Genomic DNA, 119,177 nt, shown 5'->3' with positions numbered 1-119,177 from the left:
AGGCCAAGGGCAGGCCTTACCCAAGAGTTAGAAAGTAGAAGAGATGAAGGACAGCTGGGTGGCCAGCCAGGGCCAGAGGACACAGCTGGAGGTGACAGGCAGGCAGCCCCGCAGGGCTGGAGAGCACGGGCAGGGACAAGTTCTGGATCACTGAGCCACAAGGCACAGTGCGAGCTGGCGGTTGTTATTTTGTATGACAGTATAGATATATTTACTGCATTTTAAAATTGAGTATGTGTGATATAATGTTCACATCTTTTTATTTTTTTGGGTCTGGTGGTGGGGCCTGAACTCTGGGCCTGGGCGCTATCCCTCAGCTCTTCAGCTCAAGGCTAGTGCTCTACCACTTGAGCCACAGCACCACTTCCGGCTTTTTTCTTTTTGCTTATGTGGTGCTGGGGAATCGAACCCAGGGCCTCAGGCATGCAAGGCAAGCGCTCTACCACTGAGCCACCTTCCCAGCCCATGTTCACATCTTTTAAAAGGGGCACTCCGGAGGTTTTTTTTCTTTTTTCTTTTTCTGGTCTGTCATGAGGCTCTGGGCCTGAGCGCTGTCCCTCAACTCTTCAGCGTTCTACCACCTGAGCCACAGCACCACTTCTGGTTTTCTGGTGGTTTATTGGAGATAAGAATTTCACTGCTTTTCCTGCCCAGGCTGGCTTTGAACCTCGATCCTCAGATCTCAGCCTCCTGAGTAGCTAAGATTACAGGCGTGAGCCAGTGGTGCCCAGAACTCCAGTGGTTTTTAATGTATTAATTATTTATTGTATTTAAAGTATTTTAATGTTGTACAACCATCAGCATGATCTAATTCCAGAATGTTTTCATCCCCATCCCCCCACCCCCACCCCCAGACACAAGCACACACCTGTTAGCAGTTATTCCCAGACCTTCGGCCCTGGCCTGGCCCTGGAAACTGCTCATCTCTCCCTTCTCTGTGCATTTCACTTTCTGTGAGTAGAACCATTCCACACGTGACCTTTGCTGTCTGGCTTCTTCCACTTAGGGTAATGTTTGCACGGCTTATCTGTGTTGTAGCGTGCAGCCATGCTTCATTTCTTTTGAAGGCAGAGTATAGCATTCCATTGTACGAATATGTCCTATTTGTCCTGTTTCATTTATCCAGTCAATTGATGCTATATTTGGTCGGTTTCCTCTGTGTGTGTGTGTGTGTGTGTGTGTGTGTGTGTGTGTGTGTGTGTGTGTGTGTGTGTGTGTGTGTTTTCCTGGGGACTGAATACAACACCTTGTACCACTTGAGCCACACCCCTACCCCTTTTTTTTAATACCATGAATATTCATTTATGGGTTCGTTCCTTCCTTCCTTCCTTCCTTCCTTCCTTCCTTCCTTCCTTCCTTCCTTCCTTCCTTCCTTCCTTCCTTTCTTTCTTTCTTTCTTTCTTTCTTTCTTGTATGGGGGCTTGAACTTAGGACCTAGGTACTATTCTGTAGCTTTTTCTAAAGCTCAAGACTGGTGTCCTAGCACTTGAGTCCTGACTGTACTTCCATTTTTTTGTTGTTTTTTTTGCTGGCTAGTCAAAGGTAAGTTTCTTGAGTCGATCTGCCCTGGCTGGCTGCACACTGCAATCCTCAAATCTCAGCTCCTGAGGCATGACCAGCCAGCGCCTGGCTTCTTGCAGTACGTTTTACCCAAGAGGGTAGAAGCCAGTCCTGCTGAGGCCCAGGCTCGGGTCCAGAACCTCACCTTGGCCACATTCTGCAGGTCAAAGCCACACTGGGCCAGCCTAGATTCCAGGATAGGAACAGACTCCACCACTTGATGGGAAGAGTGGCCTGGCCAAGGGTCTGCGGCCATCTTTAATCTGCAGGCAGCCAGTAATGGAGAGCTGGGATTTGAACCTTGATCTGTGTGACTTCTAACACAAGGCTCTTTCAAGTCACACTGTGCTGTCCCTTTCTGCTTCTGACTCCAAGGAAGCTGCCGAGCTCATGGACTTTGCCGTGCTGGTGGGGGGAGCTGACTTTGCTTGAACTGAAGTTACACCAGTCCTCTTTTTCACATTGTCAGCTGCCAAGATTCTTGGGCTCAAGGAACCCTCCAAAATAAGCTCTGCCCTGGGGACTTGTGAGCTGCCCCTAGGCCTCAGCACTGATGGCCAGACACACATGGAATTTCCCTGTGGAGTTTCCCTGTCGGTGCCTGGTGGCCTTGGATCCCCAACACTGGCTGCCCTGCAGGCAGAGTGCCGCTGGCCATATCCACTGTGAAGGAGGGCATCTGGTCCAGTGGTTCAGCCAGGGAGTTTAGAAATAGGGAGATTTCCAGAGATAGAAACCAGGAATCTGCATTTAAAGCTTTGGGGATACATCTGATTAGAGGGCCCCTGGCTTCTGATTGGTGGCAGCCTCCTACGGCTCCAGTCATCTCAGAAAGAGGCCTTTTCCAAAGGTCTTGTGGGAGAGAAAAATTCACTTCACAACCAAAAAGGGACCCCTGAAAGGGTCCAGGAAAGTTTTGAAAGTCTTTCATAATTTTTGCATCCTGTGATACCATCTGAGCTGTATGGGAGCTGCTGGCTTTCTTAACAAGTGTTTACGGGGGAAGCAGGCTCTCCCAGTGGACAGACGCGCCCCTCCAGGCTGGACTCGGCTGCTCTGTCCAGTGTGACAGCTTCCTCTGTTTCACTGTCAGGCATAGGGGTAGGACAGCTGTGGCGGAATCCAGGGCAGCACACTGTTAGGCCCTTCCATTCTTGGCTATAGGGCAGGTAGATTTGATGACCCTGCATCATTTCCTGTGTCGGCTAAACAAACTGACTTCTCCATCTTAGAATATTCTGAAAATACCAAGAATTGTAACTGAGAAAATAGAAACTACCCAGACCCTGCCTTTCAGAAAGTCCTCTGTTAATTTTTTTCCCCCAGTCCTGGGGCTTGAACTGAGGGCCTAGGTGCCTTCCTTGAGCTTCTTTTGTTCAAGGCTAGCACTCTACCACTTGAGCCATAGTGCCACTTCCGGCTTTTCTGTATTTGTGCTATTGAGAAATAGAATCTAAGGCTTCATGCACGCTAGGCAAGCACTCTACAACTAAGCCACATTCCCAGCCTCATCTGTTAATTTTTTTTTTTTTTGGTAGTTCCTGGGACTTGAACTCTGGGCCTGTGTGCTATCCCTCAGCTCTTCAGCTCAAGGCAAGCACTCTACCACTTGAGCCATTAGCTCCATTTCTGGTTTTCTGAGTGGTTTATTGAGATAAGAGTCTCATGGACTTTCCTGTCTGGGATGGCTTAGAACCAAGATTCTCAGATCTCAGCCTCCTTAGTAGCTAGGATTACAGATGTGAGCCACCAGCACCCAGCTCTGTTAATATTTTGTTTTTTGGTTTTTTGGTTTTTTGGGGGGATCCGGTCATGGGGCCTGAACTCTGGGCCTGGGCACCATCCCTCAGCTCTTCAGCTCAAGGCTAGCGCTCTACCACTTGAGCCACAGCGCCACTTCCGGCTTTTTTCTTTTTGCTTATGTGGTGCTGAGGAATCAAACCCAGGGCCTCATGCATACAAGGCAAGCACTCTACCACTGAGCCACCTTCCCAGCCCCATCTGTTAATATATTGATGGATATATTTTTGCCTTTCATACAACCTCACACACTCTCTTTTTAAAACTATATTGAGGCCAGATTGTGTTTTATTTTAGAGGCTGTGTCAGTATGTATGTGAGGGTGGGGGGAGTGTGTGTGAGTGTGAATGCTACTACTAGACCTTGAACCCAAGACTTTGCTCTTACTTGGCTTTTTCATTCACACCTAACATTCTATAACTTGAGCCACACCTCTACTTCTGCGTTTTTGATAGTTAATTGGAGATAAGAGTCTCTTTGGACATGTCTGCCCAGGCTGGCTTTGAACTTCAGTCCTCAGATCACATCTTCCTGTGTAACTAGGATTATAAATGTGAGTCACCAGCCTTTTTTTTTTTTTTTTCTTTTCAGTAGTGGGGTTTGAACTCAAGGTCTCACACTTGCTAGACACTCTGCCACTTAAGCTAGCCCCTCCCTCTTTTAAATAATCTTTCCTTTAGGTAGTTGTACAAAGGGGATTCAAAGCCAGGTGCCAGTGACTCATGCCTGTAACCCTAGCTACTCAAGAGGCTGAGATCTGGGGATCATGGTTCAAAGCCAGCCTGGGCAGGAAAGTCCATGAGACTCTTATCTCCAATTAACCATCCGAATACCTAAGTGATGCTGAGGCTCAAGAGGTAGAGCGCTTGCCTTGAACTTAAGAGCTTGGGGACAGCACCCAGGCCCAGAGTTCAAGCCCCACGATTGACAAAAAAAACCTAAACAACCCAACAACAAAGGAGATTCAATCTACAAGTCAGGTGTGAGTACAGTGCATCTTGATCAGTGTCATCCCTTCTGTTGTTCTCCTCCATCTTGTTTGTTTTGTATTTGGGGGTTTCTTTGAGGTAGTCTAAAGACTGGTCTTGAACTGGTGATCCTCTTGCTTTAGCGTTCCAAGTGCTGGGATTACAGGTGTGCGTGGGTGTATACTGCCACACCTGGCTGTGTGGCTCAGCAGCTTTATGAGATACAATTTACAAAGCTCACCTTTTTACAGTGTAACAGGTTAATGGTTTTGTATTTACACAGTTGTGCAACCTTTTCCATAACCTACTTTTAGGACATTTTCATTGTTCCAGAAAGAAATCTCATAATCCATTAGCATTCACTCTGCATTCTCTCTCCTACCCAGCCCTAAGCAATCTCTAATCTACTAGACGTTTTATATAAATGGGGTTATACAATATGTGGTCTTTGTGACAGGCTTTTACTGAATGTGCTGTGATACTGTTTTGAAACCTACTTGAACTATTTATATCACTACCAATTCGAATATAGTTCCAAGAATGCATTTTTATTGTTGGTTTGCTTTTTAAGACAAAGTCTTACTGTGTAACCTAGGCTTTCTGTCAAATTCCCAGTCTTCCTGCCTCAGCCTCTTGAGTGCTAGGATTACCAGCTCAAGAATGCATTTCATCAGAGTAGGATACTGGTTTATGAGAGTAACAGTCCTGCTTGTGTGCATTCAGGCTATTTCTTTTTCTTTTCTTTTCTTTGTTTTTTTTTTTTTTGTCGGCCGTGGGGCTTGAACTCTGGGCCTGGGCATTGTCCCTCAGCTCTTCAGCTCAAGGAGTGGTCTGCCGCTTGAGCCACAGTACCACTTCCAGTTTTCTAGTGGTTTATTGGAGATAAGAGTCTCACAGACTTTTCTGCCCAGGCTGGCTTTGAACCGTGATCCTCAGATCTCAGCTTCCTGAGTAGCTAGGATGACAGGTGTGAGCCACTGGCGCCCGGCCAGCCTATTTCTTATCTTGTACTATCACTGTCCTCTCATCTACAACCTCGCTTCTTATGATCCAAAAATATTAAATGGAAAATTCTAGGAATAAAAGTTATTTTATTACATTATACTAATTGTTCCACTTTATTGTTTTGTTATTAATCTCTTTTGGTGCCTAATTTATCAATTTTTTTTTTTTTTTTTTTTTGTCGGTCTTGGGGCTTGAACTCTGGGCCTGGACGCTGTCCTTCAGCTCTTCAGCTCAAGGCGAGCGCTCTACCACTTGAGCTACAGCGCCACTTCCGGTTTTCTGGTGGTTTATTGGAGATAGGAGTCTCACAGTCTCTCCTGCCCGGGCTGGCTTTGAACCGCGATCCTCAGATCTCAGCCTCCTGAGTGGCTAGGATTACAGGCGTGAGCCACCGGCGCCCGGCCTAATTTATCAATTCAACTGTATAATTATATAGCATTTGGGGGAAAAGCATAGTATAGCATTCCGTGCTTAGACACAGTTTGCGGTACTGCAGACCATTGGAACATGTGGAGGGGGGGGTCGCTGCGTGTCTAATGCTTCTGCACTCAGAAACATCTTGTTTCTTGCTTCACTGGTGAATTGTCTGACCATCATCTAGAATAGAAGCTCCTAAAGGGCAGCCATCAGTCCTGTTAACCTGTGTCGCCCACTTGTGTCCCTCACTTCTTGACATTTGGTAGCTATAGTTTCTCCACACACGTTATTTTTTGTTTAAAGACCAGGACTCAAACTTGATATCTGACTCTTGCTTTTACTCATTGGCTGCTTGAGCCACAGCGCCACTTCCGGTTTTCTAAGAGGTTAATTGGAGATAAGAGTCTCACAGACTTTCCTGCCTGGGCTGGCTTTGAACCATGATCCTCAAATCTCAGCCTCCTGAGTAGCTAGGATTACAGGCATGAGCTACCATCGCCCGGCTTACACACATTTTTTGTTAGCATCAATTAATTGTAGAAAGGAGGTTTCATGTAGGCATGTGTATATAAGCATGCAGTTACCCTCAGCAGCCTTTCCCTCAGTCACTCTCCCTCCTCCCCTGCCTCGATTCAGTTTTTAAAGTGTGTGTGTATGTGTGTATGTGTGCATGTAATTTTGAGTGAATCAAAATATAAGGATATTGATAACTTTGGCCAGATTGCCTAATTTATCCTCTGCCCACAGTATTAGAATAATACCTAATTCCCTGCCCCCTGAATGTAAGTTCATACAGGAAACCTTGTGATCTTTCAAGTTCTGACATTGGCCTGCTAACCAGTTAGTTTAGAAATCAATACTCATAGCCATACACTGGTGGCTCATACCTGTAATTATAGCTACTCAGGAAGCTGAGATCTGAGGATCATGGTTGGAAGCTTGTCTGGGCAGGAAGATCTGTGAGACTCTTATCTCCAGTGAACCACCAAAAAGCTAAAAGTGGGGCTATGGCTCAAGTAGTAGAGCATTAGCCTTGAGCAAAAGAAGCTCAAGGACAGTGCCCAAGCCCTGAGTTCAAGTCACAGGATTGGCCCAAAACATGAGGGGGTGGGAGGTAGGACAGGAGAGAGAAGGGGTGGGGGGAGAAAAGAAAAGAAATCAGCGTTCATATCCCTATGTATGGGCCACGAAAGGCCTGGGTGAGGTGGTGGTGTCCAGGGCTTAGCCTTGCATCATTTCCTGTTGTACTTAGAATGTTGCTACTTCCCACACAGAATGAATGTGGGCATGTTGGGAGGGCAGTAGTTAGACGGGTGAAGAAGGTGTCACGTGACATTGGTTCTGGCTGCTGACTCCGATGCCTTTTGAAATCATCAGCGGAGACATCACTCTGGAAGTCGAAAACAGAGCTGAGGAATGCTTCCAGGAAGTGTGATGCAAGCCGCCCCCCTGGGGGGCAGGCACCCACACTGCCTGAGTCACCCGCTGGCTGCCGGCCCTGCCCAGCTCCACACACTTCCTGTCTGGGAAAGCCTGGTGTGGGCCCTGACGAGGAGCCACCAGAGAGCTTGCCAAGGATGCGCCACTGGGCTCCCTGCTTCTAGCAGCCGCCTCATGCAACGCTGCAGTCCTCTGCAAACATGCCCTGTGCCCTCTGCGAGGTTTTAGATACATAAGTAGGATTTACAGGGGAGCTGCGGCTGCAGTGCAGCCGCGGTAGCCCGTGCCCTGTGGTGGGGTCAGTTAGGGCCCTAACTTCCCCCTCCGCAGCTGGCTGATCCCCTTCATGCATGCCTCCTGGTTTCCTGTCAGGTTTCCCTTGCAGGCAGCCCAAGCTTCCCCCTCAGCCCATCCTCTCAGAAGATGCTGCCCCTGGAGCTCTGCCCAGATCCCAAGCATTTCACACACATGCCTTTAATGTCTTGCCTTGGCATCTCAGAAGTCTCTCTCTGTTTTCTTTCCTTCACGAGGTGGTTCATTGTTTTCTTATTAACTCCACAGTTACCAGGTGCTTTCTACCACAGGACTCCAAAAAGTTTCAGAGAGCCAGGGCCAGTAGCTCAGCTATAATCCCAACTACTAAGGAGGCTAAGATCTGAAGATCCCAGTTCAAAGCCAGCCCAAGAAGAAAAGTCTGTTGAGACTCTTCTCTCCTGTTAACCACCAAAAAATTCTGGAAGTGGAGCTATATCTAGCCCAAGTGGTAGGGTACTAGCCTTGCACAATAAAAGAAGAAAGAAAGGAGAGCGAGAGCAAGAGAGAGAGAGAGAGAGACAAACAAACACAGTGACAGCACATAGGCCCAGAGTTCAAACCCCAGGACCTGCACCAAAAAACAAAGCAAAGCAAAGTTACAGAAGAAAGAGGGGGCAGTGGCCCTGCTCTTCCTTGGCCTCCATTTCCCGTCCTCGTTGGCTGTGAAGTCCTCTGCTTCCTTTTCCTCTGGGGCTCTTCCCCTCTGCGTGTCTCTCACCCTATCTTTCACATTCTCTAATACCATTTCCTTTCCCCCTGAACTCCAGGTCCTTTCTGTCCTTCCTGCCTCATTCTCAGCTCCCAGAGCCTTGCTGACAGCTTTACTCTTGCTCCTCTGCCATGTGCACATTGTCCCTCTTGTGCCTTAGCGCATTTGTTCCCACTCTTATAAGGGGGGGGCGGTGCCCCCACCCCACCCCCAGATCAGTCCTTCTCCCTAGAACCTGTGAACATGACCTTATTTGGAGAAGCTGTTCGCCAGGTTCTTCCCCGACTGCAGATGCGGACAAGCCTGCCCCTTTCACCTCTTCTGGTCTGGTCTTGTCCCTGCCTGAAATAGTGACAATCCTTGTAGATTTCACAGTGATTCCAAGTCTGCCCCTCCCTTTTAGCAAGCCATAGGCAGATCTCCCGGCTCCTGTGTCCTCTGACTCCAAGTCAAGACCTGCAGAAGGCAGGTCAGATGAAGCTGAGGCTTAGCTTGAATCCTCCTTGTGTCTCTCATTCGCTGAGGGCAGATTGAGTCCTCTGAGCATCCATTTCCTCTTCTGGAAAATGGGGCTAATGGATTTTTGTGAGGATTAGTTTACCAGGCACCTAGCACTGTGCCTGGTGCTGTTGGCTTTGTGAGTGGACAGATTCGGGGAGCAACTGGATCCCTCGGCTGCATCCTTGGGGGAGCTCAGGCTTGGACAGGCCTAGGGTTGTCTCAGACCCGCTTAGGCCTTTTGCCAGCACCCGCATCACAGGGCTGGGCAGGTAGGTAGGGCCCGGGACAGTGATTGTGCTGCTGGCCTGCGACACATGGAATGCACACATATGAGGTTCTATTAAAAAGTGGTTAAAAGGGCCGGGAAGGTGGCTCAGTGGTAGAGTGCTTGCCTCACATGCATGAGGCCCTGGGTTTGGTTCCTCAGCACCACATACCAGAAAAGCCGGAAGTGGGTGCTGTGACTCAAGTAGTAGAGCACTAGCCTTAAGCTGAAGAGCTGAGGGACAGTGCCTAGGACAGAGTTCAAGCTCTATGACCAGCAAAAGAAGAAGAAAAGTGGTGGGGCTGGGAAGGTGGCTCAGTGGTAGAGCGCTTGCCTTGCATGCATGAGGCCCTGGGTTCGATTCCTCAGCACCACATAAGCAAAAAGAAAAAAGCTGGAAGTGGCGCTGTGGCTCAAATGGTAGAGCGCTAGCCTTGAGCTGAAGAGCTGAGGGACAGCGCCCAGGCCCAGAGTTCAAGCCCCACGACTGGACCAAAAAAAAAAAAAAAAGTGGTTAAAAGACCCAGAGGAGCCGGGCGCTGGTGGCTCACGCCTGTAATCCTAGCTACTCAGGAGGCTGAGATCTGAGGATTATGGTTCAAAGCCAGCCCGGGCAGCAAAGTCCATGGACTCTTATCTCCAATAAACCACTAGAAAACCGGAAGTTACGCTGTGGCTCAAGTGGTAGAGTGCTCGCCTTGAGCTGAAGAGCGCAAGGATAGTGCCCAAGCCCAGAGTTCAAGCCCCATGACCGACCCCCCCCCCCAAAAAAAAGATCCAGAGGTATGCTTCAAGTGGCAGAGCATCTGCTTAGCAAGTGTGAAGTCCTCAGTTCAAATCTCAGTACTGCCAAAAACAAAAACAAAAAATAGTTGAGAACATGAGCTAGCCGGGCACCTGTGACTCACACCTGTAATCCTAGCTACTCAGGAGGCTGAGATTTGAGGATCGAGGTTCAAAGCCAGCCCAGGCAGGAAAGTCCATGAGACTATTATCTCCAATTAACCACCAGAAAACCAGAAGTAGTGCTGTGGCTCAAGTGGTAGAGCGTTAGCCTTAAGCTATGAAGAGTTGAGGGACAGTGCTCAGGTCCAGAGTTTAAGCCCCATGACCAACAAAAAAAAAAAAAAAAGCATGAGCTATGGCATTAGACCCCAGTCCAGGTTCAGGCTCTGTGACCCTATGTCAGTCACCTTTGGAAATTTTTCTTTAATTTCTGAACCTCAGTTTCCTTTTCTATAAATTGAGAACAACAGTGGTATGTACCTTAGTACTACTATAACAAAATACCGAAGGCTGGGTGATTTATAAACTACACGAGGTTATTTCTTATAGCTCTGGAGGCTGGGAAGCCCAAAGTTAGAACATGGGTAGATTTAGTTGTCCCCTCGTTCCCCAGGGGACAACTACTCTGGCCGTATGGTAGAAAGGATGCAAGGGTCATGGGATGTAGCCAGCTCTGCCAGCCCTTTTAAGAGCACTAGCCCTGTGACCTAATCGCCTCTCAAAGGCCACGCTTCCTAGCCCTGCATTGGGGACTGAGTTTCCACATGGACCTGGGAGGCTCACAGCATTCTGACCATGTAGAAGAACCAAGGCACTGAATGGCGAAATGCCCACAGGCCTGGCTCTCTGTGAGCACTGTTCTACATGACCAGCTTCCGGGGTGGACGAGGGCACTGCCCCTGGGGTGCTGAGAAAGGACCTTGACAGCCCAGCCTTTTCCTGGACACTTTCACTGGACCTGGTGACCTCAGTTGGACCTTGAGATTCCACAGTGGGAGTGGTCAGCCGGCGAGTGGTGACCCGGGCCTGGCTGGACCCCGTGTCTGGTTCTCCTTCACTGCCACGTGGGTATAGGACTCTCACCTCCCAGAGCTCTCCCGTCACACTGTGACCCAGGAAGCTCCCAGAGCACAGTACCCCCTGCGGGCCTGGCACCCTTGCCCACCTCCCAGCAGGAGCAGGACGAGGTGGGCCAGGAACACTTGGGAGACACAGGGTAACTATGAAAGTCATGGTTAAATCTGGGGCTGGCTCTCTGGGAGCCTCTCTTCTGGCCTCTGGAATTGCTCTTAGATGTGTGTTGACCACTTTTTACCACCCAAGTCTCTATTGTGCTGTGTTGGCACTCAGCTTTCTTGTCTTATTCCTAATCCTTGGGATGCTGCTTTTCTGCAAGGCAGGGCCTGTGCCCCAGGTGGCTCACATCCTAGGTGGTTTGTAACTTGGGGCCTCGAGCTCATCCATAGAAAGGATTTGGCTTCCTGGGTGAGTCTCACACTTTCCCAGGTTGGGAAAGTCCCCCTCGGAGCGGTTTGTTTGCTTCTGGCGGGGCTGTGTTAGTCAGCTCTCCGTAGCTGTGGCAAAGCACCTGAAGGAAGCAACTTACAAAGTGGTAAAGTTGGTTTTGAGTCACAGTTTGGGCGTCTCAGGCTGTGGGGCCCGGCTCTGCCTTGGGGCCTGTGGCAGGGCAGCCATTGGTGGCGGGAGCATGTGGAGCAAAGGCTTCCGGCAGGGACAGCCAGCACAGCCACCAGGCACGGGGGGAAGCGCTCAGGATGTGTCACAGTGCTTCTGGGGCACTCACTGTTGTATCCTGGGCTGGCCAACATCCAGGCCTTGGAAGCCACATCCAGGAGTGGGGTTTTGTGGGCACGGGTGTGGCTCAGGAATGTCACTGACTGGAGCGGGTGGCTGGACCAGATGGAGCAGTGTCTGGGGATGGGTCCAGGTGAGTGGTGGGAAGACTCTGAGCCGGGACGGTGGCAGTGTCTGTGGGGGCCCAGTGTCATGATTGTGTGTGCCAGGGGCAAGACACCGGGAGGCAGGGGAGGCAGGAGAAGACATAGGCTGGCATGTCTCCCTGCCAGGTGCCCTGCCGCGCAATGCCAGGCTAGCGTGAGGTCACTGACGGCTTGGAGCACATTCTGAAGTCCTTGCTGTATTTAAGCAGCAGGAGAGGTCCCAGACCAAGGGACTCCATGCAGCTGCAGTGTATGAACTTGTTGGATGGTTTCACAGTGAGCAGGGAAGCCCATCAGGCTCAGACTGGTGACAAGACTGAGGGAGGGTCACTGTCTCAGATAGTGAAGAAAGGGCCAGCAGCAGAGAGCTTGGGAAAGGCCCTGGGCAGGGGGCTAGCTGATGGCTGCGGCAGTCACCTGGAGCCAGGACCTGTGGCACAGGTCCTTCCAGATTAGTGGGCAAGAGGAGGTCGGCCTGCTTTCTGGAATCAGAGACCTCCAGGTGAGGGCAGAGCGGAGTGGGCCCGGCCAAGTGAGGAAGGAAAGTAGCTGGCTGGAAGGGCATGGCTAAGCATAAGCAAGAGAAGATGGAAGAGGCAGGTCACCAGGGCCTGGTCCCGGTCCCATCAGGAGCTGGGCTTTGCTCTGACTGAGGCAGGGAGTTTCTGAAGAGGTCTATGCCCAGAAGCAGCTGTCATCAACTCTGCACTCCAGAAAAATCAGTGTGGCTAAGACAAGGGGCAGAGGGAAAGCAGGGGCCTTTATGAGCTGCCCCAGCACTTCAGGTAACAAAAGGGTGAGGCCGAAGATATTTAGGACTTGGATGAACAGAATCTGGTTCACTTGGTCCTTGGATTATTTGGATTTTAGGAGCTATTTGGTTGCTGAGGGGGTAACCTCACAGAGCCCCACCACACGGGCAAGAGTCCGTCAGACAGATTAGTAAGGCAGGAATGGAATCCACTTCACTTTCCCCTGGCAATGTGGACTTGTTTGATTGACCCGAAAAGTCACAGGTGAGGCTTCAGAGTGGGAGGGGCAGGTAAACTTGGCCTGGCAGAAAGGTTGCTGTAGCCTTTCTCCACCTGCTTCGCCGGTGATGCTGGTCTAGGAAGTCTGCTTTGTGCTCAGTGAAGCTGTTGTGCTGCAAAAGCTGTAGCAATCTCCCCACCCCCCCAACTCTGTCCCTTCTGTCTGCCCACTGAGGTTGCTACTCCGACCTTTGGGCTACAGATCTGCCAGGATTTGGGGAAGCAGGCTTTGGGGAGAAGAGAGCGGGGGATCATAGCACTGGCATGCCAGTACTGGGCCCCCTACTCCCTTGTTTGGCTCTGGCTCTGAACTTTTGGCCACATGAAGGTCAAGTTGTGCAGTTGTTGCTCCTTACCAAGCCCCAGGGAGCAGGCCAGCTCCTCTCCGCACTTTGGCGCTGAATGTGGCAGCATCTGTCTGGCTTCAAGGCCTGAGCCCAGATTCCAGAGGCAGCCCTGTGTTTTCTCTCAGGACGAGTAGGACCGCCGTGATGATCCAGGTTCAGCCCTTCACGTTTGCTCTTTTTCATGCTAGAAAGTGCATTGATATGAAAGCAGCACAGATCATTCTTATGACTGGAAGAGACTGGTAGGCTCTGCAGGCTCGGCTAGCCCCTCCCGCCCCGCCCTGTGCCTGGCAGCACAGAGTACTTCCCACACCACCAACTCCACCCAGGCCCTTCTCAGGGGTCTCCCACGTCAGCACACACCACCAATCCACCACATTCTTTTGTTGTTGTTGGTGGTGGTGGTGGTAGGGCCTGAACTCTGGGCCTGGGCGCCATCCCTAGCTCTTCAGCTCAAGGCTAGTGCTCTACCACTTGAGCCACTGTACCACTCCAGCTTTTTCTGCTTATGTGGTGCTGAGGAATCAAACCCATGGCCTCATGCATGCAAGGCAAGCGCTCTACCACTGAGCCACCTTCCCAGCCCTCCGCCGCATTCTTTGTAAAACACGTTTTGTTATCCTATGATGTAAGTGTAATTCAACCAATAATCCTCAAGGGAACATTCAGTTATTATACATTACAGTGCAATAAAAATTAAGGAGACGGGGTTTATAGAAGCTCTTCACAGCTCTTCTCTCCCTTGAGGAAGAGAGCAGGGCAGGGGGAGTCTTGTAGCTCAGGATGCTCTCTCAACAGTGAGAGAAGAGATGCTGGTTCCCGGAGAGCCTCCAGACACTGAATAGGAGTCAATGCTACAGGGTAGAATGGACTTTGAGAGAGAGCCAGGTCCGTGTGTGTGTGTGTGCGTGTGTGTGTGTGTGTGTGTGTGTGTGTGTGTGTGTGTGTGTCTCTCTCTCACTGTCCTAAGACTTGAACTCTGTGTGTGTGTGTGTGTGTGTGTGTGTGTGTGTATGTGTGTGTGTGTGTGTGTGTGTGTGTGTGTGTGTGTGTCTCACTGTCCTAAGACTTGAACTCAGGGCCTGTGTGTGTTCCCTGAGCTGCTTTTGCTCAAGGCTAGCTTTCTACCACTCGAGCTCCACTTGCAGCTTCTTTTGGTAGTTTATTGGAGATAAGAGTCTCATGGATTTTCCTGCCCGGGCTGGCTTTAAGCCATGATCCTCAGATCTCAGCCTCCTGAGTAGCTAGGATTACAGGCGTGAGCCACTGGTGTATGGCCAAACCAGGTTTGTTGTTGTTGTTGCTGTTTTTTTAAAGAAACGTCCTGCAATCCAGCAGCAGAGGCAGAGGTCCATGTCCTGGTGCTTCTTTTCTGCTCTGCCATCACTCTGGCTTGGTCTTCAGTGCTGTGCCAGCTCTGAGGACCAAAGAAAGGACAGGGGATCCACTCAGTGCCTGCTCTCCAAGAGCCACAGAAAAGCAGCTGTTGGCATCAGGTCAGAAGAGTGGGGGAAATTGAGTGGGTGGGGCCCGGAACCCTCTAGGGTGCTAGAAGGGCTTGCCATCTTCACCTGGGTGATGGGTTCGTGGTGGTATAAATGTAAGACTTCAGGTCAGCTGGCTATCTGTGTTAATCTGGGACATCTTATACCCCAGTTATAACGCAAATGGGCAAATAACTAGAATTGAAACCAAAGTCAGTCAAATGTGTCAGCTCAGAAGTGTGGAAAGAGCTGGGACCGGGGAACTGCCCGTTTGAGGAAGTGAAGATGAAGCCAAGATTTGGAGGAGGTGTGAGCAGAGGCGGCGGGGCAGTCCTCGTTGGAAGCAGCACCTGTGCCAGGTCCACCGGAGGCAGAGCCTGGTGCTGGAAAGCTCGGGAACAGAGTGCCGAGTTGAGCAGAGGAAGATGAGATTTCAGAACCTCACCTTCTCCCACTGTTATTTGTCATTAGCATATAAAATGGTCCTAATCTGATACAGACATTTGATGACAGTGGTAAAGGAAGAAAGAACACAAAAAGAAGACTCTAGACATGGTAGCACACATGTGTAATCCCAGCCCTTGAGAAGCCAAGGTAGGTGGGTCAAAAGTTCCAGCCCAGCCTAGACTATATAGTAAGATACTGTCTCAGGAAACCAAAACTACCGAACAACAGCACTTCCCAAAAGACAAAATAAATGCCAAATAAAAGTTGATTTGTGACTTAAGGGTAATGCTATAGATATTTAATATTTAAAAGTTATTCTCGGGGTAGGAGGGTGGGGGGGAGATGGGAAGGACGGGAAGGGGAAACAAAGGAGGAGGCAACAATGCTTGATAAGAAATGTACTCATGGGGCTGGGAAGGGGCTCAGTGGTAAAGTGCTTGCCTTGCATGCATGAGGCCCTCGATTCGATTCCTCAGCACCACATAAGCAGAAAAAGCCAGAAGTGGGGCTGAGGCTCAAGTGGTAGAGCGCTAGTCTACAGCTAAAGAGCTGAGGGAGAGATGTACAAGTCGTTATGTCGAAAAATGAACTTTACAACTTTGGTGGGAGGGGGGAGGATCGGGTGGGGAGAGGTAGGGGGAGTATGGGAAGGGATGGGAAGGGGAAACAAAGAGGAGGCAACAATGCTGGATAAGAAATGTACTCGTTATCTTGCCCATGTAATTGTAACTCCTCTGTATGGTATTTTCACAATAAAATAAATAAATAAAAAGCTGAGGAACAAGGCACAGGCCCAGAGTTCAGGCCCCACGACCAAAAAGAAAAAAGAAATGTACTCATTACCCATGTAATTGTAACCCCTCTGTATGGTATTTTCACAAAAAAAAAAAAAAAAAAAAGTTATTCTCAAAGGTCAGTGCTGAAAGCCAGGAGCTAACGGCTCACACCTGTAATCCTAGCTACTCAGGAGACTGAGATCTGAGGCTCATGGTTTGAAGCCAACCTGGGCAGGAAAGTCCTTGAGACTCTTACTTCTCTCCAATTAACCATCAAATAGCCAGAAGTGGAGCTGTGGTTCAAGTGGTAGAGTGCTAGCCTTGATCAGAAAAGCTCAAGGACAGTGCATAGGCCCTGAGTTCAGGCCCCAGTACCAATAGAAACAAGCTAACAAATGGTTAGAGCTTGAGAAATGCTGCTGGTCCCATCGTGAGATTGCAGCTGCTCGAGGTGGGGACAGGGCCTCCTGCGCTCACCGCAGGTGACACATGGGTGCTGTTGGGCTAGTGCTGACCTCCCTGCCCCCCCCCCCCCCGCCACACACACACCTGGAGTTGCTATCAGGGACAGCTACTTTGGTTTTAAGGCAGAGAGAATCAGAGGGATTTTCTCATGTTTGTGAATCTGACAGCCATTTTGGAAAAGAGGCCTCCATTCCTGTGTCCTTTGTAGCTGCAGTTAAGAAACATCCTATGTGGTCAGACGAGCCTCGGGGCTTGAGTGCCTGGGTTTGGGACCCAGTCCTGCAGTGTTTTCTCGTGACTTCCTCTTGCTGAGCTGGGCAAAATTGCATATATAAGGAAACAGACATTTGGAGAAGCCAAGAGGTTTGCCCAAGGCTAGCGTTTGGGGACAGAGCCCTGCCCAGTGCCCTCTCAAGGCTGGTCCGCATGGGGTGGCACGAGCTCTGGGTAATGCTGCTCAGAGCCGAGCGGAGAACGTCAGCCCTCAGGAGTCACCCAGGTCGCTGGGTTTGCATGGCAGCCCACACATAGGAAGGCCTAGCACCTAGGGCCAGCGGGTAGGCGGCTGTTGGGCTCTCCTAGCCACCCCTGGAAGAAATGCTTTCTCACCGTGTTACAAAGATACGCTGCTGGCTTCCCTCCAGCCGCCACCTGCTGGACGGGAAGCGCAGGCTCCATGTACCTACGGGGCCGCCACACTGCCCAGCACTGCTCTTCCCGGCCTCTGCTCTGCCAGCCACCATCAGGTCACTGACCCTTTCCCAGGGTAGACCCTCCAGTCAGACCTGCAGAGTCCTGTGGCCATAGCCCTGAGACACCTCGAGAGGCAGCCTTTCCCAGCCTCACCTGCTGGCCTTCTGTTGTTGCCTCAGGCCTCCAGGGAATGGCTGGATTCTGGGCCAACGCCAAAGTAGCCTGGCAGAGAGCACACTGTTGTGTGGGCTGGGAGTCTCGCCCTGGCCTCGGCTACCGTGGGCTGTACGTCTTGAAGAAACCTCCAGGTTCTGGCAGCCAGCTTGATGGGGCAGAGGCGCTTCTAGGGCAGGAGAACCCCAAAGGAAAGCAGAGAGCCCCCCCTCCCACCATTGACACTTATGTGAGGCTTTTATTCAGCCCTGTGTCTGTCTAGAAAGCCAAGAGAGGTAACACTATTTTGCGTGGTTCTTTCCGGGAGCTTAACGTGACCTGACATGCAAGGCCTTCCCTTCTGAATGCTTCCCTAACCCGTTCCAGTTCTGGTGTTTCTCCATCTTTCCTGGCTCTGAGTCCCAAGCAGTGATTTTGCAGTTTCAACCAGCTTTTTCATGGAGGGCCCTCGCGGCTGCTGTAGCTGTAAAATCCAGAGGGCGCTGTCTGATAGTAATGCATGCAAGAGCATGGGGGTACATGTCTGTAACCCCAGCCCTGGGCACTGGGAGTCCTTCAGTCAGCCTTGGATCCATAATGAGGGCTTTCTTTAGCTTCTCTGGGGCAGCGAGTCTTTACCAGGGTGGTCTCTGTAGTTTCTGTGGCACAGCGTGGATGCCCTTGCCACCAGGTGTTCCTGGACCACACTGGACATGTCATTCCAACACTTGCGTGTCTTCACAACTACTGGGAGTTGAGAGAAGGCAATGATTAACTGAGGAAGAGGAGAGACCAGGAAACACCAGGGCACATGCCTGCTAGCCAGAGTTCAGGCAGGACAGGCCCAAGGGTGGAGAGTCCAGTGGGTCAGAATACTGAAGGACTTTCTAGCCTTAGAGCTCAAAAGCAGAAGCACAAGGCAGAGCCGCCATGATGCGGAGCCCGGTTGCCATGGCCCCTCAGGAGGACTTAGCTCATCTGGAAACTCCTGACAGTCATTCCTTGTCCACCAGAAGATAAAACCACAGCCATTCACCTTCCAGATAGCGATTAGCTTTGTGATTTTTAGAATTAGGCAAAGCTTCATTCCAGAAAAGAGAAAGAGAGGTTGGTTTTCTAGACAGAGAAGGGCTGGATAAAAGCAGAAATAAGGCTGAGCACCAGTGGCTCATTCCTGTCATCCTAGCTGCTCAGGAAGCTGAGTGATGAGGATTGCAGTTCAAAACTAGCCTATGCAGCCAAGTCTGTGAAACTCTCACCTCCAGTTAATCACGAAAAGCGAGAAGTAAAGGAACACTAGCCTTGAGCCAAAGCTCAGGGATAACACCCAGGCTCAGAGTTCAAGTCCCAGGACTGGGAAAAAAAAAAAAAAAGATAAAATCAGAGAACTTTATTATCATTCCATTTGAAACTGGCCTGCTGGGAAAGTGTAGCTGTGACCTCTCTTGTGGTTTCTAGGAAGGTCAGGTAGCTTGACTTTGAGTTCCTTCTACCAAGTCCCAGGCCCTGACTTTAAACTCCAGAACCACAGAAAAAGGAGGAGGAGGAAGAAGAGGAGGAGGAAGAGGAGGAAGAAGAAGAAGAAAAGGAAAAGGAAGAGAGTGAGAGGCCAGGAGAGACCTTGGTTTCAGATTGGCTAGTCCCGTTGACATTAGTGACTCCATTGTGAGGTTTTGTGAGTGTAAGGGCAGGGCCCAGCCCAGGAGCTTAGCGCTTCCTGTAACTTGCATGCAACATGCCTTCTGGACCTCCTGTGGGCCAGAGTTACTGTGTCAGCATGGAATAGTGCCTGGGACATGGAAGTGCCACGTACTGCCTGAGTCCAAGGTCGGAAGTTTCAGGTTTTCCACATGCATTTGGCTGCAGCCCATTCCTCAAGCCTTTCCATTCCCTGCCACCCTGGTATCCAGACCAGGTAGTCTGCGTTTTTCCTGCCTCCACCCCCTTCACCTCAACCTTTTCTGAAACCAGTCTACCTTCTCCTTGTTTTATTTTCTTCTCTGAATTCTGAAGTATTCTCTAAATCAGGACGTCTTTGATGACCCAGCTTTTCTTGCCCAGGACCGAGACCTTCAGCCGCAGTGTCGTCCCTCTCAGGACAGGGCCCCTCCCTCACTGAACAGCCAGAGCCCGTCCCTCCTGCCCCACGGAGAGATCTCAAGGCACCTGTGAGGCAGTCCCCGCCTCTCCGCCTCTCACCCTCCCACTGCGCATTGAGCAGTACCTGTGGGGAGGACTTAGAGTCAGGGCGACAGCAGCACCCAGCACTCCCTCTCTGCAAGGGAAACTAAGCCCCTACCTAACACTGAGGATACCCCGTAGACTGGCAGAAAAATGGCCAGACCCAGACAGGCCCCCTGTGCCAGCTCCACCAGTGGTCCTGATCTTTGAAGGGTGTGAATGGCCTAGAGAGCAACGTCAGATGCCCCCAGGAAACTGAGGCCCAGGGGAGGAAAGATCTCCCAGTACTGCCTCCGACTGGGCGCTGTGTGGGACCAGCCTTCCCCAATTACAAGAAGTTGTTGGTTTGGTCAGCAAATATTGATTGAGTAATTGCTGTCTGCCAGTCACTCCCCTAAGACTGGCAATTGGTGTAAATTTAACAGATGGAAATCTTGGTCCTCTAAGGCTTGTGTTCTTAGGGGAAGAGATAAGCACCCAACAGATGAATAAACAGGAGTAACTACCAGGAGGTGGGTAGCAGGGGGGTGGGGGTGCAAGTTCTCCAAGGTTTGCTGGGCTGGCTTTAGGGAACGGTTCAGAAAATCCTCACTGGGCCGGTGACACTGGAGGAAAGGCAGAGAACGTTCACCTGCCAGGAAGACTGCATGCAGCCTGGGACTGGCTGAGGAGATGGGGCAAGGGGGAAGGGGAGTAGGAAAGATGGGAGGTGCAGAGGAGGGGGCCCCAACAGCTGCGCGGCACATAAGAGAAGGCTTGCACGTGCTTGGTGAGGGTGGTGAAGGTATAGACATAAAATGTTCCTCAAAAGCCAAACACAGTGCTCAAGTCTGTAATCTAGCTAGTTAGGAGGTAGAGATGTGGGATTGCAGTTCAAAACCAGCCCAGACATAAAAGTCTGAGGGACTAGCCGGGTGCCAGTGGCTCACGCCTGTAATCCTACTTACTCAGGAGACTGAGATCTGAGGATCGCGGTTCAAAGCCAGCCCGGGCAGAAAAGTCCATGAGACTCTTATCTCTAATAAATCACCAGAAAATGGGAAGTGGTGCTGTGGCTCAAGTGGTAGAGTGCCTGTCTACCTAGCAAGTGTACAGCCCTGAGTTCAGTCCTCACTACCACCAAAAAAAAAAAAAGCCCTATCCACATGGAAAAGCTTCCTGGGATGGAAGTGTGACTCAGGTGGTAGAGCACCAACCAGACAATGAATGAAAACATCAGATACCAAGTTTGAGTATCAGACCAAAAGAAAAAAAAAAGGCAGGCTGAGAACGTGGCTTCGCGGTAGAGCGCTTGCCTAGCATGCATGAAGCCCTGGGTTGGATTCCATTACCCCATACACAGAAAAAGCCAGAAGTGGTGCTGTGGCTCAAGTGGTAGAGAGCTAGTGTTGAGCCAAAGAAGCTCAGAGAGAGTGCCCAAGACCTGGGTTCAAGCCCCAGGACTGGGGCAGGAGGGGTTGGGGTGGGGAATGCTCTTAGAGTTTTATATTCTGCCCGTTCTGCACGTAATGAAGACACGGCTTAAAGGCTACAGATGCCCCTGCTTTCTGGGTGTGCTCAGTTTACTCAGCCATTCCTCTGTCATTGGGCATTGGGTCTTCTCTGATTTTCCATATCATAAGTCACATTGAAATGAATAGCTTTGTGTGTCTTCCTACAAGGGAATTACAGGGTCGGAGGACACGCGTATTTGTGGGTAAAGCCACAAATTGGCAGCCACAGTTTCTCCTGCACGGAACAGGCTGATGGTATCTTGGCTGGGCCGTTCCTCCATGTCTCTTCCCTTCCCTTCTTCTTCCCTAGTCTTCCTCTGGTCTTCCCTTCTAGTCTTCTTCCCTCCTAAGTCTCCAGGGCCTGTGGATCCCCATTCCTGCTTCCCTGTGGCTACTTTGAGCCCCATCCACCTCAGGTCAGTTTCTTGACCTCCTACTGTGCCTGGAACTCTCTCAGTGGCGCTGCCCTTGCTCTGCCCCTGGTCCCGACCCCACACGCAGGCAGGTCATGGACCCTGAAGGAGGCAAGAGCTTTCTCACTGGGTGGTGGCGTTAAGATGAAAGACTCCAAGCCTGTACCAGTGGCTCACACCTGTAGTCCTAGCTCCTCAGAAGGCTGAGATCTGAGGATCTAGGTTCCACACCAGCCCGTGCAGACACACTGGAGAGACTCTTATCTATAGCTAACCAGAAGTGGGGGTGTGATTCAAGTGGGAGAACACCAGTAAAAGCTAAATGAGGTCAAGGCCTGAATTCAAGCCCCAGTAGCAGCACACACACGATGAAAGACTCAGTTATCGATGCTCAATATGTGCCACCCTGCCTGCAGCAGGATTAACCCACAGGGGTGGGTTAAACGAATGATCATGAAAGCATTTGGGAACTGGAAGGCCCACCCCCAGGGCAGAGCCACTGACCCCTGTCCTGAGAGCTGTGTGAGGATCTTTGGGGAACAGCCTGGAGGATCAGTCTCTAGGAGATGGGAGGCTGGGCAGGTCAGAACAGGAAGAGGCCTGGTAGGTCATTGAACTGACTTTTTGCTCAGCAAGAACTCAGGTGGCAGAAGCACTGGGCTCTGAAACAGGGCCCGGCCCCTCTGCTCCTGTGCCCTCCGTGCAGGGTTCTGGGAGGTGCTGCTCCCTCACAACAACTTCACACTCAAGTTAACCCTTCATCTCCCCCGCCTCTTTTTATTGGTCCGTCATGGGGCTTGAACCAGAGGCCTGGGTACCATCCCTGAGCTCTTTCACTCAGAGCCAGTGCTCTATCACTTTGGGCCACAGAGCCGCTTCCAGTTTTCTGATGGTTTATTGGAGATCAGAGTCTCACGGCCTTTCCTGCTTGGGCTGGCTTTGAACCGTGATCCTCAGATCTCAGCCTCCTGAGTAGCTAGGATTACAAGCCTGAGCTGCCACCACCTGGCTTTCCTGTCTCTCTTAAACTACAGCCCTGATCCTATAGGACCCCTGAACCCAGCCAGCCCCAGGCCCTTCTCTCCTTCCTGCTGGGCCTAGCCAGGTTTCTGTTCTCTGGAACTATGCAGCTTGCCCCTAGCTCAAAGGCCAGACGTAGGCAGACCTTCCCAGCCACCCTAGACCAGCATGTTCCCAATAAGCCCCAGGACATTTGTCCTTCAGATCCCTGGTCATCGGTCACAGCTAGATATCTGTGTCAGTCTTTGACTAATGTGGCCTGGCACATGATGGTAGGTGCTGAGCAAATATTTGTTGAACAAGTGAATGGAAGCAGCTGGCAACAGCTGGCAACAGCTAGCAAGGGCCAGGCAGAGGCTGGAGGGGCTGCAAGGGCACCAGCAGCCTTAGCCTCAGAGTCCTAGGTGAGAGTCTCTGAAGGGTCCCCCAGCCTGTCCCAGCCAGCAGAGCCACCCTAACCTTAGAGCCCCCTGAGCAATGCAGGGCCTCAGCCCTCTTCAAGTTGAGGTAGGAAAGCTCTTGACCCTCCTGGAATCTGTGCATGTAAGGGGATGGTTGTCTTTCCTTCAAAACACTTAGAAACATCTTCCCATCTTCCCCTCCCCCTCCCCAAGCATAAAAATACATGATAGTCCTCCAAAAGAAACTGGGGACCACAGGGAAATTTAGAAGTAAGAGGATTGGGAGTAGTAGCTTGCACCTGTAATCACAGCTACATTGAGGTGGAGATGATAAGGATTGTGATTCAAGGCTAGCTTGGGCAAACAGCAAGATTCCATATGAATAGATAAGCCTGGCATGGTGTGGTGGTGTGAGACTGTACTCTCAGCTGATCCAGAGGCAGAGGTTGGAGGATCACTGCTTGAGGCTAGCCCCAGGCAAAGAGTACAAGACACCACCCAAAAAAACAGCTACAGCAGAACTCCAGCTGAGAGCCTGGCTCAGGTGATGGAGCCCACAGGAGGCTCTGAGTTCAAATCCCAGTACTGCTCCCCCAGTGACAGTGTGGACCGTGTCCTAAACAGTTTCCCTTTGGTGTGAAGACAGGTGGTGTTTACGCGTCTGTTTGTAAAACTGTGGTTTGGGTGGCCACAGGCAGAATTAGGAAGTGCTTCAGTCCTCCCAGGCATCTCTTCCTGCTCAGGGAAGGTGGGCAACTCACTGAGCCTCCCCCCAAAACACACACACACACACACACACACACACACACAGGCAAGAGTCTGGGTGTCCAGCTCCTCTGTAGGCTGACCCTTGCGGTGACTAGAATCGTGGAAGGGACACACACACACACACACACACACACACACACACACACACACACACACACACACACACACACACACACACACACACACACACACACACACACACACACACACACACACACACACACGCGCGCGCGCGCGCAAGAGTCTGGGTGTCCAGCTCCTCTGCAGGCTGACCCTTGCGGTGACTAGAATCGTGGAAGGGCCAGGGTGGCCCCCCACCTGTCCTTTCTCTCAGGCTCCAGTGCCCTGAACAAAACTAGCCCCAGGCCATTCAGGGTGGAGTGCTGGCCTCAGATGGCTGCTGGGGTGAGTCTGGCCTGGCTTCTGCACCCCCTGAGGAGATGGGGTGACCTGGATTGCCAAATGGGAAGCAGCAAGCACAGAGGAGCCACTGACCTGGAAAATCAGGGCACTGGATCAACACCCAGATTCCTGGTTGATAGCAAAGGTTGAGATAGAATCCCGTGGGCCATCTGAGGAGGAAGCCTCCCCTCCCCCATCTCCCTGCTGATCCAAGCCAGAGGTCGGGGCACCGGACACCCTCAGCCAGGGTGCAGTGGGACAAGGACACGGCAGCTGAAGCAGCTGGGCACAGGCAGACGTGGAGCGAAACGCCCCGGCAGGGAGTCCCTGACCGCGCTCTCAGGGTTGACAGGGGTCAGGGTCTGTCAGGGTCCTAGTTCAGAGAGCTGGCACACATGGAAGCAGCACCCGTATGTAGCCTGCACACAGCCTGGGTCAGTGATCCTGGCCATTTAGGTGACAAGTTCTGAGGACGCAGCATGCCCCCAGCTCACAGGGCACAGAGCCAAGGGTCTCAAGCCACGCCTGACCCACAGGTTGCTCAACTGAACGTTAAGGAGCACTGCAAACAGCCTCTGGCCAGTGTAAGACAGCTTTGCCTCCTCTGTGTTTGCACCCACTAGAAGCACCGTGCCAGGCGCTGGGGACCCACGTCACAAGACTGAGGACTTTCTCCAGAAACTGATAGCGGGGCGCGCCGGGGCAGGCAACGGGCGGTGCACGATTTGCTGAGTGACAGAGTGGAGGAACTGAATGCCACTAGTCCAGGAGAGCTGGGTGAAGGGAGGCACAGGTAGGTCTTGAAGGAGAGGGAGAGAGAGGATGACGCTCCAGGCCAGCACCAGCACAAACTCCATGTTCAGATGCGATGCTGGAGCCCAGGGCAAGTAGCAGGCAGAGCAGAGAGAGCTGGAGAAGGGGCAGGGACCAGAGCCTGTGGCTGGCTTCACTGTGACCCAGGACTTACTGTCTGGCAGGAATAGCCAGAGGGTTTTAACCAGGTTGTCCTGGACAGAAACAGCTGGAGACTGGCAGGATTCGGGAGGATCCAGAGGTGGGGAGACCCCACCAGACAGGGACCTGCCAGCTGTGATCCAGTCTTACCTAGCATGGTGTGAGGCACATAGCCTAGGAGCTAAGACGTAAATCCTGTGCCTGCCATTACTGTGTGGCCGTAAGCCAGCTCCTCTCCCTCTCTGTGCTGTTATTGCCTCATCAGCTAAACGGGATAAGAATAGATAGTACTGACTCAGGGTTGTAAGAATTAGAAGTGTCATCGTGCACTTCCTGCCTGGTGTGCCGGAAGGCCTAGGAGAATGGCAGCTGGCGCCGTGGTGACAAAGGTGGTCCCCTGCCCGCAGCTATGTTCGGGGAGAGCCCCTCAGGCAGCACCGCCTGGCAGATGGACCGTGGTAGTCCTGGTCATCGTGGGCAGGGCCGGGGCATTCTCACTGAACACAGCCTGCTGCTGCAGCAGGAGGAGCACTTGGGGGCTGCCCAGGTAGCCTGCTTGCCCTTGACCGGAGACCATGCGTCCCTGAGCTCTGGGCCGCCTGGGGTTCTGCTCCTTAACCAACTGCCCACAAAATGCACCTGTCTGCGGGAGCTGGGTGGAGCAGCGCCCGGCCTGCACCCCTAGAGGACAGGCGCACATGCACACACGAGAGCCAGACGCATTCCTGCACTGTCTCGTGGGCTGCAGGGCCTCAGGCTCCAGCCTTTGGTGGGCAAGGCTCCAGGCCAAGGGGCTCCGGGCCCTGGCCGGCTGCCAGGGAGGGGCGGAGGCCGCCCGCAGAGGAGCACAGGCAGCAGCCAGGGCTTTGCCTGCCCACGTGCAGATGAAAGCTCGTGCCATGCCGGGCTGTTTTCACTGGCAGGGTGGAAGGGAGGAGCCGAGGGCCTCACAGGAACGCTGGTGGGTGGGGTGGCAGCGGCCTGTGGAAAGCCAGCTGAGTGCCTGGCCGCGAGGTTGTTCCTGAGATCAGCTGCAGATGAGCAGTCAGAGCTGCGGAGGGCGTCTGGCAAAATGCAGGATGGGCTTCCTAAAATGCGTAATACAAATTGTAAGTAAAAGACAAGCCATCGAGTGCAAAGATAAAAATATAGTTCACAGGATGGGTGCACATTTGGTTCCTAAACATAAAAAAGTAAGTTTAAGATTGCTCTAACAAAAATACACATTAAAACAACACTGAGCTGGGCACTGGTGGCTCACATTTGTAATCCCAAGATTACATGGTGGGCTATAGCTAGATCTCAATGTGAAACAGCCCAGGGAAGGGTGTGAGTTTGTGAGCCCGGTGACTCTGCCCTTTGCCCTCTGGCTGTGTCCTTAAGAGGTCACAACCCAGACTAGCTGAGCTACTCAAGATAGAAGCACCTGAGTACTAAATGGAAGGCAGGCAAGTTCAAACCTCAGCTCCACAAAAAAGAAAAATAGGGCACAGCCAGAAGTGACAACTTGGGCTGAGAGAAAAGTCAGTATGAAATCAAAAAATCCTGCTCTTAACTCCAAAAATCTAACCAGAGTCCAGAACTGCATCTGATCCCAAGCAGGTGTGTGTGGTGTACTTCTGTAGTTCTAGCTACTCAGGAGTTACAGGCAGGAGAATCTCCAGTTTGAGGGTGACCCACCAGCCAGGTGGGCGCCAGTGGCTCATGCTTATAATCCTACCTTCTCAGGAGGCTGAGATCTGAAGATTCTGTTTTGAAACCTGGTTTTATTCTGATTATAAAAAAAGGTGTCTCTGTGTCTTCATTTTGCTTTTTTGTGTTGGTCCTGTAGCTTGAACTCAGGGCCTGGGTGCTGTTCCTGAGCTTTTGTGTTAGTACTCTACCACTTGAGCCACAGTGCCACTTCCAGATTTTTTAGTGGTTAAAATAAAAGTTTCGGGCGGCTGGGAAGGTGGCTCAGTGGTAGAGTGCTTGCCTTGCATGCATGAGGCCCTGGGTTCCATTCCTCAGTACCACATAAGCAGAAAAGCCAGAAGTGGCACTGTGGCTCAAGTGGTAAAGGGCTAGCCTTGAGCTGAAGAGCTGAGGGACAGCGCATCCAGGCCCCACGACTGGCAAAAACAAAAAACAAAAAAAACACTTTCCTGCCCAGACTGGCTTTGAACCAGAATCCTCAGATCTCAGTCAACTGAGCAGCTAGAATTACAGGTGTGAGCCACAGTGCCCAGCTCAGTGTTGTTTTAATGTGTATTTTTGTTAGAGCAATCTTAAACTCACTTTTTTATGTTTAGGAACCAAATGTGTACCCTTCCTGTGAACTATATTTTTATCTTTCTCCTTGATGACTTGTCTATTACTTATAATTTGTTTTACTCATTTTAGGAAGTTAGCTTTTGGATAAAATTTGCAAATGTTTTTCTGTTTGTTGTCTTATGGTTTTTACTGTTTACAGTGTTTATCTTAATGTAATCAATCTTTTACCCATAATCTTTAGCCTATAAAGTTCTTTTGAGTTTAGTGCCATGCATAACTCTGAACAATGTATAATTTTATTCACATAGTGTCCTGTATCTTGTGTATTTTTGTTTTAATTTTAAATCTGTAATGTCTTGGCACACGTCTGTCATCCTAGATTCTTGGGAAGCATAAATAGAAGGATTTCATCCAGGCAAAAAATGAGCCCTCAAAACACAAAGGTCATGACTCAAATGGCAGAATACCTGCCTTGCGAGCACAAGGCTGGGAGTTCAAAGGCTGGTATAGAAGAAAATAGTAAATAAAGTTTCCAGCGGTGGTGCTCCAGCCTACCCGTTCCCACCACCCTCCCACTCTGCATTTCCTTCAGCCTCCTCTCTCCCCTCTTCCCAGGCTGACAGGAACCGCCCTGTGAGGTCCATCTGCGCTCAGACCCAGACCCAGACGATGCCAGAGCTATGACCAGGCCTGCAGGCGTGGCGCCGAGCGGAGATCAGCCATGGAGCAGCCACAGGAGGCGGCCCCTGAGGTCCGGGAAGAGGAGGAGAAAGAGGAAGAGGCAGCGGCCGAAGGAGCCTCGCTTCCTTCTAGCAGCAGCTGCACAGGTGAGGTGGGCGGGGGGAATCCCCGCTCTTGGTGAACAACACCTGGTGGGTGCAGTGTGCGGACAGTACCCCACCCCTACTGCTGACCAGCAGTGGGCAAATTGTACCCATTCGTTCTGGAAAACAGGGTTGGTAGGCAACATGGACGGGGCATCTGTGAGAATTCACAGAGGTGTGTAGTGCAGGTGCCACCCCTGCTACCAGCAGGCACCCGGGCCTGCATTAGCAGTGCGCCAAGATAGGGAGCGGCCCTGCGATTGTCCTGAGCAGTGGCAATGCTCACCTCAGACGACCTGGTGCCAGTTCCATGTGTCACCGTTGAGGGGCATTGACATCAGCTGTGCCGCCACACAGCTAGATGGCCGTGATGGCAGGTGCTTCCGCAGGGCAGGCAGGTCACTGTCACGGTGCTCTATTGGTGGCAGTGTGTGTACGCATTGTCTCCCCTGGTTGCTCCAGGCCCTCCTCCCGGGCACCTGTTTTTCCCTGCTGCTCAGCCTCGCCTCTCTGCTCTCGCCAGTGCCTCAGGCCAGTACCACCAGCTGCTCCTGCCCCCGGCCTCGTGGCACTGTGGTCATGAAGGGTTGGTCTACAGTAGAGACCCCAAGCTTGCTCCCAGCCCCCCGGAGTCTACCTCGGGCAGGCAGAGAGGTGGTGTCAAGTGAAGGTGGAGATGTTGGGGTAAGGCAGGCTCCTGCCGGGGCTCACAGCCAAATGAGGCCCAAATGAGCCATGCCACCTCGAGCCTGCAGAGCAAGTTTTTTCCTCTTTCGGAAGCAGGTGGGCTGGGGTGAAGGAGAGCCATCCCGCAGTCCTGATCTACCTGGACATTGGGCATGACTAAGCAGGTCAAGTCACAGCTAGGACCAGAGACAGAATCGCATCTCCCACGCCCAGAATAGTCCACTTGGTTAGTGGTGGCCAGGATGGCTCTGGAGACCCAGCCTCTGTCAAAAGAGGGGGGTGGCTGGCCCACAGTGATGATTCCCCCCAGACCTGAGAAAGGCAAAGAGGGTTGAAAAGCCCAGAGAAGAGGTTGGAGCCAGCAGTGAGCTGGGGTTGTCAGGAGGCTGAGCTCACAGCCTGGCTCTCCTCATCTTCCCCCTGCACCCCTGCAGATCAGGGCGTCTGTCCTCAGCTTTCTCACGCCCTGTCCTCGGGACCTGTGTCACGCTGGGAAGTGGCCGTGTTCACATGCAGGTCAAAGTGCAGGGGCTTGAGCAGGAGTGAGCCGGCAGGCGTGGTGATGTCATGGATGGGATTCTGGGTGTGGTGAGTGAGCAGGGCAGGATCTGCCCAGGCACTCACTCAGTGCTGGGCCTCGATCTGGTGTTCACTTCCTATTTATTAGTCAATGGGTGAAATGGAGGAATGAAGGCTTCCTGCTCCATCATTGCTTCATATCCCCGAATGGGAAGTCTGTGACATATACAAACTTCCTGTCTTCTATAGGAGAGGTCCCTGGTGAACAGGACCAGTGGTCAGAAAACACAAAACAGAGGGCTGGGAAGATGGCTCAGTGGTAGAGCGCATGCCTTGCATGCCAGAGGCCCTGGGTTCGATTCCTCAGCACCACATAAGCAAAAAGAAAAAAAAGCCGGAAGTGGCGCTGTGGCTCAAGTGATAGAGTGCTAGCCTTGAGCTGAAGAGCTGAGGGACAGCGCCCAGGCCCAGAGTTCAGGCCCCATGACCGGACCCAAAAAAAAAAAAAAAAAAAAAAAAAAAACACAAAACAGAGTTTGCTCTGACCAGTGATCAACGAAGGCATATTAAGATGAGATGTCACTTGGTCTCTCGGGCTGGCGGAGCGGCTGTGATCACTGTTGGCCAGGGGCAGGGGCTGGTCCTTGGCCACCAAGGGTTGCAGGGAGCGTGCTATTCATTCTTTTCACCCTGCAGCTCCCTTGAAGTACAGGGCCCCTGCACGGAAGCACGTCCCGCAGCCAGCCCGGGGCCTGCCCTGCTGCTCCCAGAAGCTGAGTGGAAGACAGTCTGTGAGGATCTGCCTGGGTGGGCTGGCCCCAGGCCACTGGGGGATACCCTGGAGTCACTGACAAGGGCAAGAAGGTCTGTGGTACCTCTACCCTGAGAGTCACAGAAGGTACTAGAAGAGTGTACAACAAAGGGCAGTGAGGCAAACCTGGTGTCCTGGGTTTGCCCGTCATTAGACACTGCCCAGCCCTGGGTGTTTTCTCAACAAGCTGCAAGACTTTCCTCATTTAATAGAAGTGCCTTTACTGCTTTTCCTTACAACGTTAAAACAAACTGTTGAAAGGATTGAAAGGGAGCTAGCGGCGAGGGAGCCCAGAGACAAGCCAAGGCCCAGGAGAGCTTTGAAAGCCACACAAGCCAGAGCAGGGACGCCAGGTTGCCACTGTGGGCTGTGGCTTGGCCAATCGCTTACACCCCTCCATCTTTGGTTCCCTATTCTGCCCCCATGAGCTTATAACTTTGACCCCAGTGTCCCCTCGGGGACCGGAAAGGAACCTGGAAAGAGTAGAAAGGTGACATCGCTGCTTTCCCCCTGACCCCGCATGCTGCCTTGACCCGGTCCCGCACAGACCCAGTGCCCCGAGCACCAGTGCCTCACCCCACGTCCTCACCCCAGGAGACAGGCAGGACTGACCTGCCGTCCGCACGCCGCAAGCCTCCTTCCCTGCAAGCACTTGGCAGTGCCCGGGCACTGTGCCCAGGCTGACCACTCAGTGACAGGCTACATACCCCTTCCCCCTCCCTCCCCTGTTGCCCAGTCTGGGCGGACAGGACAGCAGAAGCAAGGAACTGCTTGGTACCTCAGCCCAGTTGCCCTGACTTCAGGAGTTAAACAGTACCTGAAGCCTGAGGATCCCGCCAGCAAAGCAGATCCACCCAGCTGGGTCCTCGGGCTGCCTGTGGGAGGGTGCTCATCACACATGACTTGTCATCAAAGATGGCGAAACTGATACTTCTCTCTCTTGTTTACACTGAAGCTAAGCATTGGGTAATGACCTAGAGTTACCCTCAGCAGTGACGTTGGGTTGTCATTTAAGGCATGTGAATGGATGGGGGGGGGGGCAGTTCAGTTGTTCTAGGCCATTGACAGCAGAGCCCTTTTACTACCCCAGTCGGTTTCTCCCAGTGTGTCCATGTCCCAAGCTCAAGCCCAGACTTAGATCTCTGAGACACCATTTCATAGATGAGAAAACCACAGCTTGGGCCCCAAGACCTTGCTTTTACCTCAGGACCGCTAGCTAAAATGTGGTAGAGCTGGGATTTGAACTTGGGTCTCATGGTCCAAGTCCTGTCCTGAAGCTAACAACTTGGAGGTGGTCTACCATTGAGCCCAGAGAAGGAAGCGACTTCCCCAGCAGACACCGCGCTGGCTCCATCTGGGGTCCTGTGGCATGATCTGCCCTTCCTGCTGTTACTGCTCTCTATCTTGTATTTTGGTTTTCTTGTTTATTCGTTTGTTTGATGGTGAGTACTGGAGTTCAGCTCAGAAACTCATGCTTGCTAAGCAGGCCCTCTACTGCTGAACCATGCCGCCAACCATTTTTGCCCTGGTATTGTTAAGATAGGATCTCACTTCCTGCCTACGTGCGTGTCTGTATTGCAGTACTTCTGTAAGCACGCACCATCATACCCAGCTTCTTCTCCTGACATGGAGTCTCATGGACCTTTCTGCCCAGACTGACCAGAACCAATAGTCTCCCAATCTCAGCCTCCCACATAGTTGTAAGGACAGACATGTGCCACTGTGCCCAGCTATGGGTCCCCTAAACTTCTCTACCCAAACTGGCCTTAAATTTCAATCCTTCCATTCTTAGCCTCCCAAGTAGCTAAGATTACAGGCATGAGGTACTGGTGCCTGGCTGCTGTCGTTTTTCTAGTCCCCTTTCTTCTTCCCCTTCGCCATCCTCTCCCCTTTTTTTTCTTTCCTCTCTCCCTCCCTGACATGCTAGGGAGGCACTCTATGACTGTGCCACTCTGCCCAGCCCTCCTTATCTCTTACCTCTGTTATCTGAGGGCAGGGTCAGGTCCTGCCCTGCACCCAGCAGGTGCTCACCTAATGTCTGTTAGTGAACAGAAGAGGTGGCAGTGACACACGCACAGCGAGCAGCAACCAATGACCTGACACTCACCCAGCCTCCAGTGCCACAGGGGAGAAGGAGGTAGACACTACCAGGAAATGTGGCCAATCAGTAGCCGAGATGGGCCCTGAGACCCAAAGGGAGTGTGCTGAGAGACGGTGTTCTGAGCGAGGCCCAGGGCCAACAGGGGCCACAGACGGACATGCGCACACAGTGCCCTGAGCCAAGGAGGAAGTGCACGGGCCCTCCTGCCAGCCTGCACAGCTCTCCACAAAAGGCTTTTGTTCGTCTTAGCACCCTGTCTCCCAACACCAGCTCCTGTGAGTTTAATGCCCCCAGGAGCGGGGGTCCTGCGAGCTGGGGCAGGATTCCCGCCCAGGGAGCTTGAAGACATTGATTTCCCCAGAGCCACCATGCCCACCCACCATGGCTCCAGCAGTGCAGGGATCTTGGCGTGGACTGCAGCGCCCCTTGCCTGTGGCCCTACATCTAGTGGACATCGCTTGGCGGTGTACAGTCGTTCATAGCCTGTGGGTGAGGACAGGTGCAGAGAAGCCTGGGGCACCACCCAGCCCCAGCACCTGTCTGGGTCAGCGAGAGACCCACACTCCTGGTTGTGGGGCCAAAAGGGGGTTGGACCCTTGGAGTGACTAAAGTTGGAAGGTAGGGTGCTGGGTCAGGTCGGGCCATTTGAGGGACTTGTGTCACCCCTAAACTAAAGCCAGGAGGGTAGCAGCACTAGGGCCAGAGGGGGCCCTCCTGGGAACCTGGGGGAACAAGAGCCATCAGGGAGGGGAGCGGGGATGAGGAGAAGAGCCAGGGCTACTTAGCCTGTGTCAGGAGACGAAGGGCTGTAGGCCGGGGCAAGGTCCCCATGGCTTGGCTGGATTGTTGTCCAGTGCTCCTGCTCGGATGGCTGGTTCCTGATTTGGGATCCGATGCCTGCCTGTAAGATCCCTGAGCCATCCCAGGAGCGAGGACAGACAGGAGGCGGCATGGCAGAGATAGGACAGGGGGGTCAGGAGACCAGGCCTCAGGGAGCCCTCCTGGGAGGCTTGGAGAAGACTCACAGATTCTCACTGAGTGATGTAACAGCACACCTGTCCTGCAGCCGTGCCTTCCCCCATGCTCCCTGAAAGTGCTCTCAGCAACACCATGCTTTCCCGTGCTCCCTGTGGGTGCTCCTGACACCACAGAGAAATCTGCACATTCAATAGGAAAATGGGAAAGTCAGTATGTTGCTCAGTCAACTTCAATACTTGTGCTCTGTGTGGAGCAAGGAGTTTTAAGGGAGAAGTTTGAGGTTCTGGGGAGATCTACCCTGTCATCCATAGAGTCCTCACAGGGATGGGGAGCCCAGGGTGGGGGGCTGGCTCTGTGCCTCACACCACCTATACAGGCAGTCTCTAAACTGCGACAGCTGCTTGCTGAGGAGCAGCCGCAGATTCTGCCCACAGGAGGGCCGGGACAGGAAAGACTGGGCTGTTGGGTACTGAGCACCTGCCGGCTGGGTGTCGGGCTGTGGGAGAAAAGCTCTGGTGGCTTTGCCCAGGCCCCCAGAGAAATGTCCTTAGCTGCATGCCAGGTGAAGAAATGCCTCCCAAAGGCCCTCCAGAGCCCCCACCGTGGGCTCTTCCTGCCGCCGGGCCTCCAGGCGTGCCGCGCCGCAGCCCCTCTGTCCTGTGTCCCATGTCCGCAGACCTCTCCCAGAGCGCCTCACCACCTTCGCTGCTGGACCAGCTGCAGATGGGCTGTGACGGGGCCTCGGGCGGTGGCCTCAACATGGAGTGCCGCGTCTGTGGGGACAAGGCATCAGGCTTCCACTACGGCGTCCACGCGTGCGAGGGGTGCAAGGTATGGACTGGGGATCACTGGCGATGGCGGCGGGGGGGGGGGGGGAGGGCGTGAAAATACCCACTACACAATCCCCTGGGCCTTGCAGCCTGAACACTGGGCCCCGCAGGAGGGATTTCTTTGCCAGGCGTGTCCTGCAGGGGACCTGCCTGCTACCCCAGCCACTCACTTGAAGTCTGTGTGTGGCCAGCGCCCCCTGGGGCCCAGGCTCCAGAAGACAGGCAGGACCTGCCTTCCTATGTGGGGTCAGGGCTCCAGAATCTCAAGGCTCAGAGAGGTTATTTGAGATAAAAGGAAACACTTCATTTCTTCTTCTTTTTTTCTTTTTCTTTTTTGGTCATGGGGCTTGAACTCTGGGCCTGGGCAAAGTCCCTGAGTGCTTCAGCTCAAGACTGGTCCTCTACCTTGAGCCATAGCGCCACTTCTGGTTTTCTGATGGTTTATTGGAGATAAGAATCTCACAGACGTCCCTGCCCAGGCTGGCTTTGAACCGTGATCCTCAGATCTCAGCCTCCTGAGTAGCTAGGATTACAGGCGTGGGCCACTGACACCTGGCTTACATTTCTTTTTCAGTGGACTTCTGAGTTTTTCTTCCTGGCTGCATATCCATCAACACCCCACAGGGTGGGCTGGAGGCATGGTTCAAGTGGTAGAGCCTCTGCTTAGCAACTTGAGCCCTGAGTCCAAGCCCTAGTACAAAAAACAATTCTTTTCATAAAGCTACCACTTGTAGAATACACAGAACCAGATACATTTATGAATAAATCAAGGTAGCCATGATACAATTTTATGTTCCCAAACTAAGAAACTTGAAGACTTCTCTGTGTAAATGAATATGGTACATAATTTTAATTATAAAGAAGTTTTTTTTGGGGGGGTCCAGTCGTGGGGCCCGAACTCTGGGCCTGGGTGCTGTCCCTCAGCTCTTCAGCTCAAGGCTAGCGCTCTACCACTTGAGCCACAGCGCCACTTCCGGCTTTTTTCTTGTTGCTTATGTGGTGCTGAGGAATCAAACCCAGGGCCTCAGGCATGCAAGGCAAGAGCTCTACCACTGAGCCACCTTCCCAGCCCCTTACAAAGAAGTTTTTATGGCCCGGCACCAGTGGCTCACGCCTGTAATCCTAACTACCCAGGAGGCTGAAATCTGAGGATCGTAGTTCAAAGCCATCCTGGGCAGGAAAGTCTGAGAGGCTCTTATCTCCAATTAACCACCAAAAAACCAGACGTGGTGCTGTGGCTCAAGGGGTAGAGCACTCGCCTTGAGCTGAAGAGCTGAGGGACAGGGCCCAGGCCCAGAGTTCAAGTCCCACAACCAACCAAAGAAAAAATAAGTTTTTGATTCCCCTCTGAAAGCTCTCATCCCAGCACTTGCAAATCACAGCAGTCAGTACCCTACACGTGACCCGCCCTGGGCGCTCGCGCCTGCCACTCACCTCCCCCCTCAATGCCCAGGGCTTCTTCCGCCGCACGATCCGCATGAAGCTGGAGTACGAGAAGTGCGATCGGAGCTGCAAGATCCAGAAGAAGAACCGCAACAAGTGCCAGTACTGCCGCTTCCAGAAGTGCCTGGCCCTGGGCATGTCGCACAATGGTGAGAGCGCTAGCGTGGCCGGAGGGGTGCCTAGAAAGTACTCGGGGCACACCAGAGCTGGGACTCCAGCTGCTGCCTCTGCGCATCCGGACCAGGGTCTCAGAGCCTGAGACCCGCCACTGCCCCAGAGCGGCCCCCTCGCTGGGTCCAGGCTGGGCCATGTCCACCTCTCTGTAGCTGTGGCTCCCCTGCTTGGCCCATAGGGTTACTGAGAATAGACCCCAGCTGAGCCGGCCTCCTGCAGATCCCTGTCATCTGACCCCAGGACTCTCCCCAACACCCCCACCCCAGTCTCCTTACTCAGCCCCATGTCCTCCAAATCAGACACTTGATTATTTTATTTATTTTTATTTTTTGTTGTTCATAGGGCTTGAACTGAGGGCCTTGGGTGCTCACATCCCTGAGCTTTTTTGCTCAAGGCTAGCACTCTACCACTTGGAGCCGCAGAGCTCTACTTCCAATTTTCTGGTAGTTAATTGGAGATAAGTGTCTCAGGGACTTTCCTGCCTGGACTGGCTTTGAGCTGTGATCCTTGGATCTCTGCCTCCTGAGTCGCTAGGGTTGCAGGCGTGAGCCACCAATGCTGGACTCAAGACACTTGTTTACATCACCACAGTGGCCAGCTACTGGACCAGCCTTCTCCTGCAGGAGCCCTAACTTCCTCACACCCTTGAGGGCGGTGAAACACAAGTCTGCTGTCAGCAGCTTTAGTGGTGGGATCTGGCCCTGTCCCAGTGGGGGCCTGGGAGGGGCCTTGGGAGGCCTGGGTGGACTGAGTTCTTCCCTCCCAGTCTCCTAGGCAAGCCAGATCCTGCTCCGTCACTAATGACGGCTTACTGTGTGACCCCCATAGTGCTTACTGTGCACATACTCTCCTTTAACTGTGCCAGTCACACAGTTAAGTTTTAAGAGTGTCAGCCCATCTTGCCCGATAACAAAGAAAAAGCTGAAGTAGCCAATCCCAGTGCCAAGCAGGGACACAGGTGCACACTTTGGCCATCAAAGTGTCTGCCTGCCTACCAAAGTGTCTGCTGCTGCCCTAGTCTAGACAGCACAGATCTACAATGGCTACTCCAGCATCACCATCTTCTCCACTGAGGGCCCAGGCTCAGCAAGGATGGCTCTTTACCTGTGTGCCGTTAGAGAAACTGGGAGGTTACAGGTGCTGGCTCCTGCCAGTCTCTCAGTGATTACCCCTACCTGTGCAGCCATCCGCTTTGGCCGGATGCCAGAAGCTGAGAAGAGGAAGCTGGTGGCTGGGCTGACGGCCAGCGAGGGGCACCAGCACAACCCGCAGCTGGCTGACCTGAAGGCCTTCTCCAAGCACATCTACAACGCCTACCTGAAAAACTTCAACATGACCAAAAAGAAGGCCCGCAGCATCCTCACTGGCAAGTCCAGCCACACAGCGGTGAGTGTCACTGCCCGCCCTGGCCACGTCCCCTGCTGCCAGCTGCCTGCCTCCTGGGAGAACTAGGCCTCCTCCGTGCCCTGACGGCGGTACATGAGGGGGTGTGGGGGACAAGCGGGCAGGGGTCCCCCGAGGCCTGGCTTTGACCAGGCCTGGTTTTCAGCCCTTTGTGATCCACGACATCGAGACACTGTGGCAGGCGGAGAAGGGCCTGGTGTGGAAGCAGCTGGTGAACAGCCTGCCACCCTACAAGGAGATCAGCGTGCACGTCTTCTACCGCTGCCAGTGCACCACGGTGGAGACTGTGCGGGAGCTCACCGAGTTCGCCAAGAGCATCCCCAACTTCAGCAACCTCTTCCTCAACGACCAGGTGACACTCCTCAAGTACGGCGTGCACGAAGCCATCTTCGCCATGCTGGCCTCCATCGTCAACAAGGACGGGCTGCTGGTGGCCAACGGCAGCGGCTTCGTCACCCACGAGTTCCTGCGCAGCCTCCGCAAGCCCTTCAGCGACATCATCGAGCCCAAGTTCGAGTTTGCCGTCAAGTTCAACGCCCTGGAACTCGACGACAGTGACCTGGCTCTCTTCATCGCCGCCATCATCCTGTGTGGAGGTGAGTGAGCGGTGAGGCAGGAGGGCCGGCCCGCAGCCGGGCTCGGGGCCGACATAGGCCGTGCAGGACCCGTGCCATCTGGTGCAGATGGGGCATGGAGGGAAAGGAGGAAAAACACCGCCACGCTTACGGGGCTCATTTGTAGGTGGTGGGGAGATTTCTCCAATTTGCCTGCGCTTTTCCAATGGCAGCGCAGTAAGTTCAGGCGTCGGCTGTTCTGATAAATTGTAACGCATCCGGCCCTCACAGCGGCCTCGCACGGGAGACAGTGCTGCCCCTGTTTTACGATGAGGAAGCAAGCTCGGAGGCCAAGTAACCTGTCCAGAGCATCATGAGGAGACTTTGAATCTGGGCGCCAAATCTCCCTCCATGATGCATCACTCCCCTACCCAATCAAGAAAAAAAAACAAAAAACAGAAACCGTATCAAGAAACAAGGTGGGAGGGGACATGGGCAGGCGCTAGAACATTCGGTGGAGCCGATGCTGGCAGAACAGGCTCGGGTCTCTCCCCTCGGCCAGGTCCCCTGTGCAGTAGGGAAGTTCCTCCTCCCGTCAGGGACTCCATGAATGCCTGTGTCCCCACAGACCGGCCAGGCCTCATGAACGTGCCACAGGTGGAGGCCATCCAGGACACCATCCTGCGTGCCCTCGAGTTCCATCTGCAGGCCAACCACCCCGACAGCCAGTACCTCTTCCCCAAGCTGCTGCAGAAGATGGCTGACCTACGGCAGCTGGTCACTGAGCATGCTCAGATGATGCAGTGGTTGAAGAAGACCGAGACTGAGACCTTGCTGCATCCCCTGCTCCAGGAGATCTACAAGGACATGTACTGAGGCTGCCCCAGGCCTCCTGGGGAGCCCCTCTGTGGGACTGTTCCATGGACCAGCCCACGAGCACTCAGTGCAGCCCGCACGGCCGGGCACACTGCACTCCAGACACATGAAGCCCTGGCTCCCGGCCTTCCTTTCCTCCGCCCGGCTCCCAGATCCTTCTGTCTGCCGTCTCCTTTCCCAGTCCTGTCTTCCTGATGCCTCCAGTGCTTCCTTGCCCTCTGCTCGTCTCCCTCCTCCTCGCTGCCTTTCCGTCCCCACACTGGTCCTCTGTTGGCACTGTCTCACCAGCCGCCTTGGACAGGCCCTCCGCCTTTGCTCCTGTCTTCCCAGGAGCACCCCACCCCTGGGCCGCCCCTTGTCCTGCTCCTGCAGGCCTACGGCCTCGCCTCTGTCGCCTGTCTTCATACAAAAGATTTGAGCCATACGAAGAAACACTACACTGTCTGGGCCTGGCTTTCTGGGTCCAAAGAAACACTATGCTGCCTGGGTCTGGCTTCCTGGAGGAGCCTGCCTGGACTGACTGCAGCCACGCCTGTGGCCACAGGGTCGCAGGGGCAGTGGGCAGGGGGACAGGGTGGGGGGGGGGCCAGATGCTTTCCTCAAACCCGCCCTTGCCCAAAGCCACTGCCACCTGTCTCTTCTTCATGCCAGTTTTCTAGGTCACTGTTGTTCATAGGCCGATGCTAGCTAGCCCAGAGGGAAGAGTGGGGACCCTGAGCCCCCACTATAGAGGAGGGAGGTGGAGGCTGGTGGAGGGAACAGCACACTTCACTCTGACCTCCAAGGCCAGGTTCTGGTGGCTCACAGTTGTAATCCAAGCTGATCAAGAGGCTGAGATCCAGAGGATCGTGGTTTGAAGCCAGCCCAGGCCAAGAGGTCCATGAGACTCCATTTCCAATAGTAAGCAGCACAGCCAAGCTGGAGGCCTGGGTTCAAATGACAGTGCTCCAGCGGAACATGAAAGCTGAGCAAGTGCAAGCCGAGTTCAAACCCCAGTACCACTGAAAAGGAAAAGAATGCTGACCCCAGAATCGGAGTAGGAGTGGGTCCAAGGGAAGGGAGAGAATGGGGCGGGCCCTCCACGAGCCCTGCCGCCCTTTCCCTCCCAGCTTCCCAGCGGTCAGCCAGCATATCTATCTCTATCTCCCTCCCTGCCTTCCTCTCTCTCTCTCTCTCTCTCTCTCTCTCTCTCTCACACACACACACACACTCTCTCACACACACACACACACACACACACACACACACACACACACACATACTGGCTGCTGCTCCTTGGAGCAACTAGACACGGAATCACGTGACCTCTACCCTCCTGGGAACCCCAAGGCCAGTGATCTGGTGACCGGAGAGGCCAGTCAGCCAGCATGGGCCCCACAGGTGCCAGGGACCGCCGAGCCTGCCCTGCCATCCACTCAGCTTGCAGCTCTGCTGCCCTCCCGTCCTTGTTTTCTTCCCCTGTGGTGACTGGAGACCTCGCCTGGGCCCCCTGCCTCCTCCCCAGCGCCCAGGTGGGGGCATGCCCTCCTCAGACCCCCTCAGCTGGCCCTGCTAAGCCTGGAGCAGGGGCAGAGCAGGGGCCGCAGGAGAGCGGGAGCCTGCCCTGGCCTGCAGGAGGCGCCAGTAGGTCCAGGTCCTGTCTGGCCCTTCCCAAGGGTCTTTCTGGGAGGAAATGGCCTAGAGAGGACCAGGCCTGTGCCCCAGGACCACCTGGCCCCCACCCAGGCTGGCCAGACCTTTGGGCCAAAGCTGTGAAGCAAGCGAGCATCGTGTGCTGGTCCAGCCCGACCCAAACCCGGTGCTGAGGCTGCAGCTCTTCGCCGTGTCTGAACAATCTCCAGAACTGAAATGTATATTTTTGCTAGGAGCCCCAGCTTCTTGTGTTTTTAATATAAATAGTGTACACAGACTGACAGAAATTTAAATAAATGAGAATTAAGTATTTAAGAGTCGACTGGAAGCTGGCTCGGTTCTTTGCACGCTGACCTCCGGGCTCCTCCGTGTCCAGTGTGGGGCTGGGGGGAGGGGGGGCTGCGCCGTCCCCACCACTGCCCACCCCGGCCCATCAGCAGGCAGTGTAGTCCTGCAGAGAGGGTGAAGGGAATGGAGGCATGGCTCTGCAGAGACCATGTACCACACGGCACTAGCCAGGAAGGCGGATGGAGGTCACAGGGGCAGTGAGCCCTGGCATTGAATAATATGTGGAACTTGAGAACCCCAGCCATCTGATGGCTGCCCCAGCCCCCAGAACTTGCCCCTCAGTTGACACCAGTGTTCTCTACTTGTGGGCAGCCAACCCTCGATAGCCAGTAGCAAGATGGGGAGTGGGGGGGGGGGGTTCTGACACTAACAAAACCCCTGAGATAATCACTTTACAAAGAAAGAGGTATGTGCCAGGTATGGTGGTACACACCTTACCACCCATCTGTAGTCCCAACTACCCAGAAGGCTGAGGCAGGATGATCTCTTGAGTCCAGAAGTTTGAAGCCTGCCTGGGCAATATAGCAGATTCCATCTCAAAAACATTAAAAAAAAAAAAAAAAAAAAAAAAAAAAAAAAAAAAACGCTGAGCACGCCTGTCATCCTAGCTACTCAGGAGGCTGAGATCTGAGGATGGTGGTTCAAATCCAGCTCGGGTAGGAAAGTCCATGAGACCTTATCTCCAATAAACCACTAGAAAACCGGAAGTGGCACTGTAGCTCAAGTGGTAGAATGCTAGCCTTGAGCTGAAGAGCTCAGGAACAGCATCCAGGCCCAGAGTTCAAGCCCCACAACCGACAAAAAAAAAAGAAAAAAGGCTAAGCAAGAGCACAAAGCCCTGAGTTCAAGCCCAAATATTGGCACATCTCCCTCCCTCCCTTCTCCTCTCTCTCCTTCCCCTCATTCTCTCTCTCTCTCTCTCTCCCTCTCTCTCTCTCTCTCTCTCTCTCTCTCTCTCTCTCTCTCTCTCTCTCTCTCTCTCACACACACACACACACACACACGTCTTAAGGACTAGAAGTCAGAAGGGGAAACCAAGATTTGAAAATAACACAGGAAGCCAGTCTCTCCAGAGCTAAAAGGGGAAATGGTACCATCCCAGCATGCATGTACAGACACTGCCAAACCCGCAAGCCTGAAGCCGCCTGCTGATCCAATTAGCACCTGACAGTGCACATACACACACACAGTTACCACTACTGCTGCCTGCAGCTCCACTTAGTGGCCCCAGTTGGAAGAACACTCATCTTCCTGTGTCCTCCACTCACTCCCCCAATCCCTACCCTACCATACCCTACCCCTACCCCCACCCCTAGCCCCCACCCTCCCATTGAACCAGGCTGATTGCAGTTTCTAGCTCCTGGGGAGCTAGAAAGGGAAAGGAGAGGCAGGGAACCAGCAGACCAACAGCACCAAGTACAAACGCCAGCCATGAGACTAGGGGTCCCAAGAGGACCCCTGGGGTGGGTGGGGCTGAGGATGACTTTGGCCTCCCTGGGTTCAGCTCCCCAGCGCTCCTCTCAGCCAGGAGAGTGACGTCCCGGGGAACTGGAGGAACAGGGAAGGAAGTGTCTGAAATTGCAGCCTTGCGTGCAGTGGATCTTGTGCTTGTGTTCTGGATGGAACACTGGGCCTCGAGAACGTCAGCACAGGCCGCACCACTGAGCCCCACCCTCAGCCCTCGCCCACTCGTTCTCACCTTCCTGCCCCCCCCCACTTCCAGATGGGGAGATCACCGAAGGAAGGCCGTTCTCAGCTGTTGAGGCCTGCCATCTTCACAGCCTGCCGCAGTAGGACTCATCCAGGCTACCTCCGGCCGGCTTCCTCTCAGTTCTGAGGATAGGCCTCAGAGCTCACTTCCTTCTGTTCCTGGCCTTCGGCACTGCCAGGAGGCGGGTGGCATTGTCACTCTGGCCATCACTACCCCTGATGCTCCTCCTCGGGCACCTGTGTGTGCGTGCATTACAGACACATCACTTCCCCAGATCCTCACAACCTGAAGGGTAAGTGTTACCACCTGCCTCTCCCAGGTGCGAGGACGAAGGCTCTGATTGGCTGATTTGCTACCATCCGGGTTTCCACCCATCCTCATTGGACCAAGCTTCCGGCAGGCCACCTCCCACAGCTGGATTCGGGGATGGAGACAGTTCCAGACCACAGCGACTGGAGGCCAGGTCCCTGTCCGTGGATCTCCCCAGTACGTGGCCAGGTTGACCCCACACGGGCTCCACCTTCTCCCAGCCTGCCCACTGGTCTCTCCAGCCAACCACCGCTCTGCTTGCTGGGTTTGAGGAGCGCTGGGCTGGAGACCCCCATCTGGCCTCCTGCGTTACAAATCCCCTTGGACAGCACTGGCTCTGTGCAGCCCAGGACTCAGTCCTCAGGGCCTCGATCTGCATCCCAGGGTCCTCATGGCTCCTCGCAGCCCTCGATGTCTTCTAGTAATATCTCCCACAGACCCCAGAAGGCCTCTGGCCCCTCATCTCCACGCCCCAGACCTTGGCCCCACCTCCACCGGCAGGCAGTGGGAGGAGCCTGCCAGAGAGGGAGGGATAAAGAAGAAGGCAGCCCAGCTTGCTTCTCCACAAGGGCAGCAGCTGGGATGGACCCTCCAGGGGCCGGTGGCAGCCATGGCTCCCAGTGGCCGAGCAGGTAGGGGTGCCTGGCTCAGGGAAGGTGGGACAAATCTGGAGAGGTCAGTCTGGCTGTGGAAACCATCCCTCCATCTCAGAATCGGGGGGAGCATCTGGGGCAGGGGCGCTCACTCCTTCCCTCCTTGCCTGAAAGGCATGAAGGTCAGACTGAGCCCAGAGGCCTGCGCCTTTCTCTTCTACCTGACAGGTTTCTCCTAGAATCACCAAACCACCCCATGAATGTGAGACCTCTTCCCCCCTCCCCTGCTCTGAGCATGGGGTTGGGGAGTCGCCATGCTTACATGGAAATGCTTGGGGTGAGCTTTGCACCATTAGAGAGCTAGCTGTTCCTTTGGAAATGCCGGCTTTCTAGCAGACATTTACACCTTAGCACGATTTATTTGCCAACACCTGGAAGCCATTAGTTCTTTTTAAAGTTCAGGAAGCAGAGGAGTCATGGTGAAGCTTGGCATCTTAGCAGAAAGTAGTTTTCCTACGCTGGGAGGAAACAGCCAGAGAATAAGAAATGGAAAGTGGGGAGAATGTTTATAAAGATTCTCCATTCCCATGGGCACTGGTGGCTCACACCTGTTATCAGGAGGCTGAGATCTGAGGATCAGGGCTTGAAACCAGCCCTATCAGGAAAAGCCCTTGAGACTCTTATCTCCAATTAACCACTGAAAAGCCAAAAGTGGAGCTGTGGCTCAAGTGATAGAGTACTAGCCTTGAGTTAAAAAGCTAAGGGACAGTGCCCAGGCCCTGAGTTCAAGCCCAAAGATTGGCACACACACAAAAGATTTTCAGTTCCTCCCTCCTGAGCATCCCAGACTATGTTTGGGATCTCAATGATAAAAGTGAATGGCTCGGGCTGGAAAGGTGGCTCAGTGGTAGAGTGAATGGCTCGGGCTGGAAAGGTGGCTCAGTGGTATAGTGCTTGCCTTGCATGCATGAGGCCATGGGTTCGATTCCTCAGCACCACATAAGCAAAAAAGAAAACAAAAACGGAAGTGGCGCTGTGGCTCAAGTGGTAGAGTGCTAGCCTTGAGCTGAAGAGCTGAGGGACAGCACCCAGGCCCAGAGTTCAGGCCCCACTACCGGACTAAAAAAAAAAAAAAAAAAAATGGCTCATTTGGCAGCCTACCCATTCCTCTCCTCTCCCCTGTCCCACCTTGTCTGTGTCCCCCCCACCCCCTCCCCCACCGCTGTCTCACCTCCCCACCCCCCACCCTGCTGACCTAGGCTAACTACCTGGGATCTTTGCTCCTTACCCCCCAGCTCCTCCTGTCACATCCAAGCCACGATCACCTGTGACCTCTGCTTTGGTTTCAGATTTTGGTGTGAGAAGTTCCCCCAAATCCACAGCTCTGATGCCCCCCTCATACGTCTTGGTCAGCTAGAGAGTTAGCGGGCAGAGGAGAGACACGAGTCATTACGGAACACTTGTTCTGCGTCTCAGGTTTAAGAGCAGAAAAAATGACTCTTACCTTCTAAGGCTTGGATTGAGAGTCAAATAATCTAATTTGATACATCCACAAATAAAAGTGTTGTAGCAGGGCTGGGAAGGTGGCTCAGTGGTAGAGTGCTTGCCTTGCATACATGAGGCCCTGGGTTCGATTCCTCAGCACCACATAAGCGGAAAAAAAATCCAGAAGTGGCGCTGTGGCTCAAGTGGTAGAGTGCTAGCCTTGAGCTGAAGAGCTGAGGGACAGCGCCCAGGCCCAGAGTTCAGGCCCCACGACCAACAACAACAAAAAAGTGTTTTAGGGCTGAGAAGGTGGCTCAGTAGTAGAGTGCTTACCTTGCATGCATGAGGCTCTGGGTTTGATTCCTTTGCACCACATAAGCAGAAAAGGCCAGAAGTGGAGCTATGGCTCAAGTGGTAGACCGCTAGCCTTGAGCTGAAGAGCTGAGGGCCAGCACCCCGGCCTAAAGTTCAAGCCCCATGACCGACTAAAAAGAATAAATAAAAAATAAAAAGTGTTTTAATACAGTAAGAGTTGTCTGAGCCGGGCGCCGGTGGCTCACACCTGTAATCCTAGCTACTCGGGAGGCTGAGATCTGAGGATCGCAGTTCAAAGTCAGCCCAGGCAGAAAAGTCCATGAGACTCTTATCTCTAACCACCAGAAAACCAGAAGTGGCCCTGTGGCTCAAGTGGTAGAGCACTTGTCTTGAGTTAAGAGCTCAGGGACGGCGTCTAGGTCCACAGTTCAAGCCCCATGACTGACCAAAAAAAGAAAGAAAAGAAAAAGAAAGAAAAAAGAGAGTCTGTGAGACTCCATCTCAAATACAAGTCCCTATATTGGCATACAAAAGAAGTTACCAATAATGCCAAGCAAGCAATTGCAGAGCATTGTTGTGTAACTGTTCAAGTCTGCACTCATGAACATGCCCTGGTACCTGAATTTGAACCCAAACTTTTAACTTCAGACACCACCAGACTCTCTGCTTAGAGGAAATAATAGTGCCCTGCAATGCACTGAGCTCTTGCTATATGGATAGAGAAAAAAAAAATTGCCTGGCTGGTGTTTTACTACTTGAATCATGCCTCCAGCACAGCTTTTTGCTTAAGTGTGTATATGTGTGTGTGTGCATATATGCATGTTTGCCAGTACTAGGCTTGAAATCAGGGCCTTGCACTCTCACTTGGCTTTTTTGCTCAAGGCTGACACTCCACCCCTTGAGCAAGTTTCACTTGCAGTTTTTTGTTGTCTTTTTTCTGGTTACTTGGAGATAAGAGTCTCAAGGGCTTTCCTGCCCAGGCTGGCTTGAAAGTGAGATCCTCAGCTCTCAGCCTCCTGAGTACATAGGATTATAAGTGTGAGCCACTGGGATTTGGCTTTGCTGGTTATTTTGGAGATGGAGTCTCGGATTTTCCTACCTGGGCTATATTTGACCTCAGTCCTCCAGATCTCAGCCTCTGAGTAGGATTACAGGCATAACCAGTATCATCCAAGGAGTGTGTGTGTGTGTGTGAGAGAGAGAGAGAGAGAGAGAGATGTCTCCTTTTCTTTTTCTTCTCTCAGTTGTGGGGCTTGAACTCTGGGCCTGGGCACTGTCCCTCAGCTCTTCAGCTCAAGGCTAGCACTCTACCACTTGAGCCACAGTGCCACTTCCGGCTTTTTTCTTATGTGGTGCTAAGGAATCGAACCCAGGGCCTTATGCATGCAAGGCAAGCGCTCTACCACTGAGCCACCTTCCCAGCCCCCCCCCCACTTCCAGTTTTGTAGTGGTTCATTGGTGATAAGTCTCACATACAGCTGGGTGCCGGTGGCTCACGCCTATAATCCTAGCTACTCAGGAGGCTGAGATCTGAGGATCGAGGTTCAAAGCCAGCCTGGGCAGGAAAGACCAAGAGAGTCCTATCTCCAATAAACCACTCAAAAAACTGGAAGTGGCGCTGTGGCTCAAGTAGTACAGCACTCGCCTTAAGCTGAAGAGTTGAGGGACAGCGCCCAGGCCCAGAGTTCAAGCCCCAAGACCAACAAAAAGAAAAAAAAAAGTCTCACATACTTTCCTACCAGGGCTGGCTTTAAACCGTGAGCCTCAGACCTCAGCCTCCTCAGTAGCTAGAATGACAGGCGTGCGCCACCAGTGGCCCCGCTGTCACGTCTCTTTCAGGGGTGAGGGTGGGGGGAACTAAGCTGCGGATTCAGGCGTAGGCAAGACTCAGATATCTCGTAGGAGCTGGGCTTTGGGAGTCCATGGCCGGGGCTGAGTGGCCACATTGCTTCCCACAGAACTCCAGCCCGGGTGTGCAGGTATTTCCAGCGGGGCTTCTGCTTCTATGGAGAAGATTGCAGGTAAGCGCCTCGGCTCCTGCCGGGGAGGCGGCCAGGGCCGGTGCCGCAGGGTCTCTCCTTCCCTGGCAGGTCGTGTATCTTCTCTGAGTCTCGCCTCAGCTCCAGGCTCAGCTAGCTCCGAGCCGCTGAGGGCTAACCTTGTCTCCTCATTCTCCTTTCCCTACAGCTATCAGCACCCGAGGGCCCCCAGCCTCCCCGTGTGGGCGCACCACTCTTCAGAACCACCGGCCAGCCTGCCTGGGCACCAGCTGCGCCGCACCCGGAGGAACTCCCTGCCCACCTACCTGCCCTCCATGGCCGGGGGCTGGAGCTGGAGCTGGGCCTACTGGGGCTGGGAACTTGACCTGGGGTCACTGGCCAGCCATGCTGAGGAGAGAAATGGCAGTTCTAGGATGTCCCCAATTCTATCTCGTGAGTCACAGGGTATTGTGGGTAGGCACGGGTAGGATCTGACCCCCCAGAGCTGCTGCTTGACCTCTGAGTAGTTTACATTTCCGTCCTGAAGTTTCCCAACTGGAGGGGAAATTGCCTCTGGCTCTGTGTTCTAGAAGCAGAGCCCCTGGCATCCAATGCTGGAGTTACCACACCAGCTGTGTGACCCTGGACACCTCACTTGACCTCTCTGGGCCTCTGTTCCCTCACTTACAAATAGGTCCAAATCACCACAGGAGAAAGAAAGGCTGATGTGGTACTCCAGTCACACGAGGGGATGATTCATGTGTGCCTGGCTCAGTACCCAGCCAGAGCACAGCCTAAATGGTGATTCAGGCTTCTCTTAAATTATGGCTGTAAAGTAGCACTGTCCAATAGAAATATGTGGCACAAAAGTATCTTTTTTGCAGCCAGGCACCAGTGGTTCACAGCTGTAACCCTAGCTACTCAGGAGCCTGGACCTGAGCATCCTGGTTGGAAGCTATTCCAGGGAGGAAAATCTATGAGACTCTTATCTTTAATTAGCTAAAAAAAAAAAAATGTTGTCTGAGGGCTGGGAAGGTGCTCAGTGGCTCAGTGGTAGAGTGCTGTAGCTGGGAAGGTGCTCAGTGGCTCAGTGGTAGAGTGCTCCAGCTGGGAAGGTGCTCAGTGGCTCAGTGGTAGAGTGCTGTAGCTGGGAAGGTGCTCAGTGGCTCAGTGGTAGAGTGCTCTAGCTGGGAAGGGGCTCAGTAGCTCAGTGGTAGAGTGCTGTAGCTGGGAAGGTGCTCAGTGGCTCAGTGGTAGAGTGCTGTAGCTGGGAAGGTGCTCAGTGGCTCAGTGGTAGAGTGCTGTAGCTGGGAAGGTGCTCAGTGGCTCAGTGGTAGAGTGCTGTAGCTGGGAAGGTGCTCAGTGGCTCAGTGGTAGAGTGCTGTAGCTGGGAAGGTGCTCAGTGGCTCAGTGGTAGAGTGCTGTAGCTGGGAAGGTGCTCAGTGGCTCAGTGGTAGAGTGCTGTAGTTGGGAAGGTGCTCAGTGGCTCAGTGGTAGAGTGCTCCAGCTCTAAGACATTTCATCACCCATTAAGAAGGCCTCTTAACAGCCACCCTCCCTCCAGCCATTAGCACCTGCTCATTTCCTTCCTATTTCTATGGAGTTGCTGATTCTGATTGCTTCATGCAAATGAAGTCAGATCTTGTATGACCATTTGTCCTAGCTTCTTTTTTTCTTTCTTTGTTGTTTTCCTGCCAGTTCTGGGGCTTGAACTCAGGGCCTGGGCACTTTCCTTGAACTTTTTTGCTCAAGGCTAGCACTCTACCACTGGAGCCACAGCCCCACTTCTGGCTTTTTCTGTGTATGTGGTGCTGAGGAATGGAACCCAGGGCTTCATGCATGCTAGGCAATCATTCTACCACGAAGCTACCTTCCCAATCCATGTCCTAGCTTCTCTTTGCTAACATTTATTTCTAGGTTCACTCATGTTGTAGCATGTATCTGAACTTTTTCTTTTTCTTTTCTTTTTTTTTTTAAAGTAAGTTGTGGGGCTTAAACTCAGGACCCAGACACTGTCCCTGAGCTTTTTTGCTCAAGGCCATTGCTTTACCACTTGAAGCTACAGCTCCACTCCCAGATTTTCTGGTGGTTCATTGGAGATAAGAGTCTCACAGACTTTCCTGCCTAGGCTGGCTTCGAACTGTGATCCTCAGATCTCAGCCTCCTGAGTAGCTAGGATTACAGGCATGAGTCACTGGCACCTGTTTTGAACTTTTTCTGCCAACATGTGTCACATATTTCTGATGAAGAGTGTTAACTTACACTAGTACAATAATAATAATAATATAAAAAATAGCCACTAAAGCCAGACGCCAGTGGCTCACGCCTGTAATCCTAGCTACTCAGGAGACCGAGATCTGAGGATTATGGTTCAAAGCCAGCCCAGGCAGACAAGTCCGAGAGACTCTTATCTCCAATAAACTACTAGAAAACCAGAAGTGGCACTGTGGCTCAAGTGGTAGAGCACTAGCCTTGAGCTGAAGAGCTGAGGGACAGTGCCCAGGCCCAGAGTTCAAGCCCCACAACGGACAAAAAAAAAAGCCACTAATGCACAGTGAGTGAATTAGTGAATGGGTGAATTAGTGAATGGACCAGTTGCCCCCACAGCTGCTGAGCAGGCATCTAGCCACTCCCAGGAGCCTCAGGCAGAGTCAGCCCCCGCCGAGGCGCTCCAGGCCCCCACGCAGTCTCAGGACCTGGAGGTACACCCAGTCCCCAGAGGGCTGGCAGGGAGGGTGGCAGGCTAGACCGGGCAAGGACAGAGGAGGCCTCTGCAGCCCCAGGCTGTCTGGGGGAGGTGGGGGGCTGTCTGACCCTCCCCACAGCTGCAGGGGAGGGAGGCCAGCCAGGATGTGGTGTGCGGCATCTGCATGGACAAAGTGTGGAACAAGCCGAGGGCGGAGAGGGTCTTCGGCATTCTGCCCAACTGCGCCCACGCCCACTGCCTGCGCTGCCTGCGCACCTGGCGCAGCAACCGCCACCACCTGCCGCTGGACATCATCAAGTCAGTTCCCCGGGGCCAGCGGGGAGGGGGGCGCCGGAGGGGCAAGGGCCCCCCACCCCGGGGCCTCACCGCACCCCGCTCACAGGGCCTGTCCCCAGTGCCGAGTCCATTCCAGCTACATCATCCCGCACAAGTTCTGGGTGAGCCAAGGAGCAAGGAAGGAGCAGCTGGTCAGGAACTTCAAGGCCCGGACCGGGTGAGGACGCTGGGGCAAGGGAGAGGGGGGCAGGCTCGCGCGCGCGTGTGCGTGCGTACGTGCGTGCGTGCGTGTGTGTGTGTGTGTGTGTGTGTGTGATTTGAACTCAGAACCTTGTACTCTCACTTGGCTTTTTCACTCAAGGGCTGGTGTTCTACCACATGAGCCATACCTCCACTCCAGCCTTTTACTGATTAATTGAAGATAAGTCTCACACACTTTTCTGGCAGGCTGGCTTTGAACTGTGGGCCTCACCTCTCAGCCTTCTGAGTAGCTAGGATTACGGATGTGGCACCAACCTCTGACTTCGTTTTTAGGGTTTTTGTTGTTGTTTGGTGTTTAGATAAGGCCTCATGGTGTTGCTTGTGGCGGGACCCCTACCCAGGCATGGCTGGATGACTGGTGTGCGCCACCATACTCAGCTTTCTATTAGTTAAGGGGAGGCCTTGTTAACTCTTTTTTTTTTCTTCCCAGTCCTGGAGCTTGAACTCAGGGGCTGGGCACTGTCCCTGAGCCTCTCTGTGCTCAAGGCTAGCGCTCTACCACCGGGGCCACAGCGCCACTTCTGGCCTTTTCTGTGTATGTGGTACTGAGGAATCAAACGCACGGATTCATTCATGCTAAGCAAGCACTCTACCACTAAGCCACATTCCCAGCGCCCTTGTTAACTTTTTGTCTGGTCCATTCTCTAAGTGCAATCCTCCTGATGTCTGCCTTCTGTATAACTGGTTCTACAGGTATGATCTACTGTGCCCAACCAGTATAAACTTTTATTCAAAATCAGAAGTCAGTGCCCATCCCGGGCTCCTAATCCCACCTCCCCCTGGGTTTCTGACACTTGACGTGCAGCAATCTTGACAGAGGGTGGGAAAGGAGTCAGGGCCCGCTTCTGCCTGCTTGCCTGTCTCCGCAGCTGCCCGGACAGTGGCTGAGGAAAATCTCAGTGTCGTGTCGCCGATGTGGGTATTGGCGCTGGGTGTTGGCAGAAGTTGAGGGCCTCTCAGGGGGAGAACGCCAGGGTAGCGCAGGCTAAGAGAGGTGAAAGTGGGGGGATTTTTCCACTGGCCATCCAGCTGAAGGGCTCTGGAAGACTCCTCTGCTGAGAGAGCCACACCAGGCCCGGGGCGATGAGTGTGTGGTGTGGTGACAGGCTTTGTACATCACGTGAAGTCACGCGGAGGCCGTGTCTGTGACTCAGTGAGCCAGTGGGATTTGAACCCAGGCATGTGGGGGCATGGCTGATACCAGAAGACATGGCAGGGTGGAAATGAACTTGAAAGGCAGGACCTGCGTGGCCCAGAGGAACATTTAAGATGACTTTCAGAGCCAACTGCACTGGTGGCTCACATCTGTAATCCTAGCTATGCGGGAGGCTAAGATCTGGGGATGGCAGTTTGAAGCCAACCTAGAAAGGAAGTTTATGGGATTATTTCCAACTACAAAAAAAAAAAAAAAAAAGGCAGAGCTGGGAATGTGGCTTAGTGGTAGAGTGCTTGCCTAGCATGCATGAAGCCCTGGGTTTGATTCCTCAGTACTACATACACAGAAAAGGCCTGAAGTAGAGCTGTGGCTCAAGTGGTAGAGTGCTAGCCTTGAGCAAAAGAAGCTCAGAGTGATGTGTGACAATGTTATCAGGCACTTTGTATTCATATACTGTTTGGTAGAATGGGAACGTCCTTGTACAACCACTTAAAGATAATTAAAAAAATTAAAAAAAAAAAAAAAAGCTCAGAGAAAATGCCCAGGCCCTGAGTTCAAGCCCCAGGACTGGGGGGGGGGGGGGGGGGAAAGGCAGGAAAGTAGAGTGGAGTGTCAGCCTTGAATGAAAAAGCTCAAGGATGCTCCCAGGCTCTGAGTTCAAGACCCAGGATTGGCACCAAAAACATAGAAATCAATAACTAAGGGGCTGGAAAGGTGGCTCAGTGGTAGAGTGCTTGCCTCGCATGCATAAGGCCCTGGGTTCAATTCCTCAGCACCACATAAGCAGAAAAAAGCCAGAAGTGGCACTGTGGCTCAAGTGGTAGAGCGCTCTTCTTGAGCTGAAGAGCTGAGGGACAGCGCCCAGGCCCAGAGTTCATTCCCCATGACCGACAAAAAAAAAAAAAGAAAAAAAAAAAGAAATCAATAACTAATGTATCTAGCTACACTGGTGGCTCACGCCTATAATTCTAATTCATGAGATCTGGAGAATCAAGGTTCAAAGCCAGTCCAGGCAAAAAGTCTATCAAACTCTATCCCCAAAATAATCAGCAAAAAGCTAGACTGGGGGTGTGACTCAAGTGGTAGAGCACCATCAGTGAACAAGCAGACAAAATCAGCAGCAGGCCTGTGTTCAAACTCTGTACTGCTCCCCCCAAAAAATAACAAAATCAGGGACTGGGAAGGTGGCTCAGTGGTAGAGCGCTTGCCTTGCATGCATGAGGCCCTGGGTTTGATTCCTCAGCACTACATAAGCAAAAAGAAAAAAGCCGGAAGTTGCACTGTGGCTCAAGTGGTAGAGCGCTAGTCTTGAGCAAAAGAAGCTCAAAGATGGGCCCAGGCCCTGAGGTCAAGTCCCATGACAAACCAAAACAAAAAGAAACAGATGACTAATGGTTGTATCATGGGTGTCCCATGCTGCTATGTCACATGGTGCAGGGGAAGGACAGTTGTTTCTTGGGATTTCCGCTCCGCCCTGGGTGTTCAATGGGTCTTGTGTCTGCTCGGGGTGTGCAGGAAGTGGAAGGGGCCAGCATTGACCCGGAGTTCAGTCAGGAGGGTTAAGCTGAGGCAAGATAGGCTAGTGCTGGAGCCCTCCCCTCCCAGCCTCCAAGGCCCCCCCTTTGCCCCACCCCCGCCCCACCCCTCTCTCTCTCAAGGGACCTAGTCTTGCTGAGTCCCACCAAATCCCTCCTCACATCACTCCTGTCCTGACCTGCAAGTCTTGGGTGAAGATCTTCCTCACATTTTTTTAGCCAACAGCCACTGATCTAAGGCCACGGCAGCCCAGGAGACGTTCCTAAGTTGGTCCCAGAGGCACATTTGAGGATTACCTGTGACTTTCTTTCCTCTGGTATTATTCTATGAATACTTGGTTGAATAAAAGGAAAGGAGAGTTGGGCACTAGTGGCTCATACCTAATCCTAGCTACTCAGGAAGCTGAGGCCTGAGGATTATGGTTCAAAGCCAGACTGGGCAGGAAAGCCCATGAAACTCTTTCTAATAAATGACAAAAAAGCTGGAAGCAGAATATGGCTCAAGTAGTAAAGTGCTAGCCTTGAGCACAAAACTCAGGGACAGCTCCCAAGCTCTGAGTTCAAGCCCTGGACTGGCACAAAAAAATAAAAGGAGGACTGGGAAGGTGGCTCAGTGGTAGAGTGCTTGCCTTGCATGCATAAGGCCCTGGGTTCAATTCCTCAGCATCACATAAGCAGAAAAAGCCGGAAGTAGTGCTGTGGTTCAAGTGGTAGAGCGCTAGCCTTGAGCTGAAGAGCTGAGGGACAGTGCCCAGGCCCAGAGTTCAGGCCCCACAACCAAAAAAATAAAAATAAAAATAAATAAAAATAAAGGAAAAGAAATGCCCTGGAGTTTGGGAACTAGAGCTGGGGATGTGTCTTGGTGGTAGAGTGCTTGCCTAGCACCCAGGAAGCCCTGGGTTCGATTGCTCAGTACACATAAATAGCTGGAAGTGGTGCTGTGGTTCAAGTGGTAGAGTGCTAGCCTTGAGCAAAAGAAGCTCAGGGACAGTGCCCAGGCCCTGCGTCCAAGCACCGACTGGCAAAAAACAAAACAAAACACAAAAAGAGTTTGAGGATCAGAGAAAAGCACTCTCAAAACACTTCCCTGCCACCTTCTGGAAGACAGTGGAATAAGTCAAATCTCTAGTAGAAATCTCTAGTGGTATACACCTAAAACCCAGCCTTCGGGAGGCTGAGGCAGGAAGGTCAAGAGTTCAAGGCCAGTCTGGACTACTTTGCATGATCTTGTATTAAAACAGTTTTAAAAACCTGCATTAGAGGCTAGGAATGTGGCTCAGTGGTAGAGTGCTTACCTAGCATGCATGAAACCCTCAGTACCATATAAACAGAATTCCTCAATACCATATAAACAGAAAAGGCCAGAAGTGGCACTGTGGCTCAAGTGGTAGAGTGCTAGTCATGAGCAAAAGAAGCTCAGGGACAGTGCTCTGGCCCTGAGTTCAAGCCTCAAGACTAGCAAAAAAAAAAAAAACTACATTAGAATGGATGCTAGCGGTGCTGACTCAATGCCTTTGACAGTCTGCCCAACTCTGTGGGTCCGTCCTCTTGCTTGTGGGGCCAGGCTGGAAGGTGATGGTCTTTCTCTCCTCTGTCTGCTCACAGTCAGATCCCATGCCGGTTCTTCCTGCAAAGGAATGGCCGGTGCCCCTTCCGGTCTGAATGCATCTACCTTCACCAGCAGCCAGCGGAAGCCCCAACCCCTCGTCCTTCCTGGTCCCTCAATATGCAACTGGCTTCTAGGAGCGAGGTAGGAACCATGGGGATGTGGGGCAGGCAAGGCCGCGTGTCCTGCTTTATAATTAATGTCCATTAAAACTTCAAAACCTGGGGCTGGGAAGGTGGCTCAGTGGTAGAGCGCTTGCCTTGCATGCCTAAGGCCCTGGGTTCGAGTCTTCAGCACCACATAAGCAAAAAGAAAAAAAGCCGGAAGTGGCGCTGTGGCTCAAGTGGTAGATCGCTAGCCTTGAGCTGAAGAGCTGAGGGACAGCGCCCAGGCCCAGAGTTCAGGCCCCACAATGACCAAAAACAAAAACAAAAACAAAACTTCAAAGCCTGTGTAAGGTGGGCACAGATGGCTCACGTCTGTAATCCTAGCCACTCAGGAGGTTGAGATCTGAGGATTGTAGTTTGAAGTCAGCTGAGGCAGGAAAGTCTGTGAGACTCTTATCTCCCATGAGCCACCAATAAGCAGGAAGTGGAGTTGTGGCTCAAGGGTAGAGCCCTAGCCTTGAGTGAAAAAGCTCAGGGGCATCACCCAGATCCTGAGTTCAAGTCCTGTATCAACACACACACACACACACACACACACACTCAGGGGCATCACCCAGATCCTGAGTTCAAGCCCTGTATCAACACACACACACACACACACACACACACACACACACACACACACACACACACACACACATCACCCAGATCCTGAGTTCAAGCCCTGTATCAACACACACACACACACACACACACACACACACACACACACACACACACACACACACACACACACACACACACACACACACACACACACACACACCCTATGCATGACACAGGGGATGTAGGGTTGTTGTGCTGTGTCCAGCTTGCCCACCCTCACCTATGAGTCAGGAGCTCCTGTTCCTGGGGCAGCTGTGGCCATAGCCTTTTTTTTTTTTTTTTTTTTTTGTCGGTCGTGGGGCTTGAACTCTGGGCCTGGGCGCTGTCCCTCAGCTCTTCAGCTCAAGGCGAGCACTCTACCACTTGAGCTACAGCGCCACTTCCGGTTTTCTGGTGGTTTATTGGAGATAGGAGTCTCACGGTCTTTCCTGCCCGGGCTGGCTTTGAACCACGATCCTCAGATCTCAGCCTCCTGAGTAGCTAGGATTACAGGCGTGAGCCACCAGCGCCCGGCTCTGCCATAGCCTTTTGTTTGGCAGGTTTTTCTCTCTACTTCCAGGTGCGGTACCCGGTGTTGGTCCTCTTAGCCAGCAAGCCAGGGGAGCTCCTGTTCCTCCCATTCTGTTCTCTTGCCCTGAGGGGAAGGGGCTCAGAACTCCGTGGCTTTCTGCGACCAGGATCCTCCTGAGGGAGCAGGGGCGAGGGGCGGGGGCTGCTAGGGAGTAGGTCTGCCCAGGGACTGGCAGGGGGAGGGGCAGCTCTGCAGTGAAAGGGAATCCTCCCCCCCCAGCCCCCCCCCCCCCACTTGCCAGGACCTAGCTTTTAAACCTTGTTCTTTTGTAGAAGGATTTTAAAAGAAAACCAATAAAATGCATCTAAGCTATGAAGGTGGTATCCGAAGAGAGATCTACTTGTAGCCCCACCGGACCCTGGCATTCATGCTCCCTTCCCCCAGCACACTAGCTCTCAGCCCCTCTTCCCCAACCACTCCTTTAATAACCAAAAGGCTGCCCTGGGAAGATGGACCTGCTTACCTGAGACAGACAGCACTAGTGACTCAGGAGGCTGAAATCTGAGGATCAAGATTCAAAGTCAGCCCAGACAGAAAACTCCGGGAAGACTTTTATCTTCAATGAGCCAACAAAAAGCTGGAAGTAGAGGTGAGACCAAGTGGTAGAGCTCCTTGTGTGAAAAAGCCAAGTGAGAGCACAAGGCCCTGAGTTCAAGCTCTAACATCCAGCAACAACAACACACATGCACCTGAAATTTCTTTTCTTTTTTTTTTTTTTGGGGGGGGGTGTCTGGTTGTGGGGCCTGAACTCTGGGCCTGGGCGCTGTCCCTCAGCTCTTCAGCTCAAGGCTAGCGCTCTACCACTTGAGCCCCACTGCCACTTCTGGCTTTTTTCTTTTTGTTTATGTGGTGCGGAGGAATCAAACCCAGGGCCTCAGGCATGCAAGGCAAGCGATCTACCACTGAGCCACATTCCCAGCCCCCTGAAATTTCTTTTTTACAAAGCAGGCACTTTTTTCTGGTCTCAAGGATTGAATTTTGGGCCTAGGCACTGTCCCAGAGTTTCTTTTGCTACCACTTGAGCCACAGCTCCACTTGGGCTTTTTCCATGATTTAATTGGAGATAAGAGTCTCATAGACTTTTCCTTCCTGGGCTAACTTTGAACCCCAATCCTCAGATCTCAGCCTCCTGAGTAGCTAGGATTACAGACGTGAACCAATGGCACCCAGCTAGGCACTATCTTAAGAAATATTTCTTCCTAATTCACAATAGCTTGAAATCATTTGGAAAAAAATTAGTGGCTCAAGTAGAAATGAGATGGCGCTGACAATATTGTGTTCCTCTGGTTTCCTATACTACTCAGCTTGAAAGCCAAAGTCCTGTGACCTCTGATGCCCTGTGATCCTTAATGCCCTGTGACCTCTGACGCCCTGTGACCTCTGATACCCTGTCCTCCAGCCACACCACAGCCCTAAGACCTTGGCCTTTGCTCTTAGCCTGAAATGGTTTCCTCCACCCTCCCTTCCCCCATCCCAGGCTTCTGCTCAGCTAGCCTAACCACCATCTATTTTACCATTATCTCACCTTAACCTCCTTTCCATACTGTATTTTTCTTGAAAGTTCTTATCACAAATCAAATACTTGATTATTTCTCTCCCCCTACCCTCCACTGTGTGTCAGCAACAGGGGCAATAATCTGTTTGCGCGGGGGCTGCGGGCAGGCGGGGAGGGGGCGTGTGGGCCGGCAGGGTGCAGTGGAGCTGCGAGCTCCTCTTGCCCTCCCTCCCTGTCCTCTGCACCGACCCCTCCTTTCCCGAGGAATCGGCTGTCCCGCGGGTTTTCCCGGAGCCCAGAGAGGCAAAGCCTCTCCTGCCCCCCCTCCCCCCGGCCCGTCCCCAAACAACCAGAGCAAGGCTGGTCCTTGGTCTTTGGAAGAAGCTCCCAGGAAAAGGCTGTGGCCACCTCCAGGCACTGGGGCAGAGATCCTCGGACATCAAGTTATATTTCTGGAGAGGACCGAACACGGACGGGGTTATCTGTTTTTGGCCTGTGGAAGAGATGTCAATGAACGGGATGGCAAACTGCTCAATCTTAGTGCGAAGCCACGATCTGCAGCTACAACCACAGACGCTTCGGGGTGCTGGGAAGGTGGTAGGGCGCTCGCCTCGAGCCGGAGAGCTGAGGGGCAGCGCCCAGGCCCAGAGTTCAAGACCCGCGACCGACCGACCAAAAAAAAAGACAGTTTGGGTTGAAAGTAAGGCAGGACCGCGGACAGACTGCACCGAGGGACCGACGGCGAAGACGCGGGGTGCCGCGCCGGGGACCCGCCCCTCCGCCCGGCCCCGCCCACTCGCCCTGGCCTGGCCCCGCCTCCGCCCGCCCCTCCGGCGCGTTCTCCTTGGTAAGGAGACCTTTAGCCCCGCCCTTCCGGTGTGCACCCTTAAGACCCCGCCCACGTCCCCGCCCCTTCACTGGCGCCCTCTGGGTGCGGCGCTCCGAGGCGTCGGCGAAGCTCCCGCGGCTCTTCTCCGCTCCCGCCAGCTTCGGAGCCGAGGCCCCAGCAGGACGGGGCGGCCGGGCTCGGGCTGCAGCATGGCGGCCCCGGACGGGGCGCCGGACCCCTGGGCGTCGCTGGAGGCTCCCGCCCGTCTGGTGCTGCGGGCGCTGCAGGCCGGGCCCGCGGGCGCGCGGCGCGGCCTGGGGGCGCTGCGGGCGCTGGGCCGCCGCGGCCCGGCCTCCTTCAGCTGGGGCCCCTTCCTGGAGGCGCTGTGCCACGAGGAGCCGGTGGTGCCCGCGCCCGGCGGCCGCCTGGAGCTGTAAGTCCTCCGCCCGCGGGTGCAGACGTCGGGGGGCCCGGGCGGGGCCCGCGTTAGGCCCCCACTGTGTGCGGTCGCGTGGGCACCGGAGACTCCGGGAGGCGCGCAAAGAAGCAACCTGAAAAGCAGTTAAGTCTGTTTTGACCGCTTGCTTCCATCCCAGAAAATGTCCCTGGGCGCCCATGGCTCACACCTGTCTCCTAGCTCCTCACGAGGCTGAGGTTCGGGGTTCGAAGCCAGCCCAGGCAGGAAAGTCCATGAGACTTATCTCCAATGAACCACCAGAAAACCGGAAGTGGTGCTGTGGCTCTAGTGGTTGTGTTAGCCTTGAGCTGAAGAGCTGAGGGACAGCGCCCAGGTCGAGTTCAAGCCCCACAACCGACCCCCCAAAAACAACAACAACAAAAGAAACCGGTTCAGAGACAGTGCTCAGGCCCTGAATTTAACCCCAGGACTGGCACAATTAGGCACATACACAGACACAGGTAAGGGGACAGCTCCCAGGTCCTGAGTTAAAAGCACATACACACAAAGGAAACACAGACCTACTGTCTAGGTATACTTAGGCTTAATGGGGACACCTGTGGTGAAATATGTACACAGAAATAAATATTCAAGATATGGTAAATGCTGGGTGCTGGTGCCTCATGCCTGTACTAGTCCTCAGGAGGCTGATATCTGAAGATCATAGTTCAAAGCCAGCCCAGGCAGAAAAGTCCATGAGACTTATATCCAATTAATCACCAGAAAACCAGAAGTGGTGCTCAGACTCAAAGTGGTAGAGTGGTAACCTTCAGCAAAAGAGGTCAGGGATCCGGTCTAGTCCCTGACTTCAAGCCCCATAATTAACAGAAAAAAAAAAAGAAGAGGTGGGGCTGGGAATGTAACTCAGTAGTAGAGTGCTTGCCTAGCATACATGAAGCCCTGGGTTCCATTCCTCAGTACCACTTAAACAGAAAAAGCTAGAAGTGGTGCTGTGGCTCAAGTGGTAGCATGCTAGCCTTGAGCAAAAGAAGCTCAGGGATGGGCTGGGAATGTGGCTTAGTGGTAGAGTGATTGCCTAGCATGCATGAAGCCCTGGGTTTGATTCTTCAGTACCACATAAATGAAAAAGCCAGAAGTGATGCTATGGCTCAAATGGTAGAGCTCTAGCCTTGAGCACAGAGAGGTTCAAGGACAGTGCCCAAGCCCTGAATTTGAGCTCCAGGACCATCAAAAAAAAAAAAAAAAAAAGATAGATGAAGGCATTAGCATCTGTTGATCTGTATAGCTTAGACTATCAGAGGTCTGGACATATACTTTTTTTGGGGTCAGTCATGGGGCTTGAACTCTGGGCCTGGGCGCTGTCCCTCAGCTCTTTAGCTCAAGGCGAGCGCTCTACCACTTGAGCTACAGCACTACTTCCGGTTTTCTAGTGGTTTATTGGAGATAGGAGTCTCACGGTCTTTCCTGCCCGGGCTGGCTTTGAACCGCGATTCTCAGATCTCAGCCTCCTGAGTAGCTAGGATTACAGGCGTGAGCCACCGGCGCCTGGCTTTGGACATATACTTTGCAGCAAGATCCTTTTCCTTAGGGGTAGCAACTACATTTTATGTTTTGATATTTCCTAGGTGTTTTGTTTTTGTGTGTATCACAAGTGCCCTGCCCAAAAGTCCCATTTTATTCTCTGTCCTCAGGCCAAGTCCCTCTGATGACAGACAGTTCTGCAGGGTCACATGGAGTCTGGGTTCATGTATCAGCAGAATCTCAGACAGTTACTCTGCACCATGGGCCTTTGATGCCCTGGAAGGACGATGCTCAATCAGAATGCTGGTGCCTACAGGAGGGGGCTTTGTTCTTGCCCCTTTGACTTGAAAGCACAAGACTGTCAGTCCTCTGAGTCTTCCCTTCTGCTTCTGGGAAGTACTGTTTGGAAATTGATTTCATAAAGGATTATTACCTGGTTCCTTCTGTTTCAAGTCTCACCTCTGTGCCTCTGTGAAGCCTTTGTCCTCAGCAGCCCTGGCTGCATTCTGTGCACTAGCTGTTAGAGAGTCGACTCATTCCATGAATGTGCACCAAGGGCCTACTGGGACACTGAGGATGTAGACACCGCATCTGCCTTCTAGAAGGGCCTGGTGTGGTGAAAGAAACAACCTGAAAGTTCCAGGGGACTGTGGCAGAGGCTACATGGTAGCACACCAAGCATTACACAGCATCCTGAAATATTACTATCTTTAATATTTTTATCTAAAATATGAGAGTGGACTTTTTTTCTGTGATATAAAACCAGAATATACTTATTATAGAATAGGTCCCAGCTTGTTTTTATTTTTTGTTGGTCATGGGGCTTGAACTCAGAATTTGAACTCAGGGCTTAGGCGCTGTCCCTGAGGCTAGCACTCTGCCACTTTGAGCTACAGCTCCACTTCTGGTTTTAGGGAAGTTAATTGGAGATAAGAGTCTCACAGACTTTTCTGCCTTGGCTGGTTTCAAACCAAGATCCTCAGGTCCCAGCCTCCTGAGTAGCTAGGAGTATAGGTGTGAGTCACTAGGGCTTGGCAGGCATTTTTTTTGTTTTGTTTTTTGGTTTTTTTAAAGCTGAAATAGATGTCCAAGGTTCAGAGAACAGGTCTGGGCATGTAATAGATAGTCAATGAACACTTGTCTCTTTTCTCTCTCTCTCTTTTTTTTTTTTTTGGCCAGTCCTAGGGCTTGAACTCAGGGCCTAGGCACTGTTCCTGAGCTTCATTTGCTCAAGGCTAGCATTCCACCACTTGAGCCACAGTGTCACTTCCGGCTTTTTCTGTTTATGTGGTTCTCAGGAATCAAACCCAGGGCTTCATGTATGCAAGGCATCCTACCACTAGGCCACATTCCCAGTCCCCCACTTGTCTCTTTTCTGCTACCCTCTATCCAGAGCAACTCCTGCAGATATTGCTGCCAGTTTCTTTTTTTTTTGAAGATTTTTTTTTTTTTTTTGGATCCGGTTGTGGGCCTGAACTCTGGGCCTGGGCGCTGTCCTTCAGCTCTTCAGCTCAAGGCTAGTGCTCTACCACTTGAGCCACAGAGCCAATTCCGGCTTTTTTTTCTGCTTATGTGGTGCTGAGGAATGGAACCCAGGGCCTCATGCATGCAAGGCAAGCGCTCTACCACTGAGCCACCTTCCCAGCCCATTGCTGCCAGTTTCTAATTGTACCTCTAGTCTCTCCCAGTCTGCCCTTTAACGAGCTACCTTCAGCAGGACACCCTGATTGCTTATTCTCCCTCTGCTACCAGGAAGCCACTGTTGCTGCGATTGCCTGCGTTATGCCAGAAGAACCTCATGTCTCTGTTAATGGCTGTTCAGCCTTTGCTGCCTGCAAGTGGGCTTCTCTCTGTGCTGCATATTGCACAGCAGGAAGTCGCCTCTGCCCCAGATGCCTGGCTCCAGGCCCTAGGGATACTGCTGCAAAGAGATCTGGGTGACAGGGACCCTGTTGAGGGAGTCTCTCCACTGTCCCAAACTTGCCAGAGGCAGCTCCGCGGCCTGTGCAGGCAGCTGGGCCAGGGGGGCAGGAGGCTGAGGTCGCCTCAGGCTCCAAACCTGGAAGAGGACAAAGAAGAGGAGGATAGCAGGGACTCTCAGGCTCCAAACCCAGAGCAGGAAGAGGAAACAGTTACCGAGGACTCCCAGCAGCAGGAGAAACGCAGGAGGGAGCCAGAAGATGCCAGTCCTGGCAGCCAGAGGGCCCCCAAGAGGATCCGGAGTTGGGAAAGGGAAGAAGAGAAAGACCATAAGGAGGAGCGCGAGGCCTTGGCCTCCCCGTCCGAGGAAGGAGGTGCACTACCCACGAAGCAGCAGCTTGTTGGGGGAACTGAGGCCAGTGAGGCTGGCCAGAGGCCGGAGGCCAAGAACCCAGCTGAAAGAGTGGAGCTGCCTAAAGCTCTCCAGGTAGTGTGGCGGGGAAGTGGGTTTACAGGGCACTGCTGGCCAGAACTGGAGGGTTCCACGTGAGCCGCTGTTTCTCAGCCCCGACATCTCTGAAGTCCATGGGCTGGAGGAGGGAGGAGGGAGAACACAGTTGAGGTAATGTGGCTTCCACTCTACAGACTGAAGAGTTGTGATCTCTAACATGGCGTTGTTAAAGGGGCCAGCCCTGCTGCCCTAGCCCCTGAGGGTGAGGCCGGGGCCAGCCTGCCCTGCCAGTCCAAGGCCCGCAAGTCCCTATACTGTTAGGGTTGGAAGCAGAGAAGACATAGAAGGAGGCAGGCTAGGCTTCGGGCAGCCCTGCAGGGTTAGGAACTGGCAGTGACAGGATTCTCCTCCACAGGACCAGGTGACCAGGCTGCAGAAGCTGTTGAAGACCTTTGAGGAGGTAACTGGCCCTACCCTGCTCACCATTGCCTTCCCAGCTGCTGCCTACCCTTCAGCCGGGGCCAGGGAAGCCCCTGCTCAAAGAGGCACCATGGGTTGGGGAGCAGGGCTAGAAAGAAGGTGGAGAGTTTTCCTTGGCCTTGGAGCAGACATCTAACCCCAGGGAGGGCCCTCTCCTATTCCTCCAAGAACGACTCCCTGACAACCAGTGGTGGTTGTGAGGGGCTCTTTCAGCTGTAACATGGGGTTTGTCTCCCCAGGGGCTGGAGGTGTTGGAGGACAGCTCTCCAGTTGAACTGCAGTTTCTGCATGAGTGTAGCCCCAGCCAGGTAAGAGCAGATGCCGATGGCCTGGCCCCCAGGTCGCACTTGTCACAACCTCCTGCAGGGCTCGTGGGAGGGGATTTTGTTTTCCGTCTCTTGGGCAGGTAAACCCTGAATGGGGTTTCTTTTAGGTCTTGGTTCCTCCCGTTGGAGCAGCTCTCTGGCTCTACCTTGTCTCCTGTGGTTCCCCCCTTGTCCTCTCCCCACCCCCCATGGGCAGATGGAGTGGCTGTGTGTCCAGCTGCAGCTCCCACAGCTCTCAGATGCAGGCCTCCTGCAGTTCTGCACCCAGCTGCTGGCCCTCTCCCCACACCTGAGCATCGGAAATGCCACTGTGCTGGCCAGGAGCCTCTTTCTTGGACGGGTAGGTGCAGGAGTGCTGAGCCCTCAGGAGGGGGTTTGCGGGGAGAGGGCACCTTTGGCCTTGCAGGATTCTGGTTTGCCTGGGACAAGGGGAGGGCCCTTGCTCAACTGGCAGGCCTTGGGTTCCCCAGCCAAAGCCACGTGCCAACCAGCTCTTCCCTCTTGGGCCCTAGAGCCCTTCCAGGAGCTGGTGAAGGTTTGGGAGCTGCAGGGGGGAGCCATGGGTCTTTTCCATGGACAGCCCCTGCAAGTGGGCTACAAGAGAAATTCATGTGTGACAGCATTATTGAGAAGAGGAACCTGCAAATGTTTCCTCCCCACTGGCCACAGGTCCTCTCCCTGACTTCCTCTGCTTCTTGGCTGCTCAGAACATCCCTCACCTCCTTCTGTGCCAAGTATACCTACCCGGTCTGCAGAGCCCTCTTGGACCCTGTGCTCCAGGCCTCTGGCATAGGTATTCTAGAGTCATCCCCAGGCCTGGTAACCGTCTTCTCTGTTCCTAGCATCCTGCACCCCACAGTGGCCCTGGTAGGAACTGGGTATTTGCTGATTAATTTGCTTACACTTGTAATGCTAGTTACTCAGGAGGCTGAGATCTGAGGATCAGGATTCAAAGCCAGCTCGGATAGGAAAGTCCACGAGACTCTTATCTTTAACTAACCACCAGAAAAATGGAAGTGGTGCTGTGGCTCAAGTGGTAGAGCGCTTGCCTTGATCGGAAGAGCTGAGGGACAGAGCCCAGACCCAGAATTCAAGACCCATGACCCACCAAAAAAAAAAAAAAAAAGTTATCTCTTGTGGGCTGGGAATGTGGCTTAGCAATAGAGTGCTTGCCTAGCATGCATGAAGCCCTGGATTCAATTCCCCAGTACCACATAAACAGAAAAAGCCAGAAGTGGAGCTGTGGCTCAAGTGGTAGAGTGCTAACCTTGAGCAAAAGAAGCTCAGGGACAGCACCAGGCCCTGAGTTCTAGCCCCAGGACTGGCAAATAATAATAATAATAATAATAATAATAATAATAATAATAATAAAAATATCTCCTGCTTCTCTAACAGTGCTCCTGTAACAAGCAGGACCTCCTGTTCCCCCAGTCCCTTTCCTGCCTGGCCCCCAGCCCCCCTCCCCTGTTCTCTCTGTCCCAGGTCCAGCTCAGACAGAGTTATTGTGTTCTCTGATGAAGGAGGAGTCTCTCGAGACAGACATGCAGCTCCTGATGCTCAGGTGCGTGTGCTGGCCTCCATGCTGCCCCTCCCTCCCTTCTCCCAGGCCAGGCCTGCCCCTGGCACTCAGGTGGGAGCCAGATATGCACCAGACTCTGTCTCTAAAGATAGGCTTTGGTAAGAGTGCTGTAGCTGAGTGGTAAGAGCCCTTGCCTAACAGGGCAAAACAAACAACTGAAGAGAAATCAGGCCGTGGCACAGCCAGTGTCCCTCTCCCTGGGATCTGAACCTGCCTGTGCTTTCCACCTGGGTGCTATTGGATTTGAGTATTAAAATTGAGGAGTTACAGTACACATGTGAAGGATGAGTAAAAGCCCAAGGAACAGGTATGAAATATGCGGTGACAACCTCGAGAAGGACACAGCTTCACAGATCATCTCAGCTCCCACTCAGGCAGCACTTCGTGTGTTTACAGTCTCAGTGCTGCCACCACCTGACAGATGGAAGAACTACACAGGAATTAGGGAGTTGGCCAAGCCAGTACCCAGCCAACGCAAGTGAAAAGCCTGGGGTCAAACCTAGGTCTGTAACTCTCCTCACCCCCACCAAGAAGACACACTCCACACTGCGGTCTGGGCCTTTTGGAGCAAGGGAGATTGCAGGGGGATGGAAAGCTCACTAGTGTGGATAGCGGCAGTTCCTGCAGGAATGACTCACCAGCTCTGCGAGTCTCGTGTCTAACATCAGCACCTGTTCCCGAGTCTCCTTCCCTTGATTTTCAGGGTACACTCAATTCCTGATGGTTTCTCCAGGGATCTTTGTGCCGTGGGCAGACTGCAGCAATGGCTCCTAGAGCTGTCACCTGCTCTGGTGATCCTCTGTTGGCGAGGCCTTGCTCTGTGGGGAGTAGCGGCCTGGCCTCCCAGGCTTGGGTGGAGGTCGGGCTCTCCTCAGCAGGCCGCCTCTGTGCAGGCACATGCTGGAGCTGTCCTGGAGGGATGAGACGTTCGTGGTGCTGCAGGCGCTCCTGGAACGGCAGGTGAGCTGGCTGCTGCCCTGGCCTGTCTGTGGGGAGCACGGGCTGCCGGGATCCGAGTCAGGTAATGGAGGGCTGGGAAGACGGCTGTCCCCAGGGCTGTGACAGAGGGCGAGCTCTGCCAGCATGCAAGCTGGGAGTGGAGACTGGCCGTGTGGTCCATGTGGCACTGCTCTGACTAGCTGCAAGGCCTAGAGCAGGCTTTTCTGAGCTGTCTGCGTAAGCTCGATAGTATTTTTGGATAGTAATAGATTCCTATGTTCAAAGCTTTAAAAGCTCAAAGGATATGATAGCCACCATTTTCTGAGACCTACACCTTTCACCTGATGCCTTTCACCCTCTCACTGCCTTCAGTGGTAGGTTTTGTTGTTGTTGTTGTTGTTGTTGTTGGTCATGGGGCTTGAACTTTGGGCCCAGGGGCTGTCCCTCAGCTCTTCAGCTCAAGCCTAGCACTCTTCCACTTGAGCCACAGTGCTACTTCAGGTTTTCTGGTGGTTATGGTGAAGATAAGAGTCTCATGGCCTTTCCTGCCTGGGCTGGCTTTGAACCGTGATCCTCAGATCTCAGCCTCTTGAGCAGCTAGGATTACAGGTATGAGCCACCACACCTGGCAGTGGTAGGTATTTTGAAACTCATTTTACAGGTGTGGAAACGGAGACTTACCTTATATATTAGCTTTCTGTCATTGTGACAAAATACTTGAAGATAAAAAAAACTTTGAAAGAGTGTGGTGAGGAAGTGGAGGTGTAGCTCAAGTATAGACCAGCCCTGGGAGAGGGGACATGACACACAAAAGGCCCTGAGTTCCAGCCCCCTACTGAAACAAAAAAAAAAAAAAAAAAAAAATCAAACAAAAAACTATTTGCTGGGTATGAGTGACTCAGGCCTGTAATTCTAGCTGCTGTGGAGATTTATCTGAGAAGAAGTTCAGAGCCTGCCTGGACAGTCAAAGCTAACGCTTATCCACCAAAAATTAGGAAGTGGAGGTATGGTTCAAATGGTAGAGTTCCAGCCTTGAGCAGAGTGAGAGCGCAAGACCCTGAGTTCGAGCCCCAGTTCCAGCATACACTACCAAGAAACCTTGAAAGGAAGGCAGATGTAGTGGAGCATTCCTGTAATTCCAGCACTTGGGGGGAGGTAGAGGTAGGAAGATGGTGAGTTCCAGGCTAGCCTGGGCTACATGAACTCCACAGTGAGACCCCGTCTCAAAAACAAAACAAAGTGAAAAGACCCTAGTGGAAGGAAAGACTTCCTTTGGCTCATGTTTCTGAGGATTCAGGCCATGGCTGGCATGGTTGCTTTGGGGCCTGTGGTGAGGCTCTGAGTGTGCCATGGTAGTGTGAGTGTGCCGTGGTAGTGCAGGTGTGTGCAGAGCCGCTGCTCAACCTGCAGCCCAGGAAGTGAAGAGCGGGCCTTCAAGACACCCCTCCCCCTGAGCACCCAGCTTCCTTCCGCACAAGACCCGAACTAGAGCTGCCACAAGGTGCTGGAGCTGGGGTTGGCTCAGGGCTGGCTCTGTGACCACGCCATCTCCTGTGTGCAGGTAGACGTGCCTCCGGAACCGTTCGGTGTCCTCATGCAGAGGCTCTGTGAAGAGGGGCTGGTAGCCACTGCCTCGGTGGCCTACGCCAAGCTCGTGCTCACTGTGCTGACCAACTACCAGGCCCATGTGAGTGCTGCTGGGGCCTGGAGGCCGAGCTGGCTGGCAGGGTGTGCCCGGGGAGGGGGGCTGCTTGGGGGCCAGTACTAAGTCCTTCCATGTGGGGACTTGTAGTGTACTCCATGGGTCAGGCTGTGAAAGAAGAGACAGGAGAGCTATCATTATCTCCTTTTCTGACTTCTTTACTTTGGATGGTTTCACCGTGTTGCTCAGGCTGGTCTCCAACCCTTGGGCTCAACTGGTCTTTTCTATCTTAAAACTTACTTTTTGGTATTTGAGATTGCACTGGGGCCTTGCCCATGCTAGACAAGCATTCTGTCCCTGGGGTCCCACCCCCAGCCCTCAACTGCCTCTCTTGCCTTGGTTCCTCGGACTACAGGTGTACTACTGGACTCCATTTTATGGATGAGAGTACTGAGCCTCAGTGTTTAAAATAATAATACAGGCTGGGAAGGTGGCTTAGTGTAGAGTGCTTGCCTAGCATGCATGAAGCCCTGTGTTCCATGCCTCGCTCCACATAAACAGAAAAAGCCCAAGTGGCGCTGTGGCTCAAGTGGTATGAGTGCTAGCCTCGAGCAAAAGAAGCCCCAGGACAGTGCCCAGGCCCTGAGTTCAAGCCCAGAACTGGCCAAAAAAAATCCAAAAAACTAATACTAAATTTTTTGTTCATATATATGTATGTATGTGTGTGTATGTATATATATATATATATATATACACACATATAATATATAACATATATTATAATACATAATATTATACATATTATATATAATGTTATAATTATATTTATATACATAATATATATAATATAATATATAATATATGTATATATACATACACACATACACAGGGCCTGAACTCTGGGCCTGGGCGCTGTCCCTCAGCTCTTTAGCTCAAGGCTAGCGCTCTACCGCTTGAGCTACAGCTCCACTTCCAGCTTTTTTCTGCTTATGTGGTGCTTCATGCATGCTAGGCAAGCATGCTACCATTGAGCCACCTTCTCAGCCCCTGTTCAAATATTTTTAAATGCCAATACCACTAGGTTGATCCCCTTCCAGTCAGCACTTTTCCTATTCTAAGGAAAAAGTAGTAATACTTGGGATTCCAGCTGAGCAAAAATTTGACTATCTGGGCTGGGAATGTGGCTTAGTGGTAGAGTGCTTGCCTAGCATGCATGAAACATTGGGTTCAATTCCTCAGTATCATATATACAGAAAAAGCCAAAAGTGGTTCTGTGATTCAAGTTGTAAAGTACTAGCCTTGAGCAAAAGAAGCTCAGGGACAGTGCCCAAACCCTGAGTTCAAGCCCAGGACTGGCTAAAAAAAAAAAGATGATCTGAAGTAACCTTGCATCAAACCACAATGTTAACAAACCGCTACTAGCCGGGCACTGGTGGCTCATGCCTGTAATCCTAGCTACTCAGGAGGCTGAGATCTGAGGATCAAGGTTCAAAGCCAACCCTGACAGGAAACTGTGAGACTCTTATCTCCAATTAACTACTTGAAAACCGGAAGTGGTGCTGTGGCTCAAGTGGTAGAGCACTTACCTTGAGCTGAAGAGTGCTGGAACAGTGTTCAAGCCTCATGACCGACAAAAATAAATAAATAAATAAATAGCTACTAATGAGAAAAAGAGACAAGAGTTTTGGGTGAGGCCCGCGGTCACATTACTGAGACTGGCAGCTCCACTTAAGAGCTTAAGTTGTATCTTTAGCCTTTATCTTGAAGACCAGCATCCTTGGCTGTTCTGTTAGCATTTTACCTTTCTCTTGAGCATCACAGGCTTGTTTGTGGGTAAAATTCACTGTAGATCAGAAGCGTGGACACTACACGTTTTCAGAGTTTCTGGGCCCTCTGAGATCCCGTAGGCCCCAGGAGGATCCCCCTCCCCCTATTCTGTGTGATCCACTGGAATCTCCCAGGAAGTGCTAGCTGGACAGTGACTTGGTCAGCTGCAGACCAGATGTGTTTGTCACCTGTGGGGAATGACGACACAGGAGCCGAGAGTCAGGAGTTGTGGGAACAAGTCAGCAAAGAGACAGTGTGGTCCACAAGGACGGTGGCAGTACACAACTGACACGGGGGCTGCAGTGCACGTAACGTGTACTAGCTGCCAGCTAGAGGCAATGTGCCAGCTAGCCACTGCGCAGCTGCTATCTGGTTCCAGATCCATGCGGTGAAATAATGAGGTTTGATTACTTCGGAACCTTCTCCTGTCCTCCTTCCCCAGTCCCACATCCTAGCTTCCTCTCCTTCCAAAACAGAGGAGAGGGGAAGACCCATCTGTTGGAGCTCTGACCTGACTCTTCCTTCCCTCAGATCACAGAGACCCACAGACTGGGCCTGGCTGTGGCCCTGGAGTCTAACACCACCTTCCTGAGGAAGTCCCTGCAGGCCTCCTTGAAACATCTGCCCCGCTGAGCCTCCACCGAAGGACCGCCCTCCTGAGCTGCACTAGCACCCGCTCTCAACACCTGGCCTGCCCCTTGCCTCAGCAGGAAAGCAGGGCCTGGCCATCCCAGGGGCCCACTGCCCCCTGCTCCAGGCTGCACAGAGGTCATCTGGGCCCTGCAGCACGCACGGGGGCTCCTGGCCCCAGACAGGATCAATAGTATTTAATAAAGAGCAAGATTTGCACAGGGCTCTCATGCTTTTTATTATTTTATTATTATTACTTTTTTTTTTTTTTTGTCAGTCGTGGGGCCTGAACTCTGGGCCTGGGTCCTGTCCTCAGCTCTTCAGCTCAAGGCTAGCTCTCTACCACTTGAGCCACAGCGCCACTTCCGGCTTTTTCTCTTTATGTGGTGCTGAGGAGTCAAATCCAGGGCCCCATGCATGCAAGGCTAGCACTCTACCACTGAATCACCTTCCCAGCCCTTTTTTTTTTTGCTGGGCCTGGGACTTGCACCCTGGACCTAGGCACTGTACCTAAACTTTTTTGCTCAAGGCTACCATTCTACCACTTGAGCCACAGCTCCACATTGGCTTTTCCTGTGATAATAATTGGAGATAGAGACTCTCATAGACTGGGAATGTGGCTTAGTGGTAGAGTGTTTGCCTAACATGTATGAAGCCCTGGTTTCAATTCCTCAGTACTATATAAACAGAAAAAGCCACAAATGGCGCTGTGGCTTAACTGGTAGAGCACTAGCCTTGAACAAAAGAAGCTCAGGGACAGTGCCCAGGCCCTGAGTTCTAGTCCCAGGACTGGCAAAAAAAAAAGTCTCACTGACTTTTCTAGGTTTGAACCATGATCCTCAGATCTCAGCCTCCTGAGTAGCTAAGAATTACAGGCATGAGCCCCCAGTACCTAGCTCCATGCATTTCTGTAGTCTCAGGAGGTTGAGGTGGGGAAGATACCAATTTCAAGATCAGCCTGGACAACATAGTGAGTCCTTGTCTCAAAAACAAGTTCAGTGCAGGGGCTGGGAAGGTAGCTCAGCGGTAGAGTGCATGCCTTGCAAGCATGAGGCCCCTGGATTCGATTCCTCAGCACCACATAAACAGAAAAAGCCGGAAGTGGCGCTGTGGCTCCAGTGGTAGAGCGCTAGCCTTGAGCTGAAGAGCTGAAGGACAGCGCCCAGACCCAGAGTTCAGGCCCCATGACCTGCAAAAAATAAATAAATAAATAAATAATTCAGTGCTATCTTATTAGAAGCAGTGCTAGGCCAGTCCTGGGATCTGAACTCCGGGCCTGGGCTCTGTCCCTCAGCTCTTCAGCTCAAGGCTAGTGCTCTACCATTTGAACCAAAGTCCTACTTCCGGCTTTTCTTGCTTATGTGAGACTGAGCAATTGAACCCAGGGCCTCATGCATGCAAGGCAAGCACTCTATTACTGAGCCACCTTCCCAGTCCTCCGAGAGACTCTTATCTCCAATAAACTCACAAAACCAGAAGTGGTGCTATAGCTCAAGTGATAGCACACTCACCTTGAGCTGAAGAGCTGAGGGACAGCGCCCACGCCGAGTTTCAAGCCCCAGAACTGACCAAAAAAAAAAGAAAAGCAGTGCTTGACTCCCTGCTGTCTCTGGGTGTTTGTTTGTTAATGTTCCCTGTTTATCCTCACACAATGTCATCTTTTAATGGTAAGAAAGTTGCAGGCCTTCATTCTAAAATTCATGTATTCAGGGGCTAGGAAGGTGGCTCAGTGATAGAATGCTTGCCTTGCATGCATGAGGCCCTGGGTTCGATTCCTCAGCACCACATACACAAAAAGAAAAAACCGGAAGTGGCGCTGTGGCTCAAGTGGTAGAGCGCTAGACTTGAGCTGAAGAGCTGAGGGACAGTGCCCAGGCCCAGAGTTCAGGCTCCATGACCGGACCCCCCCCCCCAAAAAAAAATAAAATTCATGCATTCACATTCTGCCCAGTTGTGTGTGATCCCACCCCTGGTACCACTGGCAGAGCTGCCTATTTTGGCAGTACCAGGGTTTGCACTCAGAGCCTTGTGCTTGCTAGGTAAGTTCTACCACTAAGCTACTCCCTAGTCCCACATACATATTTGCGGAGGAAACTGAGTTACTCTCGGCTAAGAAGAGGATGGGACCCAAAGGGCAGAAAAGAGGTTTGTGGTGCTGTGCACCTGTTTTACTAGCTGGTATTCCCATAGCACTTACCCCAGTGCCTTGTTCACTGGAAACACCCAACACTTGTTCAAATGAAACCCTGGTTCTGTTTCAACTAACTAGTGTCAATTAAAAAAAAAAATCGAAAGCTGAGTCCTGGTGGCTTATACCTATAATCCTAGCTATTCAAAAGGCTGAGATCTGAGGATGGAGGTTTGAAGCCAGTCCAACCAGGAAAGTCCATGAGACTCCTAGCTACAATTGGCCGGCAAAAGGTAGAAGTGGAGGTGAGCCTGAAGTGGTCAATGCCAGCTGTGAGCACGCTCAGAGTAAGTCAGTGGGTTCAAACCCAGTACTAGTATGAAAAGATGGCTTAAGCCTTAGTTGATCTGGAGGGCAGCAGGAAGTGGGCAGATATTTGAGGGACAAACATGGGTTCTGACAGTGGTCTGTATGATACTACAGAATCTCTAGCCCTGGGCCTGTTACAGGGCCCCAAATCTCCTCTGATCCTGTCTGGATCCTTCTCACAGTACCTGTTCAGCATATATATGCACATCAGCCAATCCATGGGCCAGATCTAGCACAAGCTTCCAGAGAAAAGGTGTCAGTGGCTCATGCCTGTAATCCTAGCTATGCAGGAGGCTGAGATCTGAGGATCATGGTTCAAAGCCAGCCCAGGCAGGAAGGCCTGTGAGACTCATATCTCCACTAAACCACCAGAAAACCGAAGTGGTGCTATGGCTTAAGTGGTACAGTGCTTGCCTTGAGCTGAAGAGCTGAGCTCAGGACAGCACCCAGGCCCAGAGTTCAAGACCCATGACTGACAAAAAAGAAAGGAAAGAAAGAAAGAAAGAAAGAAAAAGAAAGAAAGAAAGGAAGGAAGGAAAGAAAGAAAAGGGGCAGCCATAAGGATCTCTGAGGAGAGCCCTGCTAATACCTTTCTCTTAGCCAAGTTCTGGGTGAGACCCCTTCACCTCTCTAGATAGGCAACACCTGCCCTGACCCCTGACCTTCTTTTGAGACATAGAGGTCACCAAGGGAGACAACTTTATTAGGTGGAGAGAAGGTGGTGAAGAACGAAGACTTTAGTGGTAAAGGCAGCAAATACAGAAAAAATGGACATTGATCCAATGTCTTGTCATGGGGGCCGCCTCACGGGTGGCCGCAGCCTGCCAGGCGTCTTCTCACAGTCCAGGTGCACCTGTGATCCTAATCAGTCACAACAGGCTTTTCAGTTCTGCACATCTCAAGAACAGAGATCATTATTTCCCCCAGGGGCTAGTCTTGGTCACTGACTGGTTGTGGCCCACATTGAGTTCCTAGCATACTACACAAGGACAGGCTTAGAAGTGGTAGCTGCCCTGAGGCCCTCTTGCTGATCACCCTACTCAAGGCAGCAAAAGAAAACAAACTTCATAAGCCTGGCACTGGTGACTCATGCCTGTAATCCTAGCTATTTGGGAGGCTAAGATCTGAGGACTGAAGTTTCAGGTAAGCTGGGACAGGAAAGACTCAGACTCTCATCTCCAATTAACCACCCAAAATTTGGAAGTAGAGGGCTGGGAATGTGGCTTAATGGTAGAGTGCTTGTCTAGCATGCATGAAGACCTGGGTTCAATTCCTCAGTACACATACACAGAAAAAAAAAAAACAGAAGTGGTGGCTGTGGCTCAAGTGGTAGAGCACTAGCCTTGAGCACAAAGCAGCTCAGGGACAGTGCTCAAGCCCTGCATTCAAGCCCCAGGACTGGCAAATAAATAAATAAAAAATAAAAATCTAGAAGTGGAGGGCTGGGAAGGTGGCTCAGTGGTAGAGAGCTTGCTTTGCATGTATGAGGCCCTGGGTTCAGTTCCTCAGCACCACATCAGCAGAAAAAAAGTCAGAAGTGGCATTGTGGCTCAAGTGGTAGAGCGCTAGCCTTGAGCTGAGGAGCTGAGGTATAGCACCTAGGCCCAGAGTTCAAGCCCCACAACTGACAAAAAAAAAATCTAGAAGTGGAGTTGTGGCTCAAGTGGCAGAGTGCTAGCCTTGAGCAGAAAAGCTCAGAGATGGCAAGCAGGCCTTGAGTTCAAGCCCCAGGACCAAATTCACATGGTTCAAAAAGAATTGTAGCTGATTGTACCTGATGCATATAACTTTAATCCCTCTGTATATTAACTGTACAAATACAGTAAGTATTTTTAAACCATCTGATCGTTGTGGAAGACAGGGCAGTTGAAGGGCTGCACCGAAGCCTGGACTCACCTCAGATCTAGTTCCTAGGCTGAGTCTGGCAGCAGCTGGGAACTGGGACCCCGCCTGCCACGCTACCGGAACGTCACACGACTGCGCCCTCCAGTGGCTGCACACGGCAATGCGCAAGGCTGAATTGAGCAAATAGCGCTTCCGACAGACAATTCTCGCGAGAATCGAGTCCGTATTTGAGCGCCTGCGCACGGCGTACCAGCCTCTCTCCTGATTGCTTGTGTACCGCGCATCCTGCAGCCATGAGGTATGTAGCTGTCGGCATTCGCTATCCGCGCCCATCCGTGCCTCTGGGTGCCCATCGGGGCGCGGGAATCCTCCTGTCTGCGTCGGGGGCTCCTGACGCTGGCTCTGGGCAGCCTGCGAGCCACTTGTTGGCCCGTCTGGTCGCGGGCCCCGGCCGCCCGTCATGGTTCCGGCGGTGGGGCGGCGGGCCGGGCTGAGCGCCCTCGCTTTTCCCCCGCAGCAGCAAAGTCTCTCGCGACACCCTGTACGAGGCGGTGCGGGAAGTCCTGCACGGGAACCAGCGCAAGCGCAGGAAGTAAGCGGGGCTCCGGGGAGGGCCGGGCCGGCGGGGGGCGCGCGGGTCCGGGGAGGGCCGCGGCCTCACCGCGCTCGCTCCCCGAAGGTTCCTGGAGACGGTGGAGCTGCAGATCAGCCTGAAGAACTACGACCCGCAGAAGGACAAGCGCTTCTCGGGCACCGTCAGGTTGGCACCGCTCGCCCCACCCAGCCCTCAGTGTCCCCGTGCCCGCTCCCCCCCCCTTGAGGCGGGCACGTGCGCACTGACCGCCCGGGTAGTTCAGACCCCCTGCTCCGCGCAGGCGCGGCTGGACGGACCCCCACCCTGGGTCTTAAAACATGAGGGGAGGCGTGGGGAGGCCTCGGCCGAGCCCGCCGGCTAGTCTGAGAAGCCAGACTAGTTGCTGGTGATCGTGGACGCCCTGGGTAAGGAAGGCTGAGCGCTCGCTGCCGCCCGCGACCCCATCGCCAGCTCTTGGTACTGCGGGGCGGGCCGTGACCTCTGGTGTCCGCCTCGCTCCCAAACACAGGCTTAAGTCCACTCCCCGCCCCAAGTTTTCCGTGTGCGTCTTGGGGGACCAGCAGCACTGCGATGAGGCCAAGGCCGTGGATATCCCCCACATGGACATCGAGGCGCTGAAGAAGCTCAACAAGAATAAGAAGTTGGTCAAGAAGCTGGGTAAGCTCCAAGCCGGCCGCCCCCAGGAGAGCCGTCTGGGCTTCCCGATGATGATGTAATTGGCTACTTACCTTGAGTGGCTGTGGGGGGCGGGGAGATTGTGCTGGAATTCGTTTAGTGTTTGCTCTAAATATATCCGGTTCGTTCTGCCACCTAGTACAGAGAGGATACAGAATTTGAGCCTGTGTCTTTGCTTGGGAGGGGTTTGGATTCAGATTTGTTGTTCTGGGTCCAGCTCAAGGCTAGCCACTTGCAGCTTTTTCTGCTTATGTGGTGCTGAGGATTTGAAACCAGGGCTTCATGCATGCAAGGCAAGCACTCTACCACTGAGCCACCTTCCCAGCCCTGGATTCAGATCTTGACTAACATGGTTCCACCTGGTTAGAGACTTGAAGCTAAGGAAAGGGGGCACTTGGGTGGATTGGGTGGAGGGTTCAATTAAGGACAAGGCTGCTGGTTGGAGGTTGCTTGTGTGGTTCAGATAATGTTCTGTCTGAAGAGCTGTGCCTGGCCAGGACGCATCTCATGGCTTTCTCTTTCCAGCCAAGAAGTATGATGCCTTTCTGGCTTCAGAGTCTCTGATTAAGCAGATTCCACGAATCCTGGGCCCAGGCTTGAATAAGGCTGGCAAATTCCCATCTCTGCTCACACACAATGAAAACATGGTGGCCAAAGTGGATGAGGTGAAGTCCACTATCAAGTTCCAGATGAAGAAGGTAGGGTTCACCTGCTGGTGCCATGGGCAAGGTGGTGGCAGGGCTTTTCTGTCACCCCCAGTCTAAACGTGGGGACAGGACACAGGATGTGGTGCTGTGAATGCCCTGAGCAGAATTAAGCTTCTGGGATAACCTGGATCTAAGCCCTGCCCACAGCCCCTTAGGTCACAAGGCAGTGGGACTGGCCATCTTCTTACCTGGTTTGACCTGCTTTCCCTCCCCAGGTGCTGTGTCTGGCTGTTGCTGTTGGTCATGTGAAAATGACAGATGATGAACTTGTGTACAACATCCACTTAGCTGTCAACTTCCTGGTGTCATTGCTCAAGAAGAATTGGCAGAATGTCCGGGCTCTGTACATCAAGAGCACCATGGGCAAGCCCCAGCGCCTATACTAAGACATGTAATAAATCCTAGAGCTACCATCACCTTGGTCTGCCTGTGATGAGGGGTGGGGCTGCCAGCTGCTGATGGTGATTGTTTCCCTTGGTGATAGGTACCGCAAAAGGGGCATTCTGTCTGTCATCTCCCAGGCATTTGATACAGCTGCTCAACAGGCTTGGGTTTTTCAGGTAACCCTGTCTGGCAGCTTTTCCAGTCTAGCCTAGAACCTGTTCCTGTGTATGCTGGGTTGTCTTTAACACAGGTCTTTTAGTCCTACATTTTAGGGAAGGTTCATGCTTTGCAGACAGACACCAAGTTGGGGTTTGTGCATCATTTGCATTGTAGGAGAACCAACAATGGGTGGTGTCACATTGAAAATGTCTGGGGCATTCCCATGTGAATTCAGGCCAGACCACACACAGCGCAATTTTTTGCCAGTCCTGGGGCTTGAACTTGGCCTGGGTACCATCCCTTAGCTTTTTTTTTTTTTTTTTTTTTTTTTTTGTCATGGGACTTGCCCTCTGGGCCTGGGCACTGTCCCTCAGCTCAAGGCTAGCACTCTACCACTTGAGCCACAGCACCACTTCCAGCTTTTTCTGCTTATGTGCTGCTGAGGAATCAAACCCAGGGCCTCATGCGTGCAGGGCAAGCGCTCTACCACTGAGCCACCTTCCCAGCCCTTGAGGCATTTCTTGTTGCCAGTTCTTGTCTGTACTCTTACTGAGTGCCAATGCTTTAGCCCTTGACTTATAATCGCCTCGCTTTGGTAAATACAGAAATCAACTTTCTAATTGCATATGTATCTCCCCTCATGAGGCTTTAGAGTGCCTGGGTACTCTCCTTGAGCTTTTTGGCTGAAGGCTAATGCCCTAGCACCTGAGCCACACTCCATTTCCCAGTGTTTTGGCTGGTTAATTATAGATGAGATCTGCCTGGGCTGTCAGACATCTCACAGCCTGGAGTAGGATTAACAGGTGTGAGCCACCAGTGCCGGCTTTTTTTTTTCTTGTCTGTCTTGGGGCCTGGGTGCTGTCCCTCAGCTCTTCAGCTCAAGGCTAGTGCTCTATCACTTGAGCCACAGCACCACTTCTGGCTTTTTTTGTTTATGTGGTGCCTCATGCATGCAAGGCAAGACACTACCATTGAGCCAGCTGCCTGGCTTTTCTTTTGGTCAGTTGTGTAGCCTGGGCACTGTCCCTGGACCCTTTCGTGTTCAAGGCTCTACGGGTTGAGCTCTGCTTCTGTTTTTTGAGTGGTTAGTTGAAGATAGGAATCTGACTTTTCTGTCCAGGCTATCTTTGGACCTCAATCTCAGATCTCGTCTTCTGAGTAGCTAGGATTACAGACATGAGCCACCAATGCCTGGCCCAGCTTCATAGTGATTAATTGGAGATGAGAGTCCTGGGTCTTGAACTCTGGGCCTGGACACTGTCCCTGGGCTTTTGCTCAAGGTTAGCACTCTACCACTGGAGCCACAGTGCTACTTCTGGCTATTTTTCTTTGTTTATAATGAAGCCCAGGGCTTCATGCATGCTAAGCAAGCACTGTACCAACTAAGCCACATTCCCAGCCCTGGTTGGATTCAAACATCTACCTTCAGATCTTGGCCTTCTGAGGATTTCAGGGATCCTTGTTTCCTAGTCTGGCTTCAAAAAAAGGCAGTGGCTTCAGTCTCCCAAGTAGTTGGGACTACAGGATTGAGCCACTACACACAGCCTTCAGCTTTTTAATATAGTTTAGTTAATCCAAAGTGCAAAATTGGTGCTTAAAGCTAGGCATTATGCTGTGCCTGCACATGTGTAATCCCAGTTTATCCAAGAGGCAGAGGCAAAGTTAACAAGACCACAAGAAATTGCTTCAGAATGCTGTCCGTTAGAAGCAGCTTCATTCATTGCAGAGTGCTGGAGAAGGCAGGCTTTGTCTGCTCAGTTTTGTGCTGTACCTCGGCTTTGGGGTGAAGCAGCTCAGTTGCCTGGCCCGGATGAGCAGGTCTGCGCTGTCTGTAAAGTACTGCTCAAAGGCAGCCGACACTACTATTTGAGCTGTGTGCATGGCTGGCGGATTTAAAATGAGGTGGGTTTCCTAAGTACCTAAGTGGATCTCTGCCCCCAGGGTCCCTCCCATGTAGTAGTGGGGCCTCTTGGCACATTATTAAGCAAATGTCGGGTCTTAATGCTGTAGACCAAGGCAAAAAGCCACAGACGGCTGGTTTGGGTTTTTGTTGTTGGTCATGAGACTTGAACTTTGGGCCTAGGCACTGTCAGCTCTTCAGCTCTTGGCAAGCGCTCTACCACTTGAGCCACAGCACCACTGCTGTTTTCTGGTGGTTTACTGGAGATAAGAGTCTCACAGACTTTCCTGCATAGGCTGGCTTTGAGCCATGATCCTTAGATCTCAGCCTCAATAGCTAGGATTACAGGTGTGAGCCACCCATACCCTGTGATGCTGATTTTTTGAACTGCTACAATGCTATGTATGTTTGGCTCTGAAGGACCTGGATCAGAGGCTAGACTAGGATTGCCAGGTTTAGCCCAAGGTAGATGTACGAGTTTGAATGTGGGTGGACTGTTCCCAGCGCTGCGTGGGGATGTGTGCTAGTGGCTATGCTGAGACCCGAGTGCCCAGGTCTCATCCAGGAACCAGTGAATGCAGCCCATGTTGAAGTCCTGGTGGAGACGGCCCACTGGGGAGGTCCAGGTGACCCCAGCCCCTGTGCACTGTAGCACGGTGGGCGGGCAGGGACGGACCAGCAGTGAGACTTGGCGCTCCCATCATGAGGGCCTTGGCGTTTCCTCTCTTGACCTCTATGCCGGTCTTGGGCTTGAATTAAGTCCCGGCCACTGTCCCTAAGCTTCTTTTGCTCAAGGCTGGCACTCTACCACTTGAGCCACAGCGCCACTTCCAGTTTTCTGGTGGTTCATTGGAGATAAGAGTCTCATGGCTTTTCCTGCCCGGGCTGGCTTTGAATAGTGATCCTCAGATCTCAGCCTCCTGAGTAGCTAGGATGACAGCTGTGAGCTGTAATCACCGGTGCCCAGCTGGACTGCCGGTTGGATGGGGCCCTGGAATTCCCATCTCGGTAGCCAGACATGCTGAGCAAGTCGGTGCAGCCGGGGCACACGAGCATCTAGCTGGCCACGGCATGATACAGGTTGGGGCTTAGAAAGGTTTCTGCGCACCTCTGCTTCCCGTGTCCCGGCACCAGCGGGAGACATGGGAGACGGGGGACAGGGAACACCCCCATCCACCCACCCACTACCGCTACTAAACGGTCCGCCACACATTGGTCATGATTTGACCCAGAAACAACTTTTAATTTCTTGTTTAAGCAGGGGCCAGGCCTTTGAGGGGCCCCGGCCTCTGCCCAGAGCCACATTTGTAATACAACCCATCACAGCTGGATTTAAAAAACAACACAAAAAATATATATAATACATGTTATAAAACCGAGTGGGGTTCGGAGGTGGCCTGAGCAGTTGCACACGGTGAGGACACCGGCAGGCGCCGGGCGGCCGAGGGCAGGGAGGGGCACAGTACTTCATATGACACTCATAAATACCCACAGGGCTGGGAAGGGCCACAGGGGGAGGGTCTAGGGAGCTGCTGTCCAGGTAGGGAGCCCCCCCCCCCCCCGCACAACAGGGGGCAGTGCCCGGCTTTCCAGCCGAGCCTCAAGGCCTTGGTGCCTTTCCCGCGCTGGCCCCTGGAGGCTTGGGGACCGTGACTGGCAGCTGCTCTGCCAGGTCCTGGCCCAGTGGTTCCCAGTTGGCTCTGAGCCCTGCCAGCGCCCCACTTCCTCTCCATCCCCCCCCTGCTGCAGGGAGGTAGCGCGACCCTGGGCTGCAGCTCTGCCCTCAGCCTCAGCACCTCATCTGACGCGGAGAGCCAGCTTGCCTTGCGGGGTCTCTGAGGGTGGCACACGCCACGAGAAGGGCCTGCCACCCAGGACGTGCGGGGTGTGGGCCCCTCTCCTCAGCCAGTCCTCACCGGTTCCTGGGCCTCAGCTTGCCCGGGGCCTGGCGGCCGCCGCGGTCTCCATCCCCACCTCTGAGCCAGGCAACGGTGGGCAAGCGGCCGTCCCACCCCCGAGCCCTGCCCTCCCCTCCCACAGTAAAGCGCAGATCAGTGACAGGGAGCGTGTGTGCCGGGGACAACCAAGGAGGAGGCCACCAGGGTCCGGGCCCGAGGCCTTTGGGTGGCTGAGTCCTGGGCCCAGGCCCGGGGAGCCGGCAGGCAGGATGTGGAGGACGTTGGTCCCGCGCAGTCGGCGAGGGGAGCAGGCGTCCTAGTCCTTGACCAGCCTGTACACGTGGTGCTGGGCGCCGTGCTCGCTGGTGGAGACTTCGAAGACAAACGCGATGACCAGCAGGGTCTCCTGGGAGTCCCGGCTCGTGACCACCTGGGGGGCAGGGAGGAAGATGGGGGGCGGTGCTCCCAGAAGCTCCTTCCCTCCCACCGGGTGTGTGTGTGTGTGTGTGTGTGTGTGTGTGTGTGTGTGTGTGTGTGTGTGTGTGTGTGTGTGTGTGTGTGTGTGTGTGTGTGTGTGTGTGTGTGTGTGTGTGTGTGTGTGTGTCTGTGTGATATCCCGGCTGGGCCGCCTGCCCGCTACCTGCAGGACAGTGAAGTTCTCCAGCACGCTGTTCATCATGTACTTCTCGGGCAGGTGCTTCAGCTTATGGATGAAGTTGACCATGTACTCGCACATGGGCGAGCGGTGGATGCGGTACACGAAGCGGCCGTTCTCCAGCCGGGCATACTCTGTCTGCAGGCAAAGCCAGGAGGAAGTCGCGGGCAGCCTGGCCGGCTCCCTCCCCCAGGCTCGTGGGGACCCCCCCCCAACCTCCACCCCCCGCCCCAGTACCCACTCACCTCCACCTTCTCCACCACCTGCTTGCCGAAGGAGCACACCTTGGTGGAGACGCTGATGGTCATGCTGTCGGCGGAGCTGTACTGGGAGCTGACCCCGTAGAAGGCGCCTGGGCCCTCCTGGATGGTGCTGCTGAGGTCGGCCTGGGGAGAGCGGGCTTAGGGTGGTGTCCTGCCGCCCAGGGGCCACCCCGGGGCCCACAGGAGGAGCCGGGCAGGGGTCTGCTGCCATCTGGGGCAGGAAGGGGCTTCCATGGAGAGTGGGCGGCTTACCCAGAACTTGACGAGGAAGAAGGCATTGGGGGGCCCCTTCTCATAGAGCTCCTTGAGCCCCCCCTTCTTCTCAGGGAACTTGTCGTAGATCTGGCGCACGTCCACCGCCTCCAGGGGAGGGTCTGAGAAGGCAGGGTTGGTCTGGCCGATGTGCACGAACAGGTGTTTGCTGTACTGTGGGGAGGGCCCAGCCGGGGTTAGGGGGACCTCCAGCAACAGGGGTCCAGGGAGGCCTCGCCCCCCACGCTAGGACCCTGCGCCGGAGTCCAGGATCACGGCCAGTCCTCAGGACATCGCCAAGCGCCCCTCCCCCTCCCCCAACACGTTACCGTGTCTGGGTCTCGCTGCACCTCCATGAAGGCTGAGTACTCCAGGAGCCGCAGCCGGGAGGAGGCGATGGTGCGGTCCTGCCACACGGGCACAGAGGCGGCGGCCGGGGGCAGCGGCGCCAGCGGCTCATAACCTGCCAGGGCAAGACCGAGCCGCAGAGTGTGAGCACACGGCGACCTGTGAGGCAGCCCCGCGGTGATGCCGCGCTTGAGCAGGATTCTGAGCCTCCTGCTAGGTGCTTTCGTGTGGTGTACGCCCTGCACACCCTCAGATAGCCATCGTCTGGACATTTTCCTTGTGACTATTAATGTGTATTTAGACAGAAAAATCAAACTGAGTATGACTTTGGTGCTAGGTACTAGTCGCTCATACCTGTGATCCTAGCTACTCAGGAGGCTGAGATCTGAGGATCACAGTTTGAAGCCAGCCCAGGCAGGAAAGTCCCCATGAGATTCATATCTCCAATGAAGCACCAGAAAACTGGAAGTGGTGCTGTGGCTCAAGGAGTAGAGCTCTTGGACAGTGCACAGGCTCTGAGTTCAAGTCCCACAACTGACAAAAAAATACAGTGAAGACTACAGAGTAAAAATAAATAAATTCTACTTTTGGACAAGTCTTGTTCACTCAGACCATGACACAGACATAAAACATGCCTGCATCATTTTTAACTAATAACTCGAGCTATAGCCTCTCCATTCTGTTCCTATAGTCAGTAAAAAATACCAGCTGTGGGGCTGGGAAGGTGGCTCAGTGGTAGAGTGCTTGCCTTGCATGCCTGAGGCCCTGGGTTCGATTCCTCAGCACCACATACGCAAAAAGAAAAAAGCTGGAAGTGGTGCTGTGGCTCAAGTGGTAAAGCGCTAGCCTTGAGCTGAAAAGCTGAGGGACAGCGCCCAGGCCCAGAGTTCAGGCCCACGACTGGACCCCCCCCCAAAAAAAAAAAAAAAAGTCCTGGTAACCTGGTATTTCTTTGGGAGTCTTGCCTTATCCTTAATTTTCATTGAGGTCTCTGTCCCAGAGGTGATAGAAGACACTTATAGAAACCAACTGAAGATACTCTATACTCTCAGGATTCTCCTTGTGAAAAAGGAAGCAATGAAACAGACCTCTGCATACACAAAAATACCGCATGTCGGGCTGGGAAGGTGGCTCAGTGGTAGAGCGCTTGCCTTGCATGCATGAGGCCCTGGGTTCGATTCCTCAGCACCACATAAGCAAAAAGAAAAAAGCCGGAAGTGGCGCTGTGGCTCAAGTGGTAGAGCCCTAGCCTTGAGCTGAAGAGCTGAGGGACAGCGCCCAGAGCCAGAGTTCAGGCCCCACGACCGGACCCAAAAAAAAAAAAAAAAAAAAATACCGCATGTCCTTGTAGCAACTAACAATGTACTATTACCCAGGGGTAGTAATAAGAGGGTGCAATTCAAAGACCCTTAGCTGAGACTTTAGTGTATTTCCTACTGGCAGTCACACATGCCATACTTTGGGAGATGGGGACATGCATACAAAGGGTTTTCCACCAGAGTTCTGGAAGCAGCAACAGCATGCTAAGTCCCAATCCCTGACGGTTGTACCCACTCTGTTACACACACACACACACACACACACACACACACACACAGCGGGGTGTGGGCACTTACTGCTGAGCGCAGGCGGCAGGGGCGGCTGGACGGGGTAGGCTGTCTGTGCAAAGGGCTTGATGCTGTGGGCAGAAACACAGATGCTCAGCGCCTAGTCCAGCGCTCAGGAAGAAGGCCCCGGCCTCTGGGGAATCCAGAGCCACCCCTGGCAAACCAGCCCGCAGCCTGTGCTTCCTTCCCTTTCCATGTCACCATGTCCTGCACCTCACACCGGCCAAGCGCACTCAGAGTTACAAGCTCACCCTCGCCCGGCCCTGCAAGGCTGTTCATTAACCCGCACATGCGGTGGATGGGGAACACTGTGCTGTGGCTCGGTGTGGCACCGAGGGCACAAGAAACGCCGGAACAGGGCACACCAGATTGGGTGGAAGGCGTCTCTAGGTTTGGGACGGCTCAGCCACTGCTGGAGCAGATGGGGGTGCGGTACTCACTCCTGAGAGGGCCCGGGCTGCTGTCCGAGGAGAGGGGGGGCGCTCCAGAACTGCAGATGGGATAAAGAGGGCCTCAGTACCCAGGAACCCCACATCACCCCGCGCCAGCCCCCTGCGGCTCTGTACCCTGGAGGAAGAGGAGAAGACAGCCTGGGGCAGAGGGGAGGGCGGGCTGAACTTGTTCTGTAGGACGCTGGCCGAGACGATCTGTGCGGATGACATGGACGCCATGCTCTGCAGGGCTTTGTCCTTGGAGACCTGGTCCTGCAGATGGAGGGTACAGGTGAGCCCAGGGAGTCCGGCCTGGATTCCAGCCCCAGCTCTGCGGTGTGGTCTCAGACCCTAACTTCTCTAGGGGTCCTAGTGTACATCAGCTCTCCGAGCATAACCCGCAAGAGGAAATAATACTGTATTCTGGCGTCCAGTATGGGGTCTCCTGTTTCAGGGCCCCCTCAGGTAAGTACATTATAGAAAGTGGCATCGTATGTGCATCTAACCTGCACAGTCCTCTCTTATGCCTTCAATCGTCAATGATCTAGGTGACGTTAGACTACCTGCTGCAATAAATGCTGTGTAAGCAGTGCACAGTGTTTCGTTATTCATGTGTGTGTTTGCCAACACCAGGGTTTGGCTGCAGGCTTGCTCAGCTGGCACTCTACCACTTGAGCTAAGTCTCCAGTGCAACTTTTTGGTGATTAACAGACATGCACCATTATGCCTGGTACAAATAGTTTTCATGCTGTATTGTCCAGACAATGACGACAGAAAAACAGGTCTATATTTGTCTGGCACATTATTTGTACATATTTATTATCTGAAGTTGGTTGAATCCTCAGATTCAGAACCAGAATAGAGAGAGCCTGTTTTACTGATTCGTAGTACTAGAACTCGAGACTGAACCTGGATTCAGTCTTTGTACATGTTCAGCTCTTTGTGCATGTTAAGCAAGTGTTATACCATATGAGCCATGCCTGGAACCCTCAACTCTGTGTCAAAGTGGTCCCCCTATCTCGAATCAATATATATATATTTTTTTGATCGGTTGTGGGGCTTGAACTCTGGGCCTGGGCACTGTCCCTCAACTCTTCAGTCCAAGGCTAGCTCTACCACAATGAGCCACAGCACCACTTCCGGCTTTCTGAGCAGTTTATTGGAGATAAGAGTCTCACGGGCCAGGCACCAGTGGCTCATGCCTGTAATCCTAGCTACTCAGGAGGCTGAAATCTGAGGATCGCGGTTCAAAGCCAGCCCAGGCAGGAAAGTCCAGGAGACTCTTATCTCCAATAAGCCACTAGAAAACTGGAAGTGGTGCTGTGGCTCAAGAGGTAGAGCATTTGCCTTGAGCTGAAGAGCGCAGGGACAGCGCCCAAGCCCAGAGTTCAAGCCCCACAACTGACAAAAAAAAAAAAGAGTGTCATGGGCTTTCCTATCCAGGCTGGCTTTGAACCGAGATCCTCAGATCTCAGCTTCCTGAGTAGCTAGGATTACAGGTGTGAGCCACCGGTGCCTGGCTAGAGTCAATACTTTCTATTCTTCCTTCCTCAGTGGCTTAGGAGTCTAGGGCCTAGCACAGACACTGAATCAGTCCTGGAGGCCTCACCCAGAGCCTTTGGGCAAGCTTCCAGAAGATTCTGGTGTCATTCATGTGGCAGAGCCCCCGAGTGCCACTCACGGATGCTGCTGTCACCTCCCATTACCTGGAGCCCAGGAGCTTTGGTGCCCGGGATGCGCAAGTGCAGGCAGCCACCCCCCTGCCCCGCCCACGGCGCCCGCAGCCCCTCCCCGGGTCAGGAAGCAGAGGTCAGTACTCACCAGGTTCATGGCCTGTGAGGAGAAAGGGAGGACAGATTAGATGACAGGACACAGATCAGATGAGGGCTCAAGACGGAGGGGACATGTCCATTCCCCTCCCGTCAGTACGCTAGGAAGCTCAGACTGACGGGAGGGCTGGGGAGCGAGCAGGAAGGAGCAGCCGATCCCTGCGTCTGCTGTCCCCTGCAACTGCACTGAGCTGTGCAGGGCACGCTGCTGGGGCAGAGCCCAGCACCAGCGAGGGACCCGGTGAGGACTCAGCTCCCAAAGCCCAGACTCACAGCGGCCAGGGCTCTAATCCACACCCACACCCACAGTCCCGCCAGCCAGGGCCCACCAGGGCCTCCTCCCTGCCCACCTGAAGACCCCATGCAAGTGCGAGCGGCAATCAGAGGAAGGAGGAAGCGGAAGCGGAGAGGAGAGGTGGGCCCGGCAGCCCCAGATGGTCTGCCTCTCGCCTGTGACAGGGCTGGCCGGGCCCTTGGCTCCTGCCCTGTGCCCGGGGGCCCGGCCTGGAGGCTTCCGCTGCCACCGGCATGGCCAGACCCCCTCCAGCTGTGGGCTGTGACAGGGCCCATACCTTCAGCTTGGACTGAATCTCCCGAGATTTCCGTCTGGCTAGAACCTGCAAGTGGCTAGACACCTGTAGAGAGAGAGAGGAAGAGAAAAAGGACAGAGGGAAGGGAGACAGGCAAGACCAGAGCTTCAGCCAGAGAAGAGGCGCAGGGGCGGAGGGCCAGCGAGGCAGAGGCCTGTGTGTGCAGAGAGCAGAGAAGGTGCCTCAGAAGGGCTGGGCGCGAGCAAGGCCTGGCCAGGCGCCTAACGTACCTTGATGCCAACCTGGTACTCCCGCACCTTCTTCCGAGCTAGAACCTGTATGTGGCTGGACACCTAGGGGCCGCCCCGCGCCCCGCCACGGAGGAAAACAGACAGTGAGGAGACACAGCCACAGGGCCACGGGCAAAGAGCGCCCCAGCCCTGACCGCTGGGAGCCAAGTGTAACTGGGGGAGCCTCGGAGCCCCTGTGGACAGATCGCTCTTGGTTTTTGTCAGTTGTGGGTCTTGAACTCTGGCCCTGGACACTGTCTCTGAGCTCTTCAGCTCAAGGTGAATGCTCTATCACTTGAGCCACAGCGCCACTTCCGGTTTTCTGGTGGTTTATTGGAGATAAGAGTCTCATGGACTACGCTGGGCGCCAGTGGCTCACGCCTGTAATCCTAGCTACTCAGGAGGCTGAGATCTGAGGATCATGATTCAAAGCCAGCCCGGGTAGGAAAGACCGTGAGAGTCCTATCTCCAATAAACCACTAGAAAACCGGAAGTGGCGCTGTGGCTCAAGTGGTAGAGTGCTAGCCTTGAGCTGAAGGGCTGAGGGACAGCTCCCAGGCCCAGAGTTCAAGCCCTGCAACTGACCAAAAACAAAAACAAAAACAAGAGTCTCATGGACTTTCCTGCCCTGGCTGGCTTTGAACTTGGATCCTCAGATCTCAGCTGCCTGAATACCTAGGAGGACTTTCTGGAAAGAGGCCCTCAGACCTCATCTCATGTGCAATGACACACTCACTGCCCAGTTACACTGAACCAAGGCCATGTTTCTCCTGGACCACTGCTCAGTGCCCGCCGCCCTGCAGCTTGCTGCTGGCCCCATCCCACCTGGCTCCAAGCTTCTCCCTCCACTTCGCCCTTTCTCCCTGGACTGGCAAGGCCAGATGTGTCAGCTTCATGGGCAAACCAGAGCTAACCCTGGGTGGTCCAGCCTCAGACCCTGATCTCGGCCCCCACAGCCAGTCTCCCCAGAAGGCCACGGCCCTCAAGGCCATGCCACACTGTGGGCCTTCTTTGCAAGATGTTCGTATCCCCACAAAGAAATTCTTCTCAGGCTGGGAAGGTGGCTCAATGGTAGAGCGCTTGCCTTGCATGCATGAGGCCCGGGGTTCGATTCCTCAGCACCACATGAGCAGAAAAAAGCTGGAAGTGACGCTGTGGCTCAAGTGGTAGAGTGCTAGCCTTGAGCTGAAGAGCTGAGGGACAGCGCCCAGGCCCAGAGTTCAGGCCCCACGACCGACCAACAAAAAGAGAAATTATTCTTTCTCTCTCTCTTTTTTTTTTTTTGCATTGGTTATTCTCTTCTTTTTTTTCCTTTAGTAGTGCTGGGGATTGAGCTCAGGTGCCTTGCACTTGCTAGAAGGCACTCTACCTCTTGAGCCACATCTCCAGGACCTTTTTGCATTGGAATTTTCTTTTTTTCTTTTTTCTTATTGGCCATGGGGATAAAATTCAGGGCCTGGGCGCTGTCCCTCAGCTCTTTCTGCACAAGGTTAGCGTTCTACCACTTTGAGCCACAGCGCCACTTTCGGTTTTCTGGTGGTTCATTGGAGATAAAGAGTCTCACAAACTTTCCTGCCTGGGCTGGCTTTGAACTGTGATCCTCAGATCTCAGCCTCCTGAGTAGCTAGGATCACAGGCGTGAGCCACTGGCGCCTGCTTGTCTCTCTCTTTTGTGTGTGTGGGGAAGGGCGTGTGTGTGTGTGTGTGTGTGTGTGTGTGTGTGTGTGTGTGTGTGTGTGTGTGTGTGTGTGTGTGTGTGTGTGTGTGTGTGTGTGTGTGTGTGTGTGTGTGTGTGTGTGTGTGTGTGTGTCCCCTAGGGTTTGAACTCAGAGCTTACGCACTATCCCTTAGCTTTTTTGCCCAAGGATAGCACTCTACTACTCGAGGCACAGTTCTACTTATTGGCGCTGGTTATTGGAGATAAAGAGTCCCATGGATTTTCCTGCCCAGGTTGGCTTTGAATCATAACCCTCAGATCTCAGCCTCCTGAGCAGCTAGGATTATAGGCATGAGCCACCTGCACCCAGCTTCTTTTTCTTTTTAATCTCAGCCTGAAGGTGACTCTGTGAATGACACCAGCAGCTGCTGCGGCTCCTCCTTCAGCCCAGGAGTCAGGCTCCAGCCCAGCCCAGGGGCTGCCAACTTCCTGATGGTACCCACGGCTGCCGGGCACAAGCACTGCTCTTCCCAGCATGTCCTTGCTGATCTCAAAGATTTGCAGCAACACTAGGAAGGAGGTTCCAATATGACCTCTGACTTACAGACGACGAACCCCCAGCCCAGAGAGGCTTACCATCATATCCAAGCCCACACAGCTGGATGCTAGAGCCAGGATTTGAACCCTGGCTGTCTGACGCCAAAGCCCATTTGCTTCTCACCAAGCTATTCTACCAGGGCTCCTTCACACTTGGGAGTGCACCCCACCCCAGCTCTGCGACACTGAGAAGCCCCGTGGAGCATACTGCCCACTTAATAGTTAGCTGAAGGCTTGGTACTTGCCATCACTTGCCACCAAGAAAAACTGCATCTCTTTGCCAAAAGCGAAATGAAAATGACTGAGAACTTGTCAGCTAGATCCTCCTTGAGACACTCCAAAGCCTGCGCTCTCGCCAGGATGGGGCCCCTGTCAGGTGCACGCAGAAGCACAGCTGGAGGGGCTCCATCTCTGTGAAGGACGGAGACCCCAGCTGGCTGGCAGGCGCAGGCGCGCACAGGTCTTAGTTCCGTGCTGAGCTGAGTGACCCTCGACCCTTCCCACGCTGACAAGAGGCTCCAGTGACCCTGGATGTGGCCAGGGTGTGACTGGATGGGCCCTCCCTCCCTGGGGAGCTGGGGACAGCAGCAGGCTCGGCACGGGACTCACACGGGAACTCGGGGCTGGGGAGCCAACACCTGCTTTGCTGTGCTAGAACAGGGGGAGTCGGTATGCTGACAATCAGGCATCTTCCTCGGGCAGGCCAGGCTTGCAGGCCAGGCCAGGAGCAATGTCCCCTCCCACACGGCTAGAGAGGAGACTCACGGCAGTCTCCTTGGGACAGGCTGGGCTTGTCTTATGCACATGTGGGGATCTGGAAGGATCCGGAAGGATCTCAGAAGGTGATCACACAGCTCAAATTCCTCCCAGATAGGAAGCCTGGGAGGGCCACAGGGGGGAGCTGGCCTCCTGTCCACCAACCCCCCCCCCCAGGTCCCCATCTCCAGCTACACTTCTCCCTTAGTCACCCCCCCCACCTTCCCAGCCAGATGTCACCCCTGTAGGCCCAGGTCTCCGCCTCCCAGTCCTCCTGTCATGTCCTCCAGGGCCCCTGCTGCCTGAGGGACCTGTCCCCCACATCTCCAGATGACTCCCCCTCCCAGCTCTGCCCATCCTTCCTCCACACCACCCTGCCTGCTCCTGGACAGCTCGTCCCGGATCCACTGCCCAGCCAGCGACACTGCGGCCATTCAACTTGTCCCTGCCTCAGATTTCTCATGTGAAAGGTGGAAACACTGCGCCCTCCTAATGCTACTAAGAGGGTTAACATGACTGACACAGAGTAAGCGCTGAGTGTTTCTGTTTTGTTTTGCTTTGTTAGTTGTGGGACCTGAACTCTGGGCCTGGGCGCTGCCCCTCAGCTCAGGCGATCACTCTACCACTTGAGCCACAGCGCCACTTCTGGCTTTTCTGCTTATGTGGTACTTAGGAATCAAACCCAGGACCTCATGCATGCAAGGCAAGCGCTCTACCACTGAGCCGCCTTCCCAGCCCAGCTCTGAGTGGTTTACGATCACAAGCAACAGGACATGCTCTGAGAAACGCATCATCCCAGGATTTCCCTGAGTGTCCATGCCATCCAGCGTGTGCACACACACCCAACACACACTGTACCACGAGGTACAACTGCTGTGGGCAGGGCCCAATCTGTCTTGTGATATCATGTGACCCACAATTCTTGTCTTGTGTACAGATAACTGCCCAGCAGGTAGGGTCCTCCCTACACCGGCCTGGCTGCTGCCCTCCTACCCCTCGCTGCCCCCACAGTCTCATGCCACCCGGCTCCGCAGTTGTCCATCTGTCTCCCCAATTGGTCAGCGGCTACTCCTAGCAGGGGACACTGGCTGCCAGCAGCCTCGTGGGTTTCCCTGAGGTCCCTGAAGTCAAGGCATGGGGAGGGTGGCAGGCCATCAGGGAGCACAGGGCATCTTTCCAGAACAACACGTACAGAGCAGGGCACAAGAGGCCACCAGGAGAGGGAAGGGGAGCTGGAGGGCGGGGCCTGGCGCGCATCATCTCTACCTGTTTTCTGGTCCGTGTCTTCCCCGTCCTCAATTTGATATAGCGTGCAATCAGCTCATTTCGACCTAGACAGGGAGAGGGGAAAAGTGAGGCGTGGGTACAGGGTGGGGCTGCAGGCTGGGAACCGCCCCCCCCCTCCGCTCTCAGCTAGTCTTTACCCTGTACCTACCAAGCTCTACAAGTAGGCCACAAAGCCGGGGCCTCATCCCCAGTGCTCCCCCTACCACCGCGGGGGGACAGGGTGCACCTCACAGGCTTCCTACACGTCCATGAGAGTAGAATGGGACCAGGGGCTCGGCGCCCTTCAGCAGAGGCTGAGGCACCCACGTGTGCAGGGGCTCTGCCCTCGCGTGTGGCACGCATCCCCACGCATGTGTGTGCAAGGCCTGCTCCATCATGGTCCCACTCCCTTCCCCTGGCTGGCCAAGGAAGACAGAAGGACAAGACAGGAGGGAGGTGCTGCAGCGCGGTCTCCTACGCTGACAGCCCGCGTCAAGATGCGTCCCGAGCCTGTGACCGTGTCCCTCTGCTGGACACCCCATGTCACCCTGAAAAAGTGAGCCTGTGGGTGGGGCCTTGAGCAGCTACACGGACCCTCTGGGTCCTGAAAGGGAGGGGGTGCCTGACCCATGGCCAGTGCCCCTGAACCCCAAACCCAAGCTCCCTGCCCCTTGGCCTCCCCAGAACAGCCACATTCCCCAAATTCCTCTCGCATGACGGAAGCCGCCCTGCCCCTCCCGGCCCCTCCCTTCACCCATCTAAAATTACCCTGTGGGTCACCCTCACCCCTAACCTGGAACAGCAGCAGGGGAGGCAACCTTGCCCTGAGGAAGGCACCCCAGAACCTCAACCTGTCCTGGGAACGGGGCTTGGGGAAAGCCAGCCGTGGCCCAGGGCGGGGTGGAGGGCCAGGTGACCGGGCGCTGGAGGGAAGGCAGGGCCTGGGGGGGGGGGGGGGAGCTACAGGGGAGCCAGGCCCGCGGCTGAGGAGCCTACAGATGCCGCTGCTCCCGGAAGGGAGTGAGAGGGCCCCGAAGGCCTCACGACAGCGGACACGTCCCCGCACCCCACTTCTCTTGCCGCACAGCCCCTGTCACACAGTGTCACCCCAGGCCATCTCCCCAGGCACCCTCCTGCCACTCTGCTGGGGCCGGAACCCTGTCCAGGCCTGGCCTAGAGCAGACTGGAATGACCCAGTTTCTTGGGCCCACTGAGTCACCCCGAAACCTCCAGGCCAAGAAGGAGGCGAGGCTGAGCAGGGGCAGGCGGTGAGTGTGGGCTGCGGCCGCCTGTTTGTGAGGAGCAGCTGGGGGAGGCCCCAGACGCAGGCCCAGGCTCGCCCCACACGGGCGGCCAGGACTTCCCAGACCGGTTGGGTGAGGGGGCAGAGAGCAGCGGAGGCCGGGCGGGCGCTGGCCGCCCAGTGTCCCGGCCTGCTGCTGCTGCTGCTGCTCCGAGCACGTACCGTACATCTTGCCCTCGTCCGACAGGATGATCTTGCGCCGGCCGCAGGGCGGGTAGATGGCCAGGGCCTCCTGGAAGCTCTGCTCGATGTCCGGGCTCCACACGCCCTCCGCATCGTTGTCCAACCCCTTGTCCAGGCCCTCGGGCCCATCTTCCCGGGCCTCCCCGGGGCTGCTGCTGGCGGTCCAGCTGTTGGACGCTATTGTGCTGGTTGCTCTGGGCTCTGGGCCTGAGCCCACTGGGCAGCTGGAGCCTGGGGGGCAGCACAGAGGGTCAGGCCAGGGCCTTGTGGACCACAGTCACCTCCGCTCCTGCCACCAGCTCCTCCCCAGTGGGGGGGAACAGAGCTCCAGCAGGATGGAGACAGTGAATGCTGTGTGACCTTGGGTGCATTACTATACCTTTCTGAACCTGGGATCTGGGAAGTGAGAATGGGGTTTCTTAGGGGTTAAAATTAAATTACAAAGCACCAGCCACCTCCGTGCAGGCAAGAAGCAGGACTGGGGGTGAACAGAGACTATAGGGATGTGGCCCTGCACTGGTGGAGTACTTCCCATGTGTTGGCAGGGAAGGAAGGCAAGCAGTGACACCCATCAGTTTTCAGATGGGGGAAACTGAGGCTTACAGGCCAACATGGCTGCCAGGGGTGTCATGCTAAGAGAGAGCCTACTGGGCGAGCCCAGTGTTTTTGTAGCTTTCTTGGGGGGTGGGGGGGAAGGACAGAGAGGTCAAATCTCTGCCAGGGACCCCATCCCTCATTCTTTTTCTTTTTTTTTTTTTTTTGTTGGTCATGGGGGCTTGAACTCTGGGCCTGGGTGCTGTCCCTCAGCTCTTCAGCTCAAGGCGAGCGCTCTACCACTTGAGCCACAGCGCCACTTCCGGTTTTCTGGTGGTTTATTGGAGATAGGAGTCTCACGGTCTCTCCTGCTAGGGCTGGCTTTAAATGGCAATCCTCAGATCTCAGCCTCCTGAGTAGCTAGGATTACAGGCGTGAGCCACCAGCGCCCAGCTCTTTTTCATTTTTTACTGTGCCAATCCCAGAGCTTTTGTGCTCAAGGCTAGTGCTCTACCTCTCTACTTCCAGCTTCTTTGGTGGTGAATTGGAGATAAATTTCCTGCTCAGGCTGTTTTTTTGTTTGTTTTTTTGGTCATGGGGCTTGAACTCTGGGCCTGGGCGCAGTCCCTCAGCTCTTCAGCTCAGGGCTCTACCACTTGAGCCATAAACCACTTCCAGTTTTCTGGTGATTATTTGGAGATAAGAATCTCGCAGCACCAGCGCTAGAGGCTCACGCCTGTAATCCTAGCTACTTAGGAGGCTGAGATCTGAGGATCACAGTTCAAAGCCAGCTCGGGCAGGAAACTCTGTGAGACTTTTGTTGTTGTTGTTGGTCATGGGGCTTGAACTCTGTGCTTGGGTGCTGTCCCTGAACTCTTCAGCTCAAGGCGAGCGCTGGACTGCTTGAGCCACAGAGCCACTTCCGGTTTTCTAGTGGTTTATTGGAGATAAGAGTCTCACAGACTTTCCTGCCCGGGCTGGCTTTGAACCGCGATCCTCAGATCTAAGTCCCTGAGACTTTTATCTCCAATAAACCACTAGAAAACGGGAAGTGGCAGGCACTGTGGCGCAAGCAGTAGAGTGCTCGCCTTGAGCTGAAGAGCGCAGGGACAGCACCCAGGCCCAGAGTTCAAGCCCCACAACTGACCAAAAAAAAGTCTCACAGACTTTCCTGCCCAGGCTGGCTTTGAACTGTGAGCCTCAGATCTCAGCCTCCTGAGTAGCTAGGATTATAGGTGTGAGCCACCAGTGCCCAGCTCAGGCTGGTTTTGAACCATAATCCTCACATCTCAGCCTCCTGAACAGCTAGATGTAAGCATCTGTTTTTCTCTTTATTGTTTGATTTTTTTTTTTAATTTTTTTCCAGTTATGGGGCTTGAGCTCAGGGCCTAGGCACTGTCCCTAAGCTTCTTTTGCTCAAGACTAGCACTCTACCACTTGAGCCACAGCACCACTTCCGGCTTGTTCTGTGTATGTGGTACTGAGGAATCAAAGCCAGGGCTTCATGCATGCTAGGCAAGCACTCTACCACTAAGCCACATTCCCAGCCCTTTCTTTTTTTAAAATTGTGCCAGTATTGAAGCTTGAACTTGAGGCCTGTGTGCTGTCTCTTAGCTTTTCATGCACTGAAAGCTGCCAATCACAGGGTTTGAATTAAAAAATCTCACACTTTTTGTATTCATAGCTGGTGCTCTACCATTTGAGCCAGGCCTCCAGTTCTGACACTTTGCTGATTCATTGAGGATAAGTCTCTCAGACTTTTTGGCCTGCGCTGACTTTGAACAGTCATCCTCTGATCTCAGCCTGTTGAGTAGCTGGGATTACAGGCATAACCACCAGTACTCAGCTTCCCATCCTTCATTCTCGCATCAGCATCAGCACAGGTCTGCCAAGGATTGGTGTGGATGAGGGCAGCTCCTGACACAGGAAGGGGTGGCTTCACCTTCCTCGAAGCCATAACCCTCATCACCCCTGTACCCAAGAAACTGAGGTAGGCGAACTGCCAGGTCCAGGCCATCTTGGGCTACGTAGTGAGACCTTGCCTTAGAAAAACAAGGGCTGTACTGGAGGTGTGGCTCAGTGGGTGGAGCACCAGCCTCCCAAGCACAAGATCCAGGGCTTCATCCCTGGTAATCAACAACAACAAAAAGGTAAGTAAAGGGCTGGGAAGGTGGCTCAGTGGTAGAGCGCTTGCCTCGCATGCATGAGGCCCTGGGTTTGATTCCTCAGCACCACATAAACACAAAAAGCTGGAAGTGGTGCTGTGGCTCAAGTGGTAGAGCGCTGGCCTTGAGCTGAAGAGCTGAGGGACAGCGCCCAGGCCCAGAGTTCAGGCCCCATAACCGGACCCCCCTCCAAAAAAAAAAAAAAAAGAATCCCATGGAGGAACTCAAACTCAGGGATGAGGCACGGCGTTTCTGGTGGGAATGACCAGCGGGAGTCACACTGGCGGGAGAAGGCGCAGCTGAGAAGGTGGCATTGCCCCACCCCACTGCTCCCCAGCCACTTCCTGTTCCCGCACCTCGGTGGCCCCAGAGCAGCCCATAAACCACCCACAGCCTCCCTGGCCGGGCCGGGCCACATGGCAGAAGGGCCAGGCCTCTGCACACAGGCTGCCGGGCTCTGGGCTGAGTGTATTAATCCAGACCGCACTCAGCCAGTCCCCACCGCACTCAGCCAGTCCCCACCACACTCAGCCAGTCCCCACCGCCGCACATAGTCCAAGACCCCCTCACCCACGCAGCCCTCACCCACACGACCCCCTCACCCACACGACGCCCTTGCCCACGCGATGCCCTCACCCACGCGATGCCCTCACCCACATGACCCCCTCACCCACGCGGCCCCCTCGCCCACGCGGCCCCTCACCATGTGGCGCCTCACCCCCGCGGCCCCGTCGCCCACACTGCCCCGTTGCCCACATAGCCCCCTCACCACGCGATGCCCTCACCCCCGCGGCCCCGTCGCCCATGCGGCCCCCTCACCCACGCAGCCCCTCACCCACGCAGCCCCTCACCCACGCAGCCCCTCACCCACATGGCCCATGGACCTTTGAGCCAGTCCCAGGGCTCCACGGCAGGGCCAGGGTGGAGAGATGGGGACCTGTGAGGAGCCCAGGGAGGGGAGCATGAACTCAGGGTCCCCCCAGATGGGGAGAGTGGCTTCTTCTTACGGAGTGGTGTGTTTGCTTAGGAGGGGTGTGGGGTCACTGGTGGCTGGGCGGCAGGGAAGGCATGGGGTGGCAGAGCACACGTCCAGTTTATTCATTTACTTGTTTGTTTAGAGGTGTGGTCTCGTGTATCCCAGGCTTACCTAGAACTTGGATCCTCCTGCCTCAGTCTCCCCAGTGCACCATCACACCTATCTCCTAGACTTGGTATTACCACTAACAGCGACTGCCCCACGGCAGGCTCAGTTCTGGGATTTTACACACACTGGCTCACCCATCCTTACAATAACCCTGTTGGGGGGGAGGGTGGCACTACTATTGATCCTACTTCACAGATGAGAAAACTGAAGAACAGAGATTGGACAACTTATCCAAAGACACACAACAAGTAAGAGCAAGAGCTGGGGTTCTGAACCCAGGATGAGGGGCAAGAGCTGAGGAACCCCACCACGGGGACAGGCAAGGGAGGCCTAGCTCTCCACCACACTGTCCTCGATTGCACAGTGGAGGTCCAGGCAGAAGGCGCCCTGCCCCGCCGCTCATATGTCTCGCCATTTCAAGGTACCCACTCTACTGTCCAGTCCTGTGAGATCACAAAGACACAATTAAGATTCTCCTGATGGGCTGGGAAGGTGGCTCAGTGGTAGAGCACTTGCCTCGCATGCATGAGGCCCTGGGTTCGATTCCTCAGTACCACATAAGCAGAAAAAGCCGGAAGTGGTGCTGTGGCTCAAGTGGTAGAGTACTAGGCTTGAGCTGAAGAGCTGTGGGACAACACCCAGGCCCAGAGTTCAGGCCCCACGACCAACAACAACAACAAAGATTCTCCTGATGACCCTGAATAGGACAAGCAGGATAGGTCATCCCAGGAACCTATATTTCAACCCCCAGCCCCCTTAGGCAAATATTTGGGGGGAGGGGGCATGCTATTGGCAGGGGTGAGACCCTCCAGTGACAGATGGAAGTAGTTGGGGGGCCGGCCTCCCCCTGGCTTTCAGCTTGGCACTGCCAGGGGGCTGTGGGAGGAGCAGAGTGGCTGGGACCCCTCCCAGCGGAGTGTCAGCTTTCCCCCCTCCCCCTGCTGAGGCCTGCCTCCCTGGGAGCAGCAGGAGCCTGGCCCATGGGGGGCCCTGGCAGCCCCAGACTTCTGAAGCAACTTGCCTGCCTCCCCCAAGTCTCTGGCAGCCTCCCCTCATCCAGGCCGTGCCCCCCTTCTGGTGATGTCAGCCCTGCCCCGCCCCCTGCGGGAGCATGTGGCCAAATATGGCGAACAGAGCAGCCCAGAGCTGGGAGACTGGGGGGCGGGGCGGCCCCTGGCTGAGAGTTGGGCAGCTGGGGGGTGGGGGGGAATGACAGCGGACTTGTCAAGGAGAGAATTAGGGATCCCCATCCCTCCACTGGCAGTACTTGCAGGACTGACCTGGTTCTAGGAAACCCCTGGGGGGGGGGGGCCCACACCAGGTGGGCAGGTGGCACTCCAGGTACAACCCAGAACAGCAGTGCACGCATGCCCCACCTGTGCGCAGAGCAGGCCAGGGGTGTGGGCCTATCTGCCTCATCCCTGAGCTGACCGTCCAGGGTGGCTGCGGGACAGCCCCTGCCCTGGGACCTGGAGGCAGAGGAAGCTTGGGGCTCCTGAGATTTACAGGAGCCGATGGGGCGGAGGCAGGAGCTGAGCCTGAGCAGACAGGAAGGGAAGAAGGCAGAAAGATCGAGATAAGCCCTGACAGTCCAGAGGGTGCCAAGGATGGGAGAGCAATCCCGAAGGAGTCAGACACAAAACCTGGAGAGTGACCCATCGAGGGAGAGCCAGAGGAGACAAGGAGTGCTGGACGGACAGACAGAGAGACAGATGATGGCTAGGGCAGACAGAGGGGAGAGAAAAAGAGAGGAATCTAGCAAAGAACAGAGACATAAACGCACAGCTTCAGAGGTGAGGAGGACAGGAGAAAGGTCAATGACCTCAGGTGCCAGACAGTGGGGAGGGGAAGGGGGTGGGAAAGGGGAGGGGGGGAGACAGAGGCAAGGGCAGAGGGGAGGACATGACCGGGACCAGGGGGCTGGGCTCACCCCTTCCCCTCCTGGCAGACCAATGCCCCCTCCCCTGCACAGAGCCCTGCTAGTTCTGCCCGCAGGCTACAGCTATGCAGGTGGGCTTGCTGGCATATCCGCTTCCCCTTTCCCAGGCCCTCAACCCTCTAGGTGAACAGGCGATGGGCGGGAGCGGGGATGGGGGCTAGGAGGCTGGGTGAGCAGGCTCTGGAGCCCTGGGGGAGATAAGGGGCACCTTGCTGCCCACTCCCCACCCTGGGGCCGGACCTGCTGGAAGAACTGGCTGGACAGCTTCAGGGATGGAGGCCAGAGTTGGGGCTGCGGCAGAGACCAGGCCCAGGCGGCTCCAGACCACCAGCCTGGAGCTCCTTTGAAGAAGGAGACCAGGCCCGCCAGCCGGGCTGGGGCTTGTCTTCCTCCAGAGCTGCTGCCTAGTGGGGGCACGGCTGAGCCAGACCTCGCTGGGCCGAGCAGGCCTCAGCTTTCCGGGGATCTTGGCCTCCAAGGCCTCCCCCTGCCTGCCCTAAGACCCCGGGGCTGGCTGCGCAGCGGGTAAGGCTGGAGGGGGCAGCTGAGAAGTGCCAGCAGCTCCCACCCCCTTGCCTGCTTCTCTCCACCCTACCCCCACGGTGGCCAGCTGGTCTCCAGCTGCCAGCGGCTCCCACCCTACAAGTGGCCACGCTCGGGTTGGGACCAGACTGGGCCGTGGAAGCGGGTATGGGTGGTATCTGCCTCCCCCATCTCCAGTTGGAGGACCCCAGAGGAACTTGCCAAGACGCCACACCCTGCCAAGCCGGGGAGGGAGGACCCTCTTCCCTGGAGAGGGTTGGGGGTTGGAGTCTTACAGGCGGAAGTAATCTGCAGAGCCCACTGGGAGGTGCGATCTCTTCCTCTTGCCCTCCCCCCACACCCCCCCCCCCCCCCGTCCCTCTCTCCCTCTCCTTATTAATGTGCTTCCAATTTGGGAATCCAGACTCTCAGCTCCTCCTCATCCCCTCTTGGGCGAGCAGGGATGGGAAAGCCCACAGGCTCCCTGGCCCAAAGCAGTGTAGGGGTGGAGGTGGAGACTCAGAGCTGGAGTCCCCAGCCCCCCCTCATCCTCTCCAGGCTGGCCCTGGTGTCCTCCTCTGGTCCCATTCCCAAGGGGCAAATCCCAGGGATCCAGAGGGGGACAGGCTGGTGGGAAAGGAGGCGGGGAGGCGCTGGGTTTCACAGTGGTCAATTCACATGTTGATCATCTCCACTGGCTTCCTCAGCGCCTTCCCCAGAGCCCACGTCAATCGCTGACAGCGATTGACCAGCACACTCACCTGCACCATTCTTCTTCCTAATTATTATTACTGTACTTATTTTTTTGTCAGTCACAGGGCTTGAACTCAGGACCTGGGTATTGTCCCTGAGATTCTTCGTTCAAGACTAGTGCTCTCCCACTTTGAGCCATAGCACTACTTCTGGTTTTCCAGTTTTCTGCACTTTCCTGCCCCAGCTGTCTTTGAATCATGATGCCCAAATCTCAGCCTCCTGAGTAGCTATGATTACAGGCGTGAGTCATGGTACCTGGCTTTATATAATTATGATTATTATTATTTAATTGTGGTAAACTGTTAAGCCTCCTGCCTCAGCCTCAGTAGTTCTGGGCTCACAGATGCGTGTCAACATGCCCAGCTCATTCTAACTTTTTTTTTTGGGGGGGGGTCCAGTCATGGGGCCTGAACTCTGGGGCTGGGCGCCGTCCCTCAGCTCTTCAGCTCAAGGCTAGCGCTTTACCATTTGAGCCACAGCTCCACTTGGGGGCTTTTATGGGTAGTTAATTGGCGTCTAAAGGAGTCTCGTGGATCTGAGGATCAAAGTTTAAGGTTGGCCCGGGCAAAAAAAGTCCCCATGAGACTCTTATTTCCAATTAACCCCTCAAAAACCAAAAGTGGCCGAGCGTTGGTGGCTCACGCCTGTAATCCTAGCTACTCAGGAGGCTGAGATCTGAGGATCAAGATTCAAAGCCAGCCCAGGCAGGAGAGACCGTGAGACTCCTATCTCCAATAAACTACCAGAAAACTGTAAGTGGCGCTGTAGCTCAAGTGGTAGAGCGCTGGCCTTGCGCTGAAGAGCTGAGGGACAGTGTCCAGGCCCAGAGTTCAAGCCCCATGGCTGACAAAAAGAAAAACAACAAGAAAACAAAAGTGGTGCCGTGGCTCAAGTGGTAAAGTGCTAGCCTTGAGCACAAAAAGGTTCAAGGACAGCGCCCATGCCCTGCATTTAAGTCCCACAACTGACAAATAAATAAATCAAGGAGTCTGATGGACTTTCCTTCCTGGGCTGGCTTTGAACGGTGATTCTCAGATCTCAGCCTCCTGAGGAGCTGACAGGCCTGAGCCACCGGCGCCCAGCTTCATTCTAGTCATTTTTATGTGCACAACACAGTGACAATACATATTTTGCTCCTGTCCATTTTTCAGTGTCCTTTTCCTGTGTCTTCCACATCGATGCCACAAGCATTGGGGTGACAGGTCCCCACTCCCTGTCTGCCACAGACCCTGAGGATACCACCCACAGACGCTCAGATGGTGACCACCCACGGGGCTAGCCCCAGTCACACCCCACAGCTTCAACACAGGGCGGCTCACCTGAACAGGTATTCGCATCGCAGGCCACGCCGCACCCTCTCATGTCACCATCACACGGTGTCCAACGCCATCACACCAACCCAAGGCAAGGCTGTGTCACACACTGTGTCACAACACACCAGGCACCCGGTGACGCCGAATGTCACTTGTTCTGCTCCTCTCTCTCTCACACACACACATGCGCACACGCACGCACGCATGCACACACGTACAATGGCAGCTCCCTCACATAGGCACCCAATGTGCTCCATAGATGTGTGTAGCATGACACCCCTTCCCACAAGATGCCCCCCCATCCTCACAGGCTCCTCACGGACTTCTGTTTCCAGTCACAGTGGCTCTTACTGACAACCTTTGCTTTCCTGAGTGTGCATCCAGCCTGACCATGGTCACACACGCGGACTGCACCCAGACCCTCTCCCACGCATCCACCCCACACAGTGTCACCCCCACACAGTGTCCCTTCATACTGCCTCGCTCACATCCAGGGTCACACACAGCTGCACTCGTTTCCCTCTATAACTTCCTGTCTTTCCAAGCCTGGCAGAGGCCAGGAAACAATCAGTACTCTAGGAAACGCCAGGGGCTGAGGCTGGGGGCGGGGGGGAGCATTCTCTGACCCAGGCTCCAGTGGGTGAGGACAACGGCACCCATCCTGCAGCAGCTGCTTCTGCAGCAGCCCTCTGTGTCTGGCACACCGGGAGGGGAGGCAAGGACAAGGCCATGAAGCCAGAGCTGAGGTGATCTAATGACCCCCAACTCTAATCAGACGCCCCTGTCTTGGTCCTAGGGCTGCCCAGAGGTCCATAGGGCCCTGGATCCTCAAGGCTACCCCTCAGGCCTCTGCGATGTGGGAAGAGAGTCTGGGACCTCCCAGCCGCTCCCTAAGCAGCACCAGCCTTGGACCCTTAAGGCTCCAAGGTCCCTTCTCCACGGCCCTCACACCGCAGCCTGAAAGTGATGTGGCAGGGTTGCTAGGCTGTCCCCGTCAGTTTACACATGGAGCCCCCCAGAAAACCTGGCCACGGGGAAGGGGGAGCCAGTGGCCTCTGAACACCCTCCTTCCTGCCCACCCCACAGGCCCCCCCACTTTAGAGGACAAGTTCCCCTCTCCACCAGTCTCCCTGGCCACACACTGCAGGGGTAGGTGAACTTCTCAGCTGTATTCACCAAGTTTAGCTCTCCTCATGCCCTGTGACTGTCTTCTTCAACCACCTTATACCACGAGGCGGCCCCTGTGTCTCAGGGCCTCAGCAGGTTCAGGTTCTAGGAGGAGAGGAAGGGGAGGGAGGGGAGGAGGAGGACTTAGGGAGGCAGAGGCTCTGGGAGACGCTCGAACAAAGGTAAGGACACAGATGGTACAAGGTCCAGTTGCGACCAGACCCTTACTTCTTGAGCCCCTTTGTGGAGGGGGTCTCCTCCTGGTTTTAGTCTTCTTTCTTTTTTGTGGGTCATGGGGCCTGAACTCTGGGCCTGAGCTCTTCAGCTCAAGGTTAGTGCTCTACCACTTGAGCCACAGTGCCACTTCTGGCCTTTTCTTCTTATGTGGCACTAAGGAATGGAACCCAGGGTCTCACGTATACAAGGCAAGCACTCTACCACTGAGCCACCTTCCCAGCCCTCCCTCCCTCCTTCCTGTCTCTCTTTCTTTCTTTCTTTCTTTCTTTCATGTGTCGTTGGTCTTGAACTCTGGGCCTGGGTGCTGTCCCTCAGCTCTCCAGCTCAAGGCTAGCGCTCTACTACTTGAGCCACAGCGCCACTTCCAGCTTTTTGTGCTTATGTGGTGCTGAGGAATCAAACCCAGGGCCTCATGCATGTGAGGCACCTGAGCCACTTCCCAGCCCTCTATTCTTATTTCTTCCAACAAGCACAATGTGTTGTGGTGTGCAAACCTCCGAGTGAGTGATAGTGAACACCGGACTCAGACATACACACACACCACACACACACACACACACACACACACACACACACACACACACTCTCTCTCTCTCTCTCTCTCTCTCTCAAAGATCTGTCCTGCCAGCCACCGACCACTCTGCTGCCCCATTCCCAAGTGTGCTAATGAGCATTAATTATGATCCCCTCCCTGGGGTCTAGGAAAGGGCCAAGGAGCTATGCCTCCCCTGACTCCCAGACCCTCCTTGCGGTGGACCCCTCCAGTCACCCTGCCTGCCCTGCCAGCCCTGCCCTGGGCAACATGCGTGTCCATCCCCTTCCTGCGTGGAACCCATCCCCATGGGTACTGCTGGGGGAGGGGCTCTTCCAAAGGAGCTTCTGCTGTCCCTCCTGGCCCCAGGCTGCCCCCAGCACCGGGAGGGGGGTGGGCAGAGGGTGTGGAGGGAGCACCAGGCTGGGCAGACACGATGGCCCCCGGCCCCTCCGAGTGCTGTCCAGGCCTCACCACCCCCATCCTCTGCGCGGGCTGCAAGTCCAGGCCTGACGCTGCTACCTCGAGAGAGAGGTAGATACAGGACACCACCTCGGCAAAGCCCTCCCCAACGTCTCCTTCCCCCCGGGGGCCCGGGGAAAGAATCTGAGCCTGAAATCTCCGTCCCTATCTAGGAAAGGTGTCGGCAGGTCTCAATGACACAGCCCCAGGGCCTGGCTGGACTGGAAAACAGACCCAGACCAGCGGCCCGGCCTCCCTTCCCTTCCCAGGCAGGAGTAAAGGACGTGACAGACAATGGCGGGAACTGGGTGGGAAAGTGGGGGGTCTGGGGGGGGGCGGCTAGCCATCCTTAAATGCCTTAGCAAAGCACCCGACCCAGAGCGGCCAAGGCCCCAGCTCCAGCCCGACTCAGAGCGGGAGCGCGGCGCGGGCGGCTCCGAGCCCCCACCCCCCGCAGACGGCAGGGTGGAGGACGCCCCGGGACACACACCCACACCCACACCCCGGGGCTCCGTGACACCCCCAGCTCCTCCGGCTCCGCGCGCGCACGAACGGCCGGGAGGCCGGGCCGAGGCCTGCGCGGAGCTGGGGCCCGGCGGGCTCCGGAGAGCTCCGGCGCGGAGTCCAAAGGGCGGCGGGGCCCGCGACAGGGCGCCCCGGACGCGAGCCGGGGTGGCAGGCCCTCCCTCGGGCCGCGCGGCCCCCCGCCCCGAGCGCCGACGCCGCGGCGCGGGGCTCCGCCGAGGGCGAAGGCGCGGGGACCCCTCGCTGCCCGGCCTCCGGGACCGGCCCGTCCGGGTCGCGGGGAGCGGGGGGCGGGGCTTCCCGGGAGACTCTCTCCCCGCTTCCCTCCAAACTTCCCGGCACCCCGATCCGGGGTTCCAGCTCGGGCTGGACAATGGCTCGGGGATCCCCGCGCCCCTCGAGGGTTCCCGCGGCACCACCCCGTCCACAGCCACCCAGACACCACTCCCTGGCGAAGGCCTCCTCCTCGGCGTCCGCCGGGCTTACCTGGTCCGAGCTCGGGGGGGCGCTGCGCCGGGCCCGAGGGAGCCGCGAGGGGGGCCGGGGAAGGGGGGTCGTGGGGAGGGGGCTGGCCGGAATGCAGGGAATGAGCCGGGCCGGAGCGGGAGGCGCCGGGCGCGGAGGAGGGAGCGAGCGGGACGGAAAGTTTGTGTTGAGGAGCCGGCGGGGGGGTGGGGGCTGCGGGAGGGGCGTGGCCGGTGGCGGGGCGTGGCCTGCGGGTGGGCGGGCCCGGCGCCCGAGGGGCGGGGCTCCCGGCCGGCCCGGGTGCTGCCCACCCCGCGGCCTGGCGACCGCGGCCAGCCCCCCCCCGCGCCCGCGCCCCTTCTCTCGCGGCACACCGGGCCTCACTGCAATCTGGGGCTGCGCACAGGGACGGAGCGAAGACAGGAGTTCCCGCCTGGGGGCTGAGCGCCCGTCGGTGGGTGTCGGGCGGCCCCGGGTGCCGCGTCACGAGCAGCCCCGCGGAGCTCGAGCGCCCGGGTCCCGGGGCTCCCCACCACCGCCACCCGCGTCCCGGGCCGCCGAGGCTGAGCGCCCCCTCCCGCCCGAGAACCCGTCCCCCACTCCCGGGGCCCCAGACCCGGCTCCGCCCTGGCGGCTGCGCCCGCCCTGCCCGGACCCGGTTTGTCTGGTTCTCCCCGAGCGGCTTGTTTCTCGGATTTCTCCCCTTCTCCCTCCTCCTGGACGCCCTCCCCCTCGCCCGGCTGGGGTCCCCGCGGGGGGCGTCTGGACCCCGCGTCCCTCCGAGTTTCGGCCGGACGGGGCTGCGGGCAGGGGCCGGGGGCGCCCCGGGCCTGGGCGGAGGCCTCCGGGTCCGGGACCCCGCCCGCCGCCCGCCGCCCGCCGCCCGCCGCCGGGCCCCTCGCCCAAGAACCACCGCCGCGCTGGGCCAGGGACGCGGCTTTATTGGGGATGTGGGAACCCGGCCCCGCCGCCGCCCCGGTCAGATCCACACCGACGGCCGCTCCCGGACAGGAAGTGGGGGGAGGGGCCTCCCCGCCACCAGATGTGCGGCTCCGACTCCAGATGTTCCCCATCTCCATCCCCGCCTCGGCCGGTGCCAGCCCGGGGCGCGCGCAGCGCCCGGCCCGACGCGGCCGAGGGTCAAGCCCCGGGCGGGGCGGGGCGTGGGGGGGGGGCTGCCTCCCGGTCGGGCTCCGCGGGGCGCCGGGTCACTCGCAGGCCAGCTTCCCATCGAAACTGGAGAGGGCGATGGCGAAGGCTTGCAGGGCGCACAGCGGGTACCGGTAGTCCAGGGTGAAGGCGTCCTCCGCCACCCGGCCGAACTGCAGCACGATGTAGTCGGCTGTGGACCGACACGAGCCGGTGGGGGAGGGCGGGGGCCTGGGGACCCCACCCTGGCCAACAACACCCCCAGCCCGCACTGGGGGGGGGGGCTCGTTTCTTTGCAATAGAGCCCCAGCCCTAGCAGAGCTCTGCCCACCTACCTTCCCCTTCCTAGCTCATCCAACCGGCCCCACCTGTACTGGGTCACTGTAGGCCTCAGGGCAGGGGCCCTGTCTTATCTGTGGCTGCCCCGGGCCATACCTCTGCAGGCCTTAATCTAGCCGTGCAGACTCCTCCTCCACCAAGCTCACCCCAGCCCAGAGCCTTTCCTTCCCAACTTCTCCGTTTGTCTTTTGGCAGCCTTCCTTCACGCTCCTCGCTCTTCCCAAGTTCCCCCAAGCCCCACCTTAAACCCCAGGTTCAAAACTTTCACTGGTCCCTGGGGCCTTCCTTAGGTAGGGGCCCCCCTCAGCATGGTCCTCATCCAGTCCAGTCGGATCCCATTTTCTAGCCCCAAACCACAACACCTCCCCCAGCACTGGGAGAGACAGAATATTGCTAAATATACCTCCCAAACTCTGGTCTGATGGGGACCAAGCTCTACCAGAAATGTGATCTAGGGAGCAATCTAAAGTCAGAGGACAGGTGACAGATGCGGGGTCCATCCCTAGGGCAGAGTAGGGGGTGGGGGACTTGCTCCATGTTATCCCAACTCTGTGAACCTGGAGTCTTTCCCAGCCCCCCAAACTTCTTCACCCTAGTTTACAATAGGGTCAGTTTCATCTAATTCTGTTCCAGGTACATCTAGTTTCCCTCATTCAGTTAAGGTAGTCCTTTGATTTCATTTAAGGTACTCAAATGCTTGATTAGTATTTCGTGCTCCTGAAAGGCAACCATTTTGAAGACTTGGAAAGGTTCTGGTCTGTTGCTACCTCCTATTTGCTGTGTGACCTTAGGCAGATTACTGAGCCTCTCTAGAAGCTAAAGACACTTTCCTCATAGGGTTGTGGAAAGGGTTTGACAATTTGAAGAGCCAAGTACAGTACCTGCCTCTTTAAAGACACTGTCAGAGTTGTTGGGGTACCGAGGTTTGAACTCAGTACTTCTCTCTACCACTTGTGTCATGCCCCAGCCTCTGTGTCCATTTTGCAAAATAATTTTTTTTTCCTGCCAGTCTGGGTTATGGCTACTGCTCTATAACTTGACCAAAGCTCCACTTCCTGTCTTTTAGTGTTTAAAGATAAGACTATCACAGTCTATCTTGCCAGGGCTGTATTGAACCTCAGTCTTCAGATCTCAGCCTCCCCAGTAGCTAGGATTACAGCCCTGAGCCATCAGGACTGCTCAGCTCGCAAAATAGAGAGACTCTGGGGGGGTAAGGGCCAGCCTCTGAGCCTCAGAACCTTTGACCCCGTCAGGTTGGGTGCTTGGTGGCTGTGGGACCCCAGCAGTTCATCTCTCCTGATACAATCAGGCTCTCAATGTCCCAGATCTACCCCAGGGCTTTGGTTAATGCTAGACTGAGCACCTGGAATCGCGAAGCCTAGACTCCCTCTGGGAATGCAGAGGCTCCCAGAAGCACAGAGTCAGAGCCCTTAGAAGACAGTAACCTTGCAGATGTCCCAGGACACAGGCCTGGGCCAGGCCTGAGTGATGACAGAGGTCAGGCAGATGCAGGGAGCAGCCTGACCTGGGCCCTGACACTCACGGTCATCAGCGTGGACAATCTGGAAGTTCTTCACTGAGGCTTGGGTGACTCGGCCCTGGAAGTTAAGGGTGTAGGAGCCGCTATCCTCATTCCAGACCGGCGGCTTGTTGTGCAGTTCGATGAGGCTCTCCAGTGTCTTGTTCTGCCAGCGAACCAGCAGCCCATCGCTGGCCTGCGAGGGCAGGATGGGAACAGGTGAGAGGAGAGCACAGTTAGAGGCGCTGAGCTCGCTGGACCAGAACACCCGTGCAGAGCCTAAGAGGCACAGTTAGGCATGCCACATCCACTGAGCATCAGTACCCCTGGCACCTGAGGGTACTAGGGGCTGGGTCAACATCTGAGGACAGGGCTTGTCTGGGAGGAGGGGTTCCAAAACAGAGGGCTGGAAAGTAGAAAGGGGCACCTGACACCCCACAGGGTCTCCAGGATGTATGACTAGCCAAGGAGATGGATAGGAGGCCAAAAGACAGTGATATAGTTTGCAAAAAGGAGACGTGACTATAAGATGGTGCTGGTGGGCTGTCTCCCTGTCAGTCATCGGCTGACATTTCTGGCTTGGAGATCACTTCCTCCAAGGAGCCTTCCCGACTTCAATGGCTCGGCTTGGCTCCCATGATGCTTTGCTCCTACCATTCCCTTCCTGGGCTGGAATTTGATACTGTGTTGGCAGGAGTCATGGGTTGTCTCATCTCCGTGTCCCACACAATGGGGTGTGTGAGGACTGAATAAATTCATAGCACATGGAGGATTATTTAGAGGAGTTCCTGACATGGGCTGATCACTCACGGTCGTATTTTAGGAACCTGCTGTGTGGAGTTTGGGTCTTGGGTAACTGACAGAGTGTGTGGATAATAAATGACTGCAGTGTCAGGTGCTGTGGCTCAAGCCTGTAATCCGAACTACTCAAGAGGCTGAGATCTGGAGGGCTACAGAAGGAGGCCAGCCGGGGCATAAAAGTCTTCTAGATCCTACCTCCAAAATAACCAGCACAGGGCTGGGAAGGCGGCTCAGTGCTAGAGCGCTTGCCTTGCATGCATGATGCCAGGGTTCGATTCCTCAGCACCACATAAGCAGAAAAAGCCAGAAGTGACCATGTGGCTCAAATGGTAGAGTGCTAGCCTTGAGCAAAAGGAGCTCAGGGACAGTGCCCAGGCCCTGAGTTCAAGCCTCAGGACTGGCAAAACAAAAAGTCAAAGATAACACCTGGGCCCAGAATTCAAGCCCCAGGACGGACACACACACACACACACACACACACACACACACACACACACACACACGGAGCACCACTGGAGGTGTGGCTCAAGTGGTAGCGCACAAAGCAGGTGAGTAGGCAGACCTGAGTACTCCTCTCCACCCCCTGAAAGCAAATGACGGCAGTGGGAACGGCGATGAGAAGAGCTCCCAGCTCCCCAGCTCCCCGCACCTTGCTCTTACTAAGCCCCAACTCGCACGTCCCTGCAGGAACAGCTCTGGGGCCCTAGAGGCTCAGTTTCCCATCACTGTGCCCCAGGCCCAGCCTGGCCGGTGACGGTAGCACAGCGTCCGGGCAGGGAAGGGCATATGAGCAGCTGACGGGGTATTTACTTTCGGTCGTAAAAGAGCAGGGTGACATCAGTGTCCTGTGAGCGCAGGACATGAAGTCCCGGCCTCCCAGACCTGCAGTGCTAAGGAGCAAAGCCCAGCATTGCCAGTCCCGGACAACTGTTAACCTACCCCACACCCGCACTCCCCTCCCCTCAACCTTTGCTTTCAAAAAATGTCATATGGCTCAAAACCCTTTCCATATTTCTCAGAGCCAAAACCAGTTCCGCAGGCCCTATCTGTCCATTATCTTCCCCTCTGACCTCATGTCTTCCAGCTACCACGGCCACCTTGCTGATCCTCAAAGCACCAGGCGCCCTCCGCCGCAGGGCCTTTGCACTGGCTCTCCCTGTTCCAATGCTATTCCCTTGGCTGTGTGTGTTCTGTGAGGCCCCGAGCGCATGCTTTGCTCTGAAAAAACTGCATTCCATGGCAGACCAGACTTCATTCTACAAGCTGTCAGAGTACTGGGCTTTGGGGAAACTGAGTCCCCAGCTAGGGGCCCCGGGGGGTAGGGGTAAGAGGGCTCACGTTTCGGGGCCGGATGGGGACCCTCTCATTGTCAGAGCTCATGCCTGGGATGATGACTGTCATGCGTCGGGGGCCGCGGAAGCCCAGCACGTTGGTTTCCTGGGAGAGAGTTGAGGGTCAGGGTGTCCCCCTCTCCCCCTCCCCTCCCCCCCCCCCCCCCCCCCGCCAGGCTCTGGTGTGGGAACAGACGCCAGGCTCTCACATAGATCACAGCTGCCAGCTCCTGACGCAGGCTGCCCACGTCCGAGCCACCCCCGCCCCGCTGCGGGTTCTGGCCGCTGTCGTAGACGGTGAAGCGGTTCCCCAGGAGGTTGGACCTGCAGGTGGGGTGGGGCTAAGGGGGTGCAAGGCCCGACCCAGACCCCCAGAGCCTCCTCCTGCCACCCCAGGAAAGGTGGGGGGACTCAGCACTGAATCCTTCACATCCTGCCACAGTCCACTATGTAGCACAGGCTGGCCTCAAACTCAAGATCCTTCTGCCTCAGCCTCTCCAGGGCTGGGATTATAGGTATACGCCACCACACTTGGCCAGCAAAGCTTACTAAATAGCCACATCTTCTGAAACACTCTAATGCTGGCTCTTATCTTAGACAAGTTAAACTCACAACTTTCCCATCTAGAAGATGGGCACAACAGTTTTTCCCTCATTTGGATAAGAAGAGGATTAAAAGGGTTCCTATTGGTTTAAAACTATGTTTAGCCAGGCAAGTGACACAGGCTTGTCATCCTAGCTACTCAGGAAGCTGAGATCTGAAGACTGCAGTTCAAAGCCAGGCTGGGCAGGAAAGTCTGTGAGACTCTTATCTCCAATTGATCATAGAAAAAGTCAGGCTGTAGAGCTGTGGCTCAAGGGGTAGAGGGCTAGCCCTGAGCAAAATGAACCTCAGGGAGAGCACCTGGGTCCAGAATGCAAGCCCCAGAACTGGCAAACAAACAATGTTTCCCAGGGAGAAGGGGCGACATTGTCCAAAAAGAAATGCACTCTGCTTGACTTACGCAACTGTAACTCCTCTGTATATCACCTTTATAGTAATAAAAATTAGTTAAAAATTAAAAAAATATGTTTAGCTATTAGAACTCAGCTTAATCATAGACAGCTCCTCTATAATTTTTGTTAAATACACAAGAAAATAAGGCTGTGAGGTGCTGGAGGCTCACGTCTGTAATTCTAATCAGGAGGCTGAGATTTGAGCATCACAATTTGAAGCCAATTTAGACAGCAAAGTTTATGACATTTTTTATTTTTTTGGTCATGGAGCTTGATCTCTGTCCCTCAGCTCTTCAGCTCAAGGCTTGTGCTCTACCACTTGAGCCACAGCGCCACTTCTGGTTTTCTGGTCATTTATTGGAGATCAGAGTCTCATGGATTTTGCAGCCTGGGCTGGCTTTGAACCATGATCCATAGATCTCAGCTTCCTGAGGAGCTAGGATTACAGGCGTGAGCCACCAGTGCCTGGTTATGACACTGTTATCTCTAGTGAACCAGCAAAAAGTTGGAAATGGACTGTGGCTCAAGTATAGAGCACCAGCCTTGAGTGAAAAAGCTCAGGGATAGCACCCAGGCCCTGAGTTCAAGCCCTAGTACCAGCACCAAAAGAAAAGGGCCTGATGTCCCCACCTCCTCTCAGACGTGGATGTCGGGGAGACCTCACCGACTCAGCCTGTGACACTGGGAGTCACTGGGGAAATAAATGCCCAGCCGCTGCTGTGCCCCAGGGCTGGAAATTCACACACAGCCCTCGAGGGCCAGTACCACCCCCACGGAGCCCTGTGCCCGGCCCGGCCAGATGGAAACAGCAACCCTGCAGCCCACCCAGGACTGCTGACCACCCCAGGTCACCCATGCCCTGGGCCAGAGTCTGGGAGCGGGGACACTGCCAGCCACCCCGACCCCAGGCCCTGCCCCCGGGACCCCACCCACCTCAGCTTTCCCACGAAATTCTCCCCTCCTCGGGACAGGTTGGTGGGGTCGCTGGAGATGAGGTAATTGGCTGTCTTGCTCCGCTTCCGTTTCCTGCCCGCCAGCAGGAACACCTGGGGGAGGGAGACAGACGGACAGACGGACAGACAGTGGGGAGGAGACAAGGAGGTGGAAGTGGGCTGGGGAGGGGTGGGACCTCCCTGTGGGGGCCCCCTCCCCGTTTGAGACCCTTCCAGCACCCCCACCTCCTCCCTGCATCCCCACCTTCTTCTGGGCATCCAGGTGCAGGAAGTAGGAGGGGTACATGCCCCTGTCCATGCCCTTCTTGTCGCGGGTGAGCCGGCAGCGCACGGTGCGGCCCTGGGGCGCGGGCCGCAGCACGAACTCCCGGGGGTCATCCACTTCCACGGGCGGGGACGCGGGCCTCTCTTCCTTCTGGTGGACGGAGGCCCCTTCAGCAGGTGCCTCCCCCCTCCGTGTGGCAGGGCGCGTGGCAGGCTGGCCAGGCCGGGCCCTGGAAGCTGGGTCACCTCTGTCCCCCAGCTCAGCCCTGGATCCGAGCAGTGGCTCAGGAGCCCCCCCAGACTGTTATTTCATTTGTGATTAAGAGCTGGGGTTCTGGAGAGACTGTTGAGGGGCCAAGCCTGCTTCTATCACTAACATCTTTCAGGGTTGAGTGCATTTCCTTTTTCTTTCAAGTCTGATAAGCAAGGTGCTTGTGTGGAGTCACTCTTGTGCACCTCAAAAGGATCTCTTGTTAATTCGTTGTTTTGTCCTTGAGACAAGAGTGTCTCTACAGATCAGGCTGGCCTTGAATTTGGGCATCCTCCTGCTTCAGCCTCCTAGTGCTGGGATTACCGATGTGTACCACCACACCCAGCATTTGTGTGTGTGTGCTGGTCCTGGGGCTTGAACTCAGGGGCTTTGGGTGCTGTCCCTGAGCTTTTTTTTTTTCCCCTTAAGATGAACACTCCCGGGCTGGGAAGGTGGCTCAGTGGTAGAGTGCTTGCCCAGCATGCATGAAGCCCTGGGTTCCATTCCTCAGCACCACGTAAAGAACAACAACAAAAAGTAGTACTCTACCACTAGAGCCACCCAACCTATTCCAGGTACCCCAACTCTGGTTTTAGGCATGGGGAGCCTCCTGTCACAGAGTGTCTTTGCATTCATCTTTGTGACCAATAAAAGCAATCGGGGCTCACTTCTGAGACTGGGTCATTGGCTCTGTCTTGGACCCTGGGGAAAGTTGGGGGGGCCCAAGTCATGCAAATACTCTAAGGAGGAGCCATGTACAGAGGGATAGGCCTCTAGACCTCAGCCACCACAGGGAGCCATCGTAGCCATCTTAGACACGGACTGTCCCCGCAGGTCAGGCTTCCCAATGACCCTCCTTGAACTCTGGCTTTCAGAAGCTGAGTGGAGGAAAATGCACATTTGTGGCAGTGCTGCTGGGGAGGGATTTGCGACATGGCTAACCCCTCAAGTACCAAGTACGTGCGCTCTGTTCTTTGAGAAACTCCTAATGCTTTCGGTTGCAGAAGCCCCCGCAAAGGCCTGGGGATGCCACAATGATCCTTCCTGTTCCCAGTGGCCTTCTGCCTTTTGTCCTTCGATTCCCTCCCTTCCAGCGGGGAGCCATGACTCAAAGCCCTGGCCCCCACTAAGGAGAGCGCGGAACTAGCAGCCGGTGCCTGCTGCACCTGAGAGCGAGAACGCAATGCTGTCTGGGAGCCTGGGTGGACTGGGGCCGGCGCGCTTGCCGCTGGCAGGGTTCTACTGTGTGGAAGGGGACAGACAGCCCGTGGGCCCTCAGCCTGCGGCGAATGACCATGGAGCCTCCCCTGTCCCCTGCTTCAGAGGAAAGTTGGGAAACACAAGACTATGTTTGGAATGCCATGTGGAAAAAGCCAGAGCAGACTCCAACACTCCCACCGCTGGGGACTTCAGGGGCCTCCCCTGTGGTCTGTCCTTCACTGTGTTCTCCCCGAGAGAATGCACTGGCCTGGAGGTCCAGACATCAGCACCTGGCCATCTGGTCTGTGTGAATCAGCACCTAGACCCACATGCCCGCTCCGCTCAACCCGAGCGACCTGTGGGGTGCTCTCTCTGCTGGCAGGAAACCTACTTCTAGAAGATTCTCTTCTTCACTTTTTCTCCTCTGAACCTCCCTCCCTGTCCAGCTTCTCGGTTGGAACAGTTATTATTCTTTTTTTTTTTTTTTTTTTGTCAGTCATGGGGCTTGAACTCAGGCCTGGGTGCTGTCCCTCAGCTCTTCAGCTCAAGGCGAGTGCTCTACCACTTGAGCCACTTCCGGTTTTCTGGACATAGGAGTCTCACGGAGTTTCCTGCCCAGGGTTGGCTTTGAACCCCCATCCTCAGATCTCACCCTCCTGAGTAGCTAGGCTTACAGGCATGAGCCCAGCTGGAGCCCCCCCCCTCATTGTGGAACTTGAACTCAGGACCTGAAGAGTGCTGTTCTGGAGCTTTTTCCAGCTCAGAGCTAGCGCTCTACCACTCTGAGCCACAGTGCCACTTCGGGTTGTCTGATGGCTCACTGGAGATAAGTGTCTTACAGACTTTCTTGCCCAGGCTGGCTTTGAACGGTGATCCTCAGATCCCAGCCTCCAGAGTAGCTGAGAGTTCAGGCGTGAGCCACTGGTGCCTGGCTGGCTGCCCCCGTGCCTCTTCTGCCCCCCTGAACTGGATTCCCTGTGCTTTTCTGTCACACAGGGTGGCCAGAGTCCCACCCAGCCCAGGGCTCCACAGGCCACGCCCACCTGCCCCTCCCCTCCCCCTCTGCACCCCTAACCTTTTTGCCTTTTCCTTTTGCTTTGCCCTTCTGGTTGCTGTTCTTGGTCGCCACAGCTGCCCCCTCCTCTTCCTCTTCTTCCTCCTCCTCTTCTTCCTCCTCCTCTTTCTTCTCTTCTTCTGAGCCTTTGGGTGGGGCTGGGCATGGGGGGGGGGAGGCTGGGAAGACCTCACCAAGCTCAGATGCCTGTAGCCCTCTCCCTTCCCCCAGCTGTCAAAACAGGGGCCAAGAGGTCCCCCCACATTTTCTGACTCTCCAACCCACACTCTTCCCCCTGCCCTGACCGCTGACCCCTGACGAGCCACCCCAGGCCCTGGAACGCTCACCTTTCTTCTTTTTGGGGAAGCGGGTGGCCTGGGCTGGGCTGCCTTCCCCAACCAGAAACATGGCCGCCGGGCTCTTCTTCCTCAGCCCATCCGGGCTCCCCTCCTCCTTGCCAGTCTCTCCCGACGACGCTGCTGTGTGGGTATGAAGGTCATGACCTGCCCCTCCACCCCCCCCCATGCTGTGGGTATGAGAGGTCATGACCTGCCCCTCCCCAGGCTTCCTGGCCCAGCTCACCTTTCTTCTTTGCCTTCTTCTTGGCTCCCAGCCCGGCCTCCTTCCTGGTGCGAAGTGCTTTCCGCGGGGGGTCTGGGCTTCCAGGGTCCCCTGCAAGTGAGAGGTGCAATGGGGGTACTGGGACCCCTCACCCCGCCTTGATCCCCAGGGAAGCTGAAGGCCTGGCAGGGTTTGCAGTCTACCTTCTGCCTGTCTTTATGGTTTCTTTTCTTTTCCTTTTTTTCTTTTTGTCGGTCATGGGGCTTGAACTCTAGGCCTGGGCGCTGTCCCTGCACTCTTCAGCTTAAGGCTAGCAACACTCTACTACTTGACCTATACCGCCACTTCCGGTTTTCTAGTGGTTTTATTGGAGATAGAGTCTCATGGACTTTGCTGCCCAGGCTGGCTTTGAACCTCAATTCTTAGATCTCAGCCTCCTGAGTAGCTAGGATTACAAGCACGAGACACTGGAGCCCAGCTTCTTCTCCTTTCTTCCTTCCTTCCTCTCTCCTTCTTTCTCTTGTCATTTATGGGGCTTCAACTCAGGGCCTGAGCACTGTCCCAGAAGTTCTTCCAACTCAGGGCAAGCACTCTACCACTCGGAGCCACAGCGCCACTTCTGGTTTTCTGGTGGTTCATTGGAGATCAGAGTCTCACAGACCTCGATCCTCAGATCTCAGCCTCCTGAATAGCTAGGATTGTGCGCTTGGCTTGAGCCCCCCCCCCCCCAGCTTTTACATTTCCCTCATCCCCTCTGGATAAAAAAAAAAAAAAGTGTTGGACAAAATCTAGAAACAACACACGCAATTAGCAAGGGGGGGCACAAGTTGCTGGGTTTCCCCCCCCCCCCCGCGCCCCACAGACCCTCCTTCAGGAGCTGCTTCTTTCCACAGCTCGACTGGCACAGTCCAGGTTCTTACCTAGCCACAGTTATTCATTTTCTAATATGACCACCGCTCCTGGCTGTAACTATTTTAAAAATAACACTAGTTAGCCGGGCGCCGGTGGCTCAAGCCTGTAATCCTAGCTACTCAGGAGGCTGAGATCTGAGGATCATAGTTCAAAGCCAGCCCAGGCAGAAAAGTCCATGAGACTCTGATCTCCAATAAACCACTAGAAAACCGGAAGTGGCGCTGTGGCTCAAGCGGTAGAGCGCTTGCTTTGAGCTAAACAGCTGAGGGACAGCGCCCAACCCCAGAATTCAAGCCCCATGACCGACCAAAAACAAACAAACAAAACAAAAACACTAGTTTACATTTGAGTGAAAACCCCACAAAGAAAGCCAAACTGCCGGGACCCTTTCTGAGCAGGAGTGCGGGAAGGGAATACCAGGCTATCAAAGAACACCATGGAAAAGAAGCTTCTGGAAAGGCACTGGTGAGCTCTGAGTCTCACATCCTGTGCACAGCGGTTCTAAGGTGGCTTGGGCTCTCCAGTGGCCCCAAAACCCACCTTTCAGGCCTGGGGCCTTGGCCCTCCTGTCCTTCTCCTTGGGGGGCTTTTTAGGGGGCACAGGGCTTTTCTCTTTCTTTTCTTCCTCTTCCTCCTCATCCTGGTCATCATCCTCTTCCTCATCATCTGTGGATAGAAACTCATAGTGGGACCCAGATCCTGCAGGTTGCTGGCAACAGGCGCGCGGGGGCGCGTGTGTGTGTGCGTGTGCACGCGCGTGTGCGCGCCATCCTGGGGCCTGGGCTCTGTCCTTGAGCTTCTTTTGTTCAAGGCTAGCACTCTAGCGTGTGAGCCAGGTGCTACTTCCTGTTTTCTGAGTAGTTTATTGGAGATCAGAGTCTCAAGGACTTTTCTGCCTGGGCTGGCTTTGAACGGTGATCCTCAGATCTCAGCCTCCTTGGGAGCTAGGATTACAGGTGTGAGCCACGGCGCCTGCAGCCTTTGGACACAGGGCATCCTCACACCTTTCTGGTCAGTGAGCTGGGGTCGGTCCCCCCTCACCTGTCCCCCCTCACCTGTCCCCTCCTCCCCTTCTCAGGCAGCTTGGCTCCCTGCCGCTTCCATTTCCCTCCTTCTCTGCTGCCCCCACCGCCTTCCTTGTCTTGCTGTTTTCCTGACTCAGCCCCATGGGGCCCTTCGGGCTCCTCGCTGAAACTTAAGGCCAAACGCTCAACCACTCCGTGCCTCAGTTTCCTCAGATGTAAAATGGGGAGAGGCGATCTTCAGGCTGGCGCTTAGCCCCAGGCGGCCCTGCGCCCAGCGCCGGCCCCAGCTTCCCCCCCCTCGGGTCCCCCCTCACCTTCGGGGGCGTCGGGGGCCCGGACTACCAGGAAGGTGTCCCGGGGGTCGCGCTTCTTGGCCTCGGGGTCCCGGAGGAACCTGGCGTAGACGGTCTGCGCGCGCTCGGCGGGGGGCTCGGCGGGGGGCCCGGCGGGGGGCTCCTCCCGCGGCCTCCGCCTCGGCCCTGCGCCGGCCACGAGGGGTTCAGGACAGGCGCCCCTCCCCTCGGGGCTCGGCGTTCCCCCCCTTCCTTCCCCCTCCCCCCGCCCCCCTCCTCGCCCTCCCTCCGGCTCTCCCGCCCGCCCCGTCGAACCCACCCGCAGGCCTGCGGGGCTTGGGTCCCGCGGAGCCGGGGGAGCCGGGGGTCTCGGTCCTCTTCTTCCGGGGTCCGGGCCTCTGGGGGGCGGGGGGCGGGGCAGGGGCCTCTGATCCCCGGAGCCTCCGGGCATAGCCGCGGATTAGAGGCGGGGCCGCGGACGCTCGGTGGGGGATGGACGCCCGGCCTCGCTGGGGGGGGGTCCGGCCCCGACGCGCGTGGGGTCCGCCCCCCCGTGGGTCCCACCCCGTCCCGGGCGCGCGTGGGGTCCGCCCCCCGTGGGTCCCACCCCGTCCCAGCGCGCGTGGGGTCCGCCCCCCCGTGGGTCCCACCCCGTCCCAGCGCGCATGGGGTCCGCCCCCCCGTGGGTCCCACCCCGTCCCAGCGCGCATGGGGTCCGCCCCCCGCCCCGCCTCCGCCCCCGGGCCCGCGTGGCGTTACCTGCGCGGGGTGGGGACTGGCTGCGGGCGCGGGGCGCCGCGGGGCCTCGGGGCTCAGGCCTCCGTCCTCGTCCTCGGGGCCGCTGCGGAGAGGAAGCGGCCGCGTCCCTCGCCACCCCGACGGCCGGAGGGGCGGGGCCCCGGGGCCGGGGTGGGGGCCTGGGACCGGCGGGCGGGGGGCTCCGGGCTGCGGGGCTCCCGGGCTGCGGGGCTCCCGGGCTGCGGGGCTCCCGGGCTGCGGGGCTCCCGGGCTGGAGGGCTGCGGGGCTCCCGGGCTGCGGGGCTCCCGGGCTGGAGGGCTGCGGGGCTCCCGGGCTGCGGGGCTCCCGGGCTGCGGGGCTCCCGGGCTGGAGGGCTGCGGGGCTCCCGGGCTGCGGGGCTCCCGGGCTGCGGGGCTCCCGGGCTGGGGGGCTCCCGGGCTGGAGGGCTGCGGGGCTCCCGGGCTGGAGGGCTGCGGGGCTCCCGGGCTGCGGGGCTCCCGGGCTGCGGGGCTCCCGGGCTGCGGGGCTCCCGGGCTGGAGGGCTGCGGGGCTCCCGGGCTGCGGGGCTCCCGGGCTGGGGGGCTTCGGGCGGGGGCTCCCGGGCTGCGGGGCTCCGGGCTGCGGGGCTCCCGGGCTGCGGGGCTCCGGGCTGGGGGGCTTCGGGCGGGGGCTCCAGGCTGGTCTGGGGGGCTCCCGGGCTGGGCTGGGGGGCTGCGGGGCTCCAGGCTGGGGGGCTGCGGGGCTCCCGGGCTGGGCTGGGGGGCTGCGGGCAGGGGCTCCCGGGCTGGGGGGCTGCGGGGCTCCGGGCTGGGGGGCTGCGGGGCTCCGGGCTGGGGGGCTGCGGGGCTCCCGGGCTGGGCTGGGGGGCTGCGGGGCTCCCGGATTGGGGGGCTGGGGGGCTCCGGGCGGGGGCTCCCACCTGTCCGAGGCCCACACCTCTCGGAGGGTCTCGTCCTTGAGCGGCATGGCGCTGCTCTCCTCTCCGCACCCCTCCTCCAGCCGGGAGCCTCTCCCGCTCCTCACCCGCTAATCTCGGCTCAGCCCCCCCTCCGTGGGGGGGGCGCCGGGCAGGGCCGGCACCCTGCTGCCCTCCTCCCCTGCCCCCTCCTCCCTCCTCCCCTGCCCCCTCCTCCTCTCCTCCCCTCCTCCCCTGCCCCCTCCTCCCTCCTCCCCTGCCCCCTCCTCCCCTGCCCCCTCCTCCCTCCTCCCCTGGGCCCAGGACGCTGGGGACCGGGCGGGCTGGCTGAGGCTGTGACTCTGGAGGGAAACACCAGGCTGATCCTGGGTAATCCCCATTTCTCCTCCACAAGGAGGAGGCGCGGGGTGGGGTGCTCGCACCTGTAATCCCCGCGCTGGGGAAGGTGGCTCAGCATGCCTGGGGCCCTGGGTTCGATTCCTCAGCACCACATAGACAGGACAAATGGCGCTGTGGCTCCAGTGATAGAGCGCTAGCTAGCCTTGAGCAAAAAGCTCAGGGACGGCGCCCAGCCCGAGTTCAAGCCCCAATGCTGGAAGAAAAACAACCCAGGGTGGCTCACACCTGTAATCCCAGCTACTCAGGAGGCTGAGATCTGAGGATCAGGGTTCCGAGCCAGTCCAGGCAAGAAAATCCATGTCTCTTCCACTAACCAGCATCAAGTGAACTGGAGCTGTGGCTCAGGTGGTAGAGCGCTGGCCTTGGGCAAAAAAAAAAAAAAGAAAAAGAAAAGAAAAGAAAGCTCCAGCACAGCTCCCAGGCCCTGAGTTCAAGTCCCAAGACCAGCACAAACAAACAAAAGCCTGCCAAACCAACCTAGGTGCCAGTGGCTCCCACCAGCTAGCTATTCAGGAGGCTGAGATTTTGAATTGCAGTTTGAACACAGCCCTGGGAAGGAAGGTACTTCA

At 54.9% G+C, this 119,177-nt stretch overlaps 6 protein-coding genes across 13 annotated transcripts; 4 read left to right on the top strand and 2 right to left on the bottom strand.

Annotated features, from left to right (window-relative positions):
• The first annotated feature begins 27,627 nt into the window (after nt 1–27,627).
• On the top strand, nt 27,628–40,161 carry Ppard (peroxisome proliferator activated receptor delta). 2 transcript variants are annotated; one of them, XM_070023910.1, is made up of 6 exons: nt 27,628–27,835; nt 33,605–33,759; nt 35,212–35,350; nt 36,559–36,761; nt 37,132–37,375; nt 37,962–40,161. In XM_070023910.1, exons 1-6 carry the CDS (start codon nt 27,730–27,732, stop codon nt 38,207–38,209), a joined length of 1,095 nt encoding a protein of 364 aa, XP_069880011.1. In that variant the 5' UTR covers nt 27,628–27,729; the 3' UTR covers nt 38,210–40,161. The 2 variants fall into 2 exon arrangements, with proteins under 2 accessions (XP_069880011.1, XP_069880010.1); XM_070023909.1 differs by having other exon boundaries at nt 36,925–37,375.
• Nucleotides 40,162–42,248: 2,087 nt separating this feature from the next.
• LOC138828138 (E3 ubiquitin-protein ligase makorin-2-like) lies at nt 42,249–55,611 on the top strand. The gene is made up of 9 exons (XM_070023912.1): nt 42,249–42,386; nt 42,647–42,841; nt 46,561–46,623; nt 46,790–47,034; nt 49,189–49,283; nt 49,407–49,585; nt 49,671–49,781; nt 54,122–54,266; nt 55,455–55,611. The coding sequence occupies exons 2-9, from the start codon at nt 42,792–42,794 to the stop codon at nt 55,581–55,583; spliced, it is 1,017 nt and encodes a 338-aa protein (XP_069880013.1). The 5' UTR covers nt 42,249–42,386; nt 42,647–42,791; the 3' UTR covers nt 55,584–55,611.
• A 2,300-nt stretch (nt 55,612–57,911) lies between these two features.
• On the top strand, nt 57,912–69,747 carry Fance (FA complementation group E). 5 transcript variants are annotated; one of them, XM_070023906.1, is made up of 10 exons: nt 57,916–58,223; nt 61,482–62,136; nt 62,516–62,560; nt 62,820–62,888; nt 63,163–63,246; nt 63,576–63,699; nt 64,338–64,467; nt 65,379–65,445; nt 66,986–67,111; nt 69,425–69,747. In XM_070023906.1, exons 1-10 carry the CDS (start codon nt 58,000–58,002, stop codon nt 69,524–69,526), a joined length of 1,626 nt encoding a protein of 541 aa, XP_069880007.1. In that variant the 5' UTR covers nt 57,916–57,999; the 3' UTR covers nt 69,527–69,747. The 5 variants fall into 5 exon arrangements, with proteins under 5 accessions (XP_069880008.1, XP_069880007.1, XP_069880005.1 ...); XM_070023904.1 differs by having other exon boundaries at nt 63,103–63,246; XM_070023905.1 differs by having other exon boundaries at nt 57,918–58,223; nt 63,103–63,246; nt 64,389–64,467.
• Nucleotides 69,748–74,073: 4,326 nt separating this feature from the next.
• Nucleotides 74,074–76,258, top strand: Rpl10a (ribosomal protein L10a). Its single transcript, XM_070023903.1, has 6 exons — nt 74,074–74,163; nt 74,383–74,457; nt 74,545–74,625; nt 74,969–75,117; nt 75,661–75,833; nt 76,058–76,258. The coding sequence occupies exons 1-6, from the start codon at nt 74,159–74,161 to the stop codon at nt 76,226–76,228; spliced, it is 654 nt and encodes a 217-aa protein (XP_069880004.1). The 5' UTR covers nt 74,074–74,158; the 3' UTR covers nt 76,229–76,258.
• A 3,243-nt stretch (nt 76,259–79,501) lies between these two features.
• Nucleotides 79,502–104,987, bottom strand: Tead3 (TEA domain transcription factor 3). The gene is made up of 14 exons (XM_070023506.1): nt 104,293–104,987; nt 103,930–104,156; nt 92,130–92,381; nt 90,665–90,729; nt 86,141–86,203; nt 85,561–85,572; nt 83,875–84,012; nt 83,749–83,798; nt 83,318–83,379; nt 81,683–81,816; nt 81,354–81,527; nt 81,084–81,224; nt 80,824–80,976; nt 79,502–80,613 (listed from the first exon to the last, which is right to left on the bottom strand). The coding sequence occupies exons 1-14, from the start codon at nt 104,985–104,987 to the stop codon at nt 80,500–80,502; spliced, it is 2,280 nt and encodes a 759-aa protein (XP_069879607.1). The 3' UTR covers nt 79,502–80,499.
• Nucleotides 104,838–118,259, bottom strand: Tulp1 (TUB like protein 1). 3 transcript variants are annotated; one of them, XM_070023379.1, is made up of 14 exons: nt 118,213–118,259; nt 117,338–117,395; nt 116,870–116,952; nt 116,576–116,733; nt 115,777–115,902; nt 114,346–114,435; nt 114,111–114,239; nt 113,785–113,921; nt 111,240–111,410; nt 110,976–111,088; nt 109,257–109,371; nt 109,055–109,153; nt 106,940–107,111; nt 104,838–105,250 (listed from the first exon to the last, which is right to left on the bottom strand). In XM_070023379.1, the coding sequence occupies exons 1-14, from the start codon at nt 118,257–118,259 to the stop codon at nt 105,117–105,119; spliced, it is 1,632 nt and encodes a 543-aa protein (XP_069879480.1). In that variant the 3' UTR covers nt 104,838–105,116. The 3 variants fall into 3 exon arrangements, 2 of the variants coding, with proteins under 2 accessions (XP_069879480.1, XP_069879481.1); XM_070023380.1 differs by lacking the exon at nt 116,576–116,733 and having other exon boundaries at nt 116,874–116,952; XR_011372179.1 differs by lacking the exons at nt 106,940–107,111; nt 109,055–109,153; nt 109,257–109,371; ... (8 more) ...; nt 117,338–117,395; nt 118,213–118,259 and adding an exon at nt 105,393–105,431 and having other exon boundaries at nt 105,165–105,250.
• Between the last annotated feature and the right edge of the window lie 918 nt (nt 118,260–119,177).

The sequence above is a fragment of the Dipodomys merriami genome, unplaced genomic scaffold (genome assembly GCF_024711535.1).
Source record: "Dipodomys merriami isolate MVZ:Mamm:240054 unplaced genomic scaffold, mDipMer1.0.p SCAF_16, whole genome shotgun sequence".
In the NCBI taxonomy this organism is placed as follows: Eukaryota; Metazoa; Chordata; class Mammalia; order Rodentia; family Heteromyidae; genus Dipodomys; species Dipodomys merriami.
This window is presented reverse-complemented; position numbering and strand designations above follow the sequence as displayed.

What these genes read in the sequence shown, in the direction of transcription:
- Fance (XM_070023904.1), top strand. Translation starts at nt 58,000, where the DNA reads ATGGCGGCCCCGGACGGGGCGCCGGACCCCTGGGCGTCGCTGGAGGCT. An exon ending in TGTTGAAGACCTTTGAGGAG is followed by an intron (nt 62,561 to 62,819) that starts GTAACTGGCCCT and finishes TTGTCTCCCCAG; the next exon opens with GGGCTGGAGGTGTTGGAGGA. An exon ending in AGGCGCTCCTGGAACGGCAG is followed by an intron (nt 65,446 to 66,985) that starts GTGAGCTGGCTG and finishes TCCTGTGTGCAG; the next exon opens with GTAGACGTGCCTCCGGAACC.
- Rpl10a (XM_070023903.1), top strand. An exon ending in CGCTTCTCGGGCACCGTCAG is followed by an intron (nt 74,626 to 74,968) that starts GTTGGCACCGCT and finishes TCCCAAACACAG; the next exon opens with GCTTAAGTCCACTCCCCGCC. An exon ending in TCAAGTTCCAGATGAAGAAG is followed by an intron (nt 75,834 to 76,057) that starts GTAGGGTTCACC and finishes TTCCCTCCCCAG; the next exon opens with GTGCTGTGTCTGGCTGTTGC.
- Ppard (XM_070023909.1), top strand. Translation starts at nt 27,730, where the DNA reads ATGGAGCAGCCACAGGAGGCGGCCCCTGAGGTCCGGGAAGAGGAGGAG. An exon ending in GCAAGTCCAGCCACACAGCG is followed by an intron (nt 36,762 to 36,924) that starts GTGAGTGTCACT and finishes CCTGGTTTTCAG; the next exon opens with CCCTTTGTGATCCACGACAT. An exon ending in CGCCATCATCCTGTGTGGAG is followed by an intron (nt 37,376 to 37,961) that starts GTGAGTGAGCGG and finishes GTGTCCCCACAG; the next exon opens with ACCGGCCAGGCCTCATGAAC.
- LOC138828138 (XM_070023912.1), top strand. Translation starts at nt 42,792, where the DNA reads ATGGACCCTCCAGGGGCCGGTGGCAGCCATGGCTCCCAGTGGCCGAGC. An exon ending in GGCTCCCAGTGGCCGAGCAG is followed by an intron (nt 42,842 to 46,560) that starts GTAGGGGTGCCT and finishes TGCTTCCCACAG; the next exon opens with AACTCCAGCCCGGGTGTGCA. An exon ending in CGCAGTCTCAGGACCTGGAG is followed by an intron (nt 49,284 to 49,406) that starts GTACACCCAGTC and finishes CCCTCCCCACAG; the next exon opens with CTGCAGGGGAGGGAGGCCAG.
- Tulp1 (XM_070023379.1), bottom strand. Translation starts at nt 118,259, where the DNA reads ATGCCGCTCAAGGACGAGACCCTCCGAGAGGTGTGGGCCTCGGACAG. An exon ending in ACCTGGATGCCCAGAAGAAG is followed by an intron (nt 111,089 to 111,239) that starts GTGGGGATGCAG and finishes TCCCTCCCCCAG; the next exon opens with GTGTTCCTGCTGGCGGGCAG. An exon ending in GATTGTCCACGCTGATGACC is followed by an intron (nt 105,251 to 106,939) that starts GTGAGTGTCAGG and finishes GTCGGTCCACAG; the next exon opens with CCGACTACATCGTGCTGCAG.
- Tead3 (XM_070023506.1), bottom strand. Translation starts at nt 104,987, where the DNA reads ATGGAGATGGGGAACATCTGGAGTCGGAGCCGCACATCTGGTGGCGGG. An exon ending in GTGCGCAGCCCCAGATTGCA is followed by an intron (nt 104,157 to 104,292) that starts GTGAGGCCCGGT and finishes GCCCACCCGCAG; the next exon opens with GCCACGCCCCGCCACCGGCC. An exon ending in TCTTCTCCTCTTCCTCCAGG is followed by an intron (nt 83,799 to 83,874) that starts GTACAGAGCCGC and finishes TCCCATCTGCAG; the next exon opens with TTCTGGAGCGCCCCCCCTCT.